Genomic DNA, 144,179 nt, shown 5'->3' with positions numbered 1-144,179 from the left:
AACTGCTTCTGTGTTAATCCAAATACTTACCCTAACGCACCTTGATTACTTCATCCATTTCCTCCAAGAAGCCTTCCCCTACTAAGCCCTCATTTCCTCTTCTCCCACTCTTTTCTGCTTCACCCTTGCATTTGGATTTGCATCCTTTATTCACCCCTCCCTTAGCCCCACAGCACTTAGGTACATATCTGTAATTTATTTCTATTAATATCCGTCTCTCCCTCTAAACTGCAAGCTCGTGTGGGCAGGGAATGTATCTACCTACTGTGTTACGTTGTACTTTCCCAAGCACTTTTTACAGTGCTCTGCACACAGCAAGCTCTCAATAAATTACAATTTATTAATAAAGGCGATGGGGGCAGTAAGTTTTATCGCACCTTCATCATATTGAAATTATTCTGAACTGGCGGATCTGGACATTGTCCAAGATGAAATGTTTGCCCCTCTGTAGTCCGGAAGAGACCAATTAGTCCAGGAAGCAGCAACAAAATCACCTTCATGTTGGGGTGAGCAGTCTCACAAGGTACAAACCTTTTGCTGAACTGACAGACTTCAAGAAGACCTTGAACGAAGAAGAAAAACATTAAATTCACTCATCTGCCTTTCAAAGATGCATGCAAGATAGATGACCGATTTTGAAATGAATATGCCTGGTTTTGCAGGTCTAGCAACAGATTGTTAATAATGTATTAAAATTCCAAGTTGATGGGCAGTTAACAAAAAAATGATAGTTTCTCCTGAATTAGGCTACCATAATCTTTAGGCCTATTAACATGTTTTTGAGGCGGGGTGTGGGGACTCTTTTGGTTGTAAGAACCTAGTTAGCAAGGGCAGTCAATCAGAGATAGAGATCTATAAAACTGACATCCATTCATTCATTCAATCGTATTTATTGAGCGCTTACTGTGTGCAGAGCACTGTATAAAGCGCTTGGGAAGTACAAATTGGCAACATATAGAGATGGCCCCTAACCAACAATGGGTTCACGGTCTAGAAGGGGGAAACAGACAACAAAACAAAACATAAAACTGAGGTCTTAAAGTTCCTACCAGAAGTAGCTACCTGATGGAAGTTGGTTTGGTGTTGAAATGTTAAGGAGTTATTCTATCAATCCAAGCAAGAGGAATTTTTTTTTTTTACTTCTCTGACTTGACATCAGTTAATGTTGGTGAGCTTCTCTGGGTCTCATTTCATATTTAAGCATGTAAACATTTACCTTCAAATCATTATGATTAATGATTGAATGCTCAAAAAGTGCAGTGGAGCCTTTGCTTGAAAGATAACAATTTTAACAAGAGTAATTACTGAATTGTATATCCAACCCCCCCAAAATAATCTCAAATAAGCAATGCATTTCTTCTTGAGCTTTGTTGTCTTATTTATAGAGTAATAATCGTGAAACATAATAATCGTGCAACTTTGAATTTAGGATATCCTCCTGGTGGATTATCCTTTTTGCAGTTGTTTCTCCCAAATCCCTACTTTTATCAATTACTGCTTTTATTTCATAGCAGAATTGAAGATAGCTGAATGCAGTTAAATCTATTTCTCTGTCAAGCATTTAGTTTGAAAGTCTTATTAAAGACTGAAATATTCTCTTTTGATTTATGGGTGGATAATCCAGCAAGTCAGATTTTACTTATATTTCATCCTTCCTAAAGTTGACTCTTTGGCTAGTTTCATTCCCATAGCTGGAAGGAAATTGTTGATTTCTAGAATACTTTCCAACATATTTTACAGACAGATGCATATTTTTTCAATCAGATGTTCTCTTTATATCAATCTTGACATACTGCTCTGATAAAAGCAGGAATCTGTCCCAGTGAAAGTAGTTGAATTGCACCTTATGAGTAAAGCCCACTTCTTGAAAACAAAGCAAAAAAACTTCTTACCTTAGCCAGATACTATTTTGTTACCAAAGAGTGTGTATATTAACACTGTTTCTTGACTCACAGAACCGAACGATTTTTCCGTCTAACGTCAACAGAAACTCCTCCCAAGTAATAACTACTCAAAGATGCAGTTAACCTAGAACTGTGCTATGCTCCTGAAGACATTTATTAAATACTGGTTAACAATATGGCTATTTCAAAATACCCCCATCTCTATACATAACCAAAACAATAGCTGCGAAGAAGAGACGCTGTTTCTAGATTAAATGTTAGTTCTTTCACATCGTATCGTCAATGGCGTACCTTAGTTACCCAGATGAAGGACGTCGCTGAGTTTTTTTTCCAAAGTCACTAAACTGTGGAGGACCCAATGTTGGTTATGTGCTCCTCCTGGGCTATTTTATAAGCTCTGTAGGGTCATCATTATTTAACTCAGACAAGCCACACCTCCTACAGCCTGTGTTTGTGGAGGCTGCTGAGGACCTTAGAGCTGTAGGAAATACAAAAATCTTTCTTTTTCTCATCTGCTTTCACAGCTGCTCCTTTCTACAGCAGGGAATACAATGGGATTGTGTGTATGGGGCTGGGCATGTTTACAAGTGTCACCTTTCACAGCACTTCCATTTATACATATGTTTGATGCCCTAATTTTCACATTCATTCATTCTTTCACTCAGTTGTATTTATTGAGCGCTTTCTGTGTGCAGAGCACTGTACTAAGCGCTTGGGAAGGACAAGTCGACAACATTTAGAGACGGTCCCTACCCAACAACGGGCTCACAGGCTAGAAGAACTAGACACAGTCTAAGACACAGACAGACACAGTAAGTCACAGACAGACACAGTCTAAGCACAGTAAAAGTGCTTTAGAAGCAACAGAATCATGAATTCATTCATTAGATCATATTTATTGAGTGCTTACTGTGTGCAAAACACTGTACTATGACACATTCCCTGAATTGATTTTCAAACATTTTTTATTTATTTGTGATTTTTATTAATAAAGAATAAACAATAATTATGGTATTTGTGAAGCACTAGGTGCCTAGGATTGGCACAAGGGCCTCACAGTCTTATGGGGAAGGAAAATGGATATAACAGTAGTAATAATATTAATATCAAGTAATCAATCAATCATATTTATTGAGTGCTTATTGTGTGTGGAGCACTGTACTAAGCATTTGGGAAAGTCCACTATACCAGAGTTTGTAGATGTGTTCCCTGCCCACAAGGAGCTAATAATAATGGACAGGGAATGTGTCTGTTCATTGTTATATTTTACTCTCCCAAGCACTTAGTACAGTGCTCTTCACACAGTGAGTGCTCAATAAATACAAATGAATGAATAGTAGTAGTTTTAAAGTGTTTTCTATAGCACTGTACTAAGCACTGGGGTAGATGCAAGATAATCAGACCAGACACAGTCCCTGTCCCAAATGTGGCTCTCAGTCTAAATAGGAAGAAGTAGGATTTAATCCCCCCATCTCAGGATCGCACCTGGATGCAGTTAATTAATAATGGCATTTGTTAAGCGCTTACTATGTGCAAAGCACTGTTCTAAGCACTGATCTCTACCAGTCTCGGCTACGGGAGGGAGAGTCAAGCTGAGGTATTTCCATTCCTAGCTTGGGCAGTGGCTAGCGAGTGGCAGGCAACCTGCTACTTGTACTTCCCAAGTGCTTAGTACAGTGCTCTGCACACAGTAAGCGCTCAATAAATACGATTGATTGATTGATTGATTGATTGCTACAAGTTGAAACTCACCAGTGCCAGGCAGCAGTTGCACGGGAGAGAGCCGAGAGTGGAGGCTCAGGTTTTCGGTGCGGAAGGCGGCCGTGGTAAACCACTTCCGTATTTTTGTCAAGAAAACTCTATGGATACACTACCAGAGCAATTGCAGATGGAGAGTGGGACACTCTGGGTGAGATGTGTCCATGGAGTTGCTAGGGGTTGGGGACAACTCGGCAGCATAAGAGAAGACAAGGATTTAAACATTCAATCGTATTTATTGAGCGCTTACTGTGTGCAGAGCGCTTGGGAAGTACAAGTTGGCAACATATAGAGACGGTCCCTACCCAACAGTGGGCTCACAGTCTAGAAGGGGGAGACAGGGAACAAAACAAAACATATTAACAAAATAAAATAAATAGAACAAATATGTACAAATAAAATAAATAAATACATAGAATAATACATACGTGCAAACATATATACATATATATGCATATATATATACATACATATAAAATCCCCATTTTACATATGAGAAAATTAAGATACAGAGAGGTCATGACTTGCCCAAGGTCATACAGCATGCAAGGGACAGAGCTGGGATTAAAACCTACATCTTCTGTCTCCCAGGCCTTTGCTCTTTCCACTAGGCCACGTTGGTTATTTAATCCCCATTTTGTAGATGAGGCACAGAGACTTGTCCAAGGTCACCTAGCAAGGAAGAGACTGATCAGGATTTGAACCTAGGCCCTCTGACTCCCGGCTCTGTGCTCTTTCCACTAGGGCATCCTGTGTATTTAATTCCCACTTAAATGATACAGAGATGTTTAATTGACTTGCCCAGGGTCACACAACAAGCAAGGGACAGAGCCAGGAATAGAGCCTGGGGCTTCCTGACTCTCCTCTGACCACGTCGTTGGGGTTGTGTGGGTGGCAGTAGTGACTAGGAAACAATTGTATCTGGGCAGGGGTCACTGCATCTCCCTTTCCCACTTCCTTCCTTGGAATTTTAGGTTCGGATTAGCTGCCCAATAAGAGAGGAAGGAGAGTATGTGAGTTGACAGGACACTTCCCAGCAACACTCACTTCCCTGCTGATCCCTAAGATTTCAATCAATCAATCAATCATTCACCTTTATTGAGCGCTTACTGTGTGCACCATACTGAGTTCTTGGGGGAACAGAATCGGTAAACGTATTTTTTGCCCACAGCGAGCTCACAGTCTAGAGGAGGAAACAGACATTAATATAAATAAATAAATTAAGGATATGCACATGAGTGATATGGGGCTGAGGGTAGGGGTGAATAAAAGGAGAAAATCAGGGCAACGCAGAAGGAAGTGGGAAAAGAGGAGAGGAGGACATAGTCAGCCTGCAATTGTCCAAGAGATTCTCTCTCAGCAGGGTCACAGTCAGCGGTGTCATCTGCAAACCAGAGGACAATTTGAGGTGGGTCAATCTGTGTAGGGACTGTTTCTATATGTTACCAATTTGTACTTCCCAAGTGCTTAGTACAGTTCTCTGCACATAGCAAGCACTCAATAAATACGATTGATGATGATGGTGGAGGCAATTTTTAAATAGAGTATACAAAAGAGGGAAGCGGCTAAGCGAAAAGGAGCCAGGAAAAACATTCCAGAATCAGAGATGGCTTGGGGAAGATTTATGCAGACACAAGAGAGAAGCACCATGACCTAGTGGAGTCAGAAGAACCTCGGTTTTAATCTTGACTCTGCCACTTGTCTGCTGTGTAACCCTGGACAAGTCACTTCACTTCTCTGTGCCTCAGTTACCTCATCAGTAAAAGGGGGATGAAGACTGCGAGCCCCATGTGGAACATGGGCCGTGTCCATTCTGATTAGCTTGCATCCACCCCAGCACTTAAAATAATGCCTGGTATATCGTAAGCACTTAAATGCCACAGATATATATGAAAAAGAGGAGAGTTGTGTGCAGGGAGAGCGTGAACTGGCTTGTAGGGGAAGATGAAGACAGTCAGGGAACATTCCGGTCATTCCTGACGACCTTGGGAATCAGGCCTAGGGCAGCCTGTCTTGTGTGTTTTGGGAAAACTGGAGATCAGCCGGGCTCTCGGTCCCTGTCTGGGCTTCAAGGCAATTCGATATCAGCCACTAAGGTTCGTTAAAAGATCACGGGCATATTGACTAAATTTTAGACATCCAAACTGGGGAATATTAACTACCTGTTGGACCTCAGGATGCTCGGTGAAACTGGGCACCAGAAGAAAACTGGATTAAAGGATGCTAAGTGGTTCCTAATGTTTCCCCAGGCGACTGACAGATGTCCTTCCTCTGGCAACTCTTTACTTATTCATATTGAATCCATTAGCTGCTACCATGTGTTATTTTCCTCCCCACATAAGAGGGAAATACTAGCCCAAAGGTTTGGTGATGTGGAAGCTAAAAAAAAATTCAACACTAAAACCCTTAAAAATCATTTTTAATCCAATGAACAAATGACAGAAAAATTCTGGATTAATGTAGGAGGGGAAAACATATTGTGATTGGCACGAACGTGCCAAAGAGCAACTTCCCAGAGCTGCTTATGGGCAAATAGGAAACGTATGGAATGTTTACACTACTTAAGGGTAGGGCCGAATTTTAGAGATGGGGTTGGTTAGTAAACCCAAGGTGTTCACCACTGATCCAATTATGCTGAGGAGCAGTGTGGCCTCGTGGAAAGAGCACAGGCCTGAAAGTCTGGGGACCGGGGTTCTAATCATGGCTCTGACATGTGTCTGCTGTGTGAGCTTGGGCAAGTCACCTAACTCCTCTTTGCAACAGTTTCCTCATCTGTAAAATGGGGATTAAATGCCTGTTCTCCATCCTGCATGGACTGCTAATCCCATCTGGGACAGGGGCTGTGCCTGATCCATTTTGACTGTATCTACCCCAGTGTTTAGCACATAGTAAGTGCTTAACAGATACCACAGTTATAATTGTTACTTCCCAGAAAGACACACAGGTTTGCTTTGCAGATAACTATTTGTCCTTATAGGGGTTTTAATGGGGGTCATTAGGTCTTCCCTCCGGCAGGCCCTCCTTAAATCCATGTCCCAAAGGGGACTAAGAGGGGGAGAGGAGGGGAATTTCTCTCTTTACCCCACAGACAGCTCGTTACTGGGTCTGTGTTCTATCCTATGTCCCAATCTGTGTCCCTGCCTGTGTATCTGTCCCTTATTCACTCAGTTGTATTTATTGAGCACTTACTGGGTGCAAAGCACTGTGCTAAGCACTTGAGAGAGCGTGCTATAACAATAAACAGGCACATTCCCTGCCCTCAACGAGCTTACAGTCTAGAGGGGGAGACAGACGCTAATAGAAATGAATACATTGCAGGTATACTAATAATAATAATAATAACGGTATTTGTTAAGCACTTACTACGTGCCAGGCACTGTACTAAGTGCTGGGGTAGATACAATCAAATCGGGTTGGGCAGAGTGAGTCCTTGTACCACATGGGGTTCACAGTCTCAATCCCCATTTTACAGATGAGGTAACTGAGGCACGGAGAAGTAAAGTGACTTGCCCAAGGTTACACGGCAGACAAGCGGCAGAGTGGGGATTAGAACTCATGACCTTCTGATTCCCAGGGCCGTGCTCCATCCACTGTACCAGGCTGTTTCTCATTGGACATAAGTGCTGTGGGGCTGGGAGGGGGGATGAGTGAAGGCAGTAAGTCAGGGCGTTGCAGAAGGGAGTGCTTTGCACACAGTAAGTGCTCAATAAATGCCATTATTATTATTATTATTATTATTATTATTATTATTATTATTATTATTATTAAGGGAGTGGGAGAAGAGGAAAGGAGGGCTTAGTCAGGGAAGGTCTCTTGGAGGTGATGTGCCTTCCGGAGAGTCACTGTCCGTCTGGCCCCTGCCTGTGTGTAGGTTTCTGGGCTCCCCTTCCAAGTGCCAAAGAATCAGCATCACTACCTTTAAGAACTTAAAAATGATTGTTTTTAGCCAAAGAATCAGGGTCACTACCTTTGAGCACTTAAAAATGATTGTTTTTAGTAGAAGACGGAGGCCTAGAGATCGACACGTTCCAGAATTCCTAGCTCAGAATGATTCAGAGCTATCAATCAATAAGCCTGGAGATCCGTGTCTCACTGGTTGTCTTCTCAAATGATTTTACATCTCAGGAGATCTAAGATTCATTTTCATTGTATTAAGGGGGCAGAGATAAAGGCCGGGAAATAGAACCTGAGTAGTCTTCTCATCAATCAGTGGGATTTATTGAGCATTTACTGAATGCAGAGCACTTTAATAAAGTGCTTGAGAGAGCAAAACAATAGAGTAGGTAGGCTTGATACCTCCCTTAGGGATCTTAGTCTGTAGCAGGGGAGACAGACACTAAGATAAATTACAGAAGGGAAAAACAATAAAGTATAAAGATATGTAGATAAATGCTATGAGATCAATCAATCACTTATAGCTATTGACTGTTTACTGTTATGCTGAGCACTGTACTAAGCGCTTGGGAGGGTACGAAGCAACAGAGAAGCGGTGTGGCTCAGTGGAAAGAGCACGGGCTTTGGAGTCAGAGGTCATGGGTTCAAATCCCAGCTCTGCCAATTGTCAGCTGTGTGACTTTGGGCAAGTCACTTAACTTGTCCGGGCCTCAGTTACCTCATCTGTAAAATGGGGATTAAAATTGTGTGCCCCCGTGGGACAATCTGGTCACCTTGTAACATCCCCAGTGCTTAGAACAGTGCTTTGCACATAGTAAGTGCTTAATAAACGCCATCATTATTATTATTATTATAACAGAGAAGCAGCGTGGCTCAGTGGAAAGAGCACAGGCTTGGGAGTCAGAGGTCATGGGTTCATTCATTCATTCAATCATATTTATTGAGCACTTACTCTGTGCAAAGCACTGTACTAAGCGCTTGGGAAGTACAAATTGGCAACATATAGAGACGGTCCCTACCCAACAGCGGGCTCACAGTCTAGAAGGAGGAGACAGACAGCAAAACAAAACATTTTAACAAAATAAAATAAATAGAATAGTAAATATGTACAAGTAAAGTAAATAGAGTAATAAATATATACAAACATATATACAGGTGCTGTGGGGAGGGGAAGGAGGTAGGGCAGGGGGGAGGGGGAAAGGGAGGAAGGAGGGGGCTCAGTGTGGGAAGGCCTCCTGGAGGAGGTGAGCTCTCAGTAGGGCTTTAAAGGGAGGAAGAGAGCTAGCTTGGCAGATGGGCTGAGGGAGGGCATTCCAGGCCAGGGGGAGGACGTGGGCCGGGGGTCGACGGCGGGACAGGCGAGAATGAGGCACGGTGAGGAGGTTAGCGGCAGAGGAGCGGAGGGTGCGGGCTGGGCTGGAGAAGGAAAGAAGGGAGGTGAGGTAGGAGGGGGCGAGGTGATGGACAGCCTTGAAGCCGAGAGTGAGGAGTTTTTGCCTGATGCGTAGGTTGATTGGTAGCCACTGGAGATTTTTGAGGAGGGGAGTAACATGCCCAGAGCATTTCTACACAAAGATGATCTGGGCAGCAGCGTGAAGTATGGATTGAAGTGGGGAGAGGCAGGAGGATGGGAGATCAGAGAGGAGGCTGATGCTGTAATCCAGTTGGGATAGAATGAGAGATTGAACTAGCAGGGTAGCAGTTTGGATAGAGAGGAAAGGGCAGATATTGGCGATGTTGCGGAGGTGAGACCGGCAGGTTTTGGTGACGGATCGGATGTGAGAGGTGAACGAGAGAGCGGAGTCGAGGATGACACCAAGGTTGCGGGCTTGTGAGATGGGAAGGATGGTAGTGCCGTCAACAGTGAAGGGAAAGTCAGGGAGAAGGCAGGGTTTGGGAGGGAAGACAAGGAGTTCAGTCTTGGACACGTTGAGTTTTAGGTGGCGGGCAGACATCCAGATGGAGATGTCCTGAAGGCAGGAGGAGATACAAGCCTGGAGGGAGGGAGAGAGAGCAGGGGCAGAGATGTAGATTAGGGTGTCATCAGTGTAGAGATGATGGTTGAAGCTGTGGGAGCGAATGAGTTCACCAAGGGAGTGAGTGTAGATAGAGAACAGAAGGGGACCGAGAACTGACCCTTGAGGAACCCCTACAGTAAAGGGATGGGAGGGGGAGGAGGAGCCCACAAAAGAGATTGAGAATGAACAGCTGGAGAGATAAGAGGGGAACCAGGAGAGGACGGAGTCTGTGAAGCCAAGGTCGGATAGCGTGTTGAGGAGAAGGGGGTGGTCCACAGTGTCGAAGGCAGCTGAGAGGCCGAGGAGGATTAGGATAGAGTAGGAGCCGTTGGATCTGGCAAGCAGGAGGTCATTGGTGACCTTTGAGAGGGCAGTTTCTGTGGAATGTAGGGGACGGAAGCCAGATTGGAGGGGGTTGAGGAGAGAGCCGGGTTCTAATCCCGGCTCCGCCACAGTCTGCTGTGTGACCTTGGGCAAGTCATTTAACTTCCCTGAGCCTCAGTTACCTCATCTGTAAAATGGGGATGAAGACTGTGAGCTCCACAAGGGACAACCTGATCACCTTGTATCCCCCCAGTGCTTAGAACAGTGCTTCATACATAGTAAGCGCTTAGCAGGTGCCATTATTATTATTTATTATTATTACAACAGAATTAGCAGACACAGTCACTTCCCATAATGCACTTACAGTCTAGAGGGGGAGACAGACATTATTGTGAATAAATAAGTAATTTATAATATAGGATTTAAAGACGTGTACATAAGTGCTGTGCTTTTGAGGGTGGGGCAGATATCAAATGTCCAAAGGTCACAGATCAGGGTGCATAGATGAGGCAGTGTAACAGAATTGGTAGACATGCTTCTTGCCCATAAGGAGCTTACAGTCTAGGGGTGATGAGACAATAAAATTAATTGTGGTTAGGAGGTGGTAGGTGTTTAAATGATGTGGAAGACCTCAAGTGGCTGGGGTGCGGTGCCGTAGAGGGTTTTAGGTGGGGAATTGAAAGCTTAATCAGAGACAGCCTCCTGGAAGAGAAGTGATTTTAGAAGGAGCTGCATTCATTCATTCATTCAATCGTATTTATTGAGCACTTACTGTGCACAGAGCACTGTACTAAGCGCTTGATCTACATCAGCATGAACCCCCCTGGCAGGCTGATGGACTATACCATCTGAAGACTTTTTCTTCCATGAAAACCAAACAACAAAACAACTACCTGTCACCAAGGCCAGCTACAAGGGTGGCTCAGTTTTCTCTGAGAATCGCAAGTCTCCAGGCCAAGCTGGTACAGTAGAAAACTTACATTCAGGCAGTGATTGACTATTGAGTCAGCATGACCACTGGTCCTCAAAGAGCTATCAGTTCTCAAAGAAACAAAGGAAGACCCACCCGTCCAGGAGAATTGGCTTGGATGGCTTTCTTTAGGGTGCTGCACATTATAGGACACTGAGTGGAAAGCACTTTTAATTTACCTCTGCTCAGCATGTGGATCTCCTGGTGGCAACTGGGGACAGCACTGATAGGAGAGCCTGAATAAGCAGAATATAAGGCAACTGACCTGATTAGGAGATTTGTGGAAAGGCCTTTTTAATGCTGTTTTTATCCAGGGAGGTAGTTCCTGCTGTTCACAGTTTTCCACTGGGAGAGTATGGAGAACTTCTGAATTTTATCAATAAGGAAAAGTTAAGCCCATTGAACAGATCTATTTCTATTTTAGTTTGATTTTATTGCTGAATTAATATGTGCCTTGGTTTCTGCTAGACTCTCCCAAGTGACCTCAGGAGGGGGTCAAGAAATGCATCAGTTAATTAACTGGAGCACTTAACTTGCCCAGAGAGATTTGTGGGACAGGGAAATATGTAAATCTTGCGACAACATTTTGTTTTATGCATTTTGAGCTAGTACTTTGTATCCAGGGCCAAGATGAATGGTGAGGTATTTTATAGACCAAACTTCCGTCCTGTTTCTTTCCACTGGATTCTCCATGGGAAATAAGGGTTTTAGTGGATCTTGGCGATCCATGAAATGACCCATCCTGAAGCTCTGTTTCATTCAAATGTATTTATTGAGCGCTTACTGTTTATTAAAGGATAACCTGGATTTATAGTTATATGTTATATTTTAGTGATATTTATAGTTAGAGAAGCAGGTACCCTAGTGGAAAGAGCCCGGGCCTGGGATTCAGAGGACATGGGTTCTAATCCCGGCTCCGCCACTTGTTTGCTGGGTGACCCCAGGCAAGTCACTTCACTTCTCTGTGTCTCAATTCTCTCATCTGAAAAATGGGGATTCAATACCCGTACTCCCTCCTACTTAGCCTGTGATACCCATATGGGGTCTGATAACCTCGTAACTACCCCAGAGCTTGGTACATAGTAAGCACTTGGCAAAAATTATTATTATTATATTATCTGCTTACAGATGCCCTAGCCAACTGCTTCTTACATAACTTCTCTCTCTTTCTTCTCTCCCCCTCCCTTGGTCTAATCACCAAAATACTCCACAAATTTTCTACAGGAAATTAAAAATGCTGTGTTTCTCTAAAGTCTGCTGAACTACAAGTAAAGGGCCTCTAATTCCCAATCCTCTGGGTTTCAAAAGGAATACCATTTCCGTGAACTCACATAGTGGGTCACCTCGCTGATCTGCAGCTCAGCCCACACAATTCACTCCTCCGATGCCGAACTTAATCACTGTCTTTACATCCTCTGTTTCATGCTGACTCTTGGTCTTCATCTTCCCTCTGGCTTAGAGCTCCCTTCCTCTTCATGTCTGACAGACCAACAGTCTCTCCGCCTTCAAAGTCCTACTAAAATCCTTGTGGCCTTCCCTGATTAAGGCTCATTTCCCCTATCAATCGTATTTACTGAGCGCTTACCTTATGCAGTGCACTGGACTAAGAGTTTGGGAGAGTACGATATTAACAGAGTTGATAGTCACATTCCCTGCCCACAGCGAGCTCAGAATCTAGAGAGGGAGGCAGATGATAACACAAATACATCAATTACAGATATATACGTTAATGCTGAGGGGCTGAGGAAGGAGTGAAAAAAGAGTGCAAAACCAATAAATACGACTGAATGAATGAAAGTGCAAAGGTGACCCAGACAAGACTGGAAGAAGGGGAAATGAGGGCTTAGTCAGGGAAGGTCTCTCGGAGGAGTTGTGTTTTTAATAAGGCTTTCAAGGTGCGGAGAGTGATCGTCTGTCAGATGCAAAGAGTGAGGGGGTTCCGGGCCAGAGATAGGAGATGTGAGCCCGAGGCAGGAGGCGAGAAAGACGAGACAGATGAGATGGAGGTACAGTGAATAGGTTGGTAGTAAGGGAATGAAGTGGGCAAGCTGCATTGTAATAGGTAAGGTGGGAGAAGACAAGGTGACTGAGTGTTTCCAAGCTGATGCTAAAGAGTTTCTCTTTGATGTGGAGGTGGATGGCCAACCACTGGAGGTTTTTGACTGGAGAAACATGGACTGAATGGTTTTTGTAGAAAAATGATCTGGGCAGCAGAGTGAAATGTGGATTAGAGTCGGGGGAGACAGGAGGCAGGGAGATTAGCGAGGAGGCTGATGCAACACACATGGTCTATTGGAGAGAGCCCGGAGTTGGGTCAGAAGGACCTGGGTTTTAATTCCGGCTCCACCACTTGTCTGCTATGGGACCTTGGCCAAATCACTTCACTTCTCAGTGCCTCAGTTACCTCATAGGTTAAATGGAGATTAAGACTATGGGTTTAACAAATACCATAATTATTATTTGTTCGGATCAACGTGGTAGCAGTTTGGATGGAGAGGAAAGGACGGATTTTAACGATACGAAGGTTGAACCAACAGGATTTGGTGAGCCCATTCATTCATTCGTTCATTCAATCGTATTTATTGAGCGCTTACTGTGTGCAGAGCCCTTGCTCTTTTCCACATATAAACCCACTTCTAGACTGTGAGCCCACTGTTGGGTAGGGACCGTCTCTATATGTTGCCAACTTGTACTTCCCAAGCGCTTAGTACAGTGCTCTGCACACAGTAAGCGCTCAATAAATATGATTGAATGAATGAATGAATGAATGAATGGTGACAGATTGAATATGTGGTTTGGTGACAGATTATCTTCTGCATCACCTATGTACTTGAATCTGTGCTCCATAAACTCTTGATATTCACCCCACCCCAAGCATCCCAGTATTTAAGGATATACTCTGCCATTTAAGGGATATATAAGGATGTACTCTGCCATTTCCCCTAACCTTAATTCATTTTATTGTCTAGAACTTACATGGCTTTTGGGCAGGGAGAGTTTTTAATGACTTGATTGTACTGTATTCTCCCAAGGGCTACGTGCAGTGCTCTGCCCACAGTGAGCACTGAACCAGTTCTGTTGATTGATTGATTCATTCATTCAATCATATTTATTGAGCGCTTACGGTATGCAGAGCACTGTACTAAGTGCTTGGGAGGTACAAGTTGGCAACATATAGAGACGGTCCCTACCCAACAACGGGCTCACAGTCTAGAAGTCAGTCTAGTCTAGTCAGTCTAGAATCGCAGTCTTGATTCCTAGTGGAAGCCTGGGAGCCCCGTCTCACCCACCTCAGACATACGTGTTCTGCCGCTGCTGCCTCTGTGTCACATTTCCTTCCCTGACAGCGGCCAAGAGGTAAAACAAGGGGCGAGGGCCACCATCCGGAGGGCCACCAGCCAGAGGGCCACAGAAGCCTCCCCTGTTGGCTATTGTCTCTGAGCCCCCTCCTTCATCTCCCCATCCTTCCCCTTCCCGTCCCCCCCGCCTTACCTCCTTCCCCTCCCCGCAGCACCTCTATATATGTGCATATTTATTACTCTATTTATTTTACTCGTACATATTTATTCTATTTATTTTATTTTGTTAATATGTTTTATTTTGTTGTCTGTCTCCCCCTTCTAGACTGTGAGCCCGCTGTTGGGTAGGGACCGTCTCTATATGTTGCCAACTTGGACTTCCCAAGTGCTCAGTACAGTGCTCTGCACACAATAAGCGCTCAATAAACACGATTGAATGAATGAATGAAGAAGGAAGCATGAACAGGTGAAGTGAGGGCTTAGGGAAGACTTTTGCGGGGAGATATGACTGTAATAGGGCTGTGAAGATGGGGATAGTGATGGTCTGTCGGATGTGAAGCATGGGAAGCATTGTGGTTCAGTGGAAAGAGCACAGGCTTTGGAGTTAGAGGGCAGGGGTTCAAATCCCGGTTCTGCCAATTGTCAGCTGTGTGACTTTGGGCAAGGCACTTAACTTCTCTGTGCCTCAGTTACCTCATCTGTAATATGGGGATTAAGACTGTGAGCCCCCTGTGGGATAGCCTGATCACCTTGTAACCTCCCCAGCGCTTAGATCAGTGCTTTGCACATAGTAAGCGCTTAATAAATGCCATCATTATTATTATTATTACTATTCTTTTGAGCAGTGAGCCTTTGAACAACGAGTTTTGCAGATTCAGAAAGACTGAGGGCAGTTATTCCACAGTTGAACGTGCGCTGATCCCTAATACAGGAACACGAGAAGCAGCTTAGCCTAGTGGAAAGACCACAGGCCTGGAAGCCAGCGGGGCCTGGGTTCTAATCCCGGCTCTGCCACTTGTCTGTTGTGTGACCTTGGGCAAGTCACTTTACTTCTCTGTGCCTTAGTTCCCTCGTCTGTAAAACGGGGATTGAGACTGTGAGCCCCACGTGGGACAGGGACTGTGTCCAACCTGATTAGCTTGTAATAATGATAATGGCATTTATTAATCGCTTACTATGTGCAAAGCACTGTTCTAAGCGTATCTATCCCAGCACTTAGTACAGTGCCTGGCGTATAGGAAGCACTTAACAAATACCCCTAAAATAATAATAATAATGTATTAATAATATATTAAGCACTTACTATGTGCCGGGCACTTCACTAAGCTCTGCAGTCGAAACAGGTTAATCAAGTGACTTACCCAAGGTCACACAGCAAGAAATTGGCAGTGTCAGGATTAGAATCCAGACCCTCCTTATAGGGCTATTCTATTTCCATTAGGCCATGCTGTTTCTATTGCTGTTTGAGAGTCCAAATAGCTTAATGCTTACTCATATATTTCTTACCATGTCATTCCTGGGGAAAAGGTGAAACTTCTATATATGTTAACTTGACCTGTAGAAAAACATCTAAAATGGCACCTATTAATTGTGGTATTCATTAAGAGTTTACTAGGGGCCAATCAATGTACTGTGATTCCCCATTGTATCCCTGGGGTAGATACAATATAATCAGCCCCCGCATAGGGCTCACAGCCTGAGTAGGAGGATGAGCAGGTATTGAATCCCAAATTTGCAAATGAGGGAATTGAGGCACAGAGAAGTGAAGTGATTTGCCCATGGTCACCCAGCAGACAAGGGGTGGAGCCAAAATTAGAACCCAGGTCCTTTGACTCCCAGGCACATGGTCTTCCCATTAAGCCATGCTGTGTCCTAGTAAATCTTCAACAAATACCATTAAAAAAAAAAGATACAGTCTTCTGAGATACACATGCCTGCTTGCTCTGCCTTAAATGAAAAGAAAAACAAGCATGGCTGGTTGGCCACCTTCTCAGTTATATTATCAAATGGTACTTGTTTATTTAATAATAATAATAATCATAAAGATGGCATTTATTAAGCACTTATGTGCAAAGCACTGTTCAAAGCATTGGGGAGGTTACAAGGTGATCAGGTTGTCCCACGGGGGGCTCACAGTCCCCATTTTACAGGTGAGGTAACTGAGGCCCAGAGAAGTTAAGTGACTTGCCCAAAGTCACACAGCTGACAAGTGGCCGAGCCAGGATTTGAACCCATGACCTCTGAGTCCAAACCCCGGGCTCTTTCCACTGAGCCACGCGGATTGTATCCTGGCAAGGAGCTCATGAAAAGATCAGCATAATATTAAATGTTTATTACAGCACAAACTTTTCTAAAGTTCTTTGTTACCCAGGGCCCTCCCGGATGATCCAGAGGATTTCAAAGGAATGTCTTTGTCTTTCAGTCCAAGCATTTTTCCAGGAAATAACATCCAGCCCTACCAATTTTATAAACAACCTCAGGCTACCACTGGTACTTCAATTATTCAGGCAGAACATCCCTTGTGTCTCTTTCAGCTGCACTTTTCTTGAGAAAGAATAAACAAGTAGTTAGTTGTCAGCTGTGTGACTTTGGGCAAGTCACTTCACTTCTCTGTGCCTCAGTTACCTCCTCTGTAAAATGGGGTTGAAGACTGTGAGCCCCCCGTGGGACAACCTCATCACCTTGTAATCTCCCCAGTGCTTAGAACAGTGCTTTGCACATAGTAAGCACTTAATAAATGCCATTATTGTTATTATTATTATTTTTATTAGTTGGTAGTGAGGGGTGAACAGTCCCACTTTCCTAGGGATGTCTTGACATTTCAGGGAAGTTTCACTGGGATGCTACTCGAGAAATTCGGCTGGTGGATTAATAGGTCAATAATCAGGGGCAGAGGTGTCAAATACAGGGACAATATTTGGAAAGAGCATGGGCCTGGGAATCAGAAGACCTGGGTTCTAATCCCACTCTGACACTTGCCTCCTGAGGGACCTCAGACAAGTCATTCTTCCTCCCTTCAAAGCCCTACTGAGAGCTCACCTCCTCCAGGAGGACTTCCAGGACTGAGCCCCCTCCTTCCTCTCCCCATCCCCTCCGCCTTACCTCCTTCCCCTCCCCACAGCACCTGTATATATGTATATATGTTTGTACGGATTTATTACTCTATTTTATTTGCACATATTCTATTTATTTTATTTTGTTACTATGTTTTGTTTTGTTGTCTGCCTCCCCCTTCTAGACTGTGAGCCTGCTGTTGGGTAGGGACCGTCTCTATGTGTTGCCAACTTGTACTTCCCAAGCGCTTAGTACAGTGCTCTGCACACAGTAAGCGCTCAATAAACACGATTGAATGAATGAAGTCATTCAACTTCTCTGTGCCTCAGTTCCCTCATCTGTAAAACGGGGATTAAATCCTACTCCCGCCTACTTAGACTGTAAGCCCCATGTGGGTCAAGGACAGTGTCCAACCTGTTTATCTTGTGTCTACACTGGCATTTAGTACAGTGCTTGGCACGTACAATTCCCCCTTCTAGACTGTGAGCCCACTGTTGGGTAGGGACCGTCTCTATATGTTGCCTACTTGTATTTCCCAAACGCTTAGTACAGTGCTCCGTATGCAGTAAGCGCTCAGTAAATATGATTGAATGAATGAATGAATGAATGAATACAATTTAAAAAAATAGATGCAGAACCTTAAATGATGTGGCTAAGCAGTTGAACAGTTGGGATCTGCGAAGCAGCATGATCTAGTGGAAAGACCATGGGTCTAGAGTTCTAATCCTAGCTCTGCCAAATGTCTGCTTGGTGACTTGGGACAAGTCACTTCACTGCTCTGTGCCTCAGTTATCTCATCTGTAAAATGGGGATTAAGACTCTGAACCCCATGTGGGACAGGATCTTTGTCCGACACGATTACCTTGTATCTATCCCTGAGCTAAAAACAGTGCTTGGCAAATAATAAGCACCCAATGAATACCACAATTATTATTATTATATCGCAGCAGGGGGCTGGTATGCAGCAGTGTACTTCCCAAGCACTTATACAGTGCTCTGCACACAGTGAGCGCTCAATAAATGCGACTGAATGAATGAATGAATGAATGGGGTAACTGCTGTCTGGATGCAGAGTCTCTGACAAAACCATAGAGAGATTTTGGGAAGCATTCATTCATTCAGTCGTATTTATTGAGCACTTACTGTGTGCAGAGCACTGTACTAAGCGCTTGGGAAGTAAAAGTTGGCAGCTTGCCTAGTGGATAGAGCAGGGGCCTAGGAGTCAAAAGGAATTGGTTTCTAATTCCATTTCTGCCATTTGTCTGCTGCGTGACCTTGGGCAAGTCACTTCACTTCTCTGTGCCTCAGTTAACTCATCTGTAAAATGGGGGGGGGAGGGGGGGAAGACTGTGAGCCCCAGGTGGCACATGGATGGTGTCTCACCTGATTAGCTTGTATCTACCCCAGCGCTTAGTACAGTCCCTGGCACAAAGTAAGCACTTAACAAATACCATAAAGAAAACCACGGCACCAAGAGGGGAACCAAAACTGGGTCTATGATGGTGATGGGTGATAGATGCAACGTGCAATTGTTACATGCACATTGTGTGAAATGGGATTGTTTTGTTTTGTTTGTTTTGTTCTCTGTCTCCCCCTTTTAGACTGTGAGTCCACTGTTGGGTAGGGACTGTCACTATATGTTGCCAAATTGTTCTTCCCAAGCACTTAGTACAGTGCTCTGCACACAGTAAGTGCTCAATAAATATGACTGATTGATTGATTGATTGATTGATTGTCAGCCAGGCAGCGTCTTTATCAGCCCGCTCCCACTCCCAGATAAAAACCTCACCTTCACCAGTGTCCGCTTCAACTTTTCCTCTGCTCCTCCTCCCCTCCCCATTGCCCCCACTCTCTCCCTCTGCTCTACCCCCATCCCCTCCCCACAGCACTCGTGTATATAGGTACATATTTATTATTCTATTTATTTTATTAATGATGTGTGTATATCTATGATTCTATTTATTTTGAGGTTATTGATCCCTGTCTACTTGTTTTGTTTTACTGTCTGTTTCCCCCCTTCTAGACTGTGAGCCTGTTGTTTGGTAGGGACTGTATCTGTTGCCAAATTGTACTTTCCAAGTGCTTAATACAGTGCTCTGCACACAGTAAGCGCTCAATAAATACCCGCCTGCACCCTCCGCTCCTCTGCCGCTAATTTCCTCCCTGTGCCTCGTTCTCGCCCGTCCCGCCATCGATCTCCGGCCCACATCCTCCCCCGGGCCTGGAATGCCCTCCCTCCGCACATCCACCAAGCCAGCTCTCTTCCTCCTTTCAAAGCCCTACTGAGAGCTCACCTCCTCCAGGAGGCCTTCCCACACTGAGCCCCCTCCTTCCTCTCCCCCTCCTCCCCCACCTTACCTCCTTCCCCTCCCCACAGCACCTGTCTATATATTTGTATAGATTTATTACTCTATTTTACTTGTACATAGTCACTATTCTGTTAATATGTTTTGTTTTGTTGTCTGTCTCCCCCTTCTAGACTGTGAGCCCGCTGTTGGGTAGGGACCGTCTCTATATGTTGCCAACTTGTACTTCCCAAGCGCTTAGTCCAGTGCTCTGCACACAGTAAGCGCTCAATAAATACGCTTGAATACGGATGAAATTCATCCTTTCTACCTTCCTAGAACGTGTTCCACAGTATTCTGCTCTCAATCCTCCCTTCAAAACTCTACTGAGAGCTCACCTCCTCCAGGAGGCCTTCTCAGTCTGAGCCCCCGCTTTTCCTCTGCTCCTCCTCCCCTCCTCAATGCCCTGACTCCCTCCCTCTACCTTACCCTCTTCCCCTCCCCACAGCACTTGTGTATATTTGTACATATTTATTACTCTATTTTATTAATGATGTGTATATATTTATAATTCTATTTATCTATTTTGATGGTACTGACACTTGACTACTTGTTTCATTTTGTTGTCTGTCTCTCCCTTCTAGACCGTGAGCCCGTTGTTGGGTAGGGACTGTCTCTATCTGTTGCCGAATTGTACTTGTACAGCACCGGTACAAGAGTCACTACAGTACAGCTCCGGGAACCTCTCCTAAACTCTGCCTCCTCCTGCTCTTCCCCCTGTGTCCCATCTAGTCAGTTCCAGATCACTCAAAAGTCCTTCCCTTTTCCTTGCCCTTCAAAAGCTTCCAAGTCCTGTCTTTTCCCACAGTGACCCTCTGAGCCAAGGGTCTACCTTTCCTTTTTTTTTTTCCCGACCCCCTACAGGAGTTTTCTTTTTTTAATGGTATTTATTAAACACCTAGTGAGAGTGTACTAAGCACTGGGATAGATACAGGATCATTGTATCCTGTAACACTGTATTTTGGTTTACAGTGTTTCAAGTGCTTAGTACAGTGCTCTGCACACAGTAAGCGCTCAATAAATACAATTGAATCCACGTGTAATAAATACCACTGATTGACTGATTCCAAGGCAGCTTCCTTAGCAAAAAAGTTATCAGTAACTAGCAGAGGATGAATTATCCACTCCAATACACATTCAGATTCACACTGAATTCTCCACTTCGATTCACATTGTGAAGCAGAGTGGCTCATCGGAAAGAGCACGGGCTTTGGAGTCAGGGGTCATGAGTTCAAATCCCGGCTCTGCCCGTTGTCAGCTGTGTGACTTCGGGCAAGTCACTTAACTTCTCTGGGCCTCAGTGACCTTATCTGTAAAATGGAGATTAAAACTGTGAGCCCCCCGTGGGACAACCTGATCACCTTTTAACCTCTCCCGCACTTAGAACAGTGCTTTGCACATAGTAAGCGCTTAATAAATGCTATTAAAAAAAAGTAACGGGGTCATCAGGGAAGGCCTCTTGTAGGATATGTGATTTGAGGAGAACTTGGAAGGTGGGAAGCCTAGTGATCAGTCAGATATGAATGGAGATGAAGTTCCAGGCTAGAGGGAGGAGGTGGGCTAGGGTTATGGTAATCAGGTTGGCACTAAAGGAACCAAGTGTCCCGACTGGACTGTAGTATGTCAATGAGGTAAAATAGGATGGGGAGAGCTGATTGAGTGCCTTAAATCTAGGGTAAGGAGTGTCTACTTGATGCACTTGTACTTCCCAAGCACTATTGTACTTCCCAAGTGCTTAGTACAGTGCTCTGCACACAGTAAGCGCTCAATAAATATGATTGATGATGATGATGCAGAGGAGGATGGACAATCATTGGCAGTTTTTGAAGAGTGGGGAGACGTGGACCAAACTTATCTTGGAAAAATGATCTGGGTAGCCGAGTCCCGGGGAACTAGCCACTGCCACCTGGGAAAGTCAACCAGAAAGTCACGATTTGATGCGCTTTCCGGAATCAGAAGCGCATGGGCTTGCTTAAATGAGGATTCCCAGTACACGGAGAAGTACTTTTGGGAGAATCGAAGAGCTGAATTGCCCACTTTCTATCACTCCATAATCGTAGCGTTTTCCCTTTTTCCTCTTCGAAGCTGAATACCATCAACTCTCGAGACAGCTGTGACTCCCAGACAGTAGTATGGCCAGCGGTCCTAGTGAAGATCCGGGAGAGTGCACAGTGCGTAAGACACGGGCCTTTTAATGTGTAAACTAAAATGATTGAACGCTGATTTCAGCAGTGTCGCTGAGTGTCTTGTTAGGATTATTTATTATATTTACTATTCTATTGTATTTACTATTCTATTTGCTATATATTATACTATAGTAAATAGTATAAATAAAGTATACTATAGTAAATAGTATAAATATAGTAAATAGTATACTATAATATACTATTGTATTTACTATTTACTATATTTACTATTCTATTTATTTTATTTTGTTAATTTGTTTTGTTGTCCGTCTCCCCCTTCTAGACTGTGAGCCCGCTGTTGGGTAGGGACCATCTCTATATGTTGCCAACTTGTACTTCCCAAGTGCTTAGTAAAGTGCTCTGCACCCAGTAGGTGCTCAACAAATACGATTGAATAAATGAATGAATGAATGAAAGTATGGACTGGAGAGGGGAGAGATAGGAGGCAGGGAGGTCAGCAAGGAGGCTGATGCGGTAATGAAGGCTTCCAGTCAAATGTTCTTTTTTTAAAATTGCATTTATTAAGTGTTTACTATGTGCAAAGCACTGTTCTAAGCGCTGAAAGCACTGTTCTAGGCACTGGGGGGGATACAAGGTCATCAGATTGTCCCACATGGGGTTCACTATCTTAATCCCCATTTTACAGATGAGGGAACTGAGGCACAGAGAAGCTAAGTGACTTGCCCAAAGTCACACAGCCGACAAGTGGCAGAGCTGGGATTAGAACCCATGACCTCTGACTCCCAAGCCCGGGATCTTTCCACTAAGCCACGCTGGCCATGCTATTTCTTCAAGGCCTCAATCTGGGGACACTGTAGATCTCTGTGGTATGATAATACATGGCCATGCAAGCTATTTTTTTATGAATGTCACTACTTACACTGTGAGCCCTATGTGGGACAGGGACTTGGGTCTCACCTGAATAACTGTATCAACCCTGTCACTTAGATCAGTGCTAGTAAACACTTAAAAAATGCCACAATCACTTATTGAGCACTTATTGTGAGCAGGGAACTATAGTAAGCATTTTGATAAGTACATGGGGAAGGTCTCAGCTGGTAGACGCGATCCCTGACTACAAAGAGCTTACATTTTACAAGCTATTTAAGCCAGTTAAACCCTTGTTGCCATTCTAGAGGCCCTTCGAGGGCAGGAGGAATGGAGAAAAAGCACAAAGAACTACAAAACAGAGAGGAAGGGAGTGGATTCCCACTGTGGGGTGGGAGAGTGAGACGTTTACCCAAGTTGTCTTATTAAAGCAGTGGAATAAAATACACATTTGAAAATGGCATAGTCGTCTTCCCTCAAGGAGATGCTTTAGTCCTGTCTCAGGAACTCCGAAGAAGTGAAAGCATGGATACACCAGGATAATAATAATAATAATGGCATTTATTAAGCGCTTACTATGTGCAAAGCACTGTTCTAAGCGCTGGGGAGGTTACGAGGTGATCAGGTTGTCCCAAAGGGGGCTCACAGTCTTCATCCTCATTTTACAGATGAGGTAACTGAGGCACAGAGAAGTTAAATGACTTGCCCAAAGTCACACAGCTGACAATTGGCAGAGGTGGGATTTGAACCCATGACCTCTAATTCCAAATCCCGGGCCCTTTCCACTGAGCCACGCTGCTTCAAATCCCGTCTCCGCCACCTGTCAGTTGTTAGGATCTATCAGGATCTATAGGAATAGGAACCGTTATAGGAATGGTCACCGTTGACCATTTAATTTTCTGGCTAAGACTTTTTTAGAATTGATCATTATTTTTTTAGGCAGAAGAATCACTTTTGTGCTGACCGAGAAATAATAACAATAGTTAATGTATTTGTTGGCTGCTTACTCTGTGCCAAGTGCTGTACTGAGCACTGGGGTAGTGCTTTAAAATAGACGTTCAGTACTGAAAATGAAGAGAACAGAAAGGCACCCAGGTTTAAGTGGGTTTTTAAAGACCCCTTGCTCCCTGAAACATGGTGACTCAGCCAACTGACAGATGAAAAATGACTCTAATTCACTTCCTACTTGTAGGGAAGGTAAACACGTTGTCAGGAACAATCTTCACATTAATGATGTTCATGATAAAAGCTGAAGATTCCTGAGAGGCGTGGGGGAAGGAGCCCAAAGAGATCATTTTGGAGGCTGTCATGTGCCACCTCCAGAGACAGGCCTCATTCTGGCTTTGAAACAAGAGTAAATTTTTCACACTTTTGGGGCTCGATCGTCCCTACAACATCTCCACACATGGGGTGTAGTGGAAATGCCACAGAGACAATTGAAAGCAGGGAATTTTTAAGGTGCACAAGATATTTAGAGGGCAAATATTCAGTCTGGACTACACAGTAGGTAACCAGGGAGACTTTTCTATCGTTGAATGTGGTGGGGAGAGGGTTGTCAAAAGAGGTTATCAATCATTTTAGGATTTATGTGCCACTGTTGTGAAGCAGTCGTGGCCTACTAATGGATAGAACACAGGCCGGGGGTCAGAGGACCTGAGTTCTAATCATGCTGTCACTTGCTGTTTAACCTTGGGCAAGTCACTTAACTTCTCTGTTTCCTCAACTGTAAAATGGGGATCAAATACCTGATCTCCCGCTTACTTAGATTGTGAGCCCCATGTGGGACAGTGTGTCTGACCTAATTAACTTGTATCATCATCGTCATCATCATCATCAATCGTATTTATTGAGCGCTTACTATGTGCAGAGCACTGTACTAAGCGCTTGGGAAGTACAAACTGGCAACAGTATCATCTACCCCAGCGCTTAGAACTGTGCTTGGCACACAGTAAGCACTTAACAAATACCATTTTAAAAAATGAGGAAAACGGATAATATAAAGGGCACGGGGTGATGGAAATCTCAGCTTCTATTCCAGACCACGAGCAGGCTTGCACGACAAAAAATGCTGAACTTAAGCCTCGAAACCAACACATTCTGATCTGAAGTTCTGAGTGATGAATTTTGATGATTCGACCTGAGTTCTTCTTTCAGTTCTGGTACTGAATTGCTCTATGGCTCCAATCTCAATTCTCTTCTCCTGAGATATCAATAATACAGTGATAATAATATTGCTTAAGTGGCTGGGGAACAACATATAAGCCTTTTGACTATTTTGGTTTACAGAGATAGCCACGAGGCAAAAAAATCAGAAAATTAATTGTCTTCTAAAATTTCAGTACTCGTATTTCCAGTTAAAAGGTCACCGTTGACCATTTAATTTTCTGGCTAAGACTTTTTAAGAATTGATTATTATTTTTTTAGGCAGAAAAATCACTTTTGTGCTGACCGGGAAATAGTGACAATAGTTAATGTATTTGTTGGCTGCTTACTCTGTGCCAAGCACTGTACTGAGCACTGGGGTAGCTACTATGAGAAGCAGCGTGGCTCAGTGGAAAGAGCACGGGCTTTGGAGACAGAGGTCATGGGTTTGAATCCCGGTTCCACCAATTGTCAGCTGTGTGACTTTGGGCAAGTCACTTAACTTCTTCCCCTCCTCCCCCTCTCCATCCCCCCGGCCTTACCTTCTTCCCTTCCCCACAGCACCTGTATATATGTATATATATTTGTACATATTTATTACTCTATTTATTTATTTATTTTACTTGCACATATCTATTTTATTTATTTTATTTTGTTAATATGTTTTGTTTTGTTCTCTGTCTCCCCCTTCTAGACTGTGAGCCCACTGTTGGGTAGGGACAGTCTCTATATGTTGCCAACTTGTACTTCCCAAGCACTTAGTACAGTGCTCTGCACACAGTAAGTGCTCAATGATTGATTGATTCTCTGGGCCTCAGTTACCTCATCTGTAAAATGGGGATTAAGACTGTGAGCCCCCCATGGGACAACCTGATCACCTTTTGGCCTTCCCAGTGCTTAGAACAGTGCTTTACACATAGTAAGTGCTTAATAAATGCCATCATTATTATTATTATTATTATCACTAGTACTGTACTTTCCGATTGCTTAGTACAGTGCTCTGCACACAGTAAACGCTCAATAAATACGCTTGAATGACCGAATGAATACAAGATAATCAGGCCCCACATGGGGCTCACAGTCTCAGTAGGAGGGAGAACAGGGATTGAATTTCCACTTTGCAGGTGAGGCAACTGAGGCCCAGAGAAGTGGAGTGCTCGGCCCAAGGTTACACAGCAGACGAGTGGTGGAGACGGGATTAAAACTCAGGTCCTCTGACCGCCCAAGCCTGGGCTCTTTTTTAGCTAGGTTCTCTGGAGGAAACTTCTGCCCGCCCGAATCTCTGGAAGCTTTGGATTGAATTGTAGTAGCCTTCCTCGGGGCCACCAGGTGACCTGCTCCATCTCCCTGACCTGCACATTGTAACCGAGGTCTCCTGGTCCCTGAACTGTCCTGGACGATCTCTCCCCATATTCCCCCTGCCAAGTGACCCTCCAATGAGGCTGAGTTTTGCCCTTCTCACAGGAGCATTCATTCATTCAATCGTATTTATTGAGCGCTTACTGGGTGCAGAGCACTGGACTAAGCGCTTGGGAAGTACAGATCGGCAACAGATAGAGACGGTCCCTACCCAACAATGGGCTCATAGTCTAGAAGAGGGAAGCAGACCACAAAACAAGTAGAGAAGTGTCAATACCATCAGAATAAATAGAATTGTAGCTATGTATGCATCATTAATAAAATAGAGTAATAAATATGTACAAATAAAATAAAAGGGGTAATAAGTATGTATAGATATATATGTAAGTGTTTTGGGGAGGGGAAGGGGGTAGGGCAGAGGGAGGGAGGGGAGCAACAAGGAATAATGAGAAGCCGCATGACATGGATAAAACAGGGGCCTGGGAATCAGGAGGTCATGGGTTTTAATCCTGGCTCCTCCGCTTGTCTGTTGGGTGATGTTGGGCAAGTCACTTCACTCCTCTGTGCCTCAGTTAGCTCATCTGTAAAATGGGGATTGAGACTGGGAGCCCTATGTGGGACAGGGACTGTGTCCAACCCGATTTGCTTGTAACCACCCCAGTACTTAGTACAGTGCCCGGCCCATAGTAAGTGCTCAACAAATACCACAATTATTGTTATTATCTTTCACCCAGCACCGGTACAAGAGTCACTACAGCAGAGCCCCGGAAACCTCTCCCGAGCTCTGCCTCTCCCTGCTCTTCCCCCATGTCCCTTCTAGTCAGTTCCAGATCACTCAAAAGTCCTTCCCTTTTCCTTGCCCTCCAAAAGCTTCCGAGTCCTGTCTTTTCTCAGGGTGACCCGTCGAGCCAAGGGTTTACCTTTCCTTTTTTTTTTTCGACCCCCTACAGGAGTCTTCTTTTTTTTAATGGTATTTGTTAAACACCTAGTAAAAGTCAGAAACTGTATTTTCGACCCCCTACAGGAGTCTTCTTTTTTTTAATGGTATTTGTTAAACACCTAGTGAGAGTCAGAAACTGTATTTTCGACCCCCTACAGGAGTCTTCTTTTTTTTAATGGTATTTGTTAAACACCTAGTAAGAGTCAGAAACTGTATTTTCGACCCCCTACAGGAGTCTTCTTTTTTTTAATGGTATTTGTTAAACACCTAGTAAGAGTCAGAAACTGTATTTTCGACCCCCTACAGGAGTCTTCTTTTTTTTAATGGTATTTGTTAAACACCTAGTAAGAGTCAGAAACTGTATTTTTGACCCCCTACAGGAGTCTTCTTTTTTTAAATGGTATTTGTTAAACACCTAGTAGGAATCAGAAACTGTACTAAGCACTGGGATAGATACAGGATCACTGTAGACTGCTAGCACATCCACTAGACTGCCAGTTTGTTGTGGGCAGGGCATGCGTCTGTTATATTGTTATACCATCCTCTCCCAAGCATGTGTGTGATCTGTAAATAGTAAGCGCTCAATAAATTCGATTGATTGATTGGATTGGACATAGTCCCCGTCCCACAGAGGGCTCACAGTTTTAATCCCCGTTTTACAGATGAAACAACGGAGGTACAGGGAAGTTAAGTAACTTGCCAGGGTTACAAAGCAGACAAGTGACGGAGCCGGGATTAGAACCCAGGTCCTCTGATTCCCAGGCCCGGGCTCTTCCCACTAGGCCACTCTGTGGCCTTGAGTCTGTTTTCCATGGCTCCCGGCGAGGCGGCAGGATGACAGTGGATGGGTATGTTTTACAATCAGATCTAGATCTACATTTTTCCTCTTTTCCGTCCCTGTTACTTTGGTGAGTGCTAAAGTGTGGGAAAGGGGTTCAGAGGAGAGTTCCTTTAGAGGATATGGTGCTGTCCATGCCAGTGAGAACAAAAATTATACTGGAGGACAGACAGGCAGTCAGCCAAGGAGAAGTAGGAGTGGGCTGCAGAGCCAAAGATCACACTTGCAGAAAGTAAAGGGAAAAGAGGTGAGAATGAGGCCTGAAGAGAATTGATCTGCCTGAGCCTCTGACTTTTCCACCCATCTACCGACTCTCTGCTCCATTTGTGGGTGGCTTTTCTGAGTCTGTCTCAGATTCTCCTTTTTTTCCCCATCCTGAACTTTGCCCTCACCTCCTCTCGCCCCAACATATACTGACTCTTGACCTTATTTTCTAGAATTTGGTGTATATATGCTGAACGTGAAAATAACTGGTCATTTTACTACCATATCAACTTTCTTTCACTCTCATTTTTCTAGATATATACCCAGGCAATTGTAAAAGAGGAAGAGGCCAGAAAGAAGTAGCATGGCCTAGCGGAAAGAGCAGGGGCCTGGGAATCAGGAGACCTGGGTTCTAATCTTGCCTCCACCATTGGCCTTCCTTATGACCTGGGGCAAGTCACTTAACTTCTCTTTAGTTCAGTTGCCTTATCTGTAAAATGGGGATTAAGTCCCTATTTACCTTCCTCCTAAGACTGGGAGACCCACGAGGAGCAGAGATTGTATCCAACTTGATTATTTTATATCTACCCCAGCACTTAGTACAATGCTTGGCTCATAGCACTTACCAGATATTATTATTCTGAATAGCATCTCTCAGGAGCTTAAAGACTTATCATTAATATAAAGGGTGACTCCTACTTGAACTTTCTCAACCTCATTTGTGTCACAGGCCACCTTTCCAATAAAGTCATATAATAATAATGATAATAATAATAATAATAGTATTTGTTAAGCACCTACTATGTGCCAGGCATTGTACTAAGCACTGGGGTGGATACAAGGTAATGGGGTTGGACACAGTCCCTGTCCCACACTGGGTTCATAGTCTTAATTGCTATTTTAAAGCTGAGGCAACTGAGGCCCAGAGAAGTGAAGTGACTTGTCCAGGGTCATACAGCAGACAAGAAGCAGCATGGCTCAGTGGAAAGAGCACGGGCTTTGGAGTCAGAGGTCACGGGTTCGAATCCCGACTCTTCCGCATGTCTGCTGTGTGACCTTGGGCGAGTCACTTAACTTCTCTGAGCCTCAGTTACCTCATCTGTAAAATCTGTAAAAGACTGTAAGCCCCACATGGGACAACTTGATCACCTTGTATCCCCCCAGCGCTTAGAACAGTGCTCTGCACATAGTAAGTGCTTAATAAATGCCATCATTATTATTGTTATTAAGTGGCCGAACTGGGATTAAAACTCAGGTCCTCCAGACTCCCAGCCCCCTACTCTTTCCACACTTAAACACAGCAAGGAATAATAGCCTTGCTTTCTCCATGGAAAGTGATCTTTTAGAACCGAAACAAGCCCAACCATTAGGTACCCCAGGCTGACTCAGAGCCTGGAAGTGCTGCATTCTGGAAATGCTGGGAATCTGATCCTAGCCCCAGTTTCACTTCCCTTATTTCTCTGTGAGGGATGATAACGCTTGATCTGTATCAGAACTATTTCTTTCATGAGGTCGAAAGACACGGATGCATCACCAGCAATTATTTATTTTACTTGCACATATTTACTACTCCATTTATTTTTATTAATGATGTGCATGTAGCTATAATTCTATTTATTCTGACGGTTTTGACACCTGTCTCCATGTTTTGTTTTGTTGCCTGCCTCCCCCTTCTAGACTGGGAGCCCGTTGTTGGGTAGGGACCGTCTCTGTTGCTGACTTGTACTTCCCAAGCGCTTAGTCCAGTGCTCTGCACACAGTAAGCACTCAATAAATACGATTGAATTAATGAATAAATTAATGACACCTCTAGACCCAGACTCCATCATGAGCTTTCTTTCACTTTTTACCTCCTTGAGGATGGAAAAGAGTGTCCTCTAGTGTTAATCCTTGGGAGAATACTGATCGTTTAGCATTTTTTAAATGGTATTTGTTAAATGTTATCTGTTCTAAGCGCTGGGGTAGATAGAAGGTAATCGGGTTGGACACCTTCCATATCCCACATTGGGCCCACCGTCTTAAATCCCCATTTTACAGATGAGGAAACTGAGGCACAGAAAAATGAAGCGACTTGCCCAAGGTCACACAGACGAGTGGCAGAGCCGGGATTAGAACCTTCTGACTCCACTGCTGCTTCTCAGAAGTGAAGTAGGGATAGTATTTTACTGAACTAAACGCCTACAGTGTGACTTCATTGCTCCAGAGATGATAAGACTGGAGCAGGGTGAACAAGCACGTTTTGGATTTTGCTCCCTGGGGTCAAGGGAACATCTATAGGAAGTGACGGATACCAGAGGGGAGACCTTAGTCCAACCACTGAGGTTGAATTGGGGAATTGGTTTACTAGCAATAATGTGATTTTCCTTTTTTGAGTTATGTGAAATGGAAAGAAAAATTACAGCATACCATATGAGAAGCCGAGAAGTCTTCTGGTGATTAGCTACAACAGTTTCTGGAGGGCAAAAATGAATGTCCCTTGGCCCCGTGTCTATTCAGGAATTAAATCCCCTGGAGTTTACGCAGAACAAAAATGACAAGTGCCGAGTCAGAAACAGCAGTGCTATAGCTGAGCATTTAGTACAGTGTTTTGCAAATAGTAAGCGCTCAATAAATGCGACTAAATGAATAAATAGCTGATGTTCTTACCAATCAGGAAAGCGTGGGTTCAGAAAATACAGGGGTAGATGGAACAACACTTTCTCTCTGATATCCCCTGGACAAATATGTAAGTAGTTTGGGGTTTTTATTTTTAACCACATGATCTTTTCGGTCCCTCATATCAAATTCTGCCTTCTGAGTCATGTATCTTTCCCTAGGCTGGAAAAGTTGGCATTCACACTTTAGCCTGCAATGTATATCATTAGCACTGTGTTCTAGGCGGGCTACCGGGGTTAGGCAGGGTGGGGTGTGTGTGGGAGGCGTGTGTGAATCAATCCCATTAAGTAATTACTCACACCATTGGGGGTGGCTAGGAGACATTATTGATTCTAGTGAGATAAAAATGACATGAAAAATGTATCAATGTCACCTCGGAGAAACCTTTGGTTATTACAAAATGGAAGCCTACAAAATACTTAATCGATAGCATTTACAGATAATAATAATAATAATGACATTTATTAAGTGCTTACTACGTGCAAAGACTGTGAGCCCACTGTTGGGTAGGGACTGTCTCTATATGTTGCCAACTTGTACTTCCCAAGTGCTTAGTACAGTGCTCTGCACACAGTAAGCGCTCAATAAATACGATTGATTTATTGATTGATTGATTGTTCTAAGCGCTGGAGAGGTTACAAGGTGATCAGGCTGTCCCGCGGGGGGCTCACAATCTTAATCCCCATTTTCCAGACGAGGGAACTGAGGCCCAGAGAAGTTGACTTGCCCAAAGTCACACAGCTGACAATTGGCTGAACTGGGATTTGAACCCATGAACTCTGACTCCAAAGCCTGGGCTCTTTCCCACTGAGCTACACTGCTTGCTCCTTCTGTGTGCGAATCACGGTTTTTAGCACTTGGGAGAGCACAGTAGAATCAGTAGACATGATCCTTGCCCTCAAATAGTTTACATCTAGCAGCAGAAGACAGATACTAAGCATGGTCTAGTGGATAGAGCTAAGTGTGGCCTTGTCAATAGAGCGAGCCTGTGAGTCAGAAGTCCAGTGCTCTGCACACAGTAAGCACTCAATAAATACGACTGAAAGAATGAATGATGTGCTTCTAATCCCATCTCTGCCACTTGTCTGCTTTGTGACGTCACTTCACTTCTCTGTGCCTCCGTTACCTCATCTGGAAAATGGGGATTAAAACTGGGAGCCCCATGTGGGATAGGAGCTATGTCCAACCCAATCACCTTGTATCTACCTCAGCGCTTAGTGCAGTGCCTGACACATAGTAAGTGCTTTACATTATTATTATTATTATTATTATTATTATTATTATTAAGAGGAGGAAGTAACAGAGTATAGGAGCTATGTAAATACGTGCTAAGGGTAAGGGAAGAAGGGAGTGGATTGTGAGTATTTAAGTGCTTAGGTGGCATAGAAGTCATGAAATGGCAGTTGGTGAGATTAGAAATCAATTGGCGAAAACTTCCTGGGAGAGATGTGAATTCCCAAGGGTTTTGCATTCATTTATTCAGTCAGTCGTATTTATTGTGCACTTATTGTGTGCAGAGCACTGTACTAAGCACTAAGAATATGAAGAATAATGTACTACTACTACTACTACTAATAAAAATGGTATTGGTTAATCACTTACTGTGTGCCAGGCACTGTACTAAGCTCTGGGCTGGATACAAGCAAATAGGGTTGAACACAGTCCTGGTCCCACATGGGGCTCAAAGTCTCAGTCCCCATTTTCCAGATGAGGTCACTGAGGCCCAGAGAAGGGAAGTGACTTGCCCACAGTCACACAGCAGACAAGAGGCGCGGCCGAGATTAGAACCCAGGACCTACTGAGTCCTAGACCCATGCTCTATCTACTAGGCTATGCTGCACAACTTTCCTCTGATGCATCCAATGGTGGTGACTCACCAGACACCGCAACATCTTCCCTCTTTCGTTTTCCCCCCAGACCATAACCTCCTTGTGGGCAGGGAGCAGGTCTACCAACTCTGTTATATTGTACTCTCCCAAGAGCTTTGTAAATTGCTCTGCCCACAGTAAGCGCTCAGTAAGTACGATTGATTGAAAGAGCCCGGGCTGGAGAGTCAGAGGACATGGGTTCTAATCCCTGCTCCGCCACTTGTCTGCTGTGTGACCTTGGGCAAGCCGCTTAACTTCTCTGGGCCTCAGTTACCTTATCTGCAAAATGGGGATTAAGACTGTGAGCCCCACGTGGCACAACCTGCTTACCTTGTATCTACCCCAACGCTTAGAACAGTGCTTGGCACATAGTAAACACTTAACACATCTCATTATTGTTATTATGTACTTATTATTATTATTATTATGTTGTTATTATTATTATTATTATGTTGTTGTTATTGTTATTTCTTCCTCTCCCCCTCATCCCCCTCTCCATCCCCGCATCTTACCTCCTTCCCTTCCCCACAGCACCTGTATATATGTATATATGTTTGTACATATTCATTACTCTATTTATTTTACTTGTACATATCTATTCTATTTATTTTGTTTTGTTAGTATGTTTGGTTTTGTTCTCTGTCTCCCCCTTCTAGACTGTGAGCCCACTGTTGGGTAGGGACTGTCTCTATATGTTGCCGGCTTGTACTTCCCAAGCGCTTAGTACAGTGCTCTGCACATAATAAGCGCTCAATAAATACGATTGATGATGATGATGATGATTATGGGTTCTAATCTCGGCTGCGCCACTTGTCTGCTGTGTGACCTTGGGCAAGCCGCTTAACTTCTCTGTGCCTCAATTACCTCATCTATAAAATGGGGATTAAAGCTGTGAGCCTGCCGTGGGACAACCTGATTACCTGGCATCTACCCCAGCGCTTAGAACAGTGCTCGGCACATAGTAAGCGCTTAACAAATACCATCATTAATTACACTGACCTAGCACTTAGGTGGGGACAAGTGGGGACCTTTGGTTCACAAAAAGACTGAGCACCCCCACTTTTCCTCTGCTCTTCCTCCCCTCCCCATCGCCCCCCCCCACTCCCTTCCCCTCCCCACAGCACTTGTGTATATTTGTACATATTTATTATTCTATTTATTGTATTAATGATGTGTATATAGCTATAATTCTATTTATCTATTTTGATGGTATTGACACCTGTCTACATGTTTTGTTTTGTTGTCTGTCTCCCCCTTCTAGACTGGGAGCCCGTTGTTGGGTAGGGACCGTCTCTATCTGTTGCCAAATTGTACTTTTCAAGCGCTCAGTCCAGTGCTCTGCACACAGTAAGCGCTCAATAAATACGATTAAATGAATGAATGAAAAAGAGGGAAAGAATACAAATTGCTGCAACTGCATTCACTGCAATAATAATAATAATGATGATGGCATTTATTAAGCACTTACTATGTGCAAAATACCATTCTAAGTGCTGGGGAGGTTACAAGGTGATCAGGTTGTCCCACGGGGGGCTCACAGTCTTAATCCCCATTTCACAGATGAGGTAACCGAGGCCCAGAGAAGTTGTGACTTGCCCAAAGTCACATAGCTGGCAATTGGCAGAGTCGGGATTTGAACCCATGACCTCTGACTCCAAAGTCCGGGCTCTTTCCACTACAGAGCCCAGAAATATAGGATGAAAGGATATATAGATATGCATGTGCATATCTATAAATATTATTTACCTATATTGCTATATACGTATATCCATTGATTTAGATCTATGTCTGTCCTTTGAATTTGAAGAGTTTGAGTTAGTCGTACTATCAACCAGTGTTGAGAACTCACCTCCTCCAGGAGCCCTTCCCAGTCTGAGCCCCCTTTTTCATTCATTCATTCATTCATTCATGCATTCATTCAATCGTTTTTATTGAGCGCTTACTGTGTGCAGAGCACTGGACTAAGCGCTTGGGAAGTACACTTTGGCAACATATAGAGACAGTTCCTACCCAACAACGGGCTCACAGTCTAGAAGGGGGAGACGGACAACAAAACAAAACATGTGGACAGGGTCAAGTCTTCAGAATAAATAGAAATAAAGCTAGATGCACGTCATTAACAAAATAAATAGAATAGTAAACGTGTGCTAGTAAAATAAATAGAGTAATAAATCTGTACAAACATATATACAGGTTTTCTCTCCTGCTCCCCATTCCCCCTCACCCTACCTCCTTCCCCTCCCCACAGCACTTGTATATATTTGTACAGATTTATTACTCTATTTTACTTGTACATATTTACCACTCTACTTTGTTAATGATGTGCATATAGCTATAATTCTATTTATTCTGACGGTTTTGACACCTGTCTACATGTTTTGTTTCGTTGCCTGTCTCCCCCTTCTAGACTGTGAGCCCGTTGTTGGGTAGGAACTGTCTCTACCTGTTGTCGACTTGTACTTCCCAAGCGCTTAGTATAGTGCTCTGCACACAGTAAGTGCTCAGTAAATACAATTGGATGAATGAATGAATTTATGGAGCACCTACTGGATGCAGAGCACTGTACTAAGCACTTGGGGGAATACATTTCAGAGTCAGCATACATGTTCCCTGCCATCTGCTGAAAACTAAGGGTGCACCTGACCGTCTTTCCAAGGCGCCACTGTGGAAGGAAGCTATGAGCCAGAACATTTTCTCTCTTCTTTTAGACCTTGATTAGAAAGCAACTTCACTGTTTATAATAATAATAATAATAATAATGTTGGCATTTGTTTAGTGCTTACTACGTGCACAGCACTGTTCAGATACAAAGTGATCAGGTTGTCCCACGTGGGGTTCACAGTCTTAATCCCCATTTTACAGATGAGGTAACTGAGGCTCAGAGAAGTTAAGTGACTTGCCCAAGGTCACACAGCAGACACGTGGTGGAGCCAGGATTCGAACCCCTGACCTCTGACTCCAAAGCCCGGGCTCTTTCCGCTGAGCCACGCTGCTTTGCTCTTTATGGGAGTTGAGCAAAGGTGGGTTGCATGGACAATAGAAACCTGTTTCCTGGAGAAGCCATCCGTTTCAGGCAAGCCTTAGCTGTGGTTTTCACATGTAGACATCCCCCGCATTATAGATTGTACTTTTCGGAAACAGGAAATCTTCCCAGACAAACTTACAGCAAAAGATTCCCCGGACCCAAAAGCTGACCTGAGAAAGAAGGGGGGCGGGGGGATAAAAAAAAAGTGATGTGATTTCTGTTGCTTGCTCAGCAAATGTTCTGCAGCTCCTCTTCCCTCTTGACTTGACATTTTCATTCCTTCAGGTTAAGATGTAACTTAATGGCTTGCCCAGTATCTTACCTCCTTCCCTTCCCCACAGCACCTGTGTATATGTATATATGTGTGTACGTATTTATTACTCTATTTTCATTCCTTCAGGTTAAGATGTAACTTAATGGCTTGCCCAGTATCTTACCTCCTTCCCTTCCCCACAGCACCTGTATATATGTATATATGTGTGTACATATTTATTACTCTGTTTATTTATTTATTTATTTTCCTTGTACATATCTATTCTATTTATTTTATTTTGTTAGTATGTTTGGTTTTGTTCTCTGTCTCCCCCTTTTAGACTGTGAGCCCACTGTTGGGTAGGGACTGTCTCTATATGTTGCCATCTTGTACTTCCCAAGCGATTAGTACAGTGCTCTGCACACAGTAAGCGCTCAATAAATACGTTTGATTGATTGATTGATTGAGGAGCTACTACCTAATAGCAGCATGAATAGAGCCTGGGCCTGCGAATCAGAAAGACTTGGGTTCTAAACTCGGCTCTGCCACTTGTCTGCTGGGTGACCTTGGGCAAGTCACTTCATTTCTCTGGGCCTCGGTTACCTCATCTGTAGAATGGGGATTAAGATGTGAGCCCCATGAGGGACAGGGACTGATTTACTTGTATCTTCTCCAGAGCTTAGTACAGTGCCTGGCGCAGAGTAAGCCCTTAACAGGTAGCTTAATATTTTTTTTAATGGCTTGGGTTTGATTCAAGCTAGCAAGCATCCTTGTAGTTTGGAAGAACTTTGGGATTCATCAGGTGGTTTGTACTTCAATCAATCAAACAATCAGTGGCATTTATTGAGCACTTCCCATGTGCAGAGCGCTATACTAAGTGCTTGGAAGAGCACTCTATCATCTCTCTGCCTTCTACCTTACCTAACTGATGTCTTACTACAAACTCAGGCTCACACTTGGCTCCTCCATTGCCAACTAAATCACTGTACCTCCATTAAATCTATCTTGCCGCCTACGCTTTGCCCACCTCCTCCCTCTGGTCTGGAACTCCCACCCTCTTCATATCCAAAAGACCACCACTCTCCCCACCTTCAGAGCCTTCTTCAAATCCCACCTCCTCCAAGAGGCCTTCCCAGACTAAGCCCTCATCTCCCCCCACTCCCTCTCCCTCCTGTGTCATCTATACATTTGGATCTCCATTCTTTCAGCATTCGATAACCGCTCTCCCACCCACCCCCATCAGTGCCACAGCACTTATGTATGTATCCTTTCACGCTGCCGTTTCCCTAACCTATATTTATTTAAAAAAAAAAAATAGAAAAAAATCTAAGGAGCCCCGGAAACACAAAATCAGCATCTGCTTTGGGTACATTAAGACAATCATTGCTGGATCAGTGATGCTCAAAAGATATTGTTGATGGTTATCAGAGTGCTCAATAAATACGATTGATTGAATGAATGAATGAATCAGAGGGAAGTTAGATTCTCTGTGGCCTCACAGAGTTGCTGTCTGTCTACTTTATGAGCTAATATCAAGTATCAGTGGTGATAATGTGTGACACCCTCCCCTCCACTCCCACATCTACCACATCCAGCTGCTACATGAGACACATGGATAATTAGTTAAGTCTGTTCAAGCGTCTGGCCTCCCAGTTGGCAGACTAACATCACGGACAGTAGTTATTTTGGTTTCTTAGTCCCAAGAGCGGGAAAGAGACCTTTGGTCACAGTTAGTTAATTCTCATCTGGTTTAACTTACAATATCCTCCCAATGCCAATTTTTGCTGGAGATACACCTGGCGGTTATTTGATGCTGGATTCCAACTTGGTTTTGGCTCTTTCGGGATTATTTCTTATTTGCCTTTTACATCGGTGGCTGCATCCATTGAAATCAATGATGTTTCTCAGGGTCAAAGAGAACCCAACAATCGTTTAATTTGCGGGGACGAAAAGCATTAGAAAACTCAACAAAGAAGGAAAATATTTTGCACAAAGGGAGAGGAGAATGTTGCTTAATTTCTTTTACAAGGAACACCTCCCCCTTGCTTATTTATCTGTGGCCAGTCTCCTCTCCCCCCCTTATAATAATAATGATGATACAATTGTGGCTTATGTTGAGCGCTTACTGTGTGCCGGGCACTGTACTAAGCGCTGGGGTGGTTACAAGCAAATCGGGTTGGCCACAGTCCCTGTCTTATGTGGGGCTCACAGTCTCCATCCCCGTTTTACAGATGAGGGAACTGAGGCCCAGAGAAGTGAAGTGACAAAGAAGCGGTGTGGCTTAGTGGAAAGAGCCCGGGCTTGGGAGTCAGAGGTCATGGGTTCTAATCCTGCCTCCACCACTTGTCAGCTGTGTGACTTTGGGCAAGTCACTTAACTTCTCTGTGCCTCAGTTACCTCATCTGGAAAACGGGGATTAAGACTGTGAGCCTCACGTGGGACAATCTGATAACCTTGTATCTACCCCAGTGCTTAGAACAGTGTTTGGCACATACTAAGTGCTTAATAAATACCATCATTATCATTATTAATAGTAGTAGTACTACAAAGCAACATGGACTAGTAATAATAATAATGGCATTTGTTAAGTGCTTACTATGTGCAGAGCACTGTTCTAAGCACTGGGGGGTGGATACAAGGTGATCAAGTTGTCCCACGTGGGGCTCACAGTCTTAATCCCCCTTTTACAGATGAGGTAACTGAGGCTCAGAGAAGTTAAGTGACTTGCCCAAGGTCACACAGCAGACATGCGGCAGAGCCTGGATTTGAACCCATGACCTCTGACTCCAAAGCCCGGGCTCTTTTCCACTGAGCCACGCTGCTTCTCTAGTGGCAGGAGCCCGGGCTTGGGAGTCCGAGGTTGTGGGTTCTAATCCCGTCTCCGCCACTTACCGGCTGTGTGACTTTGGGCAAGTCATTTAACTTCTTTGTGCCTCACTTACCTCATCTGTAAAATGGGGATTAAGTCTGTGAGCCCCATATGGGGACAACCTGAATGCCTTGTATCTACCCCAGCACTTCAAACAGTGTTTGACGTATAGCAAGCTCTTTTCCACTGAGCCACGCTGCTTCTCTAGTGGCAGGAGCCCGGGCTTGGGAGTCCGAGGTTCTGGGTTCTAATCCCGTCTCCGCCACTTACCAGCTGTGTGACTTTGGGCAAGTCATTTAACTTCTTTGTGCCTCACTTACCTCCTCTGTAAAATGGAGATTAAGTCTGTGAGTCCCTTGAGGGACAACCTGAGTGCCTTGTAGCTACGCCAGCGCTTCAAACAGTGTTTGACATATAGCAAGCTCTTTTCCACTGAGCCACGCTGCTTCTCTAGTGGCAGGAGCCCGGGTTTGGGAGTCCGAGGTTCTGGGTTCTAATCCCGTCTCCGCCACTTACCAGCTGTGTAACTTTGGGCAAGTCATTTAACTTCTTTGTGCCTCACTTACCTCGTCCGTAAAATGGAGATTAAGTCTGTGAGTCCCTTGAGGGACAACCTGAGTGCCTTGTAGCTACCCCAGCGCTTCAAACAGTGTTTGACGTATAGCAAGCTCTTTTCCACTGAGCCACGCTGCTTCTCTAGTGGCAGGAGCCCGGGCTTGGGAGTCCGAGGTTGTGGGTTCTAATCCCGTTTCCGCCACTTACCAGCTGTGTGACTTTGGGCAAGTCATTTAACTTCTTTGTGCCTCACTTACCTCATCCGTAAAATGGGGATTAAGTCTGTGAGCCCCATGTGGGACAACCTGAGTGCCTTGTAACTACCCCAGTGCTTCAAACAGTGTTTGACATATAGCAAGCTCTTTTCCACTGAGCCACGCTGCTTCTCTAGTGGCAGGAGCCCGGGCTTGGGAGTCCGAGGTTGTGGGTTCTAATCCCGTCTCCGCCACTTACCAGCTGTGTGACTTTGGGCAAGTCATTTAACTTCTTTGTGCCTCACTTACCTCATCCGTAAAATGGGGATTAAGTCTGTGAGCCCCATGTGGGACAACCTGAGTGCCTTGTAACTACCCCAGTGCTTCAAACAGTGTTTGACATATAGCAAGCTCTTTTCCACTGAGCCACGCTGCTTCTCTAGTGGCAGGAGTCCGGGCTTGGGAATCCGAGGTTGTGGGTTCTAATCCTGTCTCCGCCACTTACCAGCTGTGTGACTTTGGGCAAGTCATTTAACTTCTTTGTGCCTCACTTACCTCATCTGTAAAATGGGGATTAAGTCTGTGAGCCCCCTGTGGGACAACCTGAGTGCCTTGTAGCTACCCCAGCGCTTCAAACAGTGTTTGACGTATAGCAAGCTCTTTTCCACTGAGCCACGCTGCTTCTCTAGTGGCAGGAGCCCGGGCTTGGGAGTCCGAGGTTGTGGGTTCTAATCCCGTCTCCGCCACTTACCGGCTGTGTGACTTTGGGCAAGTCATTTAACTTCTTTGTGCCTCACTTACCTCATCTGTAAAATGGGGATTAAGTCTGTGAGCCCCATATGGGAACAACCTGAATGCCTTGTATCTACCCCAGCACTTCAAACAGTGTTTGACGTATAGCAAGCTCTTTTCCACTGAGCCACGCTGCTTCTCTAGTGGCAGGAGCCCGGGCTTGGGAGTCCGAGGTTCTGGGTTCTAATCCCGTCTCCGCCACTTACCGGCTGTGTGACTTTGGGCAAGTCATTTAACTTCTTTGTGCCTCACTTACCTCGTCCGTAAAATGGGGATTAAGTCTGTGAGCCCCTTGAGGGACAACCTGAGTGCCTTGTAGCTACCCCAGTGCTTCAAACAGTGTTTGATATATAGTAAGCGCTTGACAAATACCATCATCATTGTTATTATTGAGGTCACACAGCAGACAAGCCAGGATTAGAAAACAGGTCCTTCTGACTCCCGGACATTTGCTCCATCCACTGAGCCACACTGCTTCTCTGCTAGGTTCTACGCCCCCGGCTCTCCATCACCACCCCTGCTACACGTGGCTCTGTTGAAGGCCAGAAGCCAGGAGACACCGACCCCGTGAATAGAAAAAGCAGGCAGACGCCAGATAACTGTGTATGTGCCTACCACTGGGATCCTTATCAGACTCCCTCCTCTTCATTTTTTTTTACGGTATTTGTTAAATGTTTATTATGTGGGAGCACTGTTCTAAGCACTGGAGTAGATACAAGATAATCAGGTTGGACACAGTCCCTGTCCCACATTCATTCATTCATTCATTCAATCGTATTTATTGAGCGCTTGCTGTGTGCAGGGCGCTTGGGAAGTACAAGTTGGCAACATCTAGAGACGGTCCCTACCCAACAACGGGCTCACAGTCTAGAAGGGGGAGACAGACAACAAAGCAAAACGTATTAACGAAATAAAATAAATAGAATAGTAAATATGTACAAGTAAAATAAATAGAGTAATAAATCTGTTCAAACGTATATACAGGTGCTGTGGGGAAGGGAAAGAGGTGGGGGGGATGGGGAGGGGGAGAGAAAGGAGGGGGCATAGGACTCTTAGTCTTAATCCCCATTTTACAGATGAGGTAACTGAGGCCCAGAGAATCAATCAATTGTATTTATTGAGCGCTTACTGTGTGCAGAGCACTGTACTAAGCAGCGTGGCTCAATGGAAAGAGCCCGGGCACTGGAGTCAGAGGTCATGGGTTCGAATCCCGGCTCCACCACAAGTCTGCTGTGTGCCCTTGGGCAAGTCACTTAACTTCTCCGAGCCTCAGTTACCTCATCTGTAAAAATGGGGATTAAGACTGTGAGCCCCACTTGGGACAACTTGATCACATTGTATCCCCCCCAGCGCTTAGAACAGTGCTTTGCACATAGTAAGCGCTTAACAAATGCTCTTCTTCTTATTATTATTATTACTAAGCGCTTAGTGAAGTGACTTGCCCAAGGTCACACAGCAGATAAGGGGCGGAGTCGGAATTGGAACCCAGTGCCCGGACTCGTGCTCTTCCCACTAAGTCAAGCTGCTTCTACTTCCTGGGTCCCTCCCCGCTTCATTCATTCGATTGTATTTATTGAGCGCTAACTGTGTGCAGAGCACTGTACTAAGCGCCCGGTTCACTGACCTGGAGGTCAATCTGCTTTCCACTGTTCCGTTTCCTCTTGCCAAGCCTCTCGGCCTGCCTCTGGCTCACCCCTTCAGCTTCCTTCAGGACGAGCCCTCTTTTTCCAGTGCTTAGAACTGTGCTTTGCACATAGTAAGCGCTTAACAAATGCCATTATTATTATTGTTATTATTTAGGGAGCAGTTTGGCCTAGTGGCACGGGCATGCGAGTCAGAGAATATGGGTTCTAATCCTGGCTCTTCCACATGTCTTCTGTGTGAGCTTGGCAAGTCACTTCGCTTCTCTGTGCCTCAGTTACCTTGTCTGTAAAATGGGGTTTAAGACAGTGAGCTCCAGGAGGCCTTCCCAGACTGAGTCCCCCCTTTCCTCTGCTCCTCCTCCCCTCCCCATCACCTCTACTCCCTCTCTCTGCTTTACCCCCCCTCACAGCACGTGTATATTTGTACATATTTATCACTCTATTTTATTAATGATGTGCAAATATCTATAACTCTACGTATCTATTTTGATGGTATTGATGCCTGTTGACTTGTTTTGTTTTGTTATCTGTCTCCCCCTTCTAGACCGTGAGCCCGTTGTTGGGTAGGGATTGTCTCTATCTGTTGCTGAATCGTACTTTCCAAGCGCTTAGTACAGTGCTCTGCACACAGTAAGCGCTCAATAAATGCGATTGACTAAATGAATGAATGTGGGATAGGGACAGTGTCCAACCTGATTACCTTGTGTCTACTCAGCGCTTAGAACAGGGTTGGACACATAGTAAGCACTTAATCAATCAATCAATCAATCAATCGTATTTATTGAGCACTTACTGTGTGCAGAGCACTGTACTAAGCACTTGGGAAGTACAAGCTGGCAACATATATAATTAACAAATACTGCAATTATTTTTATTATTATTATTATTATTATTGCTATTCCTTTTCCCCTTTCAAAAGCCGGCTGCCTCTATCCACTTCTGCCTGACCTCTTGAGGCCTCTGGGAATACCCAACCATCCCAGAGGGTTTCAGATGCCTTACACATACTTAGATGATTCTGAAATGATGTACAAATTAGTGCATTAGCAGAGAAATTCTCCCTCAGCTAGGCCTCAATTAAAATAATTTCACAGCTAATGTAAAAATGACCGAAGTATTCAGAGGTGAGCATGAACATTTATGCCTTCGTGAATGAAGAGATCTGAATTCCTCCTGTTTGTATTTCAAACCGAGCTAAAGAAAGACGGGCAAAGTCTTTGCTGGCCTTTCATTCCCATCGGATTCCCCTTGATTTATGGCAGTTGCCTTCACCTTTGGCACTTTCCATGGAATGAAGTGACTTAGCCCCTAGCCCTTCGCCACTTTAAGTAACTAATTTCATTCCCACTGAGTATTTATTCATTAACTAAGGTGAAAGCTAGTACTCAATCACCCCCACATGCTTAGGGCCAGATGACTTTATTAGAGCTGAAATTTGGACTTGAATTATTAGTTGTATGGGGTAATTGATGGAGAAAGTCTTGTGTTTAAACTCTGTAGGACTTTTTCTTTGATGCTACTCTCGAGTGTCTGCTACTTTAATAACTTGGTTCTCCCGCTGCTGCAGATTCTTTTTCCCTACTCGCTTCTTTTCCCTTGATTCCTTGATTCCTAGTCCTAATCCTTGATTCCTCAGATGCAAGGAAGCCCCTTGGGTAAGCTACTGTGGACAGGGAGGGCGGCGGGACACGGCCCAACGTTTGAGCTGTTGAACAGTCCTCGTCTGCCCTTCTCCCAGGTCGGACCAGGAGGAGTAGAAGGAAAGAGTCAGTCCCTGGTGCACAATTTTTAAAGCGAACACTGATCCAGACATAAAAAGATAAAAAAAGATCATTAACATCCTAAAACTCTCACACTTTATTTTTTATTTCCTAGTGAAGTGTGCCATTTGGGTACTTTTAAAGCATTTTCAACCCCCAGTGATCAATATATTTGTCAGACTGCGTTCACGCTTGAGATGATTTAGCCGTCCAGAGAGCGGACATTTTGCGACTATACCGCTCTAAATATGGAAGAGGGAAGAAATAGCAATAGCAGAGTAGAAACCCTAGCTTTCATCTCCGATTATTGGGAACGTGTATTCTTGCCGCACAGTATGTTTGCAGAGTTAATTTGATTCTCAGGAGCATTTCAGGACATCAGATAAAATTCACAGCTGGATCCAATGCTAGGCATTCTAAGCGTGGCTAGATTTTACAGTCTATAAAGTGCTGACAGATTCCAAGTTTGTACCGCATGCGGCTCAGTTTTATCTCATATGGTTTTAAGATTTGTTGATGGTGATTGATGATCGTGATATTTGTTAAGCACTTACTATGTGCCAGGCACTGCACTAAGTGTGGGGGTAGATACAAGCTAATTGGGTAGGACACAGTCCCTGTCCCATACTGGGCTCACAGTCTTAATCTTCTTTTTACAATCGAGGAACCTGAGTCCCTAGTTGAAATGATACTTGTGTTTCAAGAGTTCTTTTTTTTAAAAGAAACAGGAAACAATCATCGGCATCTTGGTTATTCTCTCTTGCTTTGTTAGGGCCAAAGCTACCCTGTTGATAGCAATTATAAACAATGTGACAGTGCCTTTCCTTCTTCTGGCTTGTGAGCCACTGCCAGCCGAAGTAGCATTTGGGGCTCAAATCTTCCATTTCTGGCCCTTTTTTGGGGGAACCTTTTGGACCTCGGCTGCAGCAATTATCACTACCACTGGATGTGGATCAGTCAGTCGGTCAATCATATTGAGTGCTCACTGTGCACAGAGCACCGTACTAAGTGCTTGGGAGAGTACGCTACAACAATAAACAGACACATTTCCTGTCCATAACGAGCTTACAGTCTACAGGGGTGACAGACATTAATAGACAGGCAGTGCTGTGGCGTTGGGGGATGAATAAAGGGAGCAAGTCAGGGTGACGCAGAAGGGAGGGGGAGAAGAAGAGAGGAGGGCTTGGGCTGAGAAGGCCTCTTGGAGGAGATGTGCCTTATTGAAGAGGGGAAGAGGAATTGTCTGTGGGATTTGAGGAGGGAGGGCATTCCAGGCCAGAGGCGGGATGTGGATGAGAGGTTGGCAGCGAGATAAGACGAGATTGAGGTACGGTGAGTAGCTTGGCATTAGAGAAGCCAAGTGTGTGGGCTGAGTCGTAAAGAATAGGGAGGAGAGGTAGGAGGGGGCAAGGTGACTGAATGCTTTCAACCCAGTGGTGAGGATCAGGACATCAGGCTTTGATCCATGAGAGAGTGAAATTCTTATTCTCTAAGAATAGTGGGTTGTCTATAAGTGATGTGGGAAAATGCTTGAAATATAGCATGGGGTTCACGCTCTACACCATGTGTGAAGGAGGATAGCTAAGTGAGTATATAGTTAAGAACGAGCTTGTCTGCTGCTTCAAATGCTACTGGGCATGTTGGAGACTTCAGGTGAAGTTTTCACTCAGCAAATTTATTAAGGAACTAAACACTCATAACATGATCACTCGCACACGAGTTCATCTGTGACTTTTAAAAGGCTCTCAAAGGGCCTTACTTTGATCAAAATAAGCATATGAAATTGAATGTTCACTCTGTCTCTAGCCTAAACTGACATATTGTACCCAGTTTCATTTCCCTAAGCAGAGGAGCTAAGCAATTCAAGTGCATCACAAACCATTTCTTTTTGGCAGAGTATATTGATTTTTTTAAAAAAACTCATTATTTATATTACTGTTCAGTAATACATTGTTGAACAACAAGTAATTTGACTATTCACTCAAGACCTTGATTAATTATTTTTCAATCCAATAAAACAATCTGTACTTCTGCCCAGCCTGGCTCACTATAGTTGGCACAAACTGGTCTACTGTTGTTAGAAACCACCTGTCATTTGGCTTGGAGCAATGTGAGAAGGCCCTTCCTGACTGAAACATGGATTCATATTTGGATAATCATGATCGTGGAGAGCCACCATAGCAAAAAAACATTTTTCTGAGCTTTTGGCTTCTGTGGAAGTCTATTCCTGGGGTGGCCGAGTCATATGAACTTAAAAAACTCAAATCAAAACATAATGTGATGGAGAGCTGCGGATCAGAAGTGGTGGGGAGGGGGACTTCCCCCAGAAAAGGGGGGTAGTGGCAGGCGGTGGCCATCACTCTTAGTGGAAAGAGCTTGGGCTTGGGAGCACTGTACTAAGCGCTTGGGAAGTACAAGTTGGCAGCATATAGAGGCAGTCCCTACCCAACAGCGGGCTCACAGTCTAGAAGGGGGAGACAGAGAACAAAACAAAACTTATTAACAAAATAAAATAAATAGAATAAATATGTACAAATAAAATAAATAAATAAATAGAGTAATTCATTCATTCAATCGTATTTATTGAGCACTCTCAGGACTGAGGCCCATCCTCCATTCCCGATGGAAGACTTTTATCATCTTGCGGCAAAATTAACTAACCTGTTTCAACTGCTGACTGGATGGTTCATGATTAAAGCCCTCCCAAGGATGGACAGTTTATTCTTCTGTTCGTTCTTTCTCTCTCTCTTTCTCTCCCTCCCTATCTCTCTCTCCCTCTTTCTCTCATTTTGGTTCTTTTTCAGGGAAGGGTCTTTAGCAGTGCTTTGCCTCTGACCTTGCATTAGTTAAAAGAATCACTTTTAACTCCAAACACCAGAAATTTCCTCAGAGGAGGCCAGCGATGACTTTACCCTCTTTATCTGACTCTAACAATACAATTCAATAACTATTTATTCTACTTCTAGACTGTGAGCCCACTGTTGGGTAAGGACCGTCTCTATATGTTGCACTCCTTTCATTCATTCATTCATTCATTCAATCGTATTTATTGAGCGCTTACTGTGTGCCCCGTCTCCATCCCCCCCATCTTACCTCCTTCCCTTCCCCACAGCACCTGTATATATGTATATATGTTTGTACATATTTATTACTCTATTTATTTATTTATTTATTTTGTTTGTACATATCAATTCTATTTATTTTATTTTGTTAGTTGTTTGGTTTTGTTCTCTGTCTCCCCCTTTTAGACTGTGAGCCCACTGTTGGGTAGGGACTGTCTCTATATGTTGCCAATTTGTACTTCCCAAGCGCTTAGTACAGTGCTCTGCACATAGTAAGCGCTCAATAAATACGATTGATGATGATGATGATGAAAAGCACTGTACTAAGCGCTTGGAAAGTACAAGTTGGCAACATATAGAGACGGTCCCTACCCAACAGTGGGCTCACCAAATCCTGCTGGTTCAACCTTCATATCGTTAAAATCCGTCCTTTCCTCTCCATCCAAACTTGTACCATGTCGATCCGAGCAAGTAATAATCATGGTATTTGTTAAACCCACAGTCTTAATCTCCATTTTGCAGGTGAGAGAACCGAGGCACAGAAAAGTGACGCGACTTGCTCAAGGTCACACAGCAAGCAAATGGCAGAGCCGAGATTAGAACCCAGATCCTCTGACTTCTGGGCCCGTGCTCTTTCCACTAGGCCATGCTGCTTAGTGGACCTGGTCGGTGACATGAGGATTCCTGGGGTGGACTGAGAGTTGAGATGTGGGGTGCAGGGGTTGGATCTCCACAACTCACCTCTGCTGCTCTGCGGGGGCCAGCTATGCCTTAACGGGCGGCATGGCTGAAACACGCGTCTGAGAAAAACACAATTGCCCGGTGAAGGCTTGATAATATTGCTACCTGGACACAGACTTCGGAAAAAGAAAAGCCCGCGTAATTCAGCTAGCGAGTCAGACTCTTCGCCATTATGCCAACGAGCCGATTGAAACGCGACTAAATTAGTTCTGGTGCTGGGCCTTAAAGAACATCGTGTCATTGAAACTGCGGTCCTGTGATCACCATGTGATGTTTAACTGAGCTCCAGAGTTCCTGCTACAGTCACCCCCTCCCCCTGACTCTGTTGTCCAAATATAGACACGGACTCTGTGAGCGACGTGGCAGATGCTTTTTTTCTATTTATTTTATTTTGTTAATATGTTTTGTTGCCCATCTCCCCCTTCTAGACTGTGAGCCCGCTGTTGGGTAGGGACCGTCTCTGTATGTTGCCAACATGGACTTTCCAAGCGCTTAGTACAGTGTTCTGCACACAGTAAGCGCTCAATAAATACGATTGAATGAATGAATTCATTAGTACTCTATTTTATTTGTACATATTTATTCTATTAATTTTATTTTGTTTGTAGGTTTTGTTTTGTTGTCCGTCTCCCCCTTCTAGACTGTGAGCCTACTGTTGGGTAGGGACCATCTCTGTATGTTGCCAACATGGACTTTCCAAGCGCTTAGTACAGTGTTCTGCACACAGTAAGCGCTCTATAAATACGACTGAATGAATGAATTCATTAGTACTCTATTTATTTTATTTGTACGTATTTATTCTATTTATTTTATTTTGTTAATATGTTTTGTTTTGTTGTCCGTCTCCCCCTTCTAGACTGTGAGCCCACTGTTGGGTAGGGACTGTCTCTGTATGTTGCCAACATGGACTCCCCAAGCACTTAGTACATCATCATCATCATAATCAATCGTATTTATTGAGCGCTTACTGTGTGCAGAGCACTGTACTAAGCACTTGGGAAGTACAAATTGGCAACATATAGAGACAGTCTCTACCCAACAGTGGGCTCACAGTCTAAAAGGGGGAGACAGTGAAGTGCTCTGCACACAGTAAGCGCTCAATAAATACGATTGAATGAATGAATTCATTAGTACTCTATTTATTTTATTTGTACATATTTATTCTATTTATTGTATTTTGTTAATATGTCTTGTTTTGTTGTCCATCTCCCCCTTCTAGACTGTGAGCCTACTGTTGGGTAGGGACCGTCTCTGTATGTTGCCAACATGGAGTTCCCAAGCACTTAGTACAGTGCTCTACACACAGTAAGTGCTCAATAAATGATTGAATGAATGAATTCATTAGTACTCTATTTATTTTATTTGTACATATTTATTCTATTTATTTTATTTTGTTAATACGTTTTGTTTTGTTGTCCGTCTCCCCCTTCTAACTGTGAGCCCACTGTTGGGTAGGGGCCGTCTCTGTATGTTGCCAACATGGACTTCCGAAACGCTTAGTACAGTGCGCTGCACACAGTAAGCGCTCAATAAATATGATTGAACGAATGAATTCATTAGTACTCTATTTCATTTGTACATATTTATTCTATTTATTTTATTTTGTTAATATGTTTCGTTTTGTTGTCCGTCCCCCCCTTCTAGACTGTGAGCCCGTTGTTGGGTAGGGACCGTCTCTATATGTGGCCGACTTGTACTTCCCAAGCACTTAGTACAATGCTCTGCACGCAGTAAGTGCTCAATCAATACGATTGAATGAATGAATGAATGAGTGGCCAAGGTGATTGAGTGCACATAGTAACCGCTCAATAATAATAATAGTAATGATGGCATTTATTAAGTGCTTACTATATGCAAAGAACTGTTCTAAGCGCTGGGGAGGTTACAAGGTGATCAGGTTGTCCCACGGGGGGCTCACAGTCTTCATCCCCATTTTACAGGTGAGGTCACTGAGGCCCAGAGAAGTGAAGTGACTTGCCCAAAGTCACACAGCTGACAAGTGGCGGAGCCGGGCTTTGAACCCCTGACCTCCGACTCCAAAGCCAGTGCTCTTTCCACTGAGCCACGCTGCTTCTCAATAAATACGATTGACTGAATGATTGATTGATTGAATTGCCTATCAATTCAATTGCCTGCGAGAATTGCCTATGAATTGCCTACGAGAAGCAGAGTGGCTCAGTGGAAAAGAACCCGGCCTTCGGAGTCAGAGGTCATGGGTTCAAATCCCTGCTCCGCCAATTGCCAGCTGTGTGACTTTGGGCAAGTCACTTAACTTCTCTGTGTCTCAGTTCCCTCATCTGTAAAATGGGGATTAAGACTGTGAGTCCCCCGTGGGACAACCTGATCACCTTGGAACCTCCCCAGCGCTTAGAACAGTGCTTTGCACATAGTAAGCGCTTAATAAATACCATTATTATTATAAAATCTATGTCCTCTCATTCCATCTCCATATTCATCTCAGGCTTGTTGGGCCTAACCCTTTCCCACATTGATGCCAAGTCACTCTTGTCCAGTTTTTCCGTAGAAGCCACTGGGCAGACACAGGGAGCAGGCCTGCCCTTTGGCATAGTTTTGGCCTCAGATCCCGTCCCTGCTTGGCTCAGCCTTGACCATCCATTTATCGATGGGCAAACCCCGCAGATGTTAAGTTCAAAACAAACAATTTCCAAACCCGAACTTTACCTTTCTTGCAGAGAAAACAACAAACACCCGCAGCACCGATGATTTTATTCCTACTTTGCTTCCGTGTGCCACTGCCTTCCCGAGGCAGTTGCTGAAATGCTCCAGGGAAGACTGAGTACCTGTTCCTCGGTCGCTCTGAGAAGCTCAGTTACGGAGAGGAAACTGGGGAAAAGGATTCAAAGAATTGGAGGTTTCTCGGAAGAATCATGAGAACACCTGGATTGTAACTTACGCGAGAGACAAGTTGAGGAGCAGGTTTTGCTGCATCCTGCAAGTCCTTCGCTAAGGTGAAAAAAGTAAGGAGTTATCTTACTAAGGTGAAAAAAGTAAGGAGTTACCTTTCCCCAGAAAGTTTTGCATTATAGAGGTGGCGGTGGGAAGAGAGGGGATAAAAATATGATGAAAAATGGCAAAACTCACAGTTATGTGGCCAGCTAGCTCTGTGACTAAAACCATCCGACTCTGTCTGTGTGTCAAGTTATGTTAATAACATCCGAATCTTTCAACAAGTTCACATGTTAAAATTCAGGTCTCTGCCTATTTATCTAGTATCTACCTAAGCCAAATTTATGGGCTTTGTAAAATATAATTCCTTTCCTCGCAGCCAGGCTCTGGAATTTTCCAATGAAACGTGGGTTTTGCTGTAGAAATCGGGTTGTTATGGTACTGATTCTCCACCTCACCCCCCATTCTTTCGACAACAGCTTCAGAGGATGGACAAGTTCAGTTTGGAGCCTATGAAAACGTTATGCCCAGAGTCCTGTGCACTGCTGAAACCACCAGCCGACCTCTCTCTGGTTGTGAGAGAGGAGATTCTCTATTTGACAATGGAAAGCGAAGTAGCAGATTTAGAAAATCAGGTGGCACGGCCCGTTATGAAATAGTCATACGGCTGGGTGTAGGTGCCTGCGTAGATCTGGATTCAGTTGGAAATGGGTGAAGTCCAAATTCAAAGAACACTAGTGGTTTTATTGGTTAGACTTAGCTTGATTTCTCTGGGAAGTTATGTTTTAGAGAAGTAATCAATCGTATTTTTGGAGCGCTTACTGTGTGCAGAGCACTGTACTAAGCGCTTGGGAAGTACAAGTTGGCAACATATAGAGACGGTCCCTACCCAACAGTGGGCTCACAGTCTAGAAGGGGGAATGGGCCTGTGTGTCATTGGATCTGGGCTCTAATTTCGACTCTGCCACTTGTCTGCTGCATGACCATGGGCAAATCGCTTAATTTCTCCCTGCCTCAGTTACCTCATCTGTAAAATCGGGATTAAGACTGAGAGCCCTATTTGGGATAGGGACTGTGTCCAACCTGATTATCGTGTATCTATCCCAGTATTTAGTGCAGTGCCTGGAACAGTGTAAGTACTTAACAAATACCACAAAAAAATCCCAAACTAATTCAGTTTTGTTATATGTTATCGGCCCTGGGTGGAGGGGAGGTAGAAAGACCGAACCGACAGGCTAAAATGAGATTTTTTTGAATTGTCTCCAATTTTAATTTCTTCTTGCTGGTCTTGCCTTCCATTTGCTGGGTACGTGAGAGTTGACTATTTTCTATTTAAACTTCAAACTCACCGTAGGAAGGTTTTACTTTTCAAGGAACTATTGCTAAGAGAATCATAATTCCTGAAATGCCATTCAGTGAACAGGGCCGGATTTGGAGCATGGGAAAGTAGTTAATTCTGCTTTTGATTCCTTGAGGAATCAGGGGAAAATGGCGTTAACTACACTCTCAGTATCTCCAGCTTATTGTGTGTGAGATAGAAATGATAAGGCTCAGTAGCTACTCAAAGGAAAGTTATTCAATTCAATTCAGTCGTATTTATTGAGCACTTAATGGGCAAAGCACTGTACTAAGCGGTTGGGAGCGCACAATATAACAATGAACGGACACATTCCCTTCCCACAACGAGGGGGAGGACAAGCCTATGGAACCCCGGTATTCTTGTCACCCAGCAGTAACAGCAGCAGTTTTGTGTTGGGATGGCAGTATTTCATCTGCTTCTGGTTTGGAGGTGCAATAATAATAATAATAATAATAATAATGGCATTTATTAAGCGCTTACTGTGTGCAAAGCACTGTTCTAAGCATTCACTCATTCATTCAATTGTATTTATTGAGCGCTTACTGTGTGCAGAGCACTGTACTAAGCGCTTGGGAAGTACAAGTCGGCAACATATAGAGACAGTCCCTACCCAACAATGGGTTCACAGTCTAGAAGGGGGAGACAGACAACTAAACAAGTAGACATCTGAATTGAGTGATTTGGGATTTAGTAGTCTTCCCTGCCGATATTTTGGACTTTGTATTTTCACCCACTGGCAAGATGTTACAATCGTGATTGAAGTCAAACCTTCCATTATGAGGTTCATTGTTGGGTAACCAGTGCTTACCCAATCTTTCTCAGCTCCTCCGCTAATGGAGAAACAGGGTAATTCATAACATGATTTGGCTTGCCCAAAATCCAAAGCATGGGGCCTTTCACACACCCCAAAATCTAGATAAATTATTCAGTTCCATATATGCAAGGTCTCAGATATATGTAAATAAATATATAATACATGCATATAAAAATAAAATATTCTATTTAACGATCAGATATACTGTTAATTTTCCAGATATTATGAGTGGAAGAGGGGTTTTTTCCCCCTAAAATAACTGGAGATTATGTCTACTTCTATTGTTCTCTCCCTATCCCTTAGTACAGAGCTTGGCTCCCAGTAGAGATCCTCAATTACGACTACTGGTTGTTCGGCTGAATCCTATCCTGATTTATTTTGGGGGCTTATCTTTGTAATTTATGTGCCCACGGTTCCTTGTTCAGATGCCATAGCAGTTGTTGCTTCGCCTTGGATCACGCCCGTATTTATGGGGTCCTTAGTTTCAGGTAAGTGTTTTGAGAGTTTGGACTACAAAGTGTAGAGAGAGGAGGGGGTAATTCAGTTTTTCTTTTTTTTATTTAAAGGACTGTATCTGCCTCCTGTAATCTACTGACCCAAATGTTAAATGCTCTGGTGTAATTGAAGATTTTGGGGGAATTAGGTAGAGCTTAGAAAAAGACTTTCTTTCCGCGTGAGTTGGGGACTTGAGGGAGGGCTCAGCAACTTGGACTCTGATTCTCAGCCTCGAGATTGTAGGGTTGAAGAAACCGAAAGCCCCTCGAATTAATGACGATTGTCTTGATTTTTCCCCCCGCTTGAATGATTTTATTTGGATGTACGGAGGAGTGGGAAGGGAACGTGTCTACCGGCTCTGTTATGTTGTTGCACTCTCCCAAGTGCTTAGGACAGTGCTCTACACAGAGCAAGCGCAAGAAGTACCGTGGCTCAGTGGAAAGAGCCCGGGCTTTGGAGTCAGAGGTCATGGGTTTGAATCCCGACTCAATCAATCAATCAATCAATCGTATTTATTGAGCGCTTACTGTGTGCAGAGCACTGTACTAAGCGCTTGGGAAGTACAAGTTGGCAACATAGAGAGACAGTCCCTACCCAACAGTGGGCTCACAGTCTAGAAGAATAATGATGGGGAGGTTCCAAGGTGATCAGGTTGTCCCACGGGGGGCTCACAGTCTTAATCCCCATCTTACAGATGAGGTAACTGAGGCACAGAGAAGTTAAGTGACTTGCCCAAAGTCACACAGCTGACAATTGGTGGAGCTGGGATTTGAACCCCTGACCTCTGACTCCAAAGCCCGGGCTCTTTCCACTGAGCCACGCCACATGTCTGCTGTGTGACCTTGGGCAAATCACTTAACTTCTCTGAGCCTCAGTTCCCTCATCTGTAAAATGGGGATTAAGACTGTGAGCCCCACGTGGGACAACTTCATCAATCGTATTTATCATCAATCGTATTTATTGAGCGCTTACTGTGCGCAGAGCACTGTACTAAGCACTTGGGAAGTACAAATTGGCAACATATAGAGACAGTCCCTACCCAACAGTGGGCTCACAGTCTAAAAGGGGGAGACAAAACCAAACATACTAACAAAATAAAATAAATAGAAAAGATATGTACAAGTAAAATAAATAAATAAATAAATAGAGTAATAAATATGTACAAACATATATACATATATACAGGTGCTGTGGGGAAGGGAAGGAGGTAAGATGGGGGGATGGAGAGGGGGATGAGGGGGAGAGGAAGGAAGGGGCTCAGTCTGGGAAGGCCTCCTGGAGGCCTTGATCACCTTGTATCCCCTCCAGTGCTTAGAACAGTGCTCTGCACATAGTAAGCGCTTAACCAATGCTATTATTATTATTATTATTATTATTATTATTATTATTATTATTATTATTATTATAAGTATGAGTGACTGAGAAGGGGTGTATGGTGATTCTTTCTGTCCTTCCGACCCACCTGTGGTGGCAATCCACTGGATCAACTGGGAAGCTGTAGTTGCATTTTCTACTTTAACTGAGGCCTTTCTCCCTTCTCCACCTTCCCTGTCTCTCCACATGTACATATATTTAAATGATAATATTATAAATTACTTATATTAACGTCTGTCCCCCCTTCCCCCGCACTTTAAACTCGCTGTGGGCAGGGACTATATCTGCTAACTGTTGTAATTTCATTTATTTACTTATATTAGTGTCTGTCTTCCCATGGTCTAGTGGGAAGAGCACAGGCCTGGGAGTTGGAGGTTGTGGATTCCAATGCTGACTCTGCCACATGTCTGATGTGTGACCTTGGGCAAGTCACTTAACTTCTCTGTGCCTCAGTTACCTCATCTGTAAAGTAGGGATCAAGACTGTGAGCCCCATGAGGGACAACCAGATCACCTTGTATCCTCCCCAGTGCTTAGAACAGTGCTTGGCACATGGTAAGTGCTTAACAAATACCACAATTCTGGAGCCCGGGCTTGGGAGTCAGAGGTCATGGGTTCAAATCCCGTCTACACCAGTTGTCAGCTGTGTGACTCTGGGCAAGTCACTTCACTTCTCTGGGCCTCAGTTCCCTCATCTGTAAAATGGGGATTAAGACTGTGAGCCCCATGTGGGACAACCTGATCACCTTGTATCCTCCCCAGTGCTTAGAACAGTGCTTTGCATAGTAAGCGCTTAACAAATGCCATCGTTATTATTATTATTATTATTATTATGATGATGATGATGATGATGATGATGAGGCTGTAAGCTTGTTGTGGGTAGGGAATGTGTCTACTGAGAAGCAGTGTGGCTCAGTGGAAAAAGCAGGGGCGTTGGAGTCAGAGGTCATGGGTTCAAATCCCGGCTCCGCCGATTGTCAGCTGTGTGACTTTGGGCAAGTAACTTCACTTCCCTGTGCCTCAGTGACCTCATCTGGAAAATGGGGGTGAAGACTGTGAGCCCCCCGTGGGACAACCTGATCACCTTGTAACCTCCCCAGTGCTTAGAACAGTGCTTTGAACATAGTAAGCGCTTAATAAATGCTATTATTATTATTATTATTACTGTTACAATGTACGTTCCTAAGCATTTAGCACTTGGCTTTGCACACAGTAAGCGCTCAATAAGTATGACTGAATGGGAAGAAGCAGGAGCATGGGCTTGGGAATCAGAGAATGGTAAATTCTAATCCCTGCCCCGCCAAGTATCTGCTGTGTGACCTTGGGCATGACACTTCACTTCTCTGTGCCTCAGTTCCCTCATCTGTAAAATGGGGATTAAGAGCGTGAGCCTCACGTGGGACAGGGACTGATTACCTTGATTACCAACATGATCACTTTGTATCTACCCCAGTGCTTAGCTCATAGTAAGTATTCATGGCCTAGTGGATAGAGCACGGGCCTGAGAGTCAGAAGGTCATGGGTTCTAATCCCGGCTGCGCCACTTGTCTGCTGTGTGACCTTGGGCAAGTCACTTCATTAACAAGTCACTTATTAAGTATCATTTGATGAGCAGCAGCGTGGTTTAGTGGGAAGGGCCCCGGGCTCGGGAGTCAGAGGCTGTGCGTTCTCATCCCGGCTCTGCCACTTATCGGCTGTGTGACTTTGGGCAAGACACTTCACTTCTCTGGGCCTCAGTTCCCTCACCTGGAAAATGGGGATTAAGACGGTGAGCACCACGTGGGACAGCCTGATTACCTTGCGTTTCCCCCAGCGCTTGGAACAGTGCTTGGCACATAGTAAGCGCTCAACGAATATATGTTTTCTTTTGTTGTCCGTCTCCCCCTTGTAGACTGTGAGCCTGTTGTTTAGTAGGGGCCGTCTCTATGTGTTGCCAACTTGTACTTCCCAAGCGCTTAGTACAGTGCTCTGCACATAGTAAGTGCTCAATCAATACGATTGAATGAATGAACGTGAGGAGAGAGGGCATTGCAGGCCTGGGGAAGGGCGTGGGGCACAGTGCTGCAGGGGCCCGCACTGTGTGGAGGATGCCGGGGGATGCCTGGGGGATTCAATCGTATTTATCGCATTTATTGAGCGCTTACTGTGTGCAGAGTGCTGTACTAAGCGCTTGGGAAGTACAAGTTGGGGGGGATGCGCAAAGGATGCCGGGGGATGCCTGGGGGATGTGTAAAGGATGCCAGGGGATTCAATCGTATTCATCGTATTTATTGAGTGCTTACTGTGTGCAGAGCGCTGTACTGAGTGCTTTGGAGGGACAAGTTGGGGGGATGTGCAAAGGATAATGGGGGATGCCTGGGGGATGTGCAAAGGATGCCGGGGGATGCAATCGTATTTAATCGTATTTATTGAGCGCTTACTGTGTGCTGAGCACTGTACTGAGTGCTTGGGAAGTACAAGTTGGGGAACTGCGCAAAGGATGCCTGGGGGATTCAATTGTATTTATTGTATTCAATCGTATTTATTGAGTGCTTACTGTGTGCAGAGCGCTGTACTGAGCGCTTGGGAAGTACCGGTTGGGGCGATGCGCAGAGGATGCCGGGGGATGCCTGGGGGGGGGGTGTGCAAAGGGTGCCGGGAGATGCAATCGTATTTAATCATATTTATTGAGCAATTACTGTGTGCAGAGCACTGTGCTAAGCGCTTGGGAAGTGCGAGTTGGGGGGATGCGCAAAGGATGTCAGGGGATGCAATCGTATTTAATTGTATTTATTGAGCGCTTACTGTGTGCAGAGCGCTGTACTGAGCGCTTGGGAGGTACAAGTTGGGGGGATGCTCAAAGGATGCCCAGGGGCTGCGCAAAGGATGCCGGGGGATGCCTGGGGGCTGCGCAAAGGATGCCGGGGGATGGCTGGGGGATGCTTGGCGGCTGCGCAAAGGATGCCGGGGGATGGCTGGGGGATGCTTGGGGGCTGCGCAAAGGATGCCGGGTGCCGCCGGATCTGAACCCCGAACCTTTGCTTAGCGCGCCCCGGGGCAGGCAAAGAGGGAGGAGGAGCAGCCCGGAGGAGGGAGGGAGTGAGATCACTTCCTTGTGACACGCCGAGGTGAGAGCGGGGGGGGGAAAGTAGCCAAACCACCAGGAGGAGGAGGAGGAGGAGGAGGAGGAGGAGCAAGCAGCAGCAGCAGTTTGGTTGAGGCCCCGTGGTTGGCCCGGCTCCATCGATCCGCATCGATCGCCGGCAGACGGACCACGCGCCAACCCCGTTGCGGGCAGGCAGAAAGGCAGGCAGGTAAGTCCCACCATCGGAGACATCCTCCCCCCCGCCCCGGGCGGGCCCCCCTACACCCACCCTCCTCCTCCTCCTCCTCCCCCGGCACCCCCTTTGGACCCCCATCCCACCCCAGGCCCCTCCCAGGGAGTCAACGGCGTTGCCGGGGAGGGGGCGGCTGAGATATCGGGGCCAGGCCGGGGTCAGTCCCGGGGTCAGCCCTGGACCAGGCCGGACCAGTTTGGGGTCAGTCCGGGACCAGTCCGGGGTCAGCCCGGGGTCAGTCCTGGGCCAGTCCGGGGTCATTCAGGGACCAGCCCGGGGTCAGGCCGGGACCAGTCCTGGGTCAGGCCGGGGTCATTCCGGGACCATTCCGGGGTCATTCCTGGGCCAGTCCGGGACCAGTCTGGGGTCAGGCCGGGGCCAGTCCGGGACCAGTCTGGGGTCAGACCGGACCAGTCTGGGGTCAGTCCGGGACCAGTCCGGGACCAATCCGGGGTCATTCCGGGACCAGTCCGGGGTCAGTCTGGGGCCAGTCCTGGGCTAGGCCGGGGTCATTCCTGGGCCAGTCCGGGGCCAGTACGGACTGGTCCTGGACCAGTCCGGGGTCATTCCTGGACCAGTCCTGGACCAGTCCGGGGTCAGTCTAGGCCAGTCCTGGGCTAGTCCGGGGTCATTCCTGGGCCAGTCCTGGACCAGTCCGGGGTCATTCCTGGACCAGCCTGGGGTCAGTCCGGGCCCAGTCTGGGGCCAGTCTGGGGTCATTCCTGGACCAGACCGGGGTCATTCCTGGACCAGTCCGGGGTCACCAGTCTGGGGTCATTCCTGGACCAGTCCTGGGCTAGTCCGGGGTCATTCCTGGACCAGGCCGGGGTCAGTCCCGTGGTCAGTCCGGGGTCAGGCCTGGACCAGTCCCGGACCAGTCCGGGGTCAGTCCTGGACCAGTCCGAGGCCAGTCCTGGATCAGTCCTGGTCCCACCCTGGGTCAGGCCTGGGCCTAGCCTGCCTCCCCAATACAGCGGAATTAGACTGTAATACTCCCCTCCACACTGTAAAGTCATTGCGGGCAGGGAATTTCATTCATTCATCGTCTTTATTGAGCGTTTACTGTGTGCAGAGCACTGTACTGAGCGCCTGGAAAGTACAATTCGGCCACAAAGAGAGACAATCCCTGCCCATAACGGGCTCACAGTCTAGAACGGGGGACTGGAGGAGTCCCAAACAAGTAGACAGGCATCAATATAAATAAAATAGAATTTGTTAGGTGATTGTTACATTGTACTCTCCCAAGCGCGTAGTACAGTGCTCTGCCCACAGTAAGCGCTCAATAAATACGATCGATCGATTGAAAGAGAACTCGGTGCCGAGGGAAATTCGATTAATCGATAGGGAACTTGCTTTCTAGACTGCGAGCCCGTTGTTGGGTAGGGATTGGCTCTGCTGCCGAATTGTACTTTCCAAGCGCTTAGTCCAGTGCTCTGCACACAGTAAGCGCTCAGTAAATACGATTGAATGAATGAATGAAGATCGGGGAAGAAGAAAGTGCACGGGAGGGAAAGAGCAGAGAGAGAGAAGCAGCGTGGTTTAGTGGAAAGAGCCCGGGTTTGGGAGTCAGAGGTTGTGGGTTCTAATCCCACTCCACCCCTTGTCAGCTATGTGACTTTGGGCAAGTCACTTTCATTCATTCAATCGTATTTATTGAGCGCTTACTGTGTGCAAAGCACTGTACTGTCACTTCACTTCTGTGGGCCTCAGTGACCTCATTTGTAAAATGGGGATTAAAAGTGTGAGCCTCATGTGGGACAACCTGATAACCTTGTACCTCCCCCCAGCGCTTAGAACGGCGCTTGGCACATAGTAAGTGCTTAACAAATACCATTATTATTATTATTATTAATAAAAGGAACTGTAAACTGGGGTAGAAGATGGAGGAGCGTGGCTCAGTAGAAAGAGCCCGGGCTTTGGAGTCAGAGGTCATGGGTTCAAATCCCGGCTCCCCCAAGTGTCAGCTGTGTGACTTTGGGCAAGTCACTTCACTTCTCTGGGCCGCAGTGACCTCATCTGTGAAATGGGGGTGAAGACTGTGAGCCCCCCCATGGGACAAACTGATCACCTTGGAACCTCCCCAGCGCTTGAAACAGTGCTTTGCACACAGTAAGCGCTTAATAAATGCCATTATTATCATTATTATTATAATTATTATTCTCTGGGCCTCAGTGACCTCATCTGTAAAATGGGGATGAAGACTGTGAGCCCCCCCATGGGACAACCTGATCACCTTGGAACCTCCCCAGCGCTTGGAACAGTGCTTTGCACACAGTAAGCGCTTAATAAATGCCATTATTATCATCATTATTATAATTATTATTCTCTGGGCCTCAGTGACCTCATCTGTAAAATGGGGGTGAAGACTGTGAGCCCCCCCATGGGACAACCTGATCACCTTGGAACCTCCCCAGCGCTTAGAACAGTGCTTTGCACACAGTAAGCGCTTAATAAATGCCATTATTATTATTATAATTATTATTCCCTGTGCCTCGGTGACCTCATCTGTAAAATGGGGATGAAGACTGTGAGCCCCCCCATGGGACAACCTGATCACTTTGGAACCTCCCCAGCGCTTAGAACAGTGCTTGGCACATAGTTAGCGCTTAATAAATGCCCTTATTATTATTATTATGGCGGGCGTTATCGCGAAACGAAAAAGATCGCGAAGGTGAAAGAGATTTTAAGACCTTAAATTTAAATTTAAGATTTAAAAATCTTAAGATTTTAAGATTTAAAAATCTTAAGATTTTAAGATTTCTAGACTGTGAGCCCGCTGTTGTGTAGGGACCGTCTGTATATGTTGCCAACTTGTACTTCCGAAGCGCTTAGTACAGTGCTCTGCACACAGTAAGCGCTCAATAAATACGACTGAATGAATGAATGAATGAATGAATTTTAGACCCTGCGAAACCGTCCGGAGAACTGGGCGGGGCGAGGGGCCCGCCGGCTCTCGTGCGCTGATTGGCTGAGGAGGCTCAACCCATCCCCACGCCAGCCTATCAGCGCGCAGCTTTCGGCCAAGCCCCTCTCCCCGGCCTCGGGCTCCCCGCCCGTTGGCAGCGTCCGTGGGAAGATCGTCGCGAGCCGGGCGAAAAGCCGGTCCGGCCAATCACGTTGCGGCCTCGCCCTCTGCGCTCGGATGAGCCTATCGCGCCAGGCCCAGTGCGCCTGCGCCAACCGCCTTGACTGCTACACGCGCCGAGCCGCCCAGTGCGCCTGCGTCAAGCTGCCGGACCCGCGCGGGTCCAATGTGGCTCGCCGAGCGGCCCAGTGCGCATGCGTACAGCTGCCTGACCGGCGCAATTTTGCTCGGCGAGAGGCCCACTGCGCATGCGTGCAGCTGCCTGACACCCCTTTGGCTGCCAAATTGCTAAACTGAGGCGGGAGCTGTTTTCATTCATTCATTCATTCGTTCATTCATTCATTATTCATTCATTCAATCGTGTTTATTGAGCGCTTACTGTGTGCAGAGCACTGTACTAACCGCTTGGGAAGTACAAGTCAGCAACATATAGAGACGGTCCCTACTCAACAATGGGCTCACAGTCTAGAAGGCTCGCATTCATTCAATCCCATTTATTATTAATAATAATAGTAATATTGGTATTTGTTAAGTGCTTACTACATGCAAAGCACTGTTCCAAGCGCTGGGGAAGATCCAAGATAATCAGGTTGTCCTACGGGGGGGGGCTCACAGTCTTCATCCCCATTTTACAGATGAGGGAACTGAGGCCCAGAGAAGTTAAGTAACAATGATGGCATTTATTAAGCGCTTACCATGTGCACAGCACTGTTCCAAGCCCTGGGGAAGATACAAGATAATCAGGTTGTTCCACGGGGTGGGGGGGCTCACAGTCTTCATCCCCATTTTACAGGTGAGGGAACTGAGGCCCAGAGAAGTTAAGTAATAATGATGGCATTTATTGAGCGCTTACTATGTGCAAAGCTCTGTTCTAAGCGCTGGGGAGGTTACAAGGTGATCAGGTTGTCCCATGGGGGGCTCACAGTCTTCATCCCCATTTTACAGATGAGGGGACTGAGGCCCAGAGAAGTTTTTAAGTAGTAATGATGTCATTTATCAAGCGCTTACTATGTGCAAAGCACTGTTCTAAGCGCTGGGGAGGTTACAAGGTAATCAGGTTGTCCCACGGGGGGCTCACAGTCTACATCCCCATTTTACAGATGAGGGAACTGAGGCCCAGAGAAGTTAAGTCATAATGATGACATTTATTAAGCGCTTACTATGTGCAAAGCACTGTTCTAAGCGCTGGGGAGGTTACAAGGCGATCAGGTTGTCCCATGGGGGGCTTACAGTCTTCATCAATCAATCAATCAATCAATCAATCAATCAATCGTATTTATTGAGCGCTTACTGTGTGCAAAACACTGTACTAAGCGCTTGGGAAGTCCAAGTTGGCAACGTATAGAGACAGTCCCTACCCAACAGTGGGCTCACAGTCTAGAAGGGGGAGACAGAGAACAAAACCAAACATATTAACAAAATAAAATAAATAGAATAGATAGGTACAAGTAAAATAAATAAATAGAGTAATAAATATGTACAAACATATATACAGGTGCTGTGCCTCTTGGAGGAGTAAGGCCTTGAAAGGGGGTGGGAAGAGTCATTGTCCTCTTAGGTGAGGGTTCAGCTGTGCTTGTGTTCCCCCGTTCCCGAGCATTGGCGTGGTTGGGTCACTGTTTCCACCGAAGGGAGCGGGAATTTTGGGAAGGATGGAGCCAGACTTCCGCCCTCCGAAAGCTGTCACCGCCGTGGTTTTTCCAGCTAGTCGGCCAAGGCCTGTCTGCCTTCAGCGACTAGTCAGCAGATCCAAATAACTGACTCACACAGTTTCGAAAAGGGAGCAGCAAAATCCCAATTTCACTCCTCTACCAATTTCCCTGTAGTTTTTTTTTCTGTAGCTCTTTGTGGGCAGGGAATGTAGCGGTTATCTTGCTTTGTTGTTCATTCAATCCACTCATTCAATCATCATCATCATCAATCGTATTTATTGAGCGCTTACTATGTGCAGAGCACTGTACTAAGCGCTTGGGAAGTACAAATTGGCAACATATAGAGACAGTCCCTACCCAACAGTGGGCTCACAGTCTAAAAGGGGGAGACAGAGACCAAACATACTAACAAAATAAAATAAATAGATCAATCGTATTTATTGAGCGCTTACTGTGTGCAGAGCACTGTACTGAGAGAAGCAGCGTGGCTCAGTGGCTCAGTGGCATGGGCTTTGGAGTCAGAGGTCATGGGTTCGAATCCCGGCTCCGCCACATGTCTGCTGTGTGACCTTGGGCAAGTCACTTCTCTAAGCCTCAGTTACCTCATCTGTATAATGGGGATTGACTGTGAGCCCCACGTGGGACAACCTGATCACGTTGTATCCCCCCCCCAGCACTTAGAACAGTGCTTTGCATATAGTAAGTGCTTAACAAATGCCATTATTATTATTATTATTATTATTACTAAGCACTTGGGAAGTACAAGATGGCAACATGTAGAGACGGTCCCTATCCGACAGCGGGCTCACAGTCTAGAAATCCGTTGTTCTCCCTCAGGAGTGCTCTGTACACATCGCTCAATAAATGTGATCGATTGGGATGACTTCTAGACCGTAAGCCCACTGTTGGGTAGGGACCGTCTCTATATGTTGCCAACTTGAACTTCCCAAGCACTTAGTACAGTGCTCTGCACGCAGTAAGTGCTCAATAAATACGATTGATTGATTGATTGACAGGGACCGTGTCCAACCCGATTTTCTTGTATCCACCCTAGTGCTTGGTAGAGTGCCTGGTACATAGTGCTTAACAAATGCCATAATCATTATTATTATTATTATTATTAGAGTCTTCCCTGACAGAGTGGTGAGAAAGACCTCAGGGAGGGGAAAAGGGGAAATGAGGAGTTGGAGAGGAGAGCAAAGCCACGGGAAGAAACTGAGGGCTCCATCGGTCGGCAAGACAGGGGTAGGAGTGGCATTCCCACTGCTTGGCGTGGTGCATATAATAATAATGGTATTTGTTAATAATAATAATAATAATGGCATTTATTAAGCGCTTACTGTGTGCAAAGCACTGTTCTAAGCGCTGGGGAGGTTCCAAGGTGAACGGGTTGTCCCATGCCGGGGGGGCTCACAGTCTTAATCCCCATTTTACAGATGAGGTCACTGAGGCCAACAGAATAATAATAATAATAATAATAATAATAATAATGACATTAAGCGCTTACTGTGTGCAAAGCACTGTTCTAAGCGCTGGGGAGGTTCCAAGGTGATCAGGTTGTCCCATGGGGGGCTCACATTCTTAATCCCCATTTTACTGATGGGGTCACTGAGGCCCAGAGAAGCTAAGTGACTCGCCCAAAGTCACACAGCTGACACTTGGCGGAGTCTGGATTTGAATCCATGACCTCTGACTCCAAAGCTCTTTCCACTGAGCCACGCTCCTGCATATTCTACCCCAGTTTACAGTTCCTTTTTATTAATAATAATAATGGTATTTGTTAAGCACTTACTGTGTGCCAAGCGCCGTTCTAAGCAGTGGGGGGAGATACAAGGTTATCAGGTTGTCCCACATGAGGCTCACACTTTTAATCCCCATTTTACAAATGGTAAGCACTTACTATGTGCAAAGCACTGTTCTAAGCGCTGGGCATATGCCTTGACATTGCGGCTAAAGGAGCCAGGAGCTGAGTAGGAGAGGAAAGAAGTGGGAAGAGGGGAAGACGGGGGGGGCGGGTGGAGTCGAAATCATCGTCTGGTGGGCGGTGGAGTCCGCTCCCCCTTCAATTCCCTGAATCCAAGGACTAATAATAATAATACTTGTGGTATTTGTTAAGCACTTACTACGTGCCAGCCACTGTACTAGGCACTGGGGTAGATATGAGTTTATCAGGTCGGACGCAGTCCCTGTCCCAATCTCCATTTTACAGATTGAGGCCCAGAGAGGTAATCAATCAATCAATCGTATTTATTGAGCGCTTACTGTGTGCAGAGCACTGTACTAAGCGCTTGGGAAGTACAAGCCGGCAACATATAGAGACAGTCCCTACCCAACAGTGGGCTCACAGTCTAGAAGTGGGCTCACGGTCTAGAGAGTCTAGAAGGTAATGGGACTTGCCCAAGGTCACACAGCAGATAAGTGGCGAAGCTGGGATCAGAACCCATGACCTTCTGACTCTCAAGCCTGCCCTGTATAATAATAATAATAATGGCATTTATTAAGCGCTTACTATGTGCAAAGCACTGTTCTAAGCACTGGGGAGGTTACAAGGTGATCAGGTTGTCCCACGGCGGGGCTCACGGTCTTAACCCCATTTTACAGATGAGGTAACTGAGGCCCAGAGAAGTGAAGTGACTTGCCCAAAGTCACACAGCTGACAATTGGCGGAGCCGGGATTTGAACCCACGACCTCTGACTCCAAAGCCCATGCTGTTTTCCACTGAGCCAGGCTGTATCCACTGCTCCGTGCTGATTATACAGCTGACCGTCATTCAATCATATTTATTGAGCGCTTACTGTGTGCAGAGCACTGTACTAAGCGCTTGGGAAGTCCAAGTTGGCAACGTATAGAGACGGTCCCTACCCAACAGTGGGCTCACAGTCTAGAAGGGGGAGACAGAGAATAAAACAAAACATATTAACAAAATAAAATAAATAGAATTGCCCTGCCCCAGGCCCACCCCTGGGGATTAGTATCACTGCCCTTTTTTCTCAGTGCGGCTGGAAAGGGATGAATTCAGTCCGAAGATCAGTGCTCAACTCTAAGGGATCCTTTATTCACTCACTCATTCAATCGTATTTATTGAGCGCTTACTGTGTGCAGAGCACTGTACCAAGCGCTTGGGAAGTCCAAGTTGGCAACATATAGAGACGGTCCCTACCCAACAGTGGGCTCACAGTCTAGAACGGGGAGACAGAGACAGAGAACAAAACATAGTAACAGAATAAAATAAATAGAATAAATATGTACGAGTAAAATAAATAGAGTAATAAATACGTACAAACATATATACATATATACAGGTGCTGTGGGGAAGGGAAGGAGGTAAGGTGGGGGGGATGGAGAGAGAGAGGAGGGGTTTCTTTAGAGTCCGGGTTTCTTTGAAGCGACTTAAATGTGCCCGGCCATTAATGAAGCTGAAATCTCAGGTCTGCGGGGTAGGGAGCTTTATAAATGGCTTTTTTTCATTTTTAGAAAAATTGAAGATTGTTCAGATCAATTTTCCTGGTTCGAAGCAGGTGATGTGCGAGGGGCGCTTGTCCGCTGCAGAATGGAGAGGAAATCAGTTTCCGCTTTTCTGCAGGAGATGTGCCCAATGCAAGGCAGTCAGTAGCGTCGTGCCAGGGCCGTCCCAGGAAAGGAACACTGCCCTGGGCCACTTAGGGGCAGGGTGAACCAGAGCATTAAAATAGCAAACCATTCTGCCATGTGTCTGCTACGGGAGAAGCTGCTTGGCCTAGTGGATAATAATAATAATAATAATAATAATAATAATAATAATAATAATAAGCACTGTTCTAAGCACTGGGGAGGATACAGGGTGATCAGGTTGTCCCACAGGGGGTTCACAGTCTTAATCCTTGTTTTACAGATGAAGGAACTGAGGTCCAGAGACGTGAAATGACTTGCCCAAAGTCACACAGCTGACAATTGGCAGAGCCGGGATTTGAACCCATGACCTCGGACTCCAAAGCCCGGGCTCTTTCCACTGAGCCACGCTGCTGCTATTAGAGCCCAGGCCTGGGGGTCGGAAGGACCTGGGTTCTAATCCCAGCGCCACCGCTTGTGTTTTGTGTGACCTTGGGCTTGGGTTTCTCTGTGGCCCAGTTCCCTCATCTGTAAAATGGGTATTAAGACTCTGAGCCTTATGTGGTGCAGGGACTGTGTCCAACCTTCTCACTGTACCTCGCCCTTGCCCATCTCACCACCGAACCCTCGCCCACGTTCTGCCCCTGGCCTGGAATGCCCTCCTTCTTCAAATTCATTCATTCATTCATCCTTCATAGACTGTGAGCCCGCTGTTGGGTAGGGACCGTCTCTATATGTTACTAACTTGGACTTCCCAAGCGCTTAGTACAGTGCTCTGCACACAGGAAGCGCTCAATAAATACGATTGAATGAATGAATGAGTGAATGAATTCAATCGTAAGCAGCGTGGCTCAGTGGAAAGAGCCCGGGCTTAGGAGTCCAACGTCGTGGGTTCTAATTCCACCTCCGCCACTTGTCAGCTGTGTGACGTTGGACAAGCCACTTCACTTCTCTGTGCCTCAGTTCCCTCATCTGTAAAATGGGCATTAAGACTGTGAGTCCCTCGTGGGACAACCTCATCACCTCGTTTCCCCGCCCGCCCCAGGGCTAAGAACAGTGCTTCGCACATAGTAAGTGCTTAACAAATACCAATATTATTATTATTATTGTTATTACCTCATCTGTAAAATGGGGATTAAGACTGTGAGCCCTACGTGGGACAACCTGATTACCCCCCAGCGTTTAGAACAGTGCTCGGCACATAGTAAGCGCTTAACAAATACCAACATTATAATTATTATTATTATTATTATTATATTTATCTAACACAATTACTCTCCCCCACTTCAAAGCTTTACTGAAGGCACATCTCCTCCAAGAAGCCTTCCCTGCCTAAGCCCTCCTTTCCCCTTCTCCCTCTCCCTTCTGCGGCACCCTGACTTGCTCCCTTCATTCATCCCACCTCCCAGCCCCATAGCACTTGTGTACATATCTGTCATTTATTTATTTATATTAATATCTGTCTCCCCTCTAGACCGTAAGCCCGTTGTGGGCAGGGAATGTGTCCGTTGTTGTGTTGTACTCTTCCAATCATTTAGTACAGTGACCTGCACACAGGAAACACTTAACAAATACCACAGTTATTATTTTCATTATTCTTTTTGAGCAGCTCTGACTAGGAGAATAATGGGGCAACAGAGCCAGTCCTTTACTTCACGAGTCACAGGGTAGGCAAGTGCTCCATGTCCCTGCATCTAAATTACTCTTTTTAAAAAAAAAAAAAAATGGTACCTGTTAAGCACCTACTATGTGGTAGGTACTGTACTAAACACTGGAATAGACACAAGCTAATTAGGTTGGGCACAGTCCATGGTCTGCCAGTCTTCACCCCCTTTTTACACAACTGAGGCTCAGAGAAGTTAAGCGTCTTGCCCAAGGTCACCCAGCAGACAAATGGCAGAGCCTGGATTAGAACCCAGGTCCTCTGACTCCCTCTCTTTCCATTAGGCCAAACTGCTTTACATCTTCTTACCATTTCAACCTCTTTCCTAACCCCCTCCTCTAAGGATTTTGCATTTTTACCGTACTTACCTAAGAGGACCTAATGGCCTTAATATGATTGTGAATAATGTATGTTATGCTGCAGAGTTAATAATGCATGAGTAAAATCTTGGAGGAAAAGGGCCTTAATACGATAGTGAGTAATGTGCATAAGCATGAATGAAAGATTGCGGTTTGCATATAACCAAAGTGCTAACCTTGACTAAGCGTTAGGTTTTGTTGATTTCTTACGTAGACTTACAGGACTTCAACGTGTGTTTAAAACCTCAGGAGACATTGGCCTTGTTTTAACATCACTGAGACCTACTAATGGAATTCACCTCCCAAGGAAAGCATCCTTAATGCATCTCAGTTGGTTTTCGGGCCCCTCAAAGAAGCTGTAGTGTTGCAGCATTCACAAACAGTTTGCCACTGATATTTTCGCCCACCTGTGTCTTTGTTTTGGCCGTGAACTCCTCAAGGGCAGGGACTGTGTCTGCTCGGTTCCTAGTAGAGGTGTTCAAAAGATGTTGAAGATGGTGAGTTTGGGGAGGAGGAAATGGAAGCATCGAAAGCACCTGTTCAAGACAAGGTCCCAGCGTTTAGGACAGTGCCTGGCACATAGTAAGTGCTTAACAAATACCAGTAAAAAAAAAGGTCTAGGGTCTAGAGCAATCTGTAACAAAGGCCTGTCGGTTCTCCCTTCACTACATCGTCAGAATCCACCCTTTTCGCTCCATCCAAACTGCTGCCACACTGATCTAAGATCCCAACTGCTACCACTCTGATCTAAGCACTCCTCATCAATCAATCAATCAATCAATCAATCTTATTTATTGAGCACTTACTATGTGCAGAGCACTGTACTGAGCGCTTGGGAAGTACACATTGGCAACATATAGAGACAGTCCCTACCCAACAGTGGGCTCACAGTCTAAAAGGGGGAGACAGAGAACAGAACCAAACATACCAACAAAATAAAATAAATAGGATAGAAATGTGCAAGTAAGATAAATAAATAAATAAATAAATAGAGTAATAAATATGTACAACCATATATACATATATACAGGTGCTGTGGGGAAGGGAAGGAGCGAAGGGAAGAAGAAGGGAAGAAGAAGGGAAGAAGGGAAGAAGGGAAGAAGAAGGGAAGAAGCTGCTCATCCAAGCAGCAAGCCCAAGTGGATAAAACACGAGCCTCGGAGACAGAGGCCTTGGGCTCTAATCCCAGTTCCACCACTTCCCTACTACTACTACTACTACTAATAATAATGGCATTTGTTAAGCGCTTACTATGTGCAAAGCACTGTTCTAAGCGCTGGGGGATACAAGGCGATCAGGTTGTCCCACGTGGGGCTCACAGTCAATCCCCATTTTGCAGATGAGGTAACTGAGGCTCAGAGGAGTTAAGTGACTTGCCCAAGGTCACACAGCAGACGTGGCGGAGCTGGGATTCGAACCCATGACCTCCGGCTCCAAAGCCCGGGCTCTTACCACTGAGCCACGCTGCTGATTTCAAATTCAGCCGTTCAACCGCTCCCAAGGCTTAAACATAATAAAATACCAATCCTGTTCAGAAACATTTGCTTTACCAGAGACGACACAGGCATGGGTACTTCAAAGCTACTACAGTATACACCATTCCTGGGAGACAATCTCACGTGAAAATAAATTCTAGAAACAAAGTTGAGCCAAAGATTAAACATTTGAAAATGGTATTGCTAAACTCAGTCTTTCAAGGTGGAGGGTGGCTGTGGGGGAAGAGTATACCGTATGACCTTAACTTCCCTGGGCCTCAGTTTCCTCAACAGCGGTATGGGAATTCAATACCTGTTCTCTCTCCTACTTGAGCTGTGAACCCCATGGGCGGCAGGGACTGTATCCCCACCTGATTAACCTGTATCTACCCCAGTGGTTAGAACAGTGTTTGACGCATAGTAAGCGCCCAACCAGTCCCATGATTATTACAATTAGAGGATTTCTGAAAATATTAAGCCAGAAAACAAAGCACCGCTCCACCTTTCTCGGGTTCTCCGCGATTTTCCTTCACAAACCTGACAGCCTGAGCCACCTCTGTCCTTGATTACCGCATCAGGCACCTCGCTGAGCTCCCTGCGTCCCGTCTCTCCCCTCTCCAGTCCTGACTTCAGTCTGCTGGCCGGATTATTTCTCTAAAAAACCCAGTCTCCCCACTCCTCAGAAAACTCCAGTGATTGCTCATCCACCTACGCATCAAACAGAAATTCCTCAGCATCCTTCAGGCACTCAATCAGCTCTCCTAGTTCTGATCTCCTACTGCATCCGAGCCCACGTACCCCACTACTCCGACAACCTACTCTCTCTACCTCCGACTCATCTGTCCCACCACCGACGCTCTGCCCGCCTCTCCCTCGGGCCTCGAACTTCCTCCCCCTTCGTTGTGAGCCCGCCGAGGGCAGGGAACGTGTCTGTTTGCCGTGATACTGTACTCTCCCAAGCGCTTAGTACAGCGCTTTGCACACAGCAAGCGCTCAATAGATACGAATGGATGGATGAACAAATCTAACAGTCCGCCACTCTCCCCAACTTCAAAACCCTCCTAAAATACATCTCCGCCCAAAGGCCGTCCCAGTCAGAGCTCTCTATTTCTTCACAAAAGCTCAATAAATACGATTGAATGAATGAATGAACAAACAATAATAATAATAATAGCTATAATAATAACGATAGCATTTATTACGTGCTTACTATGTGAAGAAATAGCCCTCTTCATCGACCATGACCTTACTCACTGTACTTAGATAAATGTCCTTAGACTCTATTATTTCCCCTGTCCCTAATCTATTTTTATGTCTGTCTCCCTCTGAAGACAGAAAGTTTCTTGTGGCAGGCTACAAACTCTGAGAAGCAGTGTGGCGTAGTGGAGCGAGACCAGGCTTGGGAGTCAGGAGGTCGTGGGTTCGAATCCCGGCTCCTCCGCTTGTCTGCTGTGTGACCTGGGGCAAGTCACTCTACTTCTCTGGGCCTCAGTTACCTCAGCTGTAAAATGGGGATTGAGACTGGGAGCCCCACGAGGGACAGGGACTGCGTCCAATCCGATTTGCTTGTATCTACCCCAGTGCTTGGCCTCCAGTAAGTGCTTAACAAACACCATAATAATAATAATTATTATTATTACTTTCCCAAGCTCTGCACATAGTAAGCCCTTAATACCATGGATTGATCTGAGCACCCGTCCTTATCAGACATTAAATGAGAAGCAGCGTGGCTCAGTGGAAAGAGCCTGGGCTTTGGAGTCCGAGGTTGTGGGTTCAAATCCCGGCTCTACCAATTGTCAGCTGTGTGACTTTGGGCAAGTCACTTCACTTCTCTGGGCCTCAGTTCCCTCATCTGTAAAATGGGGATGAAGACTGTGAGCCCCTGTGGGACACCCTGATCACCTTGTAACCTCCCCAGCGCTTAGAACAGTGCTTTGCACATAGTAAGTGCTTAATAAATGCTGCTATTATTATTATCATTATTATTATAATTATTATTATTATTATCATCATTATTATGTAGCACTGGTGTGGTCAGAAGCTGAAAGGTGCCCTGACTCTCTGCCTCTCAATCTCTCTCTCTCTCTCTCTCTCTCTCTCTCTCTCTCTCTCTCTCTCTCTCATATTTATTAAGCACTTACTAGGTGCCAGGCACTGTACTAAGAGCTGGGGTAGATACAAGGTTGTCAGTTGGGACACACCATCCATGATATTAAGCTCTTTGTAGGCAGAAAACATGCCTACCAACTCTGTTATATTGAACTCTCTAGTCTGTGAGCTCACTGTGGGCAGGAATATGTCTGTTTATTGTTATAGTGTACTCCCCAAAGTGCTTAGTATAGGGCTTTGCACACAGTTAGCGCTCAATAAATATGATTGAATGAATGAACAAACTCTCCTGTACAATAATAATGATAGCATTTATTAAGTGCCTACTATGTGCAAAGCATTGTTCTAAGCACTGGGGAGGTTACAAGGTGATGAGGTTGTCCCACGGGGGGCTCACAGTCTTAATCCCCATTTTACAGATGAGGTAACTGAGGCACAGAGAAGTGAAGTGACTTGCCCACAGTCACACAGCTGAAACGTGGCGGAGCCGGGGTTTGAACCCATGACCTCTGACTCTAAAGCCCGGGCTCTTTCCACTGAGCCACGCTGCTTCTCATGACCATGTATGCTTCTCATGACCATATATGCTTCTCATGTATGCTTAGTACAGTATTCTACACAGTTAGCATTCAGTAAATTCGATTCATTCCTGAGAAAGAGCAAGGGAGATCAGACTTACTTTTTGTGTTTCAGGGCCAACAGGGAGGAGCTGCCCATCTTAACGCTGACTGCAACAATGTTGTCTACCCGGCTTACCCAACCCTTCTTCGGTTTATCTGGGAAAACTCTGAGTTTCAAGAACGTGCAAAATGGTGTGAGGTAAGAAATCACCAGTTAGGAGGTCTAAATGAAGAATGATTTTTTCAAGGCAAGACAGTTTTTGTTAAAAAATCTGTGCTACAGGTAGCCTTAGAAGTAGTAGCTATTGGATTGCCTTTCAAGTTTTCACTCCGGTATCATCTGGAAAGTAGGAATGCTTTGGAGCGGTCGTCTGCAGTACGGAGTTGAAAAGAGAAAAGTCTGGTTCCCAGTTTAACTCTACTGGGAGTTAATTTAATGTATAACAAGCGAGATGAATGGACTCAGGCATTTGGCTGGGCCTGTGAAGGTGACCGGGAGAAAATAATGAAAAGGCTGTTGTGTAAGTAACATTTTAAAGTGAACGGTTGTACCGCGCAGATTTCTTTTTTCTGTAAATTGGTCCAGTAAGTAGAATAACATTTGTTTCTACTAGTCACGTCAGAGAAAAGCAGGAAATATTAAATTTCTCTCAACTTCACATTTAGTATTGGTTTAAAGCTCCCATTTACTAGAAAATCATTTGCTATAGAGTTCGAAAGCTGAACTTTCGTGTATATAAATGAGAATATCCTAAGTTATTTGATTAAATGCATGTAATAATAATAATGGCATTTGTTAAGTGCTTACTATGTGCAAAGCACTGTTCTAAGCGCTGGGGAGGTTACATGGTGATCAGGTTGTCCCACGGGGGGCTCACAGTCTTAATCCTCATTTTACAGTTGAGGGAACTGAGGCCCAGAGAAGTGAAGTGACTTGCCCGAAGTCACAGAGCTGACAATTGGCAGAGCCGGGATTTGAACCCATGACCTCTGACTCCAAAGCCCGTGCTCTTTCCTACTGAGCCACGCTGCTTCTCATAACTCGATACTCGATAGCCTTTTCCAATTGGCACGTCCATAATGACTTACAGGTCGGAATCAAAATAGAAAAGGAATAGTCGGTCATGTAAAATACAGTTAGAGTTATTTTAGATTTTTCACGGGTTCAAATCCTGGCTCCGCCACTTGTCAGCTGTGTGACTTTGGGCAAGTCACTTAGCTTCTCTGTGCCTCAGTTCCCTCATCTGTAAAATGGGGGTGAAGACTGTGAGTCCCATGTGGGACAATCTGATCACCTTGTAACCACCCCAGCGCTTAGAACAGTGCTCTGCACATAGTAAGCGCTTAATAAATGCCATCATAATTAATAATAATTTATCCCTTAAGTTCCTTTAGTCCTACAGTTAGGTTCCATCCCTTTTGGAACCATAACGTATTCTTCCTGGAAGTGGCCTTTAAAGCAACACTATTGATGAGGGTGAATGTAAATTTAAAAATAACATGGAAATTTCCTCAGCAGCTGTTGATCTTTGGCTTGGTCTGTCCAACTGCCTCTTGCTCAGCCTCAGCTTTAGAGTCCAGTGAAGAAAGGTAAAAGAGTTCATCTGTAAATGAAATGTAATTGAAATATTTTGAAACTTAACCCAACTGCCTTATGTGTTTGTGTAAACTGTTTCTTCATTCTAAAAATAAAATGTTGAGGGTTTTTCTGACAGCTAAAACAGCATTTGTATTTTTTTGAGATTGACTGTAGCTTTGGCCTCATTCATTCATTCATTGTCGTATTTATCGAGCGCTTACTGTGTGCGAAGCACTGTACTAAGCGCCTCAGGCAGTGCAACCCCTTTCCACAGGAGCAATGAGAATTTCTGGAGTCAGGGATTTTCCAAGGGAAAAAAGCAGCGCTCAGGAGAAACGGAAGTCTCGGACATAGCTTAACTTGGGCTGGGTCTGCATAGGCAAAGGAAAGTGGAGGATTGAACAGTCATCTGGATAAGCAGGCAAAAAGCAACTCTGACGTAAAGGCAGATTATCCAGTTTGTACACAACTCAAATCCTCTTTGCCCAAGGGAGTCCTCAGTTAATTCAACTAATTCCCGGAGGAAGGACAGACAACCCCAACTTGATTTCCAGAACGCCCCGTGAGCATGGGCCAAGGCATATTTTTGGACAGGTCTCGCAATGGAAAATTCCTCCTGTGGCCTGCATCTGCATGGGACAGATCTCACCCTTGGCACCAACCCAGCAGCCGTGCAGTTAAGGACGAATGTGTTATCGAGCCTTTTTTTTCAAATGCTAGTTGTTAAGTGCTTCCTGTGTGCCAGGCACCGTTCGAAGCGCTGGGGTAGATCCGAGGTCATCGGGTTGCACACAGTCCACGTCCCACGTGGGGCCCACAGCCTTCATCCCCATTTTACAGATGAGGGACCCAGAGAAGTGAAGTGACTTGCCCAAGATCACACAACAACAAGTGGCAGAGCCAGGATTAAACTCGGGTCCTTCTGATGAAGCTGTAGCCACTAGGCCACACTGCTTCCAGAAAAAACCACTAGCCTTCCCTCCTTACCATCTGCGTCACCCGGAGTCCACCCCCGGGGAAGACAGAATCTGGAATTACAAAGCCTGTCTTGCCTCCCAAATCCTGACCAGCTGGAGGCAGGGAACAAAGAGAAACCAGGAGCAAGAGGAGCAATCCACCGGGCCAAAGTTGAGATCTGTGGAGGCTCAAACCAGCCATTCGGAGTCGATCCTATATGATTAGGACAAGTGTCACCGTTTCCTAGTCCCATTTTGGTCTCAGTGAAAAGGGAGGAGGAGGTGTTTGCCACAGTGAGACACATCCACGTCTGGGATTTTTTTTTTTAACTATAGGTTTTGCCGTAGTTACCTGGCCGCTTATTTATTCGTTCACTCATTCATTCACTCCCATTTATTGAGCACTGACTGTGTGCAAAGCACTGTACTAAGGACTGCTAACATGGGAGTTCCTAACTATAGGTTTTGCCGCAGCGACCTGGCCTCTTATTCATTCGTTTATTCGTTCATTCAGTCCTATTTATTGAGCCCTGCAAAGCACTGTACTAAGGGCTGCTAACATGGAAGCAATAGGAAATCAATCCACCAGTACTATTTATTAAGCTCCCACTGTTGCAGGACACTGTACTAAGTGCTTAGGAGAGTACAACATAATCCTTGCCTTTGAGGAGCTTAGTGGTGTGGTGGAAAGAGCACGGGCTTGGAAATCAGCAGACCCGGGTTCTAATCCCGGCTCTGCCGATTGTCTGCTGTGTGACCTCGGTCAAGTCACTTTACTTCTCTGTGCCTCAGTTACCTCATCTGTAAAATGGGGATGAAGACTGTGAGCCCCACGTGGGGCGGAGGCTGTGTCCAACCTGATTTGCTTGTTTCCACCCCAGTGCTTAGTACAGTGCCTGGCACATAGTAACAAATACCATAATTATTATTATTATTATTTGTAGTAGTAGTAGTAAATTGGGGATTAAGTCTGTGGGACTTGGTCTGTGTTGAAACTGATTATCTGGTATCCTCCCCAACGCGTAGGTCAGCACCTGCCACGTAATAAGAGCTTAACAAATACCATTAAAAAAAGAACAGCAACAAAAGGAGCTTATAACTGGAAATATAAGCAAAAGCTGGTCTGAGCAGAGGGGCTTTATAATCAGAAATACCCCAGGATGCCAGCCACAGTGGTAAATATCATCAATAACTGAAGCCCTGGGGTCAGTTAGCAAAGTCCTTGGAGAGCTCCACATTTAATAAAAAGAACAGCAACAAAAGGAGCGTACAACTGGAAATATAAGCAGAAGCTGGTCTGAGCGGAGGGGCTTTATAATCAGAAATTCCGTAGGATGCCAGCCACAGTGGTAAATATCATCAATAACTGAAGCCCTGGGGTCAGTTAGCAAAGTCCTTGGAGAGCTCCACATTTAATAATAATAATAGTAATAATAATAATGTATTTGTTAAGCACTTACTATGTGCGACACACTCTTCTAAGCGCTGGGGGGGATACAAGGTGATCAGGTTGTCCCACATGGGGCTCACAGTCTTAATCCCCATTTTACAGATGAGGTCACTGAGGCCCAGAGATGTTAAGTGGCTTGCCCAAGGTCACACAGCTGACAAGTGGCGGAGTCGGGATTCGACATCCGCCAGACTTAGGCGAGGGGGGCGAGGTGGAAGAGCGGCAACCTGAGCTCAACTCTCCATCGTACACTCTGTCCTCACATGCCTTTGGTTTGGCGCCGGGAGACTGCTGACAGCTCAGCGACTTCCAAGAGAGCTAAGCAGGAATATGGAAACCTTGCCCGTTCCGAGATCTCACCGTGTTCTCATGATGTTCTCCCTGGCAGGCCCCTGCAACGATTTGACTCTCCCTCCTTTACCCCAGATGGCCGACGATCCTACACCAGCAACGTGGACCAGGTGAGCACAGATGCCCTGTCGGTCTGGGAATAATAATAATAATAATAATAGCATTTATTAAGCGCTTACTATGTGCAAAGCACTGTTCTAAGCGCTGGGGAGGTTACAAGGTGATCAGGTTGCCCCACGGGGGGCTCACGGTCTTAATCCCCATTCTACAGATGAGGGAACTGAGGCACAGAGAAGTGACGTGACTTGCCCGGTCACACAGCTGACAGTTGGCGGCGTGGGAATTTGAACCCATGACCTCTTGACTCCAAAGCCCGGGCTCTTTCCACTGAGCCACGCTGCTTCTCCAGTGGTCCTAAATGCTTAACATACGGAGAGTGACGAAACCCCCTTCCGTTGAGTCCTCAAGTCTTGCTTTTCTGGGCAGTCCTGAGTGGGAGTTTCTCCTAAGGAAAGCTCATAATAATAATAATTAATAATAATAATAATAATAATAATAATTGTGGTATTCGTTAAGTGCTTACTATGTACCTTGTGCTGTTAATAATAATAATAATGGCATTTATTAAGCGCTTACTGTGTGCAAAGCACAGTTTTAAGCGCTGGGGAGGTTACAAGATCATCATCATCATCATCAATCGTATTTATTGAGCGCTTACTATGTGTAGTGCACTGTACTAAGCGCTTGGGAAGTACAAATTGGCAACATATAGAGACAGTCCCTACCCAAGAGTGGGCTCACAGTCTAAAAGGGGGAGACAGAGAACAAAACCAAACATACTAAAAAGATGATCAGGTTGTCCCGCGGGGAGCTCACAGTCTTCATCCCCGTTTTACAGATGAGGGAACTGAGGCACAGAGAAGCAAAGTGACTTGCCCAAAGTCACACAGCTGACAATTGGGGGCATCGGGATTTGAACCCGTGACCTCTGACTCCAAAGCCCGGGCTCTTTCCACTGAGCCACGCTGCTTCTCTAGACCTTCTGCTGTAAGCGCCGGGGCGGACACAAGCAAATCAGTCATTCAGCCGTAGTTATTGAGTGCTTACTGTGTACAGAGCCCTGTACTAAGCACTTGGGAGAGTACGATATAACAATAAATGAACACATTCCCCTCCCACAGCAGGCTTACAGTCTAGATGGGGAGGCAAACATTAATAAAAATAAATACATTACAGATCCGTACGTAAATGCTGTGGGGCTGGGATGGGGGATGGATACAGGGAGCAAGACAGGGCGATGCAGAAGGGAGTGGGAGAAGAAAGGAAGGATAAGTCACGGAAGGCCTTATGGAGGCAATGTGCCTTCAGTAAGGCTCTGAAGGAGGGGGAGAGTCATTGTCTGTCAGATATGAGGAGGGAGGGTGTTCCAGCCGAGAGGCAGGACGCGAGCGAGGGGTTGGACGCACTGCCGCCGTCCCCATTTTACAGATGAGGTAACTGAGGCACAGAGAAGTGAAGTGACTTGCCTGAGGTCACCCAGCAGACAAGTGGCAGAGCCGGGACTAGAACCCTGGTCCTTCTAACTCTCAGGCCCCTGCTCTATCCACCAAGCCACACTGTAGAGTTGTGTCTACTCAGCTCGCTTCTTATGTCAGTCATTTACCACTGACATTAATAAGCCCTAGAGGCCATCCAAGGATCCGTGTCCTGCCGACTACAGAAAGGAATTTGCTCCTGGAAGATTCTTTGTCACGGAAAATGCCTGGCCTGTGAGTCTGTAAATCTTGGCAGTGGATTACCTAAACTTTTATTTGTCTTTATTTAAAAAAAAAAAAAAGCAGAGACCAAAAGAACCCCCCCTGGAAAAATCCCGTGGGTCTAACCGCTGTATCACATGCAGCTGAGAAGGCACTAGCCACGTGCCCTCCTTGCTGGGTGAATGGAAGAGCGTCTTCCAATGTCACTCGCCCTCTCGTCGCTTTTTCCGACGTTCAGGATAGCCAGGAGGATTGGATTTGCCGGAAAATACCTCCGGTAGGCTTGGCCAGCGGCCGAGAGATAACTACAGCCAAGTGCACGTGGATCGGGATAGTTTTGTGGTATCTGGTAGGCTCTTACTATGCAGCAAGCACTGAAGCACTGAGGTCGATACAAGGTAATTAGATCAGATGCAGTCCCTGTCCCACAGCGGGGTAACTGTCTTCCACCCCTGTGGAATGAAAACCAAGCTGCGGCATGGTGTCTTTTAGCTGTCCTGCTCTGTTGTGTCCCTGACTTTAAGCCAACTCCCTCCCTGTGCTCTGCAGCTCGGGGGAGAGGAAACATGGGGAGATCATTTGCCTGCTGTGTGGCCTTGGACAAGTCACTTAATTTCTCCGTGCCTCAGTTCCCTCACCTGCAAAATAAAGGGTCAATACCTGTTCTCCCTCCTGCTTAGACTGCGAGCCCTATTTAAGACCTGATTATCTTGTACCCACCCCAGCGGGTGCGATACAAGAGGGGAAGCAGCGTGGCATAGTGGATAGAGTGTGAGCCTGGGGGTCAGAAGGACCTGGGTTCTAATCCCAGCTCTGTCACTTGTCTGCAGTGTGACCTTGGGCAAGTCATTTCTGTGACTCAGCAAGGCCCTACTGAGAGCTCACCTCCTCCAGGAGGCCTTCCCAGACTGAGCCCCTTCCTTCCTCTCCCCCTCGTCCCCCTCTCCATCCCCCCCCATCTTACCTCCTTCTCTTCCCCACAGCACCTGTTTATATGTATATATGTTTGTACATATTTATTACTGAAGTTATTTATTTATTTATTTTACTTGTACATATCTATTCTATTTATTTTATTTTGTTAGTATGTTTGGTTTTGTTCTCTGTCTCCCCCTTTTAGACTGTGAGCCCGCTGTTGGGTAGGGACTGTCTCTGTATGTTGCCAACTTGTACTTCCCAAGCACGTAGTACAGTGCTCTGCACACAGTAAGCACTCAATAAATACGATTGAGTGATTGATTGATTGATTTCACTTCTCTGGGCCTCAGTTACCTTACCTGTAAAATGAGGATTAAGACTGGGAGCCCCACACGGGACAACCTGATTACCTTGTATCTATCCCAGCACTTAGAACAGTGCTTTGCATGGGGTAAGCACTTAATAAATACTATTATTATTATTATTATTACCCCAGCGCTTAGAACAGTGCTTAGCACATAGTAAGCACTTAAATACCTTCATTATTATTACAGTGCTTGGCACGTAGTAAGCACTTAACAATCGCCACAGTTAATATTATTATTATCGGGTGCCTTAGAAAATGCCCCCTGCCCCCCAGCATTATCTTCATGTCTCTCTGTACTGCCCATCTGTTGAAGACCTGCAGGAACCCATATCTCCTCCACAGCCTCCTCCCAACAGAAGGCGAGGCATCGATCTCTCCGTAGGTTAAAGTCATCCTGGGGAGCATCGGCATTTAGTCCATGGGATGTAAAACACACAGCGGAAAAATAATCCAGTGACGATATTCTTTTCTTTTAAATCATACCAGTGACTCCCGGGAATTACACCTTCACCTTTGAACGGAAAAAGATTGGCTAGTACCCTTGGGATTGATAAAGGAGGAGTAAAACCTTCAGGCCACGTTTCCCCTCTCCTCAAGAACCTCCAGTGGGTGAATGCTCATTCACCTCCACATCAAACAAAAACGCCTCACCATTGGCTTTAAAGCAGTCCATCACCTTGCCCCCTCCTATCAATCAATCAATCAATCGTATTTATTGAGTGCTTACTGTGTGCAAAGCACTGTACTAAGCGCTTGGGAAGTACAAGTTGGCAACATACAGAGACAGTCCCTACCCAACAGTGGGCTCACAGTCTAAAAGATAAGATTACCTCACTACTACTACCTCACTACTACTACCACCTCACTACCTCACTACCTCACTACTCGCCTTCTACAACCCAGCCTTCACACTTCGTTCCTCCAATGCTACCCTTCTCACTGTACCTCAGTCTCATCTTTTTCACCACCGACCTCTTTCCCACGCCCTGCTTCTGGCCTGGAACGCCCTCCCACCTCAAATCCATAATATCCGTATTATTATTATTACTATATCCAACAGACAATGACTCTCCTCTAAGCCATATTGAAAGCCCATCTCCTCCAAGAGGCCTTCCCTGACTAAGCTCTCCTTTCCTCTTCTCCCATCCACTTCTGTGCCGCTCTAACCTGCTCCCTTCTTTCATCGCCCCTCCCACCCCCACAGCACTTATGTACATATCTGTAATTTATTTGTTTATATTAATGTCTGTCTCCCCTCTTGACTGTAAGCACACTGTGGGCAGGGAATGTGTCTATTACGCTGTTATATTGTACGGTGCGCTTCACACAGTAAACACTCAGTAAATGTGGTTGACTGACTGTGTATACATTTGGTTTGTTCATTTTATGTTATTATAAAACATAAATTATAGAGGATTCTGAAGTGTTCCCCAAATGTTCACTTAAATAGATATCAGCAGGAGAAAGCAACCCCATTTTAGGAGGAGCTGAGTCTCTACATAACTAGTTTAGCCAGTTAATATGTAGCCAAGTGGGTCGGGGGCTGGGGGATGACAGGGAGTTTCCCTAGGCTCTGGGAAAATGGAGTGGGGATGAGGACTGGGGAGGAACCATGAGAGCCCATCTTTTTTTTATGTTATTTGTTGAGCGCTTACTATGTGCCGGGCACTGTACTAAACACCGGTATAGATTCAAGCTAAGCAGGTTGGACTCAGTCCTTATCCCACCTGGGGCTCACAGTCTTAATCCCCTTTTTACAGATGAGGTAACTGAGGCACAGAGAAGTAAAATGACTCGCCCAAGGTCACACAGCAGACAAGTGGCAAAGGAGGGATTAGAGCCCATCTTCTTTCACCCATTCATTCATTAAATCGTATTTATTGAGCGCTTGCTGTGTGCAGAGCACTATACTGAGTGCGTGGAAAGTACAATTCAGCAAAAAAGAAAGGCAATCCCTGCCCACACCGGGTTTACAGTCTAGAAGGGCTGGGAGACAGGCATCAATATAAATAAATAGAATAGTAGATATGTACAAATCAAAACAGGGAAACAGCATCAATATAAATAAATAGAATTATAGATATATACATAAATGAGAAGCAGCGTGGCTCTGTGGAAAGAGCACGGGCTTTGGAGTCAGAGGTCATGAGTTCAAATCCCGGCTCCACCAGTTGCCAGCTGTGTGACTTTGGGCAAGTCACTTCTCTGTGCCTCAGTTACCTCATCTGTAAAATGAAGATTAAGACTGTGAGCCCCCCGTGGGACAACCTGATCACCTTGTAACCTCCCCAGTGCTTAGAGCAGAGCTTTGTACATAGGAAGCGCTTAATAACTGCCATTTAAAAAAATGCTGTGGACGGGGAGTGGGGGAAGAGCAAAGGGAGAGAGTTGAGGTGACACAGAAGTGGGAGAGCTGAGGAAAAGCGGGGCTTAGTCTGGGAAGGCTTCTTGGAGGAGGTGAGCCTTCAGTAGGGCTTTGAAGGGGGGACGAGTGATTGTTTGGTGGATTTGAGGAGGGAGGGCGTTCCAGGCCAGAGATAGGATGTGGGCCAAGGATCGATGGCGGGACAGGTGAGACCGAGGCATAGTGAACTTCCAGGCCCACGCTCTAGCCAGTGGTTCGCTATCTTCCTTGTCCCCTGGGAAGAACCTTAGTTTGGGGACTTCCAGATGTGAGGCGGTCCTGGGAGTCATCAGAGGAAGCATCCATCCATCAATCAATCATATTTGAGCGCTGAATGTGTGTAGAGCACTGTATCGTGTGTTGTGGTTGCATTTTCTAACTTCTCTCCCTTGCGGTTTGTTTGACAGATTGGCAGCAAAGCCGTGCTCGTCACTGGCTGCGATTCAGGATTCGGCTTCTCCTTAGCCAAGCACCTGCATTCGAAAGGCTTCATTGTGTTTGCCGGCTGCTTACTCAAGGTAGGAAATAGAGACTCTTTCACCCAGTTTTCCCCCGCAGCACAGGCAGGCCCGCTCGGTGCCCATCCTGAGCAGAGGGCACATCCAGAGGGAGTGGCTTTGCCCCAGCCAGAGCCCCAACCAGCCAGCCCATGCAGGCATGTGGGCACTCTGGGCCTGGAACCTCATTTGGCTCCATATTGAGTTTCCCAAAGGCTGGAGATGCGAGTGTGAATTGCTCCCTGTTTAGGCTCACTTTGCCCCTTCTGCTTCCTGTCTGCATACACTCCTTGACTTGTGAGGACATATAACTCAGGACATGATCCCACAGACAAATTATGTCCCCTGAGGACTTGCACACATTCTGAGACTCTGTCTCTCTCTCTCTCTCTCTCTCTCTCTCCCCCTCTCTTCTCGATACAGAGCCACTCTTACGATGTCAGAGGGAGCCTCAGTAGTCGAAATCTGGGGGGACGGGAGGTCGAACCCTTAGTGACAAGGGCACGGCCTTGGGATTCAGGGGACCTGGGTTCTAATCCCAGCTTTATCACTTGGCTGTTGTGTGGCCTTGAGCAAGTCACTTCGCGTCTCTGTGTCTCCGTTCCCTCATCTACAAAAAGGGGATTCAATATCTGTTCTCCCTCCTACATAGACCATGAGGCTCATAGGGGACAGGGACTGTGTCTGACCTGATGATCTTGTATCTACCCCAGCATTTGGTACAGTGTTTGTCCTATAATAAGCACTTGACAGTATTTTCATCATCATCATCACGTCATCCCTAGGAACAAATGACCTGGTTTTTTATCTGGACCGTAAGCTCATTGTGGGCATAAACATTATGTCTGCTTATTGTTATATCATATTCTCCCAAACACAGTGCTTTGCACACGGTTAGTGCTCAAAAATGCAATCAACTGAATGGGTGAGTACTCCAAGACCACAAACTTGATTACAGCGCTTAGTACAGTGCCTGGTACATAGTAAGCACAACAAATACTATAATTATTATTAATAATAATAATAATGATGGCATTTATTGCGTGCTTACTATGTGCAAAGCACTGTTCTAACTGCTGAGCACTGTTCTAAGTTATTATTACAGTGTGTGAGGTCAGACACTCATCTAATTATCAGAGTTGGGTCAGCCTTCTAAGTGCATCAGATAGATTGAAGAGCGCGCTGAGATCTTCCAAACTTCCTTTGATCTCCAACGAGGAATTATCGTATTTTCAGTCCGTTAGGCTGTGTCCACGGCCTGGAAAGCCATGGTTCTCTGTGGGTCGGATCCAGGCCCGACGTCCCCGATTACCGAAGCGGGGACATGAACGGTCCAGCGAGCGGGTTACCCTGCGCTGCCCAGGGGCAGCGATACTGACTTGAACGTGAGCAACGGGGCAGGGAAAGGATGTACACACCACAGAGACATTACACAGCGTCTCGGAGCGGGTTTGCTGCCGACCGCGGATGACTCCATTTAGGGGCTTAGCGCTGGGGAGGCTGACGGGAGAGTGCTGTCAGCCATTTGGCCTTTGGCAGAGTAGTCCCTTGCATCTCTTCTTCACGTAGATCACCGAGGTGACTGAAAAGACTGGTGAAGTGAGGGGCAGAGGAGGTAGTAGTTAACTCATCTGCCTCTGGCCCTAAGCGCGGATAGGGGAGGGGATGGAGAGAGGTTATTTTCCTCTGCTAGCTTCCAAGGAGCACGGTAGAATAGTAGCCCCTGTGGGGGCTGGCCTTACTGAGTTGTGTGAGAATCTCTGCCTTCCCTGCCGGAATGGGATCCTGATTTTCAGACTTTCTCAATTTAAGCAATACCTTATTATTATAAGTAGTAGTAATAATAATAACAATGAGGATGATGGTTTTTGTTAAGCGCTTGCCGTGTGCCAGAAGCAGCGTGGCTCAGTGGAAAGAGCCCGGGCTTTCGAGTCAGAGGTCATGGCTTCAAATCCCCGCTCCGCCAGTTGTCAGCCGTGTGACTTCTCTTAACTTCTCTATGCCTCAGTTACCTCATCTGGAAAATGGGGACTAAGACTGTGAGCCCCCCGTGGGACAACCTGATCACCTTGTAACCTCCCCAGTGCTTAGAACAGTGCTTTGCACATAGTAAGTGCTTAATAAATGCCATCATTATTATTATTATTATTACTAAGCACTGGGGTGGACATAAGCAAATCGAGTTGGACACAGTCTCGGCCCCATATGGGGCTTTCGGTCTCAGTCCCCATTTTACAGATGAGGTAACCGAGGCCCAGAGAAGTGAAGTGATTTGCCCAATGACACACAGCAGATAAGCGGTGGAGCTGGTATTAGAACCCATGACCCTCTGATTCCCTGGCCCGTGCTCTATCCACTAACCATGTTGCTTCCTCAGGGAGATATTCTCTGACAGACTTAGAACCGCAAATTCATGGCTTCCTGGGGTTTCTGCCTCAGTTGCCCAGCCGGTATTTGAACATTTTCGTGCATCATCTATCTGCTTTAAAGAAGATGGATAACCCCCATTTCTAGGGGTGGCTGTTGAAGGGGCTCCGTGTTTTTTCACCAGAGTGTTTTGAGTTCAGCCAATTTATTGCTTGATTGATAGTAATGTCTGTCTCCCCGTCTAGACCGCAAGCTCACTGTGGGCAGGGAATGTATCTGTTATATTGTACTCTCCCAAGCGTTCAATACAGCGCTCAGCACGCAGTAAGCACTCTGCAAACAGTAAGAGCTCAATAAATACAATTGACCGACCGACTGGCTGAACGTGAAGCTAAATCACAGAATTCCTGTATGTGATGACGTCTCAGAATTTATTCTGCAGTGAAAGGAGGCTGCATTCAGTGTGGGCAGGGAATTCTCTCTGAGTGCTCTGCACTCAGTACACAGTAAATACCACCGATTAAGACCCTAGCCTCATGATAGTATTCTCCTGAGAAGCAGCAGGGTCTAGTGGTTAGGGCACGAGCTTGGGAGTCAGAAAGACCTGGGTTCCAATCCGGACTCCGCCACTCGCCTGCTGTGCGACCTCGGGAGAGTCGCTTTTCTAGGCCTCAGTTCCCTCATCTGTAAAATGGGGGTTAAGACCGTGAGCCTGTATCCAACCTGATTACCTTGTACGTACCCCGGCACTTAATACAGTGCCTGGCCCATAGTAAGCACGGAACAGATACCATAAAGCCCCGTGTGGGCAGGGATTGTCTCTCTCTATTGCTGAATTGTACTTTCCAAGCACTCAGTGCAGTGCTCAATAAATACGATTGAATGAGTAAAAAAGCAAATAATGGTCGGTCAAGTTGGATGGTGGTGTGGTGTGATGACATCACCCATCTTTCCTCTTTCGGTAGCTATAGTGGATGTGGTACCTGAGACTGAGGCAAGGGATTGGGAAGAAGAGATGGGCTTGGCTTCTAAGAAGGGAGAAAGAGACACCATGGTCTCCAGCCCCATTACATCCCCATTGTTTTCGGGGTCAAAGGCAGGGTCGACCCCACCTCGTCCATAATACGGGGCTCAGGTGGGAGAGCCCAGGCAAAGTAGCAGGGACTCGGCCCCGACTGTCCGTGCAGGGCAGGAGGCGCGGGCCTTGGCCTGCCTCTTCTCCTCCGGGCGTGGGAATACGGAGTCAAGCACTAGTAATGTTTGCTTCTAGTTCTGCTTCCTCTATGGATTTGTCATGTGCCTTCGTTAAACCCCATTATGCTCCAAGTTAGCCCCTAAGCACTGATGAGTCAAAACCCCACAGGCGGGCATCTAGACTGAAGCTCGGCGTGGGCAGGGAATGTGCCTGCTTATTGTTATTGTACTCTCCCAAGCGCTTAGTCCAGTGCTTTGCACGTATTTAGCGCTCAATAAATCCGATCGAATGAACGAATCCAATAAGAAAATACGAAACAACATGTTTTTGACTTCTTCCCGATTCATACTGTTGATGAAAGCGCCCTTAAATTTTAAGCATCTTGCTCGTTTTGTGCCCTCCCAAGTGTTTTGACTCAGGTGCTCAATAAGTACCGTTGAGCGACTGATCGATTGATGCAGCTATCGTGGCAATTGCACTTTAATGGTCTAACGTCTCTTTGATAGCTGTAGAGGCCGGAAGACGACAGACACAGAGGGTATTTTTCAAGCCATGTTTCTGCTTCTGTTGACTAGCCTGAATGAGAATGGAGAGAGTGTTGATATCTGTATGTCTCACTCCTTATTTATCGTCCGGCCCTTTCTGCTCTGTTGAGCTGTGCAGTGGAACGAGTGGAAAGGGGCGGACAGCAGCAAACGGGGCTACCTACCCGAGGATTCTGGCAACCCATTTCCCCAGGGGCTTGAGAGCAGAGAAGGGGGAAAGAAGACGTTACGGAGTAGCCAGACTCGCTCTGGTCTGGTCCATTGATCTGGACATCAACTGGATGGGCCAATTAATTCTTTAAGAAAATCCAGGGATGAGAGGAAGCAGTGTGACCTTGTGGAAAGAGCACGGTTTGGGGAGTCAGCAGGACCTGGGTTCTAATCCCGGCTCTACCGCTCATCTGCTGGGTGACCTTGGTCACTTCTCTTTTCCTCGGTTACCTCATCTTTAAAATGGGGACTCAGTACCTGTTCTCCCGCCAGTTTAGACTGTGATCCCCATGTGGGACCTGATATATCTGGTAGCGAGCCCAGCACTTACGTTAGTGCTCGGCACATAATAAGCACTAGACAAATACCACAATTATTAATTATAAAGAGAGAGCTCCCAGTTCAGCTCTTTGAAGGCAGTGTTTGTTAGAAGAGAGCCGAGAACAAGGTTTACTAAGGAAAACAACATCCTTGAAAGAAGCCTTTGAATCCCTCCTAAATGCCACACTTTTCCTAAACTCCCTTTTCTCAGGAAAAATGCAAAAACATTAAACGGCCTCAGGGCAGCTCCTCCAGGAGTTGATTTCAGAGCCTCTTGGATGAATCACAGATTTGGTGCTTTCCCTCAGTTCCCTTCAATGTCTACTGCCGCATCTTCAGATCTCTGGAGTATTGCTTGTTGGTGCCTCGTGAATTCTCCTTCAGATGAACTTTTTGTGCGGTCTAGCCATCTCAGCCTGTAAAACCAGCCCAAACCTCAGCGATGCTTTCAAGCATCTGCTCTCTGCTCGTGCCTGTCTCCGTATCACTTTTTAAAACGCGCGCACGCTCACAGCTGCTAAGTTTCTATGCGCATTCCTGCAAGGTTGTGTGTGTGTGATTGGGGCCAGCCGACCCTCACCGCATCTGATACTAACCTGTACGGTACTAACCCCGTCTGCATCCGAACGAAACCGCCGAGCAAAGGAAGGCCGGACACCGTTAGAGAAGATGGCAGAAGCATGCAGGGAACAGCACCTGAAAGCCTGCCAATAACCAGAGCCGGTGAGGACCGAAGAGCAAAGATCCTGGACAGAGAAAACTCGTGGTGCAGGAGGGTGGAACGGGGGGAATCCACCGCTTAGATGTGTACGTTTTTAAACGCTTGATTTTCACCCCTCCCTCGGCCCCAAAGCACTTCCGCACATATCTGTAATTTATTTAGTTATATTAATGCCTGCCTCCCCCACTAGACTGTAAATTCTCTGTGGGCAGGGAGCGTGTCGTCTCACTGTGTTATACTGCATTGTCCTAAGGGCTTAGTACAGTGCTCGGCACACAGTAAGTGCTCAATTAAGACCACTGATTGATTGATTGCTCAATCACCAATCTCTGTTCTGCAGGCTGCTCCAATTATGTGGCTTAGAGAGCTGTGTCCCTCTTGGTCTAACTCTGACACTGAAGGTGGGTTTGGCTGTCAGTCTAGAGGTAGGTAGCAGATGGGGCTGCCTGGCCTGGAAATTATTTTTGAATCAGGTTCTTGAGAGAAAGAGGAGGAGGAGAGGCAAGAGAGAAAAGCAGTAAGGACTTCGTGCATCCCGGATTTAGGGGGATGGGGCAAAATCAGTTTCAGGTTTGAGAAGCAGTTGAGAAAAACAGCGTGACCTACTTGATAGAGCACACGCCTGGGAGTCAGAAGGACCTGCCTGCTGTGTGACGGTGGGCAAGTCACTTCCCTTCTCTGGGCCTCAGTTCCCTCATCTGTGAAATGGGGATTCAGATTGTGAGCCCCATGTGGATTGTGTCTGATTATCTTGTAGCTACCCCAGCACACGATACGATGCCTGGCACGTACCGTGCGCTTAACAAATACCGTGAAACAAAAAGTTTGTTCTAGAAAGGAAGCTTTAGTCGAGTGTCCTTGCTGTCCTAAATATTAGGTTGGGAATGCATAGCCCAGCTCGTGGGCAGGGAGTGTCTGTTACACTGTTAGATTGTACTCTCACAAGCGCTTAGTACAGTGCCCTGCCCACAGTAAGCGCTCCATAAATATGATTGACTGACAAGGAAATGAAAAGAGGAGAAACAGTTATCTCAGGGGCTAGGAGGTAGTCATGTTGCCTAGATGGGATGGGCAAATTGGGAGATAAACATTAGCATTTCTAGGAGCCAGACTAGCCGGCCCCTGCACATTTGGCGGCCACCATTAATAATAATAATAATAATGATAATAATAATGTGCTTTTAAGTGCTTACCGTGTGTCAGGCACTGTACTAAGCACTGGGGTGGATACAAGCAAATTGGATTGGACACAGTCCCTGTCCCACATGGGGCTCATAGTCTTAACCCCCATTTTAAAGATGAGGAACCTGAGGCATGGAGAATTGAAGTGATTTGACCAAGGTCACACAACAGACAAATGGCAGCGCCAGGATTAGAACCCAGGTCCTTCTGAGTCCCAGGCCCGTGCTCTAGCCGTGACACCATGTGACTACATGGAAATTCAGGGACCTTAGAGCCCTCAGAGCCACACCTGAGGGTCCCCGAAGGTCAGATATCTGTGTTGGCCAGCTTGGAACAGGTTGGCAGAAGTAGAGCTGATCCCATCCGCCTCAGTTCTCTGGAAAATGCGAGTTCTGGTCCATGGGAGGCTGCTCTCGTTTACCCGGCATTTGCTAAACGCCGTTGAGCGGTGAGAGATGTCGGCATTTCTCGGGGTTTTCCCAGCCCCGTAGTGTTTGAACTGGGCGGCAGATCTGGCAGGAAATGAAGATGGATCCCGCCTGCCGTGGTGGCCACAGCAGGAACTCTGCTCCGGGCTGGTGCAGACCATTATCAGTTATAGCTTGACAAAATGATGACGCCCGGTTTCTCGGAGGAAACCCGGGAAGCAGATCTTTCCCACAGGGCTTCCAAAGTGAAGAAAACAGCTTGTGCCGTAGCTGGCCTCTGAAAGCTCGAGACAGGTAGAGGTGTCTGAGGACACCAAAATCCGGTGGTTGCTTAGGGATTCCCAAACTACCGCTTTTCTTCCAACTCCCGGAGGTTGAGAAGTTCTCTTCCACCCCTGGAAGTAGCCGGCCCTGGGAAAGAAGGATCATCATCAATCGTATTTATTGAGCACTTACTGTGTGCAGAGCACTGTACTAAGCGCTTGGGAAGTACAAATTGAGCGCTTGGGAAGTACAAATTGGAAAAGAAGGATCGGAGGTGGGGATTTCTCCCTGATTGGCAAGGATTTGAACAGGACTTTGAGCAAGCTTGGGAATCCTCTGGAGTGCCTGGGTTGTTACTGGAATGCTAGGGAAGCCGCGTGGCCTAGCGGAAAGAGCACCAGCCTGGGAGTCAGCTCTGCCATTTTCCTGCCGGGTGTCACTTATTTGCGCCTCCATTTTCCTCATATGTGAGATGAGGATTAAACACCTGTTCTCTCTCCCCCTTAGCCTGCGAGCCCCACGTGGAACGGCGACGGGATCCAACCTGATTATCTTGTATCTACCCCAGCGCTCAGGACAGTGCGTGGCACACAGTGAGCACCTAACAAATGCCGCAGCTATCGTGTGCATTCCTGCCCCGGCTCTCTTCCTCTTTTATCCCGCTCTCCTTCTGGCAGAGAGGGCGGTGGCGGGGAAATGTTTTTAAATCAGTTTTTCTCGCCTGCCTAGGATAAAGGAGATGCTGGGGTGCGAGAATTGGACAGCATGAAGAGCGAGCGTCTGAGGACCATCCAGCTGAACGTTTGCAGTCAGGAAGAAGTGCAGAAAGCCACGGAGTTGGTCAGGGCTAATCTGAAGGACCCCGAAAAGGGTGAGTAAACTCTGTCCCGGAGAAGAGAAGGTCGCAGCTCGACTATGAAGAGACTCGCATAACTGCCGGAGGCCATTTGCCAGACATACGTCTGGAACGGCCTGGCCTTGTGGGTAGAGAGAGGGCCTGGGAATCAGAAGGACCTGGGTTCCAATCCTGTCTCCCCCCACCTGTCTGCTGTGTGACTTTGGGCAAGTCACTTCACTTCTCTGGGCCTCAGTTACCTCATCTGTAAAATGGGGATGAAGACTGTGAGCCCAAAGTGGGGCGGGGACAGTGTCCAACTCGGTTACCTTAATTAATTAATTAATAATGGCATTTGTTAAGCACTTACTATGTGCAAAGCACTGGGGAGGATACAAGGTGATCAGATTGTCCCATGTGGGGCTCACGGTCTTCATCCCCATTTTATAGATGAGGTAACTGAGGCACAGAGAAGTTAAGTGGTTTGCCCAAAGTCACACAGCTGACAATTGGCAGAGCCGGGATTTGAACCCATGATCTCTGACTCCCAAGCCCGTGCTCTTTCCATTGAGCCACCTTGTAACTACCCCAGAGTGTAGTACAGTGCCTGGCACATAGTAAGTGCTGAAATACCACAATTATTATTATGAGGATTATTATTTGGGGGGCAGCAGCTAGCCTTGCCTTGGGTCAAGGCAGGGAGGCTCTAGCTGACCTTGGGAGGGGTCTTCCAGCCCCACGAGTCTGTCAGAATATTTTAAGTTGACTAAGGCTCCCGAGGTCCTACCTCAGCTCATTCATTCTCCTGAGGGGAGCCATCGCTCTGAGTGTCCGGGTTGGAGCGATGCCCAGAGGTCACTCCCTGGCAGCCTCTTCTCTTCTTTTCCATAAGGACAGGGAGAAAATCCAACGAATGATCCCCTCTGCTAGCAGGAAAAGGTTCAAATGCTTTCTCCACGTCTGGTCTTTCACTCTATCTCCTGCACGGGACCCCATGGGGAGGTGCAATCGAAGCTGGAGCACACGGCATCCTTTAAGAGCCAATGAACTTATTTAATAATAATAATAATAATAATAATGGTATTTAAGTGCTTACTATGCATCAAGCACTCTTCTAAGCATAGGAGTAGATAATTTAATAATTTTGGTATTAATCAATCGTATTTATTGAGCGCTTACTGTGTGCAGAGCACTGTATTAAGCGCTTGGGAAGTTCAAGTTGGCAACATATAGAGACAGTCCCTACCCAACAGTGGGCTCACAGTCTAAAAAAGCGCTTGTTAAGCGCTTACTATGTGCCAAGCACTGTTCTGAGCACGGGGGGAGATACAAGGTAATCAGGTTGTCCCACGTGGGGCTCACAGTCTTTAATCCCCATTTTCCAGGTGAGGGAACTGAGGCACAGAGAAGCTAAGTGACTTGCCCAAAGTCACACAGCTGATAAGTGGCGGAGCCGGGATTAGAACCCGTGACCACTGACTCCCAAGCCCGGGCTCTTTCCACTGAGCCACGCTTGTTGGACACAGTCCCTGACCCACATGAGGCTCACAGTCTTAATCCCCATTTTGCAGATGAGGTAACTGAGGCACAGAGAAGTGAAGTGATGTGCCCAAGGTCACACAGCAGGCAAATGGCTGAGGCGGGATAAGAACCCAGGTCCTCTGGCTTCCGGACCCATGCTCTATCCATGGGGAGGCTGGGGGTTAAGAGAGAGTCGGGGGTTGTTCTCTGGGTCTATTTGAAAGCTCCTCATCCGAGATCGAGTTGCTTCCGAGATCGAAACCACCTTTTGCAGAGACCGTGGAGAGAAATTGGGTGTTCTTCTCTTTGACAAGACGGGCTTGGCTTCTTCCAACCGTAATGAGAGGCAGCGAACTATGGACTTATGCACAATGAAAGAGTTTCTGGGTGGAACTATTACTGAATTATGCATTATTCCACCGACTCGGCTTTACTTAAGCCGACGCCGGAAACAAGAGGTCCCCGGAGCGCTGACGAGACAATCCTCGGGTTGAAAAATGGGAGCGGGCCCGATTTTCTCTCTGTTCCTCCTGGCCTCTGTGCTGGTGTGCACTTTGCAGCGTGGATCTCAGTTGACCGTCAGCAGTTAAACGCACGGCTTGACACCCGGTTTCTCGGAGGAAACTTGGGGAGAAGATATTTCCCTCAGATCACACAGGGCTTGCAGAGTGAATTAAAACACCTTGCGCTGTGGCTGACAGGCTTCCCCGTCTGCTGCCTGGGCGAGTTCTGTGAACCCAGGGAACATACCCGGGATTCCTCGCTCCCATCATTTTCTATGCAGGCAGCGCAAGAGTGTCTTTGGCATTAGAGGTACCAACCAGGCTGAGCTTGACTTTCTCTCTGTTAAATAATGAAGGGGCAAGTCTTGCTGTCACATAAAGAAGCAGCCAAAGTCCCACGGGACTGCCAGGATATAACCCCTCCGGTTAAGAATTCAGCCGTCACCTTCCATGCTCCGGCCAGAATATTGCATCCATGAACATGAAGAAGGAAAACAGCTGAGCTCAGCACTCTTAAATAACTGCATTAGAGCCGGTGGATTTTAGTGGCAGTTTGAAGGAAGGCCTGGTTGACAACCCTAATTGAATTAAGGTGGCGGACGCTCTATTAGTGTCTTGTGCTGATTGAGTCTAGGTTTTTTAAGTTTCCTTCCCCAGGAATTATGGAATCAGCCCCTGTGACGTCTAGCTGGACCCAGAAGATTGATTTCTGTGTCTCATGAGCACCAGAGAGAGTAAGCCCAAGTTTCCATGTGGTTGCTTTTTACATGCAGTCCAAGGCGAGCTACTAAATAAGGGTCAGCTTACCAGGGTTCAGTTCTTGTATTTTATTCATTACAAATGATTCTTTACTACAGCTTTAAAATTGTGACTGGGGCAGTAGTGAGCTATACAAGGAAAAAGCCGGAAAGCCACTGAAGCAATAACCTTATTATCATCATCATCATCAATCGTATTTATTGAGCGCTTACTATGTGCAGAGCACTGTACTAAGCGCTTGGGAACTACAAATTGGCGACATATAGAGACAGTCCCTACCCAACAGTGGGCTCACAGTCTAAAAGGGGGAGACAGAGAACAAAACCAAACATACTAACAAAATAAAATAAATAGAATAGAATAGATTATTAGACAAATACTGTATTTTGATGAGGGGTGTTTTTGGTTATGTTTTGTTTTTTATGGTATTTGTTTAGCACTTACTACGTGCCAGGCACCGTACTAAGAGGTGGGGTAGATACAAGCTAATGATTGAGACTGTGAGACCCCTGTGGGACCGGGACTGTGTCCAACCCAATTTGCTTCTATCTACCCCAGCGCTTAGTACAGTGGCTGGTGCATAGTTAGCACTGAACAAATACCATAATTATTATTATTATTATCAGGTTGGACCACCCGTGTCCCACTTGGGGCTCACGGTTTTAATCTCCATTTTACAGATGAGGTGCTTGAGTCCCAGAGGAGTGAAGTGACTGGCCCAAGGTCACACAGCAGAGAAGTGGTGGAGTCAGGATTGGAACCCAGGTCCTCCTGACTCCCAAGCGCAGGCTTTATCCAGTAGGCCACGCAGCTTCTGCCACTAAGCGACCTCTAAGTTTTCCCTCTACAACTTGGTTTCAAGAGAGGAATTCCGTGCTTAGTGGGATAAGGTACTCACCAGGATTGCCTGAATCCAATAAAATGAAACCCAAGGGTTGGGATTGGTCTGAAAACAGACAACTTTCTTTTAAAACTGATTCTGTATCCACCCCAGCACTTAGTACAGTGCCTGACACATAGTAAGTGCTTAACTAATCACAATAATAATAATATTATTATCCTGTCCTGCAAAACAATAATTTAACACGTGCAAGTAGATTTGTGATCAGTGCTCATCACTATCCATTAGTGTTCATCCCCTGTAGACTGTAAGCTTGTTGTGGGCAGGAAATGTGTCTGTTTACAGTTATATTGTAGTCTCCCAAGTGCTTAGTACAGTGCTTTGCACACGGTAAGTGCTCAAGAAACACGATCGACTGATTGACTGACTTGATTCGACCTCTTAAAATGTCTCCTTATTCATTCATTCATTCATTCATTCAATCGTATTTATGGAGCACTTACTGTGTGCAGAGCACTGTACTAAGCACTTGGGAAGTACAAGTCGGTAACATATAGAGACGGTCCCTACCCAACATCTTCATGAATGGCAGAGTAGAGTGAATTCATTTCCCAGGCTCCCTTTTTGCACGTTACCCAATTTCCCACGCCCTTCATCATTCCTGTCTCAAAAAACCCTCCAAATAATGAAGCAGATATCCAGCCCCGCCGTCGCGGAACGTGGGCAATTTTGTGGCCAAGGCCCCCGCCTCAACCTCCCTATCTGGATCCCTTCCCTCTTTCATCCCAGCGGCCTCTCCAGGCTCCCAGAACATGGGCGATTTTGTGGCCATAGGCCCCTGCCTCAACCTCCCTATCTGGATCCCTTCCCTCTTTCATCCCAACGGCCAATCCAGGCTCCCAGAACATGGGCGATTTTGTGGCCATAGGCCCCTGCCTCAACCTCCCCATCTGGATCCCTTCCCTCTTTCATCCCAACGGCCAATCCAGGCTCCCAGAACATGGACAGTTTTGTGGCCATAGGCCCCTGCCTCAACCTCCCCATCTGGATCCCTTCCCTCTTTCATCCCAGCGGCCTCTCCGGGCTCTGAGCCCCCCATGGGATCCAAGGAAGGCCTCTGGCATTCCTTTGACTAGCTGGGAAACATGATGACGCCCAAAGGGACTGTGAGAAAGCAGAGCCACTTTTCCCCACTGTTGGGTAGGGACTGTCTCTATATGTTGCCAATTTGTACTTCCGAAGCGCTTAGTACAGTGCTCTGCACACAGTAAGTGCTCAATAAATACGATTGATGATGATGATGATGATCCCTCCACCACCCCTGGTTTTGTGGGAATGTAAAATGCGGCCTCTGGGTGGCACTCTTCATTCATTCATTCCTTCATTCATTCAATTGTATTTATTGAGCGCTTACTGTTTATTCATTCATTGTCGTATTTATTGAGCGCTTACCGTGTGCAGAGCACTGGACTAAGCGCTTGGGAAGCACAAGTTGGGAACATATAGAGACGGTCCCTACCCACCAGCGGGCTCACAGTCTGGAAGGGGGAGACAGACAACAAAACAAAACATAGTCACAAAATAAAATAAATAGAATAGTAAATATCAGATTGTGAGCCCCAAATGGGACAAGGGACTGCGTCCAACCTGATTTTCCTATATCCATCCTAGCGCCTAGTACCGTGCCTGGCACATAGTAAAGTGCTTAACAAATACCATCATTCATTCATTCATTCAATCGTATTTATTGAGCGCTTACTGTGTGCGGAGCACTGTACTAAGTGCTTGGGAAGTACAAGTTGGCAACATATAGAGACGGTCCCTACCCAACCACGGGCTCCCAGTCTAGAAGAGGGAGACAGACAACAAAACAGAACATGTCTTCAAGAAGCAGCTTGGCTTATTTATGTTAAATAAATAGATGGGAATCAGCAAAAACTAATTGAGCATTTCCAGTGAAGACTGTGAGCCCCCCCGGGGACAACCTGATCGCCCTGTATCCTCCCCAGCGCTTAGAACAGTGCTCGGCACATAGTAAGCGCTTAATAAATGCCATCATTATTAAGCACTTAGTACACAGTAAGCGCTCAGTAAATATGGTTGAATGAATGAATGTACACTAGGATGATGTGAGCCCTCTATTACAGGCCCTGGAATGCTTTTATGATGATTTCATACTTCACCTGGCTAATCAGTCAATCAATCAGTCGTATTTATTGAGTGCTTACTGTGTGCAGAGCACTGTACTAAGCGCTTGGGAAGTACAAGTTGGCAACATATAGAGACAGTCCCTACCCAACAGTGGGCTCAATTTTTCCCCCCAGTTAACTGTTTTGTACTTCTGAGGGAGGAAGAAGAGCAGTTTCTGTCTGCAACTGGATAGTCCATCCTCTGGAACCACATCCTGCCCCAGAGTAGCTCAAGGAGATCTTTTCATCTCCAAAACTGTAATTTTGAAATTTTCCTCTGGTATTTGTTAAGCGCTTACTTTGGGGCCAACACCGTCCTAAGTGCTGCCAACGTTTATTAGGTCGGATGCCGTCCCTGTCCCACGAGGGTCTCACGCTCTAAGTAGAGGGGAGAACAGGCATTGAATCCCCATTTTACAGTCAAGGAAACTGAGGCCCAGAGAAGTGAAGTGACTTGCCCAAGGTCACAGGGCAGGCAAGTCCTCTGATTTCCAGGCCTGTGTTCCCTCCCCTGGGCCATGCTATTGAGGGACTCTGTGGGAAAGCCAGCAAGATGAACCTCAGACATTTTTTCCAACCTCAGCTCTTTCCCTTCTTGACTTTTGAACGCTCAGCAAGTTATTTCTCTTTTTGGGTGCGTGGAACTTAATCCTTAAAGAAAGAGCTGCCCGTCTGGGTGCCTTTGTATTTAAAATGTGCAAGGTCCGGATGTGCAGTGGTAACGCTGTTATTATTACTAATGACAATACCGGTGTGTATAATAATGTTGGAATTTGTTAAGCGCTTCCTATGTGCCCAGCACTGTTCTAAGCGCTGGAGGACTGTTCTAAATGATATGTGTGTTTGAAAGAGAAGCCAATCGGTGAGATTTTACATCTTAAAATGTTCACTGAAAGAAAATTTTACTTCGGCAAGCCTAGAGGTGATGAAGCTAGGAGCTGCTAATTCCCGTAAAGCACTGCCGGGGCCTCAGGTCCAAATCGGGGTGGCTGCTTTGCCTCTATGCATTAATAATGGAAACTGGGGACTGGGAGTCGACCTGAGTTCTAATTCTCGCTCCACTGATTGTCTGCTGTGTGACCTTGGGCTCGTCACTTCACTTCCCTGTGCCTCAGTTCCCTCATCTGTAAAATGGGAATTAAGACTGTGAGTCCCACTAATCCCGCTCTGCTACTTACCAGTTGTGTGACTTTGGGCAAGTCACTTCTCTGGGCCCCAGTTACTTCATCTGTAAAATGGGGATTGAGACTGTGAGCTCCACGTGGGACAGGGACTCTCCCCCTCGGCCCCCTCTCCATCCCCCCCATCTTACCTCCTTCCCTTCCCCACAGCACCTGTATATATGTATATATGTTTGTACATATTTATTACTCTATTTATTTATTTTACTTGTACATATCTATTCTATTTATTTTGTTAGTATGTTTGGTTTTGTTCTCTGTCTCCCCCTTTTAGACTGTGAGCCCACTGTTGGGTAGGGACCGTCTCTATTTGTTGCCAACTTGTACTTCCCAAGCGCTTAGTACAGTGCTCTGCACACAGTAAGCGCTCAATAAATACGATTGATGACGATTGATGATGACAGGGACTGTGTCCAACCCAATTTGCTTGTATCCACCCCAGCACTTATTACAGCGCCTGGCACATAGTAAGCGCTTAACAAATATCATAAGAATAATAATGTGGGACGTGGACTGTGTCCAATCCGATTAGCTTGTATCTACGCTTAGTACAGTGCCTGGCACATAGTAAGCGCTTAATAAGTGGTATTAAAAAAACATGGCAAAGGCCTGCATTCAGTGCTGGGGCAGCAGAGTCTGCTTCACTCTTAGTGGGGGAAAGCATTATAATAATGGAATTTAAATGCTTACAATGTATCGAACACTGTGGTACGTAGGGTTCAATTAGATCAGACACAGTCTAAGCGGGAGGAAGAACAGGTGATTGTGAGGAGGGAATGTGTCTGCTTATTGTTATATTGTACTCTCCCAAGACCCCCTCAGGGTACCACCTGGGGAGTTTCCAGTCCTCTACCATCATCAATCGTATTTATTGAGCGCTTACTATGTGCAGAGCACTGTACTAAGCGCTTGGGAAGTACAAATTGGCAACATATAGAGACAGTCCCTACCCAACAGCGGGCTCACAGTCTAAAAAGTCTTGACTATGGGAGGGAGAGTCAAGCAGAGGCCTACCCATTCCATTCCTAGCTTGGAAAGTGGCTAGCGAGTGGCAGGCAATCTGCTACAAGTCGAAACTCACCTGTGCCGGGCAGCGGCGGCACGGGAGAGAGTGAGGGCAGAGACTCAAGTTTACTGCGCGGAAGGCGGCAATAGTTAACCACTGCTGTATTTTTACCAAGGAAACTGTGGATACCGTACCAGAACGATGGCAGATGGAGGTGGGGCATTCTGAGAGAGTTGTATCATGGCGTCGCTATGGGTCGGAGACGACTCGACAGCATAAGACTAGACTCTCCCAAGCACTTAGTACAGTGGTTTGCACATACTAAGCACTCAATAAATACCCTTGAATGAATGAATGGGTATTGAATCACCATTTTACGGATGAGGAAACTGAGGCACAGAGAAGTCAAGTGGCCTACCCAACATGACACAGCAGGGAAGGGGTGGAGCTGGAATTAGGATCCAGGTCCCCTGGCTTCTGGGCTTGTGCTTTTTCCACTAGGTTATACTGCTTCTTGGCTTCTTTGCTTCTTCCTCCTTTGCACATTTCCCTGGTTTGAGAATAATAATAATGATGGCATTTGTTAAGCGCTTACGCCGAGCACTGTTGTAAGCACCGGCATGGCTTAGTGGAAGGGGCTTGGGAGTTAGAGGTCATGGGTTCTAATCCCGGCTCCACCACTTATCAGCTGTGTGACTTTGGGCAAGTCACTTCATTTCTCTGGGCCTCAGTTACCTCATCTATAAAATGGGGATTAAGACTGTGAGCCCCCCGTGGGACAACCTGATCACCTTGTAATAATAATGATAATAATAATAATAATAATAATAATAGCATTTATTAGGCGCTTACTATGTGCAGAGCACTGTTCTAAGCGCTGGGGAATATACAGGGTGATCAGGTTGCCCCATGTGGGGCTCACAGTCTTAATTCCCATTTTACAGATGAGGTAACCGAGGCCCAGAGAAGTGCTTTGCACATAGTAAGCACTTAATAAATGCCATCATTATTATTATTATTGTTATTCTCTGGGCCTCAGTTACCTCATCTGTAAAATGGGGATTAAGTCTGTGAGCCCCACGTGGGACAACCTGATTAGCTTGTATCCATCCCAGGGCTTGTAACTTCCCAAGCTCTTAGTCCAGTGCTCTGCACACAGTAAGCGCTCAATAAATACGACTGAATGAATGAATGCTTAGAACAGTGTTTGGCACATAGTAAACCCTTAACAAATGCCATTATTATTATTAACTGGAAATCTGGGATCGTGGCTTTTGCTTTATTCAGTTCTCAAATGGTGGGGTGTGTAGTTTGAAAAGAAGAAGGCAGAAAACGCAAGGGAGAAACAAAGCAGAGGCTACATAGCTGGAAACAGGGAGAGGTCGGGATGGAGAGCCAGGAAAACTGGGGTTAGCTGTAGTCTGTTCTTGGGAGATGAGTCCCTGACTTGTGGATGGAACATAGGAGGGATCCAGGAAGCTTGGATTTTTCCCTCTTTCCAACCACAGACCTGCTTGTCTTCTCTTGCGGCCTCACTAACCTCAGTCAGAGGCGATTCCCAGTTCACCAGTGCTGGGTCTTCCTAACGATGGTATCTGTAAAGCACTTACTAGGTGTCAAGCATCGTTCTAAGCGCTGGGGGAGAGACAAGCTAATCAGATTGGCTGTGCACACAGTAAACGCTCAATAAAGGTTGAAAGGTTGGACACAGTCCACATCCCACGTGGGGCTCATTTTACAGATGGGGTAACTAAGGCACAGAGAAGTGAAGTGACTTGCCCGGGATCACACAGCCGACAAGTGGCGGAGCTGGGATTAGAACCGAGGTCTTTCTGGCTCCCGGGCCTGGCTGGATCATCATCATCATCATCAATCGTATTTATTGAGCGCTTACTATGTGCAGAGCACTGTACTAAGCGCTTGGGAAGTACAAATTGGCAACATATAGGGACAGTCCCTACCCAACATCATCATCATCATCATCAATCGTATTTATTGAGCGCTTACTATGTGCAGAGCACTGTACTAAGCGCTTGGGAAGTACAAATTGGCAACATATAGAGACAGTCCCTACCCAACAGTGGGCTCACAGTCTAAAAGGGGGAGAGAGAGAACAAAACCAAATATACTAACAAAATAAAATAAATAGAATAGATATGTACAAGTAAAATAAATAAATAAATAGAGTAATAAATATGTACAAACATATATACATATATACAGGTGCTGTGGGGAAGGGAAGGAGGTAAGACGGGGGGATGGAGAGGGGGGTGAGGGGGAGAGGAAAGAAGGGGCTCAGTCTGGGAAGGCCTCCTGGAGGAGGTGAGCTCTCAGCAGGGCCTTGAAGGGAGGAAGAGAGCTAGCTTGGCGGATGGGCAGAGGGAGGGCATTCCAGGCCCGAGGGAGGACGTGGGCTGGGGGTCGATGGCGGGACAGGCGAGAACGAGGTACGGTGAGGAGATTAGCGGCGGAGGAGCGGAGGGTGCGGGCTGGGCTGGAGAAGGAGAGAAGGGAGGTGAGGTAGGAGGGGGCCAGGGGATGGACAGCCTTGAAGCCCAGGGTGAGGAGTTTCTGCCTGATGTGCAGATTGATTGGTAGCCACTGGAGATTTTTGAGGATCCACTAGGCCATGCTGCTTCGCTTGGCCCGCCTTTGAAAGAATAGTCACTTGGAAGATCATTTTCGAAAACGTGAGTCTCAGGCCTTTGTCCTATGCGTCGTCGGTGGCTCCCAGGTTTATGCGGGACTTGGGATAATTAGTGGCTGTACTCTTCCCAGAGCTCAGCTGGTTTGCAGTTCTGTCAAACCACCTCTTTCTCTCTGAGCCTGCCTACTTAGCTAAGTAGTTCCAGCATCTGTGGAGTTCTTTAGAGATGCAAAGAGCAATCACTTTTCAGTAGTTATTCCTGCTAATTCCCTGTAAATTAGGATTTTGACCTCCCCCTTACATATGAGGAAACTGTAGGAGGTTAAGTGGCAACAAGCCACTTTAGCAGTCGACACTTAATTAGCCTCCTGCGGGGTTTCAAGGTGTAGAGGTCAAGATTGAGTGGACCAGCTCCTTCTTGTATTTCTCCATAAGAACACAAGCAGGTAAGAACACAAGCAGCGTCATTATGGAGTTAGATCAGTATTCTCTTCATCTCGGGATTTCGCCTCCAACTGATGCTTGGAGGGGTTCACGTGATGGGTGCCCTCTGACCTCCATTTTAGTGGAACACGCTGGCCCGCTCTCCCCAGGCCCGCATCCCGCAACAAAAATTCTCTGCTATTCCTGCTCATGACTAGGGATCAGCTATTGAACCTATCTGAAGTGAATCAAAATAAATCAAAGTTATGTATTGAATATGCTGGAAAAGTCCTCTGCCTCGGTCTGTGAAAAGAAGCAAACGTATTGATTCAGCCATTCTTGAGACTGGTGGTTATTATTGTTATCCTATTTCAATTGAAGAAAGTCAGGTTTTAAAGCTCCTTATCTTCTCTGAATGACGGGGAAACTCAGTCTCAGAGATTGCAGTAACTGAATTTCCCGGACTGTCCAAGATCAGTTGTAATTTATTTTAATGTCTCTCTCTCCCCCATTAGATTGTAAGCTCCGTAAGGGTGGGGATCATCTGTTATAACTCTCTTTTTACTCTCTGAAGCTTTTAGTGAGGTGCTTTGCACACAATAAGCATTCTATAAATGATATTGAGGGAGAAAATTAATCTTTACTCAGGTCCAGGGATATGGATTCCAGGTTCATCTCCTTTATTAACTGCACTGTTTGATTATCCCTGGGGGCTGAACACTGTATTGAGGGATTGGGGGAACATGATAAAAGTAAAACTCATATCCCTGTCCTCAAGGAGTTCACACTCTAATTCCTCAATCTGGCCTGAATTCTGTTAATTTTCGAGTGCTGCCAGCATCATCGTCATCATCATCAATCGTATTTATTGAGCGCTTACTGTGTGCAGAGCACTGTACTAAGCGCTTGGGAAGTACAAGTTGGTAACATATAGAGACAGTCCCTACCCAGCAGTGGGATCACAGTCTAAAAGCATGGAAAACTAACTAACTTAACATGGAAAGCTAAGGGAGAACACAGTATGGCAGAGCTTTTCAGCCATATCACAGTCCATCCTAGACTGTAGGCTTGTTGTGGGCAGGGAAATTGTCTGTTTATCATTATATTATATTATATTATATTATATTATATTATTATATATATCGTTATATTATCCTCTCCCAAATGCTTAATACAGTGATCTGCACACAGAAAGTGCTCAGTAAACACGATTAAATGAACGAATGAGCTGAATTTTACCTCTGAGTGTGAAGGAGATTCCTTTGTTAACAAAACAGGGAATATGGGTTTCTGCAAAACTGAAGTAAAGCGGAAATAAGTTTTCCCAAACGGGTTTACAGATGCATCACGACACCTCTGCCATCCGGAAGATTTTCAGATTGGAAAGGGGGGCCCCCACGCTGCTCTCAGCGGGGCACACCTGACACTAATTTTACATCACAGCTGCTGCTATATGCTTCCATTCTAAAAATAGGGTGCTAGAAGGAGCAGCTGGGAATTGGATCCCGACACAATGGCGACCAGAGGCCCCAAAACCAAAGAAAAGAGCAAATGTGAGAAAATTTAAGCACTGGGGGAGGTGGGAGCTGAGATTTCATGCCATTGCCTAGGGAGGAAAAGGGCTGTAAAAGAAAAAAATTCCCCGATGGATGTAAGATCCTTGAGTGTCCAACCACCCACCCTCCAGTCAGGCTCGTCTACGACGATGGGCCAGACTTTGAACATCACAGAGTTGGAGGGGAATGAGGTTAACTGCCTCTTCCTGCATAGCTTCTGTAGGGCTGAAAAGGGAAGATTTCTCCTAGCTGGGTGAGAGGAGGAGGCAGGTGGGTGGGAAATCTCCTTTAGTATTGTGTGGGGGTGAGGGAGAAAAATGAGTTTCTGCTTCCATTCTGTAAAGCCTGAGGCTGACAGGTTCCCAGTAGAACACTTTGTTGAACAGAAATTTCCTCTCCCTAATGAATGTTCTTATTTGGTGCTGAAGGAACAGGTGCCAAAGGTCAATGGTTGAAGCTTTCATTTGGGCAAAGCAAGGCAGCTAACTATTCTGCTATTTGTGTTAAACCATTTCCCTGATTAAGGCTGTCAGGAAAACTAGATCAGAGGTCTGCTGGCCGATTAGCAGGGGCCTTGTCCCGTGCTGCTGGTTCAGATCAGAGCAGACCTTCTGGGAGACAGTGCTTAGCCGGGGCTTTTGGCTTCTGGGAGTCAAAAGGACCTGGGTGCTAATCCTGCCTCCACCACTTTCCTGCCGTGTGATCTTGGAAAAGTCTCTTCACTTTTCTGTGCCTCAGTTACCTCATCTGTTAAATGGAGATTAATAAGACCACGGTCCCCTTGTATCTACTCCAGTGCTTGAGCTTAATGAAGGCCATTAAAAAAAAAAAAAAAGCAACCCGTCACCTGTTAACAAACAAAGCAAGAAAGAGAAACCCAGCTGAGATCATTTCTTCAGGGGCAGCAGTGGCTTTTTTTTTTTAATGCTTTAAGCACTAAGGTAATCGGACTGGACACAATTGTCTCACATAGGGCTCACAGTCTAAGTCAGAGGGAGGATTCAGTCCCCATTTTACAGATGAGGTGATAGAGGCACCGAGAAATTAAGTGACTTTACCACCTAGCAGACAAGTGGAAGAGCCCGGGTTAGAACCCAGGTCCTCTGGCTTCCCAGCCCATGCACTTTCCACTAAACCACGCTGCTTCCTCTTTTTTGCTGAGCTAAGGCCCAAGTTTAAATATAATAATAATAATAATAATAATAATAATGGCATTTATTAAGCACTTACTATGTGCCAAGCACTGTTCTAAGCTCTGGGGAGGTTACAAGGTGATCAGGTCGTCCCACGGGGGGCTCACAGTCTTCATCCCCATTTTACAGATGAGGGAACTGAGGCCCAGAGAAGTGAAGTGACTTGTCCAGAGTGGACAAGTGGCGGAGCCGGGATTTGAACCCCCAGCCTCTGACTCCAAAACCCGGGCTCTTTCCAACGAGCCACGCTGCTTCTCCATCTCTGAATGCTCTACCCCTATGAAAAGCAGCATGGCCTAATGGTTAGAGCATGGTCTTAGGAGTCAGAATCTGGCTCCGCCACTTGCCTGCTGTGTGAACTTGGGCAAGTCACTTCACTTCTCCGGACCTCAGTTATCTATAAAATGGTGATTAAGACTGTGAGCCCTATGGGAGACGTGGACCGTGTCCAACCCGATTAGCTTGTATCTACCCCAGCATTTAGAACAGTGCCTGGCACACAGTAAGCACTTAACAGGCACCTTAAAAATAAGAAAAATTTAAAAAGACAGAGAGCAGAACAAGTAATGATCCTCCCGGAACAAAACCCAAGGTTTCTTCTGCCTGTTCAGTCCGGAGGTGAAAGTAAGCCGGAAACCGTGCTGGTTCTGGGGTACGGTATCTGAGCAGGTGGCTGCTGGCAGGGAGAAAGCCAGCCTGGGTTGATGATGAAGACGATGGTATTTAAGCGCTTATTATGTGCCAAGCACTGTTCTAAGCACTGGGGGAGATACAAGTTTATCAGGTTGTCCCAAGTGGGGCTCATAATCTTAATCCCCATTTTCCAGATGAGGCACAGAGAAGTGAAGTGACTTGCTCAAGGTCACACAGCTGACAAGCGGCAGAGCCGGGATTAGAACCCACGACCTTCCCGCTGCTTCTTCTGATCCTGCTTCTTTGCAGCCAAATTACTCTCACTTCCAGCAGTCTCAGGATGGAGCCCATTCTATCAAGGATGGAGCCCATTCTATCAAGCCTGGGCTGTAGTTTAATAATAATAATAATAATAATAGTAAGGCATTTGTTAAGCGCTTACTATTTGTTCATTTATTCAGTTGCATTTATTGAGGGCTTACTGTGTTCAGAGTACTGTACTAAGCGCTTGGGAAGTACAAGTTGGTAACATAAAGACGGTCCCTAGCCAACAACGGGCTCACAGTCTAGAAGGGGGAAACTAGGTGCAAAGTACCGTTCTAAGCGCGGGGGAGCATACAAGGTGATCAGATTGTCCCACGTGGGGCTCACAGTCTTCAACCCTATTTTCCAGATGAGGTAACTGAGGCACAGAAAAGTTAAGTGACTTGCCCAACGTCCCATAGCTGACAAATGGCAGAGCCGGAATTTGAACCCATGACCTCCGACTCCCAAGCCCCGGCTCTTTCCATTGAGCCACGCTGCTTCTCACTTTAAGATCCCACCCACTCTCAAAATCTGCCCCTCGGGGGCACCCGGAGCCAGCCAGTCAGTCAGTCAGTGGCATCTATTGTGCGCTCAGGAGAAGACAATAGAAAAATAGACACAGTCCCTGCACACAATGAGTTTACAGTTTAGAGGAGCCATGGGCATCGTTGAGGACCGGCCCCCGCAGTGCCGGGAACCGAGCCCCGTCAGGCCCTTCTCTGCCCCATCTGAGCTGTTTTCCCGAAGTGTCATAGATGCTGGTGGTCAGAGACGCCACTGGTGAATTCTCCTGGCTCTCCCACCCCCTGCCTCCCCTTCTGAGGGAACTGGAGCACCTGTTGGCATGATGGGCTGTTCAGAGCTGGCCACCACCCATCTCCATCCCCTACAAATCCCTCTTTAGGCACATATGGAGCAAGATTACACCGGATGAGGCTCCTAAATATGTACATGGAGCACGGGCGTGCTGTGCTAGGGTGGGAGCTCTTCCCTCTCTTAACCCCTCTCTCCTCCACCCTTCCGCCAGGCAGCAACAGGGATGCTGTCACTCTGGTAATATATTTTTTTTTTACTACTTTCGCTCCTGGTGTGTACAAAATAATCCCCCGCCTGTCCCCTCTCTGCCCTCATCGGAAATGCAATCATACTTGAGCCTGACTGTTCCTCACCGCATCCACCAGTTAGAACAGTGCTTTGCACATAGTAAGCGCTTAACAAGTACCATCATTATTATTATTATTCTCAAAACACTTGCTCCAAACTACTAGAGGTTGGACTCGTTCGTTCATTCAGTCGTTTTCGTTGAGCGCTTACTCTGTGTGCAAAGCCCTGTATTAAGCACTTGGGCGAGTACAGTATAGCAATAAATAGACACATTCCCTGGGGCTCCCGTCCGTTGGTATCCTCTAGCAGGATTAGAGGCTGCAACAGGATGAAATATGGTAGAACAGGGGTTCTGGTATCTTCTAGAGCCCACTGAGCCACACTCTCTTTAAGGAGTGGTGTAAGTGGGGGTTGGGGGTTGAGAGCCTTTCCCTGTAAACCTGGATGAGAAGTTTGGTGGGAGAAAATGAAAAAGGCCACCGATGGTCTTCAGGGATTTTCCATTTGCAATTTGGTTTTGGTCGTGGTCTGGCACTATGAAGAAAAATAATGGTTCAGTCAGATATGTCGGTCGGTACCTGCCGTCGGTTTAAATCATTATCGTGAATGCTAGGGTGCAAGGGCTGATTTAACTCAGGATGAAAGAACCTCGCTTCCCCCACTTTTGCCGGTCGGATGTGAGGATATTTGTTTTTCTGGAACATCCGGTGAACAACAGCTACACTTTGCATCCTGTGCAAAGCACTAGACTGGTGTCCTCTGGACTTTAAGCCAGCTGTAGGCAGGGAACGTGTCTCTGTTATATTGCTATATTGTATTCACCCAAGCGCTTGATACGGTGCTCTGTGCACAGTAAGCGCTCAATAAATGCAGTTGACTGACTAAAACTGACGGTTGTGTAAGCCACGATGAGGAAGACAGAGACACACTCAAATGATAATGGGGGAGTGGATACTAAGACTCTTAGTCACCAATAGTCTGTGCTGTGAATCACCTTCGGCGGCCGTGAACAGTTTTCCGGATGAATTAAGGAGTCATTCAGAAGGACTAAGAAAAAGAGCATGGAATGTTGGGATGGAACCAGGAGGAAAGGATCACGGGAAACGGTGCCATATCATATCGGGCATTGAGCATAAACAGAATCATTTATGCCTGGTATGTTTTTCTTGTTGTAGGGCTGTGGGGCCTGGTGAACAACGCGGGCATCTCCACCTTTGGGGAGGTCGAATTCACCAGCATGGAGACCTACAAGGAGGTGGCTGAAGTGAACCTGTGGGGAACGGTTCGCACGACCAAAGCTTTCCTCCCCCTTATCCGAAGGGCCAGAGGTGAGTTGGGGTCACGCTGGCTGCCAGTTCCCAAACTTGACTATTTCCAGGCTCCGGGTCTCAGTGAAGGGGTGGGTGTCGGGAAAGGTAGGGGAAAGGGAAACATCTGAGCCCCCCGAAATGAGCCCGGCCCCCTGCCACCCAGCCCGCAGCCGGTTTCCACGGAGCGGCAGCACCTGAAGAAGAAGTCTGATTTCCCCTTCCCTCCCCTGTCCCCCTCCGTCCTCGCAGGCCGCGTGGTGAACATCAGCAGCATGCTGGGCCGCATGGCCAGTCCCGCCCGCTCCCCGTACTGCATCACCAAATTCGGGGTGGAGGCCTTCTCGGACTGCCTGCGCTACGAGATGCTCCCGCTGGGCGTGAAGGTCAGCGTGGTGGAGCCGGGGAACTTCATTGCCGCCACCAGCCTCTACAGCCCCGAGCGCATCCAGGCCATCGCCGAGAAGATGTGGGACAACCTCCCCGAGGTGGTGAGGGAGGACTACGGCCGCAAATACTTCGACGACAAGATCGCCAGGATGGAGACCTACTGCAACAGCGGCTCCACGGACACGTCGCCCGTCATCGAGGCCATCGCCCACGCCCTGGCCTCCCCCTCGCCCTACACCCGTTACCACCCCATGGACTATTATTGGTGGCTGCGAATGCAGGTCATGACCCACATGCCCGGAGCCATCTCCGACCGGTTATATATCCACTGAGCCACCCCGGGACCTGTTGCCGGGATCTGGGGGAGGGAGGGTGGAAGGAGCGAGGGGAGGAGCGCGGCCCCGGGGTCGCTTCTGCAGGGGGAGGCGGACTTAATTCCGTGACCCGGTGATTCGAGCTTTCGTTTACGTTTCGTTGATGTGCTTCTTGCCGTTTGTGTGGATAGTTCAAGCTTAAGAAATGTGCTTGTGCAGGAATTATCGGGGTGTTGCCGGCGGATGGACTTTTGAGGGCCGGAATCACCCCATAACTGAAAAGTTGGGCCCCCAGGCCGATCGGTACCCCGACATCACTTGCACCGTAGAGATTCTCACCTAGAGCGTTTAACCGGTGGAGTTTTCAGGGCCGAGTCCCGTCGATGTCAGCCCTGGTCTCGCCATTTGGAGTTTTTCTGGGTTTGTCTCGCTCTATAATCCTCCTTGACGTTATTCCCAGGCAGGATTTTTCTGTTGTTTTCAGCCCCCAGATGGAACGGTGGGCCTCGGCATCCCTTTGGGAATGATCCGTGTTCTCCAGGTCAAAGAGCAGGCTCGGTGTGTCTTGCGACCCTTCCCATCCCGCCCCGCGGTCAGTCGGTCCAGCACCGCTCGCTGCTCCAGAAGGGTGTTCTTCACCACCCTGGGGAGAAGGGGTCCAAACAAGGGTCTCTGACGAGGTCACAGCTAGGGGAGGGATGGATGTGTTAAGCGCTTACTATGTGCTGAGCATGATACTGAGCACAGGGGAAGATACAAGGTAGGTCAGACACAGCCCCTGGGCCACATGGGACTCACAGTCCAAGTAGGTGGGAGAACAGAGATTGAATCCCTATTTTGTAGATGAGAAGAATGGAGGCCCAGAGATTTAAGTGACTTGTCCAAGGTCACCCAGCAGGCAAAGTGGCAGAACCGCGATTAGAACCCAGGTCCTCTAACTCCAGACCAGTTCTAGTACATCGCCGCACTATGCAGTGCAGGCCAAGTGCTTAGCGCAGTGCGTTGCGTTCGGTCAACCCTAAATAAATAACACCATCGATGGATGGGGGAGAATCTTCCCTTTGCTCCACCTTGGAACCCGCGGTGGCGGCTCTTAAAAGGGCCCTCTTGACCTCCTCGGCTGTCAGCTGAGGTCTTTTGGGGTTCCTCAGCTTCTCTTTGTTTCTGGGCCTACCCTAAATAAATAACACCATCGATGGATGGAGGAGAATCGTCCCTTTGCTCCACCTTGGAACCCACGGTGGCGGCTCTTAAAAGGGGCCCTCTTGGCCTCCTCAGCTGTCAGGTGAGGTCTTTTGGGGTTCCTCAGCTTCTCTTTGTTTCTGGATCTGTTCTCCTCAGCTGTTCTTTCTCCTTCTGGGCAAGACACTCTGCTCCTCTAACCTTAGGGGCCTCCCTTTTTTTCTGGTCAGCACTTTGGTGCAGTATAAAACCAGAGATTTCTTTATCCACATGGCCTAGTGAGTGGCTAGAACACCGGCTTGGGTGTCCAAAGGACCCGGATTCTACTCCTGGCTCCGCCTCTTGCCTTCCATGCGATCTTGGGCAACTCACACCTCTCCTCTGTACCTCAGTTACCTCCTCTGTAAAATGGGGACTAGGACTGTGAGCCCCATGTGGGACAGGAACTGTGTGCGACCCGATTTGCGTGTATCTACCCCAACGCTTGGAACAGCGCTTGATACATAGTAAGCACTTAATACTGTCATTCTCATCATCATCACTGGTATTTGAGTGCTTACTGTGTGCAGAGCACTGTACTAAGCGCTTGGGAGAGTACAGTACAACAGAGTTGGTAGGCTTGAAGCAGACCCTGGGGCACTTGCATGAAAATAATAATACTAATAATATTAATAATAATGATGACATTTATTAAGCACTTACTATGTGCCAAGTACTGTTCTAAGCACTGGAGAGGTAACAAGAAAAGTAACCCAGTCATCTGCAATAATCCTGACTGGTTTAGTGACTCACAGTTGCTTTGTCTTTTCGAGATCATCAAAGATCAGAAGTTCAGGGATAAGTTCCTCCCCGAGTTGCAGTTAAGCTCCTTCAGAATCCACATTTATGCATCTTAAACAGCTGGTGCTTAGTACAGTCCTCAGCACGCAGCAAATGCTCAGTAAGTGCCATTGATGGAATACATCTGCCTCCCAAGGGTCTTGTCCCAAGTGGACACCGTGTTCCTCGGTCACGCGGATTTCTCCTGGTGAGGCAATGAGCTTCTTTCCTGGCTCAGACCCTATATGATGATGATGATGATGATGATGATGATGATGATGATAAATCAAATGGGTGAACTCCGTTGCCTTGTACTCTCCCAAGTGCTTACTACAGTGCTCTGCACACAGTTAGCACTCGGTAAACACCACTGATGATGATGGTCTGCTCCTAAGATCCGGCAGATTGGAAGGGGCAGCAGAGAATGGCTCGGGAGGAGATCCAGCGTGGCTCAGTGGAAAGAGCCCGGGCTTTGGAGTCAGAGGTCATGGGTTCAAATCCCGGCTCCGCCAACTGTCAGCTGTGTGACTTTGGGCAAGTCACTCAACTTCTCTGTGCCTCATTTACCTCATCTGTAAAATGGGGATGAAGACTGTGAGCACCCCCGTGGGACAACCTGATCACCCTGTAACCTCCCCAGCGCTTAGAACAGTGCTTTGCACATAGTAAGCACTTAATAAATGCCATCATTATTATTATTATCCAACCTCAGGAGTCCTAATGAAGCCCCGGACTTCCCGTTGGGGTGGAATTCTTGGGGTGTCATTCCAAACATCCATTTCCAAAGTGATTGCTTTTCATGGGGCCCATTGGAGGATGTTCATATAACCTTGAAAAGATTCTTTTCTACTGAAGAAACATTCGGAAAATCATTTTAAGTTTGACGTTTGTAAATAAAGATCAATTCTATTCATGGTAGAAAAATGTTTTGGTTGTATTATTGTGTCATGTGCTGTGAGGAGCAAAAAAGTAGGTGATCTAACCACTCTGGGTCGTGATTAGCATCTACCGTGTTAATGAATCCAACAAGCAGGAGTGAGAGTTTTTGATAATCCACATAAATTCCCCCTACACCCAGCCTTGAGCACGATCTGGAAAGCTTCAGGGAGGAGCTGCAGGGGAACCCAGCTGGTAATCACTCAGTCAACCAGTGGTATTTATTGAGCGCTTACTATTCATTCAATCGTATTTATTGAGCACTTACTGTGTGCAGAGCACTGTACTAAGCGCTTGGGAAGTACAAGTTGGCAACATATAGAGACGGTCCCTACCGAACAGCAGGCTCACAGTCTAGAAGTAATCAATCAATCAATCAATCAATCGTATTTATTGAGCACTTACTGTGTGCAGAGCACTGTACTAAGCGCTTGGGAAGTACAAGTTGGCAACATATAGAGACAGTCCCTACCCAACAGTGGGCTCACAGTCTAAAAAGGGGGAGACAGAGAACAAAACCAAAACATACTAACAAAATAAAATAAATAGAATAGATATGTACAAGTAAAATAGAGTAATAAATATGTACAAACATATATACAGGTGCTGTGGGGAAGGGAAGGAGGTAAGATGGGGAGATGGAGAGGAGGACGAGGGGGAGAGGAAGGAAGGGGCTCAGTTTGGGAAGGCCTCCTGGAGGAGGTGAGCCAGCCTGTTGTCGGGTAGGGATTGTCTCTGTTGCCGAATTGTGTTTTCCAAGTGCCTAGTACAGTGCTCTGCACATAGTAAGTGCTCAATAAATACAATTGAATGAATGAATGGGTGCAGCACATTGCTCTAAGTGTTTGGGAGAATGCAGTACAAAAATACAATCTCTGCCCACAAGGAGCTTAGGGTCTAGAGCTTACAGTCTGGTAGAACTGAGATCGCCATGATCATCATCATCATCATCAATCGTATTTATTGAGCGCTTACTATGTGCAGAGCACTGTATTACGCGCTTGGGAAGAACTAATTGGCAACATATAGAGACAGTCCCTACCCAACAGTGGGCTCACAGTCTAAAAGGGAGAGTCAGGGAACAAAAGCAAACATACTAACAAAATAAAATAGAATAGATAGGCACAAGTAAAATAAATAAATAAATAAATAAATAAATAAATAAATAAATAAATAAATAGAGTAATAAATATGTACAAACATATATACATATATACAGGTGCTGTGGGGAAGGGAAGGAGGTAGGATGGGGGGGATGGAGAAGGGGGAGAGGGGGAGAGAAGTGCTTATTGTGTGCTAGGCACTGTACTAAGCGCTGGGTTAGAAACAAGCTAATCAGGTTGATCACAGTCCCCGTCCCGCATGGGGCTCACAGTCTTAACCCCCATTTTACAAAGGAGGCAGCTGAGACCTCCTCAAGTTTCTCTTTAGCTTTCCTGCCTTCCCTCCCCTAAATCCCCGCTCCCCCCCCCTGGTCCTGTCTCCCACTGTGGCTACAGTCACTGCCGTGGGGCTTTCTCTCTCTGCCTTCCTCCCCTGCCCTATGATGAGACCCCCCCTCCCTTAGACCAGGTCAACCAAATGGGGGAAAGCCTACGCCTTTCTCTTTTTTAATCCTGATTTTCCGGGGGAAATATTTCAAAAATCTACATCAGGCGTCAGAATTAGATGGCGAGAGAAGGTGGTTTGAAGGGACCAAGGGTTTTGCCTGTTTGAATTATTGTACCTCATTGAGTCCGAATCCTATTTTCAGTGTTTGCCTTTATGAAATAGCCCATCTGAAAGTGGTCCCTCTGGGGGGGACAGAGGAAGGAACAGATGCAAGCAGGGGGCTGACGGATTAGCAAGCCAGTCACCCTTGGCCTTGCTGACCATCAGCTTTAAGGAATTCAATCAGTTCTCACTGCTTATCATCACTCTGTTGGGTAGGGACTGTCTCTATATGTTGCCAACTTGTACTTCCCAAGCGCTTAGTACAGTGCTCTGCACACAGTAAGCGCTCAGTAAATACGATTGATTGATTGATTGATCACTCCTCCCTCCACCCCAGTTTGCCCGCTTCTCTCTACTCTAGCCACCGTACCCACTGAGCCTCCTTCTCATCGCTCATCCCTTCCTGTCAGTGTAAATATAATAATAATAATGGTATTTGTTAAGCGCTACATACTACATAATGTGTTATAATACTATTGTTATCATTTGTTGGTCTCCAACTCTACCCGTCAGGGCCTTAAACCCCCATTTACAGACATAGGCAGATCAAGTACCTTTTCCAGGGTTCAAACGAAGAAAGGTCCACTCAAATTCAGCTCGTTGCGAGCAGGGATTGTCGCTCTCTATTGCTGTGCTCTCCCAAGCACTTAGTACAGTGTTCTGCACAAAGGAAACGCTCAATAAATATGAATGGGGGGGAGAGCAGCATGTGTCCAATCTGACCCCTTGGAGCATCTTGTGGGCAGGGATTGTCACTATGGTTGGAGCGTCCTCTCCCAAGCACTTAGTACAGTGCTCTGCACAGAGGAAGCACTCAGTAAATATGAATGGAGGGGAGAGCATGGCCCAGTGTCAGGAGTAGTACAGTGCTCTGCACACAGTAAGTGCTCAATAAATATGATTGATTGATTGATTGAGTCATTCAGCTAAACAGTTTTCCGCTGAGTGAAAGGGAACCTTCCCAATCCAGCTGCACTCTCTTGGAAATTCCCCGGCTTTGCAAAGCAGCGCTCAGTTCTGCAGACCTCAGAAGAAGGAGTGGGCTGTTTTGCCTGCTTGCCCCAGAAAAGCCAACTCCCTGGCAAGCAGCACTGGGCTTCTCATGACCTACAGCACCTGTGCCACACAGCCCTGGCACTGAGGCTGCCCGGTCCGATTAAAAACCAAGCAAGTGTCTTGGACATTTCAAGGTGGCTACCCCTGGCAGGTGGGATGGCTATTGGAAGGAGGTTGGGCCTGGTGAAACGTGGCAGGTGACATGGACATTAAAAAGTGACCGGTGAAACACAGCAGGCGTTTTGGGTAGTGAAAGGCCAATGGGCCTGGTGAAACAAGGTGGGTGAAAATGATATTGAAAGGTGGCTGGGTCTGGTGAAATAATAATAAGATGGTATTTGTTAAGCGCTTACTACGTGCAAAGCACTGTTCTAAGCGCTGGGGAGGGATACAAGGTGATCAGGTTGTCCCACGGGGGGCTCACAGTCTGAATCCCCATTTTACAGATGAGGTAACAGGCACAGAGAAGTGAGGTGACTTGCCCAAAGTCACACAGCTGACAATAACATATGGCATGGGCATTGAGAACAAACTAGAGGGAAAATACAACAGGCCCAGAATTTGATTTCATTCATTCAATCGTATTTATTGAGCGCTGTGTGCAGAGCATTGTACTAAGCACTTGGGAAGTACAAGTTGGCAACATATAGAGACGGTCCCTACCCAACAACAGGTTCACAGTCTAGAAGGGGGAGACAGACGACAAAACATATTAACAAAATAAAATAAATAGAATAAATATGTACAAATAAAATAGAGTAATAAATACATACATACAGGTGCTGTGGGGAAGGGAAGGAGGTAAGGCAGAGGGGGAGGAGGGGGAAAGGAAGGAGGAGGTTCAATCTGGGAAGGCCTCCTGGAGGAGGTGAGCTCTCAGGGCTTTGAAGGGAAAAAGCTAGTAGAGGGTTGCCATCCTCTTTGGCCAACGGTGGTTCAAGACCCATGGGGCACAAACTCATGTTTTGTTTTGTTGTCTGTCTCCCCCTCCTAGACTGTGAGCCCGTTGTTGGATAGGGACCGTCTCTATAGGTTGCCAACTTGTACTTCCCAAGCGCTTAGTACAGTGCTCTGCACACAGTAAGCGCTTAATAAATATGATTGATTGAATGAATGAAAGCTCCTTTAAGCTACTTCCTTTTCCCACCTGGCAGCAATCCCACGCCACAGGGGCCTGAACTCCCAATCTCAGATTCTCTGCATCCTGTTCCAGGGAGAAAGAATAGCCTCCCTCCCTGCCTGTTAACTTCCATCAGATGTGCAAGAGCAGGGGCCTCTTCAATGGGTGGGGAGATGATGATGATGATGGCATTTATTAAGCGCTTACTATATGCAAAGCACTGTTCTAAGCACTGGGGAGATTGCAAGGTGATCAGGTTGTCCCATTGGGGGCTCCCAGCCTTAATCCCTATTTTACAGATGAGGTAACTGAGGCACAGAGAAGTTAAGTGACTTGTCCAAAGTCACACAGCTGATAATTGGCGGGCAGACTCACCCGGAGCTCAATGAACGTCACAAACCTAACAAGCTGCTGATGAAACAGGTGCCACAGAGGAATGACAGGATTCTGGGAAGGAAAAGCTTGGATTTCTTTGGCTAAAAATGAAGATGCTTCTTTGTGTTAAACTGGCACTGGCCAAAGAAGATGGCAGAGATCTGCTGACAGGTAAACATCATTCAATTGTATTTTTTGTGCAGTACTGTGTGCAGAGCACTGTATTAAGAGCTTGGGAGAGTACAATGTAACAATAAAAAGATATATTCTCTGTCTACACCGAGCCCCAAGGGGAAGGTGGTTTATACGAGGCAATGTCAGAGAGGGGAGCAAGAATGAACCAGAGCAGCAGCGTGGCTCTGTGGAAATTAATTAATTAGTTAATAATGGCATTTATTATGTGCTTACTATGAGCAAGGCACTGTTCTAAGCGCTGGGGAGGTTACAAGGTGATCAGGTTGTCCCACTGGGGGCTTACAGTCTTAATCCCCATTTTACAGATGAGGGAACTGAGGCCCAGAGAAGTGAAGTGACTTGCCCAAAGTCACACAGCTGACAAGTGGTGGAGGTGACATTTGAACCCATGACCTCTGACTCCAAAGCCCGGGCTCTTTCCACACTTGGGAGTCAGAGGTCATGGGTTCTAATCCCGGCTCTGCCCCTTGTCAAATGTGTGATTTTGGGCAAGTCCCTTAACTTCTCTGAGCCTTAGTTACCTCACCTGTAAAATGGGGATTAAGACTGTGAGCCCCACGTGGGACAATGTGACTACCTTATATATACTCCAGTGCTTAGAACAGTGCTTTGCACATAGTAAGCGCTTAACAAATGCCATCAATATTATTATAGAAATCAAAACACAAGCCGTCGGGGACGGCCCAAACCTTGACCCAGAAAAACCGGTCCGAGAGCCTCATCCAGAGAGCCAAATAATAATAATCTTAGTATTTATTAACCACTCACTATGTGCCAAGCACTGGGGTAGGTAGAAGATAACCTGGTCCTAAATGGGGCTCACAGTCTAAGTAGGAGAAAGAACCGGGTGGCTCAGTGGAAAGAGCATGGGCTTTGGAGTCAGAGGTCATGGGTTCAAATTCCGGCTCCTCCAATTGTCATGTGTGTGACAAGAAGTCACTTAACTTCTCTGTGCCTCAGTTCCCTCATCTGTAAAATGGGGATGAAGACTGTGAGCCCCCCCGTGGGACAACCTGATCACCTTGTAACCTCCCCAGCACTTAGAATGGTGCTTTGCACATACTAAGCCAGTACAGTGCTCTGCACATAGTAAGCGCTCAATAAATACTATTGATGATGAGTGCTTAAAAAAAACAAATATTGACTCCCCATTTTGTAGATGAGGGAACTGAGGCACAGGAAAGTGAAGTGACTTGTCTAAGGTCACCCAGCAGACAAGGAGGCGAGCCGGCATTATAACCCATGTCCTCTATCTCCTGGGCCCTTGCTCTTTCCACAGGCAATACTGTACCGAGAGGAACCAAGTTCAACGCTTTCTTAGCACTGTAGTTTTTTGTTCATTTGCAGGAAAACTTACAGAGTAACAGACCATTATCAATTAATGTTATTGTGTGCCGACTCTGTGCAGTGTACTCTACTAATTACTCAGGAGAGAAAAGCATCAGCCTAGTGGAAAGAGGAAGAGCCTGAGAGTCAGAAGGACCGGGGTTCTAGTCCCCTCTCTGCCACTTCTCTGCTGTGTGACCTTGGTCAAGTCATTTAACTTTTCTGTGCTTCAGTTACCACATTTGTAGAATGGGGATTAAGACTGTGAGCTCCAGGTGGGACACGGTCTGTGCCCAACCTAATTACCTTGTAACTACCCCCCTGCTTAGAACAGTGCCTGACACACAATTAGCACTTAAATACTATATATAAAAAAAGTTAGGGATGATTCCTGCCCTCAGAGCTTGCAATCTAGTAGGGGTGATCGACATTGAAATGAATTACATATATTTCATCGTAGAGAGTAGGTTCCTTTTTTTTTACGGGAAGCCTGATGATTCCTGCCCTCAGAGCTTGTAATCTAATAGGGGTGAGCGACATTGAAATGAATTACGTATATTTCACCATAGAGAGTAGGTTCCTTTTTTTTTATGGGAAGCCTGAAATACTGCTTTGTAAGGATATATTCACTGGACAGTAGTCACAAATGTCCAGCAACTGAGTCATTACCTTAGACAGAAGAAGGGGAAACCAAACCAAAAACTGCCTGGCCTAGTGGAAAGAGCCCAGGCATGGGAAGAGGACCAGGGTTCAAATCCTGCCTCCGTTTGAGCTTGAGCAAGTCATGAACCTTCCTGGGCCTCAGTTTCCTCATTTGTGAAATTCATTCATTCAGTCGTATTTATTGAGCACTTACTGTGTGCAGAGCACTGTACTAAGCGCTTGGGAAGTACAAGTTGGGAATATATAGAGACGGTCCCTACCCAACAACGGGCTCACAGTCTAGAAGGGGGAAATGGGAATTCAATACCTGTTTTCCCTCCCTTTTGACTGGGAGCCCCGTGTAGAACAGGGACGGTGTTAAACCTGATTATCTTGTATTTACCCCAGTGCTTAGTATAGTTGCTTGTCCCACAGTAAGGGCTTAACAAATGCCGTTCTAATTATTAATGATAATAAAAGCAGATCCTCTCACTGCTCCTCTACACTTGTAGCGGGTGGAAGAGGCTCAGTTACTTCCCATCTTGAAGGCCTATTCCAAAAAGCCCCGGGGCTGTGCAGGCCGTGGAAAGAAACTGCGGCTGGAAAGACGGTGCTGCAGAGTCGTTAAGTGCGTTAGACAGCTCTCCCTCCGGCTTTCTTTCCCAGCACTTCTCGGTCTTCAGTACGTCCACCATGGGCTGCACTCCTGGGGCCTCGGACACACCATTCTGCAGCACTGAAGCGTAGGAAAAGACAATCCCAGCCCCTGCAGTGCAGTTAGTCAGGGCAGGTGTTTTGCTCAGGACACTGGTGCAGCTGGGGCTGGTTTCCACCACTCTAGTTTGGGAAAAGTGCTAAATTCCCAGAAGCAGGAGGAGCAATCCAGACTCCACACCCAAGGTCGGCTTCAGTCAGGAGACTTATCATCGGGGGCTCCCGCTCTTCTCACCTTCCAAGACTTCCCCAAAATCATGTCTCCCAAAGGCCTTCCCTGACTAAGCCCTCATTTTCTCTACTCCCTCTCCCTTCTGTGTCTCCTCCGCACTTGTATTTGCACCTTTTAAGCACTTCATCAATCGTATTTATTGAGCGCTTACTGTGTGCAGAGCACTGTACTAAGCGCTTGGGAAGTACAAGTTGGCAACATATAGAGACAGTCCCTACCCAAGAGTGGGCTCACAGTCTAAAAGCACTTGATATTCACCTGACAGCCCCACGGTACTAATATACATAGCAGTAATTCATTTAAATTTCTGTCTCTCCCTCTAGACTGTAAATTCTTTTATGGGCAGGGAATATGTCCACCAACTCTGTTGTGTTGTCCTCTCTCAAGTGCCTAGTTCGGTGCTCTGTTTACAGTAAACGTTCAGTTAGTACTATTGATGGATTGATTCTGTGCCTCAGAAAGTCCTTCTAGCCACACTAATAATAATAATGTTGGTATTTGTTAAGCGCTTACTACATGCCAAGCACTGTTCTAAGCGCTGGGATAGATACAAGGTTATTAGGTTGTCCCACTTGGTGCTCACCATCTTGATCCCCATTTTCCAGATGAGGTGACTGAGGCCTAGTGAAGTGACTTGCCCAGAGTCACGCAGCTGACAAGTGGCGGAGCGGGGATTAGGACCCACGACCTCCGACTCCCAAGCCCGGGCTCTTTCCACTCCCAAGCCCGGGCTCTTTCCACTAAGCCACGCTGCTTCTCAAATATTATATTTATATTATCAAAAATACCAAGCCCCCAAATATTTTACCCTAAGCCCAAGAGGCAAACACTCAATCCATCAACGGTATTTGTTGAGCACTCACTATGTGCGGAACACTGTACAAAGTACTTGGAAGAGAACAATATAACAGAGCTGGTAGTCGTACAGTGCTCTGCCCACAGTAAATGTTCAGTAGATACGACTGACTGAGGAAGAGCAGGAGGAGAAGAAGAAGGAGGAAGAGGAGGATCTAAGCACGTATGCCGGTCTCTCAGGAAACTCCCTTTTGCTCTAGGGTTGGAAAGCACTTAATTAACTTTTGGGAAGTGCAAGTGACTCTCTACCCTCACTTTTCTAATTAATAATGGGAATTATTACTGCTCTTCACTGAACTTCATCTTGGGCTCCTCAGAAATGGCAGAGGAGTTGGTTGCTGTTAGCACACGTTGCACCACAATTGAGCGGAGGATACGGCGGCATTAGCTTCTGTTGAATTAGCCTCAGACCAACAGCATTTTGAATGCGGCAGCCTCGCTTGGGCAGAAATAACTTCCTCCGATGGCTGCTTGGAGAGACCTGGGAAGTTTAAATCATTGCCTCAGGCTTCAGCTAAGTCAGCCCAGTCTTTTTTTTATGGTATTTGCTAGGTGCTTTACTACATGCCAGGCACTGTTCTAAGTGCTGGGATAGATACAAGGTAATCAGCTTGAACACGGTCCCTGTCCCACATGGAGCTCCCAGTCTTAATCCCCATTTTACAGATGAGGGAACTGAGGTATAGAGAATGACTTGCCCAAAGTCACACAGCTGATCAGTGGCAGAGCTGGAATTAGAACTCAGGTCCTTCTGACTCTCAGGCCTGTCCTTTTAGACTGTGAGCCCACTGATGGGTAGGGACTGTCTCTATATGTTGCCAACTTGTACTTCCCAAGCACTTAGTACAGTGCTCTGCACACAGTAAGCGCTCAATAAATACGATTGATTGATTGCTCTATCTAAGCCACACTGCTTCTCAGGTTTTTGTCAATTCCAAGACTTGTGGGTGCTTAGATGCAGGTAGTGTTTCATAACTAAGGTTGGAGCCACATAAGGTATCCTCCACTCTCATGAGGAACCCTTTTTTGTTTCAGGGAACATCTTTCTGAGAACTGAAAGAATAAAATCCCAGATTGTTGCTTAATGCAAGGGACGGATTGGGCTGCCTCAAATCGAGAGTTGGCTCCAGGAAGGTAATCCAACACTCCCCACCTTCCCCTACCTTCACCTTGGGTTCAGATCCTCACTCATAATGATAATAACGATGATGATGATGATAATAATAGTAGTAATAGTTATTATTATCATGGTATTTGTTAAGAGCTTACTATGCCCCAAGCCCTGTGCTAAACTCTGGGGTAGTTACAATACAACCGGCTCAGGCAGAGCCTCTGTCCCACCTGGGGCTCAGAGTCAAAAAGGGAGGGTGAAAAGAGAGTTAATCTCCATTTTACAGATGAGGAAATGGAGACATTAAGAAGTTAAGTGACTTGCCCAAGGTCATACGGCAGGTTTAGTGGCCAAACTGGAATTAGAACCAAGGTCTCCTGAGCTCCCAGTCCTGGAAGGGATGGGGGTGAGGCTGGCTGCAGGCTTCACTCATGCAGAAGGCACAGGGGGCTGAACATCATCTCCCTTCCTAGATTCAGTAAAAAGCTGAGTTTCTGATCCTCAGGACAGAAGGCAAGGTCATGGGTTGGTTCATTTAGGCTTTCCTGCTCTCCTCGGCCGCTGTCATCATTTCTGCTCTAATGTGCATTTTCATTCCACAACTGGATTGTAACATGACGGAAGAATGAAGGGATGGTTCTTCCCAAAACACAAATCTGTTCTTGTATAACACAGGCCACAAGGTGACACAAGTAGAGAAGCAGTGTGGCCTAGTGGAAAGAACATGGGCTTGTATATGTGTGTGTATATATGTTCGTACATATTTATTACTCTATTTATTTTACTTGTACATATCTATTCTATTTATTTTATTTTGTTAGCATGTTTGGTTTTGTTCTCTGTCTCCCCCTTTTAGACTGTGAGCCCACTGTTGGGTAGGGACTGTCTCTATATGTTGCTAACTTGTACTTCCCAAGTGCTTAGTACAGTGCTTTGCACACAGTAAGCGCTCAATAAATACGATTGATTGGGAGTCAGAGGATCTCGGTTTCAAATCCCAGATCTACCAACTGCTCTGCGAAGTGCTTGCTACGTAACCCTGGGCAAGTCATTTAACTTCTCTATGCCTCAGTCTCCTCAACTGTAAAATGGGGATTAAATACCTGTTCTTCCTCCTACTTAGACTGTGAGCTCTATGTGGGACAATGACTGTGTCTGACCTAATTAACTTATACGTACCCCAGCACTTAGAACAGTATATAATAATAATGATGGCATTTGTTAAGCGCTTACTATGTGCAAAGCACTGTTCTAAGCGCTGGGGGGATACAAGGTGATCAGGTTGTCCCACATGCAGTTTACAGTCTTAATCCTCATTTTACAGATGCCTGACCTAATTAACTTGTATGTACCCCAGCACTTAGAACAGTATATAATAATAATGACGGCATTTGTTAAGCGCTTACTATGTGCAAAGCACTGTTCTAAGCGCTGGGGAGATACAAGGTGATCAGGTTGTCCCACATGCGGTTTACAGTCTTAATCCTCATTTTACAGATGAGGTAACTGAGGCTCAGAGAAGTGAGGTGACTTGCCCAAGTAAGCACTTAACAAGTACCATTATAGAAGTAGACTAGGTGAAGGAAGAATAGACGTGTGCAGGTGGACGGGTGTTGAGCGAGGTAATGTTGCTTCATTACCTAGCCTCCTCATTATATGGTACTTAGGGTTTCTTTGTGCTGTCACAATTTACCACAGAAATGAGTGGCAAGGGTGTAAAGCATTCTGCTGGTGATGGACATTTTTACTTTTATTATTATTTTTATTGGTAGTAGTAGTATTGTCCCCTCTCAGGGTCGCACCTGGAGAGTTTTCAGAGCTCAATAGTCTCGACTACAGGAGGGAGAGTCAAGCAGAGGCATATTTTAGACTGTGAGCCTTTTAGACTGTGAGCCCACTGTTGGGTAGGGACTATCTCTATATGTTGCCAATTTGTACTTCCCAAGCGCTTAGTACAGTGCTCTGCACACAGTAAGCGCTCAATAAATACGATTGATGATGATATCCATTCCATTCCTAGCTTGGCCAGTGGCTAGCAAGTGGAAGGCAATCTGCTGCAACTCAAAACTCACCTGTGCCAGGCAGCAGGGCCATGGGAGACAGTCGAGGGCGGAGATTCAAATTGTGTGGAAGAAGGCGATGATGAACCATTTTGTATTTTTACCTAGAATGATTGCAGATGCAGGTGTGGCGTCCTGGGAGAGATGTGTCCATGGCATTGCTATAGGTCGGAGATGACTCGACAGCAAAAGACAAGTAGTATTGTATTTGTTCAGTGCTTACCATGTGTCAGACACTGTCCTACGCATCGGCATAGATGCAGGTTAATCAGATCAGACACAGCTCTGCCCCACATGGGACTCACGGTCTGAGTAGGAGGGGAGAACAAGGATTGAATCCCCATTTTACAAATGAGGAAACTGAGGTCCAAAGAAGAAGTGATTTGCCCAAGGTCGCACGGCAGATGAGTGGCAGAGCCGGGATTAGAAACCGGGTCCTCGGACTCCCGAGCTCCTGCTCTTTCCAGTAGGCCATGCCACTGGACATCATAAAGATATAAGAATTTGTCATGAAGGATGTCAAGCATGGTGGTTCATTCATTCATTCAATCGTATTTATTGAGCTCTTACTGTGTGCAGAGCACTGGACTAAGCACTTGGGAAGTACAAGTTGGCAACATATAGAGTCGGTCCCTACCCAACAGTGGGCTCACAGTCTAGAAGGGGTTGATGCCTCTGCCCCATCTCTGTCCTAATCGTCCGTGGTTACTCCACAACACAACTGTCCCCCAACATTAGGTTCTACGAGAACACAAACCCTACATTTCAGGGGACTTGGGGGCACCCCATCATTGTGTGGTTCGGTGCGTGGCGTATGATATTATTTCTGGGGTTAGGTTTCAAAACCGCACACTGAAAGAGGCTGTTCTTCACTCCATCTCAGGATGGTGGATGGGGAGAAAATCTTTAAAACCTCATTTGCCTTTTATCTCTTGGGGGCTGATGGTTTGCTTTGTCTCCTGGCTCAGCTGGGGCCATTTCTCTCCTAGAATCTGTCTTGATCTTGGAGCCGTTGCTGCCTTCCTGTTAATCGAGCTTTCCCAGCACGCTACCGGGTCAGAGTTTCCAGCACTGCAGAAAGCTTCTAGCCAGAGGGGGGGAAAGAACACATTTTTGCAGAAAGTTACAACTCGCCCATTTCTATTCAGATCAGGTTCTTTAAAGACGTTTCCTTTATAACGTCTAAACTCCCCGGCAGCCTCGGCTTTAAATCTCTGAATCAGTGTCAGTTCTTGGACTCTTTTTGTGGGCTGTGAAACAGCTGCTGCAGCAGGCAAAAATCAAAGATCAGCTAATTAGCTGAGAGTCTCCTAGTCCACAAGAATGATAATTATGGTAATGATAGTGCTGGGGGTCTAGACCCTGTCTTTCCTCCACAAAGCTCCAGATACTTTTTATCATCCTCACCACCATCATCATCGCCAGTTTTATGGAGGGTGCAGTGGATGTAGAGCACTGCAGTAGGAGTTTGGAGAACATACAGTAGAAATTAAAGATGGGTTCCCTTTTCTCTGGAAGTTTATAATCCAATGGGAGGAGCCCGAAGAGTGCTAACTCCCAAAATGCAGTAATAATAATAATAATAATGGCATTTATTAAGTCCTTATTATGTGCAAAGCACTGTTCTAAGGGCTGGGAAGGTTACAGGGTAATCAGGTTGTCCCACGGGGGGCTCACAGTCTTCATCCCCATTTTACAGATGAGGTAACTGAGGCCCAGAGAAGTGAAGTGACTTGCCCAAAGTCACACAGCCGCCAAGTGGCAGAGCTGGGATTTGAACCCATGACCTCTGACTCCAAAGCCCATGCTCTTTCCACTGACCCACGCTGTAGGTAGAAGAGTAAGTGCAAAGATGGAAGTGATTAAAAAAAAAAGAAGCAGGCAATTAACTATTAATTTAGATAAATAGTTATCAAGCAATCAGTGCTTAGTACAGTGCCTGGAACATAGTAAGCGCTTAAATACCATAACAAATACCATAATAATGAATGGAATTTATAGAGAGCTTACTGACTGTAGAGGATAGAGTGTGGGCCTGGGGGTTCAGAAGGACCTGGATTCTAATCCCTGCTCTGCCACTGGTGTGCTGTGTGGCCTTGGGCAAGTCACTTAACTTCCCTGTGCCTCAGTTACCTCATCTGTAAAATGGAGATCAAGACTGTAAGCCCTATGTGGGACAGGGGCAATGTCCCACCTGATTACCTTGTATCCTTTCCAGTGTTTAGTATTGTGCCTGGCACATAGTAAACACAACAATTTCTAAGCACTTGGGAAAATATAATGCAGTAGAGTTGGGAGATGGAATCCCTACCCGAAAGGAACTTACAGTCTACAGATGGACTACAGTCTACAATTATTTGTATGTTGGCAAAGTGACCCTGGAATGAGGCGGTCAGGACAGTTGGCATTAATTGGGGAATGCCACTGGGAGGAGGTGGCTTTTTAAGAGGGCTTCAAACATGGGAAGGGACACGGTTTGATAAATGGGGACAGGAATTTCTTCCGTGTGAGCAAAACATCAAACATGGGAGAGTCGTAAGTTAGATTCAGTTTGGAGATAAACTTGGAAGGAGCAAAGAGTGCATGCAGGGAGAAGGAGAAGAAGTGAACAGATAGATAAGAAAGAGACGGCTAATGGAGAATCTTAAATCCGGGGGATGGAGTTTCTTTATATGGATTGTACCCACTGGCATATCCCGTTGCCGCATTTCAAAAGTCCAAGCTTTCAGGACTCAAAATACTGAAAACACAAAACTATCGGTCATTAATCGTGAAGAGTCAGAAGAGCTGGGTTCTGATACTGGCTCCTCCACTTGTCTGCTGTGTGACTTTGGGCAAATTACTTCACTTCTCTGTGCCTCGGTTACCTCATGAAGACTATGAGCCTCATGAGGGAAAGGACTGTAGTTAACCTGATTGCCTTGTATCTTCCCCCATCCTTAATACAGTGTCTGGCTCATAGTAAGCAGCGTGGCTCAGTGGAAAGAGCCCGGGCTTTGGAGTCAGTGGTCAGGGGTTCGATTCCCAGCTCTGCCACATGTCTGCTGTGTGACCTTGGGCAAGTCACTTAACTTCTCTGAGCCTCATTTACCTCATCTGTAAAATGGGGATTAAGACTGTGAGCCCAACGTGGGACAATTTGATCACCTTGTATCCCCCCCAGTGCTTAGAACAGTGCTCTGCACATAGTAAGCGCTTAACAAATGCCATTATTATTATTATTATTATTATTATAAAATGCCATTTTTTAAAAAAAGAGGGCCACAGAATTGGACTGTTACCAGTAAATGTCCTGGGTCCTGTTGCGTTATAATGTAGTTTCCTTCATTTCTCCTGTGGCTGATTTTGAGTAAAGAGCATATAATAATAGTAATGATGGTATTTGTTAAGCGCTTACTATGTGCCAAGCACTGTTCTAAGCACTGGGGTAGATACAAGGTAATCAGGTTGTACCACGTGGGGCTCACAGTCTTAATCCCATTTTACAGATGAGGGAACTGAGGCCCAGAGAAGTTAAGTGACTGGCCCAAAGTCACATAGCTGACAAGAGGCGGAGCCGGGATTAGAACCCAAGACCTCTGGCTCCGAAGCCTGGGCTCTTTCCACTAAGCCGTGCCTGCTGTGCCAATCTAAAATATATTGTGATCCTCGAAGGGGTACTCTTAATGATACTTTCCTTCAGCAGTTGGGTCAGGAGGACACTAGTGAGGGTCTGACCAATAATGGAGAACAGTAAGCTTTTATGGTAGGTTCCAGTCAGCTCTATCCTTTTTCTTTCTGAAGAAGGGTTGATTCGAGGCAACTGTGGAATCCCGCGGCATTTCCTTAATGTTCTACCTAAATCCTTGTGGGCAGGAAACTTGTCAACCAAGTCTGCTGTATTATACCCTCCCAAAGTCCCCCTTCTAGACTGTGAGCCCTCTGTTGGGTAGGGACCGTCTCTATATGTTGCCAACTTGTACTTCCCAAGCGCTTAGTACAGTGCTCTGCACACAGTAAGCGCTCAATAAATACGATTGAATGAATGAATGAATGAAATGCCTAGTACAGTGCTTTACACTCAGTACCTCTCTGGGCCTCAGTTACCTCATCTGTAAAATGAGAATTAGCTTGATTAGCTTGCATCTACCCTGGGGCTTAGTACAGTGTCTGGTATATTGTAAGGGCTTAACACATACCATTAAAAAAAAATACATACCATACCACAGCATGAAGAATTTTAGAGTTTCCAGAACCTATCGTGTATTGCTAAGATCTACAGCCATGGTGAGCAGGACCTGCTCAGACGCATGTACTTAATCTTCCTCAGAATATCAATCAGTTAGCCAATGCTATGTATGTTTTTTAATGCTATTTGTTAAGCACTTACTATGTGCCAGTCACTGTACTAAGCGCTGGAGTGGATTCAAGACAATCAGTTTGGACAACAGTCCCTGTTCCACATCAAAGCTGTGATCCCCATTTTTCAGATGAGGCAACCACGACACAGAGAAGTTAAGGGACTTACCCAAGATCACACAGAAGACAAATAGCAGAGTTGAGGTTAGAATCCAGACTTTCTGATTCCCCGGCCCGTGCTCTTCTTCTGTTGGGAGGGGCCTCATTCTCAGTGTGGTGAAATGATGATTGAAGCGCTGTTGCTATTTCTTTTATCTTCCCTCCCTGTTTTCCATCTGGGAGCTGCCTGGTGCTTCCTTCCCAGACTTGTTCGCCCTGAATCGTTTATCAAGACTATAGGATTCATTCATTTATTCAGTTGTATTTATTGAGCGCTTACTGTGTGCAGACCACTGCACTAAGTGCTTAGGAAAGTACAATATAACAATAAACAGACACATTCCTTGCCTTCAATGAGCCTACAGTCTAGAGGGAAAGACACATCAATATAATGAAATAAATTTCAGACATGCACATAAGTGCTATGAGACTGGTGGGGGGGAATGAATAAAGGGAGAAAGAAGGATGATGCAGAAGGGAGTGGGAGAAGAGGAAAGGGGAGCTTAGTCAGGGAAGGCCCCTTGAAGGAGATGTACCTTCAATAAGGCTTTGAAGAGGGGGAGAGTCATTATCTGTTCGATCTGAGGAGGGAGGGCGTTCCGAGCCAGAGGCAGGATTTGGGTGAGGGTTCGCCGGCAAGGTAGATTAAATTAATAGGATAATAGTAATAATGGCATTTATTAAGCGCTTACTATGTGCAAAGCACTGTTCCAAGCGCTGGGAGGTTACAAGGTGATCCGGTTGTCCCACGGGGGGCTCACAGTCTTCACCCCCATTTTACAGATGAGGGAACTGAGGCACAGAGAAGCGACTTGCCTGAAGTCACACAGCTGACATTTGGTGGAGGCAGGATTTGAAACCATGACCACTGACCCCAAAGCCCATGCTCTTTCCACCGAGCCACTCTGCTTCTCGTCACGATGACGTGGCAGGCCTGCCAGAATCAAAGAGGCCTTATCCGACCCTTTCCAGATCACTGGTGGAGTTAAGCCGGGTAGTGGATTACCTCCAGTCCTGTTCAAACTTTTGCATGCAGCCATGTTTGAGGAAATAACGGACAAGCTAAATCTGGTATAAAAATAGGATTCCAGTGCTCTGGAAAAATTTTCCATCTCAGCAGGCTAGGGCATCTTTGAAAGTCCTTGAATCAGTCACACACAGACACCTCATATACACTGATAATTGCGCTCTAGAAGCACACACTCAGGAGGGCTCCCTACATCAGCAAAGTAATAAGATTGACAATCTGCCGGAGGAAGATCAAGTTTATGTAACAACCCGCACCTGACAAGTCCTCCAGAAAACCAAGGATCTCTGTATACAATGCAGAACTACTCGTTGTCACCGAGCTCCTCTACTCACATACGTGATCCACGGATAATTAGAGAAGTAACAAACCAAGTGAAGGAGACCACTAGGCCTTTCAGAAGACTGGAAAACAAGAGTGTGGTGCCAACAGAGCTCCTTATTTTCCCACCCAAATTCTGTCCTCCCCGCTGACTTTCCTGCCACTGCTGACAGCTCCCACCACCCTCCCTGTCTCACAACCCAGTAACCTTGGCGTTATCCTTCCTCGACTCATCTCTCTCCCTAACCCGCATATTCAATCTATCAGTAAATCCTCTCAGTTCAACCTTCACAACATCACTAGAATCCACCCTTTCTTCTCCATCCAAACTAATCCCATGTTAATCCAAGCACATACCCTGCACTGGTTACTGCAGCCTCCTTGCTGAACCTCCTCTCTCCCCACTCCAGTACATACTTCATTCTGCTGCCTGGATCATTTTTCTCCAAAAATGTTCAGTTCACGTTCCCCCACTCCTCAGGAATCCCCAGTGGTTGCCCATCCACATCCGCATCAAACAGAAACTCCTTACCATCCACTTTAAAGCACTCAATCACCTTATCCTCCCTGATTTTCTATTACAACGCAGCCTGAACACTTCACTCCTCTAGTGTCAAGCTACTCAATGTACCTCCTTCTTGTTTATCTCTTTGTCTGGCTCTCACCCACATCCTGCTTTTGGCCTGGAATGCCCTCCATCTTCGTAGCCAACAGACCGTCACTCTCCCCACCTTCAAAACTTTATTGAAGGCACATCTCTTCCAAGAGGCTTTCCCTGACTAGGCCCTCATTTTCTCTTTCTTTCATTCATTCAATTGTATTTATTGAGTGCTTACTGAGTGCAGAGCACTGTACTAAGCGCTTGGGAAGTACAAGTTGGCAACATATAGAGACGGTCCCTACCCAACAGCGGGCTCACAGTTTCTCCCACTCCCTTCTGCATCACCCTTGCACTTGAATTTACACCCTTTATTCACCCTTCCCTCAGACCCATCGCACATTTGTACGTATCTTATAATATATTTATATCAATGTCTGTATCCTCCTCTAGACTGAAGCTCCTAGTGGGAAGGGAACATTTCAACCAACTCTGTTATATCGTACTCTCCCAGGTACTTAGTACAGTGCTCTACACACAGTAAGTGCTCAATAAATATGCTTGATTGACTGAACAGAACATCAGGCTTCAGACCAAAGCCCTGACAAGCCCTACAGAAAACCAAGGATCTGTGTATACAATGCAGAACTACCTGCCGTCACTGAACTCCTCTACTCACGTACAAGATACACACATAATTAGAGAAGTAGCAAACCAAGTGAAGACGACCAGTAGGCCTTTCAGAAGATTGGAAAACAAGAGTGTTTTAGCCAACAGAACTCCTTATATTCCAACCCAAACCCTGTCCTCCCTCAGCCCTCCCTGTCTCACAACCCAGTAACCTTGGCGTTATCCTTCCTTGACTCTTCTCTCTCATTAACCCACATATTCAAATATTGAAGTGTCCAACTTTCAAAAGGGTCAGTAATGTGGCAGAGCTGGAGCAGCTGAGAGAAAGTAATAGAAGGCAGAAGAGTCAGATGTTCAGCAATTAGAAGTGGGGTGGCCCATTTAGAGGCTTCAGAAAGAGGGTGATGCTCGAGGAAGAAACAAAATTATGCCACTTTTAACAAATGTTATTTCTTACTATAGGCTTACTATAAGCCAGGCACTGTACTAAATGCTGGAATAGATACAAACTAACCAGGTTGGACACAGTCCCAGTCCCACTTGGAGCTCACGGACTTAATCCCCATTTTACAGATGAGGTAACTGAATCGCAGAGAAGTGAAGTGTTGCCGACTTGTACTTCCCAAGCGCTTGGTACAGTGCTCTGCACACAGTAAGCGCTCAATAAATACGATTGATTGATTGATTGATTGATTGAAGTGACACGCCCAGGATCACATAACGGACAAATGTCGGAGCTGGGATTAGAAGCCAAGTCCTCGGACTCCCAAGCCTGGGCTCTATTAGGCCACGCTGCTTTTCTGTTTCAAGGGACAATCTTTGTGTGCCCATGATGGGAACGTTTTCCCTCTCAAGTGTGGGGACCTAACTCACTCAAAGCTTAACTTTTAATGAAGGAGGTCTCAAGCAGTTACATCATTTACTTGTCTTCTGTGTGACCTGTGTGACATATTTATTACTCTATTTATTCATTTTACTTGTACATATCTATTCTATTTATTTTATTTTGTTAGCATGTTTGGTTTTGTTCTCTGTCTCCCCCTTCTAGACTGTGAGCCTACTGTTGGCTAGGGGCCGTCTCTATATGTTGCCGGCTTGTACTTCCCAAGCGCTTAGTACAGTGCTCTGCACAAAGTAAGCGCTCAATAAATACGATTGATTGATTGATTGACCTTGGGCAAGTCACTTAACTTCTCCATGCCTCAGTTACCTCATCTGTAAATGTGAGCCCCATGGCGGGCAGGGACTGTGTCCCAACCTGATTAGTTTGTGTCTTCCTCGGTGCTAAGCTGCTTCAAGCAGTGGAAAGAGCACGGGCTTTGGAGTCAGTGGTCATGGGTTCGAATCCCAGATCCGCCACATGTCTGTTGTGTGACCTTGGGCAAGTCACTTAACCTCTCTGAGCCTCAGTTACCTCATCTGTAACAGGGGGATCAAGACCGTGAACCCCACGTGGGACAACTTGATCACCTTGTATCCTCCCCAGTGCTTAGAACAGTGCTTTGTGCATAGTAAGCACTTAACAAATGCCATCATTATTAGCACAGTGCCTGGCACATATTGAGTGAATAAGAAATGCCATTTAAAAAAAATCTGAGTGACAGTTTTAGTGTTACCATAATCAAGGACATCACACATTTCTGCCTTAAGTTTACTTGAAAGAGAAGCCTATTAGCCTTCTCGCCTGTCCCGCCGTCAAACCCCCGGCTCACGTCCTATCTCTGTATTCTAGACTGTGAGCTCACTGTTGGGTAGGGACCGTCTCTATATGTTGACAACTTGTACTTCCCAAGCGCTTAGTACAGTGCTCTGCACACAGTAAGCGCTCAATAAATATGATTGATTGATTGATTGATTGATTGCTAAAAACTAAAATGTAAAACTAAATTTTGGATTGGGTTCTTACAGGCATGGCAAGCCCAGGTTTGCATGGGCAATGAATTTCCAAGGCCAGTTGTACTGGAGCTGACCATTGGACATCCGCTAACCCCTTCTCCCCCTTTCTAAAGTTACTGTGGTTCAAGTCTGATCACTCCCAATCAGTGGCCCCTGGTGCAGACATAAACTTCTTTTTTTGTTTCCCAGAGTCAGAAAGGTAGCTCCTAAGTCTTCTTCCTTTGCCAAAATGGTACCCAAAACCTCTTTCTGACCGGAGATACAAACTGCAGAGAAGCAGCCTAACCTAGTGGGAAGAACACAGCACTGGGGGTCAGGAGACCTGTGTTCTAATCCTGCCACTGCTACTTACCTGCTGCAAGACCTTGGGAAAGTCGCTTGACTTGGCCTCAGTTTTCTCATCTGCAAATTGGGGATTAAATATCCGCTCATCCATCCTTTAGACCTGCAGCCTTGTAGGGGACAGAGATGGTGTCTGATCTGATTATCTGGCATCTACCCCAGTACTTGGCTCAGTGCTTGGCTCATAGAAAGCACTCAGCAAATATTATATAAATAATATAAACAAATTTAAAATGGTATTTGTTGAGCACTTAGTAGGCGCCAGGCACTGTACTAAGTGCTGGGGTAGATACAAGCTAACCATCATCATCAATTGTATTTATTGAGTGCTTACTGTGTGAAGAGCACTGTACTAAGCGCTTCGGAAGTACAAGTTGGCAACATATAGAGACAGTCCCTACTCAATAGTGGGCTCACAGTCTAAAAGTCAGGTTGGATGCAGTCCCTGTCCCTCATAGGGCTTACAGTCTTAATCCCCATTTTACAGATGAGGTAACTGAGGTATAACTGAGGCATAGAGAAGGGAAGTGAGTTGCTTAAGGTCACATAACAGACAAGTGGCAGAACCTGGATTAGAACCCAAGTCCTTCTGACTCTATCTGTGCTCTATCCACTAGGCCTGGTGCTTCTCGCAGTGTTCAGTTTCTAAACTGTCAATCCTCCTCCTTTCTGGGTAATTCTGGGCAGAATTGAGCCAGAAAAAGGGAAAGTGGATGAAATCTCTGTTAGGCTGATATTTCTGCTCACTGGCCGCATGAAGACCAAGTGACGCTATGCTTTGGGGCAGGCCACCATTGGCACTGCCCATCCTTCTGTCATCAAGGCAATGTCACTGGCAGGACATATCCAAGCTCAGTGAGAAGCCCATCTTGCCTGGCTCATGTTCTGTTTCCTCTGCTAGCCAGGGAAGGAATGGCGAAAGCTTGCCCAAATTGCTGGCCCTTGACTCTGCCTCATAATAATGATAATAATAATAACAATAATATTCATTCATTCATTCAATCATATTTATTGAGCACTTACTGTGTGCAGAGCACTGTATTAAGCGCTTGGGAAGTCCAAGTTGGCAACATCTAGAGACGGTCCCTACCCAACAACGGGCTCACAGTCTAGAAGGGGGAGACAGACAACAAAACAAAACATATTAACAAAATAAAATAAATAGAATAAATATGTACAAATAAAATGAATAGAGTAGTAAATCCGTACAAACATATATACATATATACAGGTGCTGTGGGGAGGGGAAGGAGGTAAGGCAGGGGGGATGGGAAGAGGAAGGAGGGGGCTCAGTCTGGGAAGGCCTCCTGGAGGAGGTGAGCTCTCAGTAGGGCTTTGAAGGGAGCAATAATAATAATAATGATGGTATTTGTTAAGCGCTTACTATGTTTCAAGCACTGTTCTAAGCACTGAGTAATGATGGCATTTGTTAAGTGCTTACTGTGTGCCAAGCACTATTCTAAGCACTGGGATAGATACCAAGTAATCAGCTGTCCCACATGGAGCTCACATTCTTAATCCCCGTTTTACAGATAAGGTCACTGAGGCACAGAGAAGTTAACTGGCTTGCCCAAGGTCACACAGCAGACATTTCTAGACTGTGAGCCCACTGTTGGGTAAGGACCGTCTCTATATGTTGCCAACTTGTACTTCCCAAGCGCTTAGTACAGTGCTCTGCACACCGTAAGCGCTCAATAAATACGATTGAATGAATGAATGAAAGTCGCAGAGCCGAGATTAGAACCATGTCCTCTGACCCTGAAGCCCGTGCTCTTGCCTCTAAGCCACGCTGCCTCATGAGTCCCAGCCTAGGCCCCAAACCCAGCAAAATGTGGGGACGAGGGCTTTGCAAGAGGAGACTGTTCATGCCAGCTCTGAGAGAGAGTAACCAGCCCCACAGGGGAGAAGGATTTGGAGCTTCCTATGGGATTTGTCCTGAACAGCTCACTTCCCGATGATTACCTTCCTTACTCTTTTCCATCCAACAGCCTTGTCTAGCATCTCCAGCAGACTCACACCGCCCCACAATGTAACACACTCTCTCACCTCATCTCAAGGTAAAGTACAGGCCCACTTTACCTACATGGGCTCCCAGGAGCTCCAGGCTCACTCTATGGGACTTCGCCATCTAGATGTGCATCTAGCTTTATTTCTATTTATTTTGATGACCTGACACCTGTCCACATGTTTTGTTTTGTTGTCTGTCTCCCCCTTCTAGACTGTGAACCTGTTGTTGGGTAGGGACCGTCTCTATATGTTGCCAACTTGTACTTCCCAAGCGCTTAGTACAGTGCTCTGCACACAGTAAGCGCTCAATAAATACGATTGAATGAATGAATGAATCTAGCTTTATTTCTATTTATTTTGATCATCATCAATCATATTTATTGAGCACTTACTATGCGCAGAGCACTGTACTAAGCGCTTGGGAAGTACAAATTGGCAACATATAGAGACAGTCCCTACCCAACAGTGGGCTCACAGTCTAATGACCTGACAACTGTCCACGTGTTTTGTCTTGTTGTCTGTCTCCCCCGTCTAGGGTGTGAGCCCACTGTTGGGTAGGGACCATCTCTATATGTTGCCAACTTGTACTTCCCAAGCGCTTAGTACAGTGCTCTGCACACAGTAAGCACTCAATAAATACGATTGAATGAATGAGTGAATCTAGCTTTATTTCTATTTATTTTGATGACCTGACACCTGTCCACATGTTTTGTTTTGCTGTCTGTCTCCCCCTTCTAGACTGTGAACCTGTTGTTGGGTAGGGACTGTCTCTATATGTTGCCAACTAGTACTTCCCAAGTGCTTAGTACGGTGCTTTGCACACAGTAAGCGCTCAATAAATACGATTGAATGAATGAATGAGTGGACATGTCCAGTCCCCCAGAGGGGCTCACTTCCCAAGTGCTTAGTACAGTGCTCTGAACACAGTAAGCTCTCAATAAATTGAATTGAATGATTGAATTGAATTGAATGAACGATTGCATGAATGAATAACCTGGGGTGTAGCAGGTGATTGAGCGCCCCACTACATAGTGAATTCCTCCATAGACTGGGAGGAGGGCAGGGATCGTGTCTATCAAATCAATCAATGGTATTGATTTTTGTCTCCAGTCCCCACGGCACTTTAGGGCAGCCAAAAGAGCCCCAGTGGGCTTGAAGAAATATTGACCAATAATTCATCTCGTCCCTCCCCCTTTCCATTCGAAAATAAATTAAATTAAATTAAATTAAATAAATTAAATTAAATTTGTGAGAAATTAAAGGCTTTAATTAAAGGCTAAAGGAATTAAATGGCCGAGTCAGGTTGGGTGGGAGTCCTGGGGTGAGGGGCCACATAAGGCCCAGAGCATGAGTCCTCTGTCCAAAGCTAATCAGGGGAAGGTGGGCATACGGACCCTCTCTGACTGGGAGAGGTCACCGAAGGGACAAGACTTCATGGCCCGGCCGGGCCGCATGAACTCTGAGAGGCGGGTGGTCGATGTAGGCGGGAATCCCTCCTCCCCTCAGGCTTTCCCTGAAGGAATTCTAAAGAGATGATTGATATGAAAGTGACTTGGAAGCTAAAATAGCATTCTGGTAATTCAAGGTAATAATTAGCGCTTCATACGGCATGGAGGCTATTACTCTGGATTCGTGTCAAACCATTTCTCTGATGCGGGCTCTCGGAAACAGGAATCATCCCAGTGTTGGGTAAGGGCTGTCTCTATATGTTGCCAATTTGTACTTCCCAAGCGCTTAGTACAGTGCTCTGCACGTAGTAAGCGCTCAATAAATACGATTGATGATGATGATGATGAATCATCGCCCAGATCCTCTCTTAAGAAGCAAGAGGGCCCTGCAGAAATGCCCACCTCATTTGGCATATGGAAAAAAACAGTATCCTTTAGAAGGAACGGTTTGGCCAGAGGTGCTAATTGAATTCATCAGTCAGCATGGCTAAGTGGAAAGAGCCCGGGGTTGGGAGTCAGAGGTCATGGGTTCGAATCCCGGCTCTGCCACATGTCTGCCTGTGTGACCTTGGGCAAGTCACTTAACTTCTCATCTGTAAAATGAAGATTAAGACTGTGAGCCCCATGTGGGACAACCTGATCACCTTGTATCCCCCCCCCAGCACTTAGAACAGTGCTTTGCACATAGTAAGCACTTAACAAATGCCATCATTATTACTATTATTAATACAAGATCCCCTTCTACCTAAGCTGTGAGCCCCTTATGGGACTCACATATGGGACTCCCTTCCCCACAGCACCTGTATATATGTATATATGGTTGTACATATTTATTACTCTATTTATTTATTTATTTATTTATTTTACTTGTACATTTCTATCCTACTTATTTTATTTTGTTGGTATGTTTGGTTCTGTTCTCTGTCTCCCCCTTTTAGACTGTGAGCCCACTGTTGGGTAGGGACTGTCTCTATGTGATGCCAATTTGTACTTCCCAAGCGCTTAGTGCAGTGCTCTGCACATAGTAAGCGCTCAATAAATACAATTGATTGATTGATTGATTGACAGGGACTGTATCCAACCTGATTATCTTGTGTGTACCCCAGTGCTTAGAATGGTGTTTGGCACAGAGTAAGTGCTTAACAAATACCATTATTATCAATATTATTTATGTAGGTCTGGTCAGGGAGGGTCAGGAGGGAGAGAGGGACAAGCACAGACCCTGAAAAGAGAGATATGAGGGAAAACATGAAACAAAAAATATGCTGTACTTATCATCAATCATCATCATAATTATTGAGTGCTTTACAGAGTGCAGAGCACTGTACTAAGTGCTGGGAGAGTACAGTACAACAGAGTAGATAGCTTCCCTGCCCACAGGAGCGTACAGTCTAGAACAGGAGACAGGCATTCATATAAATAAATCATGTTTACCATTGATTGATTGAGTACAACAGAGTCGATATCTACCCTGCCCACAGGAGCTTACAGTCTAGAACGGGAGACAGGTATTCATATAAATAAATAATGTTTACCATTCATTGATTGAGTACAACAGAGTCGATAGCTACCCTGCCCACAGGAGCCTACAGTCTAGGACGGGAGACAGGCATTCATATAAATAAATCATGTTTACCATTGATTGAGTACAACAGAGTCGATAGCTACCCTGCCCACAGGAGCGTACAGTCTAGAACGGGAGACAGGCATTCATATAAATAAATCATATTTACCATTGATTGATTGAGTACAACAGAGTCGATAGCTACCCTGCCCACAGGAGCTTACAGTCTAGAATGGGAGACAGGCATTCATATAAATAAATAATGTTTACCATTGATCGATTGAGTACAACAGTGTCGATAGCTACCCTGCCCACAGGAGCGTACAGTCTAGAACGGGAGACAGGCATTCATATAAATAAATCATGTTTACCATTGATTGATTGAGTACAACAGAGTCGATAGCTACCCTGCCCACAGGAGCTTACAGTCTAGAATGGGAAACAGGCATTCATATAAATAAATCATGTTTACCATTGATTGATTGAGTACAACAGAGTCGATAGCTACCCTGCCCACAGGAGCTTACAGTCTAGAATGGGAAACAGGCATTCATATAAATAAATCATGTTTACCATTGATTGATTGAGTACAACAGAGTCGATAGCTACCCTGCCCACAGGAGCTTGCAGTCTAGAATGGGAGACAGGCATTCATATAAATAAATAATGTTTACCATTGATTGATTGAGTACAACAGAGTCGATAGCTACCCTGCCCACAGGAGCTTACAGTCTAGAACGGGAGACAGGCATTCATATAAATAAATAATGTTTACCATTGATTGATTGAATACAACAGAGTCGATAGCTACCCTGCCCACAGGAGCTTACAGTCTAGAACGGGAGACGGGCATTCATGTAAATAAATCATGTTTACCATTGATTGATTGAGTACAACAGAGTCGATAGCTACCCTGCCCACAGGAGCTTACAGTCTAGAATGGGAAACAGGCATTCATATAAATAAATCATGTTTACCATTGATTGATTGAGTACAACAGAGTCGATAGCTACCCTGCCCACAGGAGCTTGCAGTCTAGAATGGGAGACAGGCATTCATATAAATAAATAATGTTTACCATTGATTGATTGAGTACAACAGAGTCGATAGCTACCCTGCCCACAGGAGCTTACAGTCTAGAACGGGAGACAGGCATTCATATAAATAAATAATGTTTACCATTGATTGATTGAATACAACAGAGTCGATAGCTACCCTGCCCACAGGAGCTTACAGTCTAGAACGGGAGACAGACATTCATATAAATAAATAATGCATACCATCAACTGATTGATTTATTGATCAGTTGATAGATCACAGAACAGCCCTGGGACAACATACTCCCTCTGAAGGTTATTAGGCCCCCTGATTGCTCCGGCCTCATTTCCACCTCCCCAAAGGGTTGCACTGTGTGGTTGGTTCATGTTGCCGGCTGACAGCATCTCCACCAAGATGGTTGCCTCGTTCGGCCACGCTCCTTCACCGCCACACCTGTGCTCTATCCACTAACCAACTCTGCTTCTTGCTCACCCTGTTTGGGCCCAAAAGAACCTTTTGCACCTGAGGTTTGATTCTCTAGAAACACCCTTTTCTCTGGGATGCAGCCTGGCACCTAGGTACAAAGCAGTCCATCGGCCTAAAGTTTGGCCATTCCTTCCAGTACTGACCGGTAGCCCGGTGATGATGCAGCTGAAGAATTGTTGGTCCGTTGGTTGGTTCTTTCTAGCCCACCTGCGGGTGGGACTATGATCACGTTCATTTGCCCCACTGTTCTGGGATGTGAATTCATGCTTCTCTCTGATCTTGGATGATAAAATAGATTGCCAGTTTCAATAATAATAATGATAATGACATTTATTAAGCACTTACTATGTGCAAAGCACTGTTCTAAGTGCTGGGGAGGTTACAAGGTGATCAGGTTGTCCCACGGGGGGCTCATAGTCTTCATCCCCATTTTACAGATGAGGTAACTGAGACCCTTAGTCTCAGTCATAGTACTAGTACTAGTACTTACTTAGTCAAGCGCTTAGTACAGTGCTCTGCACACAGTAAGCGCTGAATAAATACGATTGATACTAGTACTTACTTAGTCAAGCACTTAGTGCAGTGCTCTGCACACAGTAAGCGCTCAATAAATACGATTGATTGATTGACCCAGAGAAGTGAAGTGACTTGCCCAAAGTCACACAGCTGACAAGTGGCGGAGTCGGGATTTGAACCCATGACCTCTGACTCCAAAGCCTGTGCTCTTTCCACTGAGCCACGCTGCTTCTCTACAGTAACTGGTACTGCACTGGGATTCAATAGCTACTTACTAACTGTCTCTTCCTGGAGCTCTATTTCTCTTCATTCCCTCTCCCTTGCACACTAGGGCAAAGATGCTTAATTAATTAATTAATATTGGTATTTGTTAAGCGCTTACTATGTGCCAAGCACTGTTCTAAGTGCTGGGGGAGATACAAGGTCATCAGGTTCAAGTGGTTGTTGGTGCAGGCTTTCCAAAAATGAAGTCCAGAGAGTGGTCCGATGGTTAGAACATGGCCCTGAGAGTCAGAAGGATTTGGGCTCTAATTCCATCTCTGCCACTTGTCGGCTGTGTGACCTTGAGCAGGTCACTTCACTTCTCTGTGCCTCGGTTACCTCATCTGTGAAACTGGGGAGTAAGACTGTGGGATGGACTGTGTCCAATCTGATTAGTTTGTACCTACTCCATTCATCTCATTCATTCATTCATTCAATCGAATTTATTGAGCGCTTACTGTGTGCAGAGCACTGTACTAAGCACTTGGGAAGTACAAGTTGGCAGCGCTGAGTACAGTAATAATAGTAATAATAATAATGGCATTTATCAAGCGCTTACTATGTGCAAAGCACTGTTCTAAGCGCTGGGGGGATGCAAGGTGATCAGGTTGCCCCACGGGGAGCTCACAGTCAATCCCCATTTTACAGATGAGATAACTGAGGCACAGAGAAGTTAAGTGACTTGCCCAAGGTCACACAGCTGGCAATTGGCGGAGCCAGGATTTAAACCCATGACCACTGACTCCAAAGCCCGTGCTCTTTCCATTGAGCCACGCTGCTTCTCTTCTCTTTCGAGAGATCCAGTACTGCGGGTCAGGCACATAGTAAACACTTAATAAATACCATTTTTTAAAAAAGTGAAGAGGAGTCAAGTGCTTTGGCAGATAGTACGTTCCTTGCATTACCCGACTGTCAAAGTGATAAGGTGGTAGAGGAAGCAATTTCCACTGACACCATCCCCGGCCTATCTCCGAGTTTCCTGTTCCTTTGGAAGCCAGGATTCAGGATGGCTGGGGGCCTTGGCACATTCTGGAAGGGGAATAGCTGGAGCAGGATTTCAGAGACTGTCACCAGTGTAAGTCAGTCTGGCCGGGAGACAATATCTTCCTTTGCAGAAAGGAATTCTGTCATTGCTTCACCCCATGACTGGAAACAATGATGGGGTTTTCTAGCCCTCAGAGGGGCAGATGAAGGCTGTGTTGCTTCTGCCCTCCCTCTCTTCCTGCCAGCACTGAGGAAAAGTGCTTAGAACAGTGCTCTGCACACAGTATGTGCCCAATAATTACGATTGATTGATTGAGTGAATGAAAAGGCTGGCCCTGTAGAAGAGGGGCAGGCACCAGGTGCATTTTTAATGGTGCTTGTAAGGCACTTACTAGGTGTCAGGCACTGTACTAAGTGCTGGGATAGATACAAGTTAAGTTGGATAAAGCCCATGTCCGACGTAGGGCTCACAGTCTTAAATCCCCATTGTACAGATGAGGGAACTGAGGCCCAGAGAAGTGAAGTGACTTGCCCAAAGTCACACAGCTGACAAGTGGCAGAGCCGGGATTAGAACCCAGGTCCTTCTGATTCCTAGGCCAGCGCTGTAAGCGTTAGGCTGTGTGGTTTCTCTGTTGTTGGAACTGGGCACAGGTTACGGCTGTTTGGGTCTAGGACAGCTCTGCCTGCAGCAGTGAGTACACTAAGGACTATTTCCTCCCAACAAAGACATTCTGCTCCTTTTCTTGCTGTTGGGAAACTTGGTTTAACCAAATTTACCCTGTTATTTCTTTCCCGGAGCGTCCGTCCTCCCCCTAGAGAGATGGTAAACTCCTTGAGTCCTAGAAACTCAGAATGAGTCTGTTGTACCTTTTCCCAGTGCTTAGAATCATGTTTTGCCCAAAGCAAGTTCTTAATTAATCAGTCAATGGTGTTTATGGAGTGCTTACCTTACGCACAACACTGCAGTAAGCATTTGGGAGAGTAAAATGCCACAAACCTAGAAATGTCATAAATAAAAAATAAGGGGAATTTCCTCTGCATGAGGCATAAAGCCTAGAACCTGCTGTACTCTCAGTGGATATTCAATAAAGGCTGTTGACTAACTCACTGAGATCATTCCTTCCTAGGATGTGCACTGCAAAAGGGAAATTTGTTTCTGGGTTTTGGCAGGAAACCGATGAGGGACAGGGACGGCGTCCAACTTGACTATCTTTTATCTGCCCCAGCTCTTAATACAGTGCTTGATACATAGTAAGTACTTACAAATCTTCTCCTCCTCCTCCTCTTTCTCTTCCTCCTCCTCTCCTTCTCCTTCTCCTCCTCCTCTTTCTCGTATTCCAACTTCAAGGTAGCAGGTTGGGAAGATGTCACACAGTGCATAAGCTTGGGAATCAGAAGAAGTCAGAAGGACCTGGATCCTAATCCAGCCTCCACCATCTGTCTGTTTTGTGACCCTGGGCAAGTCATTTAACTTCTCTGTGCCTCAGTTACCTCACCTGTAAAATGGGGATGAAGGCTGTGAGCCCCACACAGCACAGAGACTGTCCAAAACAATTTGCTTGTATCCACCCCAGCACTTAGTACAGTGCCCGGCACATAGTAGCACTTAACAAATACCATAAAAAATTTTCCGTTCCCCTGGGACGTAGACTGTGTCCCACCTGATTAGCTTGTATCTACCCCAACTCTTAGAACGGTGCCTGGCACGTAGTAGCACTTAACAAATATCATTTAAAAAAATCCCCTGTTCTCCTTCCCCTTTAAACTCTGAGGACTTGTACCTGCATTTTCTTGAATGCAAACTCAGGTTTCAACATCCAGTGCATTTAGCTCAATAACGGTGACAATGAACGTTGATGTGACTCGGGAGAGTAATCTAAAAACAGCACATACAATGTCCTGTGGCTTCACTGATCACTCCTTACATAGACGCTCTGCTTCATCTCGCAGTCGGAATCCATTACCGTGCGTTAGCATTACTGAAAGCCAGCCACTTCCATATCATACAAGAGGAAATATTGGCAGTCACCTTTCCTGGTCCAGGACTCCTTTGGGTGCTCCAATTTCAAGGGTGCCCTCCAGAAACCAACAACCAACACCGGCGTCCAACTTGTAGGACTGTAGTTTCATTATAGTCTGTCTCTCCCTCTTGACGGTAAGCTCCGTCTGAGCAGAGGTCGTGTCTGCCAACTCTGTTGTACTTTCCCAAGTGCTTAGTACAGTGCTCTGCATGCAGTAAGCAGTCCATAACTGATCGTTTGATAGGTTGATTGATAGTTTTCCTACTACATTCCAGCCAAAGACTTCACTCTTCTAATGCCAACCTACTCGCTGTACCTCCGTCTCTTCTATCTCATCATATCCTTGCTCTTGTTCTGCCTCTGACCTGGAGTGCCCTCCCTCTTCATATCCGACAGAAGATCACTCTCCCCACCGTCAAAGCCTTATTAAAATCCCACGCTCCAACAAAACCCCCGTTTTCTCTCCTCCCACTCACTTCTGCGTCGCCCTTGCACTTGAGATTTGTATCCTTTCTTCCCCCTACCCTCAGCTCCACAGCACTTTAGCCTAGTGGCTACCGCACAGGTCTGCGAGTCAGAAGGACCTGGGTTCTAATCCCGGCTCTTCCACTTTCTGTGACCGTGGACAAGTCACTAAACTTCTCTGGCCCTCAGTTACCTCATCTGTAAAATGGGGCTTAAGACTGTGAGTCCCATGTGGGACAGGGACTGTATCCAACCTGATAAGCTTGTATCCAACCCAGTGCTTAGTACAGTGCCTGTCACAAAGTAAGGGCATAACCAATACCGTAAATAGATATCCGCTATTTACTTATTTATATTAATGTCTGTCTCCCCCTCTAGATAGTAACCTCCTTATGAGCAGGGAACCTGCTTACCAACTCTGTTATAATGTACTCTCCTGAGCACTTTGTACAGTGCTCTGCACACAGTAAGTGCTCAATAAATGACTGACTGGTGGATTCTGAACTTGATTTTTAAAGCCTGTTCACGGAATCCTGTTCACTTCCAAACAAGTGGCATCCAGGCAGGGGGCCATCTTGAGCTTCTTGATAATAATAATCTTGATATTTGTTAAGCGCTGACTATGTACCAAGCACTGTTCTAAGTGCTGGGGTAGATACAAGTTAATCAGGTTGTCCCAGGTGGGACTCACAGTCTTAGTCCCCATTTGACAGATGAGTTAACTGAGGCACAGAGAAGTGAAGTGACAGGCCCAAAGTCTCGCAGCTGATAAGTGGCGGAGCCGGAATTAGAACCCACTACCTCTGACTCCAAGCGTGTGCTCTTTCCACAAAGCCACGCTGCTTCTCAATACTTGTTTGGACAACACTCGCGCACGCTGATCGGTGGCTTAATGGAAAGAGCACGGGGCTGGGTGTCAGAGGTAGTGGGTTCTAATCCCCGCTCCTCCACTTGTCAGCTGTGTGACTTTGGGCCAGTCACTCCACTTCTCTGTGCCTCAGTTATCTCATCTGTCAAATGGAGATTGACTGTGGGTCAACCTGATTACCTTATAGCTACCCCAGTGCTTAGAACTGTGCTTTGCACATAGTAAGAGCTCAACAAATACCATCATTATTATTATTATTAAATCTTTGGTGCTGAGCCTCTGCCTGTACCCCCATAAAACCAGATCTGAGGTCACCGAGAAACTCTGCAGTGCCCTACTGGGAGGGCTCTAACGG

The 144,179-nt window shown here is 46.0% G+C and overlaps 2 protein-coding genes across 5 annotated transcripts in view; one reads left to right on the top strand and one right to left on the bottom strand.

Moving 5' to 3' along the window:
- APOD (apolipoprotein D) overlaps positions 1–2,403 on the bottom strand; it is a 12,763-nt gene extending 10,360 nt beyond the window's left edge. The window contains exons 1-2 of the mRNA XM_038749257.1: positions 2,196–2,403; positions 378–562 (exon numbers count right to left, since the gene is read on the bottom strand). Coding sequence (XP_038605185.1) covers positions 378–500 — 123 coding nt within the window. The 5' untranslated portion in view covers positions 501–562; positions 2,196–2,403. The remainder of the gene's footprint in view (positions 1–377; positions 563–2,195) is intronic.
- A 47,830-nt stretch (positions 2,404–50,233) lies between these two features.
- BDH1 (3-hydroxybutyrate dehydrogenase 1) lies at positions 50,234–109,297 on the top strand. Of its 4 annotated transcripts, none has more exons than XM_038748949.1 (7): positions 50,234–50,449; positions 72,372–72,497; positions 76,672–76,744; positions 82,488–82,598; positions 90,540–90,681; positions 107,683–107,835; positions 108,067–109,297. In XM_038748949.1, exons 2-7 carry the CDS (start codon positions 72,415–72,417, stop codon positions 108,534–108,536), a joined length of 1,032 nt encoding a protein of 343 aa, XP_038604877.1. In that variant the 5' UTR covers positions 50,234–50,449; positions 72,372–72,414; the 3' UTR covers positions 108,537–109,297. The 4 variants fall into 4 exon arrangements, with proteins under 4 accessions (XP_038604877.1, XP_038604874.1, XP_038604875.1 ...); XM_038748946.1 differs by having other exon boundaries at positions 50,234–50,458; XM_038748947.1 differs by having other exon boundaries at positions 50,234–50,479.
- Positions 109,298–144,179: the final 34,882 nt, after the last annotated feature.

Source organism: Tachyglossus aculeatus, chromosome 7, assembly GCF_015852505.1.
Source record: "Tachyglossus aculeatus isolate mTacAcu1 chromosome 7, mTacAcu1.pri, whole genome shotgun sequence".
NCBI classification, from domain to species: Eukaryota; Metazoa; Chordata; class Mammalia; order Monotremata; family Tachyglossidae; genus Tachyglossus; species Tachyglossus aculeatus.
This window is presented reverse-complemented; position numbering and strand designations above follow the sequence as displayed.

Excerpts from the sequence above, each read along its gene's own strand:
- BDH1 (XM_038748949.1), top strand. The coding sequence starts at position 72,415 with ATGTTGTCTACCCGGCTTACCCAACCCTTCTTCGGTTTATCTGGGAAA. Across the intron at positions 72,498-76,671 it reads AACGTGCAAAATGGTGTGAG|GCCCCTGCAACGATTTGACT; the intron begins GTAAGAAATCAC and ends TCTCCCTGGCAG. Across the intron at positions 82,599-90,539 it reads TTGCCGGCTGCTTACTCAAG|GATAAAGGAGATGCTGGGGT; the intron begins GTAGGAAATAGA and ends TCGCCTGCCTAG.